This window comes from Zingiber officinale, chromosome 1A (genome assembly GCF_018446385.1).
Source record: "Zingiber officinale cultivar Zhangliang chromosome 1A, Zo_v1.1, whole genome shotgun sequence".
NCBI classification, from domain to species: Eukaryota; Viridiplantae; Streptophyta; class Magnoliopsida; order Zingiberales; family Zingiberaceae; genus Zingiber; species Zingiber officinale.
The window spans coordinates 71,855,106-71,999,284 of record NC_055987.1 but is presented as its reverse complement, the minus strand read 5'-3'; the positions used below and the strand labels follow the sequence as shown (position 1 = coordinate 71,999,284).

The 144,179-nt window shown below is 37.6% G+C and overlaps 1 pseudogene; it reads left to right on the top strand.

Annotated features, from left to right (window-relative positions):
• Window positions 1–60,602: 60,602 nt before the first annotated feature.
• Window positions 60,603–140,988, top strand: LOC121998391 (annotated as a pseudogene).
• Window positions 140,989–144,179: the final 3,191 nt, after the last annotated feature.

Sequence of the window (144,179 nt, the reverse complement as noted above, 5' to 3'; positions counted from 1 at the left end):
TATAGAGTCTACAATCAAAACACCCTAAAAGTTGAAGAAACAACTAATATAATATTTGATGAAGAAAATAATCTACCAAATATAAATGTGAATGTTGAACCAAGAAATATAGAAGATGATGAAATTCAACCAAATCTTAATAAACCAGAGGAACCAGCCCCTGACCCAATTATAAGACCAACTAGGGCTAGTACCTCTCATCCACCTGACCAAATTTTGGGTGATCCAAACCTAGGAGTCAGAACTAGATCTTCCTATAGAATCCATAGTCAGATTGCCCTAATTTCTAAAATCGAACCTAAAACAATAGAAGAAGCACTACCCGACCCGGACTGGATCATAGCTATGCAAGAGGAATTAGCCCAATTTGAAAGAAACCAAGTCTGGGACCTTGTACCTAAACCCATAGATAAATCAATAATAGACACCAAATGGGTTTTTAGAAATAAGTTGGATGATCAGGGTGATATCATAAGAAACAAAGCTAGACTAGTAGCCAAAGGGTTTAGTCAAGTTGAAGGATTAGACTATGATGAAACCTATGCACCGGTAGCTAGACTCGAATCCATTCGAATGCTATTAGCCTATGCAGCAAATAAAGGGTTTAAATTGTACCAAATGGATGTTAAGTCATCCTTTTTAAATGGTTTCATCAAAGAAGAGGTCTATGTAAGCCAACCCCCAGGATTTGAAGACTTAAACTATCCTACTCACGTATTTAAGTTAAAAAAGGCCTTGTATGGACTTAAACAAGCCCCTAGGGCATGGTATGAACGGTTGTCCAATCACTTAATTTCCAAAGGCTTCAACCAAGGAAAAATAGATCCAACTCTATTCGTAAAAACTGTAGAAAAAGACATCTTCATAGCCCAAATCTATGTTGATGATATAATTTTTGGATCTACTAACTCTAAATTTCTAAAAGAATTTGTTAAATTAATGGAAAGTGAATTTGAAATGAGTATGGTTGGTGAACTTAATTTTTTCTTAGGCTTACAAATAAAACAAACTAAAGATGGAATTTACATTTATCAAACTAAATATGCTAAGGAGTTAATTAAAAAATTCTGCATGGAAAATTCAAAGATAATAAACACTCCAATGGCAACCAACATCAATATTGACTCTGACCCAGTAGGAAAACCAGTAGACCCAAAATATTATAGAAGTGTAATAGGTAGCTTATTGTACCTAACTGCAAGCTGACCTGATATATTGTTTACTGTAAGTATGTGCGCAAGATACCAATCCTGTGCAAAAGAGTCACACTTAACCTATGTTAAAAGAATACTTAGGTACATTAAAGGTACTCTAAATATAGGACTCTGGTACCCTAGAACTTGCACTCTTGACCTTCATGGCTATTCTGACTTAGATTACGCTGGATGCAAGTTAGATAGAAAAAGCACAAGTGGCAGTTGTCAATTTCTAGGGCAATGCCTTGTAAGTTGGTCAAGTAGAAAGCAACATTGTGTTGCTTTATCTACCACTGAAGCTGAATATATAGCCTTAGGTGAATGCGCATCTCAATTGCTATGGATGATGCATACTTTTAAAGACTATCAGCTAGAATATCATAAAACAAAAATTTCAATTGATAATATAAGTTCAATAAATCTAACAAAAAACCCAATTCATCACTCAAGGACTAAACATATAGAGGTGAAGCATCATTTTGTAAGGGATCATGTAGCTAAGGGTGATATTATACTCAACTATGTTGAGTCAAAATCAAACCTAGCTGACATTTTCACAAAACCCTTACCTGAACTTGAGTTCAGCTCACTTAGAAGACAAATAGGCATGTGTTGGGTAGAATAGATACTATAACTTTATATTCTTTATTTTTTTTATAACTTCTAGGCAAAATTGATTTACCAAAATCCCCACTTTACTAGACTTTCGAAAGTTGGATTTAGTCTAGGATTGTACCCTTAGAAATCATGTTCCTCCAGGACTCAGCCAGAGCATCTCACAAACACCTAGGTTTACCTTGATTGTGTTTGTAAAACATAGAACGGTGTGAGATGCATAGGGTACAGCCTGGACTCAAGAATGCTTATTTCTGTGCATCAATATGAGTCTGGGCATTAAATACATAATTAACAGTAATCAAATCAAGTCTTCCAGCCTTAGTCAAATCTAACTGGATCAATTGACTTGACTTGACTAACCAGGTGAACACTGTTGCCCTCTAGGCAATCAGCAAGTAGCTAAATGGTTAGACAGTTGGTGGAGGCAATATTAAAGTTTAAGCATGTTTGTACTTAAGGGCTTTGATATATGATCAAAACCAAATCTCGACTCATGCTTGGACTTTAGAACACTGAAACTTTACTAAAACTAAATTAAGGTTATCTCCTCTCCTTTGCCTTAAGTATTCCTGAAATTTATCTCAAAAACATTCCTTAAACAGTTTTATCAAAATTTTCTCCAAACTTAACTTTCAAATATCTTCTTCTTTGAAAATTTTTTAAACCCTTTTGAAAATTCATTAAGTTGTTAAAGCTTTTAAAATTATTTTTCCTTGCAAATTTATTTGAAAATCTCTGAAGTTGAAACCTGTATTTTGAAAAAAAAAATTCTATGAAAATTTTGGAAACCAATGTTTTTCTATAGACTCTATAGACTCAAAAAAGAGCTCATGTTTTCCTATGTCTATTCAAACAAAATAAATTCTAAGGTGTTCTCCTTCACTTTCCTTGCCTAAGATAAAATGTTTTTTAATTCTATCTTGAAAATTAAGTTTTTCAAAACTAGCTCATTTTTGATATATGGCAAAGGGGGAGAGTAGAGAAATTCAAAGTAGAGAAATTCAAAAGAAAAAGGAAACCCTGTATTAAGGGGGAGCTTCACAAAAAGTTTAAGTGTTAGCTTAAGTTAGGCGTTCATTTGAATTTAGATACTTAAGCTTGCTTAATATACTTATGAGTTTGTTTTTTCACTTAACTTTGAATTTGGGTTGCCATAATCAAAAAGGGGGAGATTGTTGGTGCGGGAAGCATCCGACGATCGAACATGAGTTTTGATAATGGCAAAGGATTCAAAGTTAAGGGTTGTTGTAATCTAACATGGTTGAATGAGTATTTCAGGAAAGTCCTAGCTACGGTTAGGCAAAGGGAAAAACCCTAGGGGGTGGTAACCCTAGGTCATAGGGGGTGGTAACCCTATGCGGAAAGTCTTGGCGGGTCGATGGCTTCAGGCAAAAGTCCTAGGGGGTGGTAACCCTAGGTGGAAAGTACTGGTGTCGCGAACCAGGTGAAAGTCTGGACTAGCCGGGAAGCGGATGTCCAGCAGAAAGTCCGGAAGCATCGAGTGCTGAGCAAAAGTCCAGTCGATCTGGAGGATCGACTGGCAATAGGTAAATCTCCTAAGAGGAGTAGGTGAGGACGCGCTCCCCGTAGAGGGAACAGTAGGCGTCGGGTCGACCTAGGATTTCCGGTTGGAAATCTGAAGTCAGACTCGGACAGTCCGAAGACTGTCAATTCTTCTTTATGATGTTTTGTCTTATTCTAACACTGTCTTGCAGGGGATTTTGCTCGGACTAACCTTTGTTTGCAGGTGAGGAACCTGCTGGAAAAAGGCTGTCCGGGCGCCCGGGACCAAAGTTTATCCCCTGCGCGAAGTTGACGCGTGCAGTATCCTGGTTGGCTGGCCACGTCACACTCCAGGCGCCCGGAAGGGATCCAGGCGCCCGGAACATCATATAAATGCAGCTTCAAAATAGACAAGAATCTAAGTAATATCCTTGCGACAAGCTGCTAACGACTCGATCCAGAAAGTGCTGCAACGACACCCCGACAACCCGGAGCTTCGATTTAGTCTTTTGTTGTCGGTATAATCTGTTTACTGCTTTAAATTGTAGTTAATCTGTAATAGTTTTATCGTGCTTATAGTTGTTGCCCACGGAAAGCGATCAAGGATCGCGGGCCTTCGAGTAGGAGTCGCCTTAGGCTCCGAACGAAGTAAATCTTCCTGTCTCTCTGTGTTTGTTATTTCTTTATTCCGCTGCGCTTTTACTCGTTTGTTTTACGAATCGAAAGAAATAGCCACGAACGCTATTCACCCCCCCTCTAGCGTGGTCTCGATCCAACAAGTTGTACCAATGTGGCAAGTACTAGGATGGTCACCAAACTCAACCTCAAGACTACACCACATGCAAGACCATATAAACTCCAATGGCTTAGTAATAGTGGTGAATTGGTAGTGAACCAGCAAGTGTTGATTAATTTCTCCATTGGCAAATATGAAGATCAAGTTCTATGTGATATTGTGCCAATGGAGGCAAGCCACATTCTTCTTGGAAGACCTTGGCAGTTTGATAGGCGAGCTCACCATGATGGATTCTCCAACAAGTTCTCTTTTGTCCACAATTCTCGCAAAGTCACACTTGTACCGTTATCACCAAGGGAGGGTTGTGAGGATCAAATAAAAATAAGAGAGAAAAGAGAAAAAGAAGAGCGAGAGCTTAAGAAAAAGAAAGAGTGTGTGAAAAAGAAAATACTTGATTTTGAGGACAAAATTCAAAAGAAAAGAGAGAATGAGGAAAAGAAAGAGAGAAAAATAGAAAATTTGTTTACAAGAGGAAGTGAGGTGAAGAAAGCTTATTTGACAAGGCAGCCTATATTTCTTCTTTTGAGCAAGGAAACTTGCTTGGAATCTAACCCTAACTCCTTGCCTAGTGAAGTTGTTGTTATTTTGCAGGATTTTGAAGATGTGTTTCCCAAAGAAGTACCTCACGGATTGCCACCAATGAGGGGGATTGAACACCAAATAGACCTTATTCCTGGCGCTTCTCTGCCCAATAGGCCTGCTTATAGGAGCAATCCTCAAGAAACAAAGGAGATACAAAATCAAGTGGAGGAGTTATTGCAAAAAGGATGGGTTAGAGAAAGTTTAAGTCCTTGTGCTGTACCCGTAATTTTGGTGCCTAAAAAGGATGGATCATGAAGGATGTGCATTGACTGTAGAGCAATCAACAACATCACAATTTGGTATAGACATCCTATCCCTAGACTTGATGATTTGCTTGATGAATTGCATGGTGCTTGCTTCTTTTCTAAAATTGATTTGAAAAGTGGGTACCATCAAATTAGGATAAGGGAAGGGGATGAATGGAAAACAGCTTCCAAAACCAAATATGGATTGTATGAATGGTTGGTAATGCCTTTTGGGTTAACTAATGCACCAAGTACTTTTATGAGGCTTATGAACCATGTCTTACGAGAATTTCTTGGAAATTTTGTGGTAGTATACTTTGATGATATTTTGGTATATTCCAAGAGTTTTGTTGATCATCTTGCACATCTCCAATCTGTCTTGCATGTCCTTAGAAAGGAAAAACTATATGCTAACTTGGAAAAATGTTCTTTTTGCACTACTCATGTGGTTTTTCTTGGTTTTGTCATAAGTTCTAAAGGAGTGCAGGTTGATGAAGGGAAAGTTAAGGCCATTAGAGATTGGCCAACTCCTAAAACTGTGAGTGAGGTTAGGAGCTTCCATGGGTTGGCGAGTTTCTATAGGAGGTTTGTGAAGGACTTCAACACAGTGGTAGCACCTCTAAATGAAATTGTTAAGAAAAACATGGGTTTTAGATGGGGAGAGAATCAAGAAAAGGCATTTCAAACACTTAAGGATAAACTCACACATGCACCCATTCTTGCTTTACCTGATTTTTCCAAATCTTTTGAAATTGAATGTGATGCATCTCATGTGGGTATTGGGGCTGTTTTACTTCAAGATGGTCATCCCATTGCATATTTTAGTGAGAAACTAAGTGGCGCCACTCTCAACTATTCCACTTATGATATAGAATTGTATGCACTTGTTAGAGCATTACAAACATGGCAGCATTATCTTTTGTCTAAAGAATTTGTCATTCATAGTGATCATGAATCTTTGAAGTATTTGAAAGGGCAAGGGAAGCTCAACAAAAGGCATGCCAAATGGGTCGAATTTCTTGAACAATTTCCTTATGTGATTAAGCATAAGCAAGGAAAGGTAAACGTTGTAGCAGATGCACTTTCAAGAAGGTATAACTTGTTAACTACACTTGAAACTAAATTGCTTGGCTTTGAACATATTAAGGAATTGTATATACATGATAATGAGTTTTCTCAATTATATGCTGCGTGTGAAAAGAAATCACAAAATGGGTTTGCTAGGCATGACAACTACTTGTTTAAGAATAACAGACTTTGTGTGCCTAGAGGATCCATGCATAAATTGCTAGTTAGGGAAGCACATGAGGGGGGTTTAATGGGACACTTTGGGGTTCAAAAGACCTTAGAAATGCTTCTTGAACATTTTTATTGGCCACACATGAAACATGATGTGCAGAAATTTTGTGCACAGTGCATTGTGTGTAGAAAAGCAAAATCTAAGACATTACCTCATGGACTTTACACGCCTTTTCCTATTCCTAATTTTCCTTGGACTGACTTGTCTATAGATTTTGTTTTAGGGCTACCACGTACTCAAAAAGGTAAGGACTCCATTTTTGTGGTAGTTGATAGATTCTCCAAGATGGCACACTTCATACCTTGCCACAAAGTGGATGATGCAGCTCATGTGGCAGATTTGTTTTTCAAAGAGGTGGTAAGACTTCATGGCATGCCTAGGAGCATTGTTTCAGATCGTGACACCAAATTTTTAAGCCATTTTTGGAGGACCTTATGGAACAAGCTGGGAACAAAGCTTCTTTTCTCCACCACATGCCACCCACAAACTGACTGCCAGACTGAGGTGGTAAATAGGACACTTTCTACTCTTCTTAGAGCAATTATTAAGAAGAACATTAAGTCTTGGGAAGAATGTTTACCTCATGTTGAATTTGCTTATAATAGGGCAGTCCATTCTACTACTCAATTTTCTCCTTTTGAGATTGTTTATGGGTTCAATCCACTAACACCTCTTGATTTGCTTCCTTTACCTAACACTTCTTTAGTTCACAAGGATGGCAAAACAAAGGCAGAATATGTGAAGAAGCTTCATGAGCAAGTTAAAGCTCAAATTGAGAAGAAAATGGAGCAATATGCAAATTGAGCCAATAAAGGGAGAAAAAGAGTGGTCCTTGAACCCGGTGATTGGGTGTGGGTTCATAAGAGGAAGGAACGGTTTCCTACCTAAAGGAAATCAAAGCTTCAACCAAGAGGAGATGGACCATTCCAAGTGTTGGAAAGAATTAATGACAATGCTTACAAAATTGATTTGCCCAGTGAGTATGGTGTTAGTGCAACATTTAATGTGGCTGATTTGAGTCCTTTTGATGTAGGAGATGAAGACCTAAATTCGAGGACGAATTCACCTAAAGAAGGAGGGAATGTGTGAGCCAAGAAGAGGCATTGAAGGGAATTGGGGGACCCATGACAAGGTCCAAGACTAAGAGAATGAAGCAAGCTTTGGAAGGCTTAATAATGAGGCTCAAGGAAAAGGAGGATCAATGCACAATGGAGGCAACAACTAAGTGGATCACATTCCTTCAATTTGAAAGTGAAATTGGACCAACATGAGGACCATTTTCGTGTGCATGCATGGAGGGGTTTTTCTAAAGTGACTTTTGATGTCCTTTGTGGGTTTTTAATGCATTTTTGAAAGTTCCTAAGCTAGTATAACAAATACCATGCATGCATGGTTGCATTAAGCTAGTATTAGGGATTAGTGGTTGCATTAGTGGATAATAAAACCCATGCATGCAAGCATGATATTTATTGCATAATTAGTGCATAGGGGATCTTAAGGGATGTTAAATAGGAGAACTCTTGTATGACAAATGATGTAAGTTTGAATGAAAATTTGAGTTCCTCTTTTGTGAGAGCTTCCTTCTTGTTCTTAGGCAAAGAACTAATTTCGATCTTATCAAGGCAACTTGTGGCGATCAAAACTCCATGACTTATCACTCACCTTCTCATCTTGCTTGAGTGTGGCGTCAATACCCTTCCCCAAGCTGAATTTCAAGGCGATCCATTTACAAGGTTTCCTTTATCATGGAATGTATACTAAAAGCCTACATTTATATGCTAAATGTAGTTGTTCAATTAATTTATATTGTAGATAACATGGTATGTGGTGTCACACACAGAAGATTATATTATCGGTTCTTTATGAATTATAAACAGTAGCTCATGACTGAGATGGAAAGGAACAAACCATTAGAATAGTCGTAGTGTAATTAAGTATCTTGACTAATAAATTAAACTAATACACTCTAAGTGTATTGAGTAGGACCATTTAAGGTAAGTTCTTTTTATACTGACTTAATAAAAGAACAAGACCTTAGTTATTATGGAAGTGTGTGCTCTTAATCCTAATATAATAATAAGCACATATATTTAGTATTTATTTCTTTAACTTATCAAAGGGTGAGATTTAGCTCGATAAATCAAAAGGCTCGATAAGTTGGGAACTGATATTACTTATAGTGTGTGTTGTTAATTATAGAAGGAAACTGTGTCCTAATAATCTAGGTTGATAATGTCCCCAAGAGGAGCTCATAAGGATTGTCATGTTAAACCCTGCAGGTGGACTTAGTCCGACATGACGATAAGGTTGAGTGGTACTACTCTTGGACTAAGATATTAATTAAAGTGAGTTGTCAGTAACTCAATTTAATTAGTGGACATTCGACATCTTAAACACAGGGAGATTAACACACTCATGATAAGAAGGAGCTCAAAATGTAATTTGGGATTGGTACGGTAGTTCAATAATAATTCTTTAGTGGAATGAATTATTATTGATGAAATTAAGTTGGGTGTTCGGGGCGAACATGGGAAGCTTAATTTCATCGGGAAACCAAAACCAATTCCTCCTCTCGGTCCCTATCGTAGCCTCTTATTTATAAAGTATTATACCCACCTATACCGACCTTTATACCCATCCTAAGGTGGTTGACCAAGCCTTGCTTGGAGGGAGACCAAGCAAGGGGCCGGCCAAGTTAATCCTTGGATGAACCAAGTGGTGACCGACCCTAGCTTGAGTCCAAGCTTAGGTGGACGGCCACAATAAAATTAAAAGGATTTTATTTTTCAAATTTTTCTTATGTGGATTCCATGGTTTTAAAAGAGAGTTTACAATTTAAATCTTTCCTTTTATAGCTTTCTACAAAAGATTGAGAAAAGATTTGATATCTTTCCTTATTTATAGATTGAAAGGAAGATTTTAATTTTGATAAAACTTTTCTTTTTTGTAACCATGTTCATGATTTAAAAAGAGAGTTTAAAAATTAAATATTTCCTTTTATAAGTTTCTATAAAAGATTAAGAAAAGATTTGATATCTTTTCTTATTTGTAGATTGAAAGGAGATTTTAATTTTAAAGATAACTTTCTTTTTTTTGGAAATCATCTGCATGTTTAAAAGAAAGATTTTAATTTATAAAATTTTCTTTTATAACCAACCATGAAGAGAAAAATTATTAGAGAAATTTTAATTTTAAAATTTCTGGAAACAAATAAGGATGTTTAAATTTTGTGTTTAAAACTTGCCTAATTTGGATCTCTTTATGTGGTCGGCCATGATATTTAAGAAAAGGAAATTGATTTTAATCAATTAAATTTTCCTTTTCATGGCAAAGATAATAAGGAAGGTTTTATTTAATTTTTCCTTATTTATCAAGACCAAGGATTATAAAAGAGAGGGTAGGGGTGCCTTCATGGTTAAGAACTCTATTCTATTTTCCTCCCTCTTTTCCTTGGTGGTGGCCGGCCCTTGCTTCTTGCTCTTCTCCTTTTCTCTTCCTCCTTTGTGGCCGGCGGCATCAACGTAAGAGGAGTCCTTGGTGGCCGGTTCTAGCTAGGAGAAGAAGGAGAGAAAGGAGGCTTTGTTTCTAGCATCCCTTGGAGCTTGGTGGTGGTGGCCGAACCTCACATCTCTTGGAGTTTTTTGTGGTGGCCGAAACTAGCTTGGAGTAGAAGGAGCTTGGGTGGTTCTCATCTCGGTAAATCGTTGCCCACACAACGTCCGAGATAAGAAGAGAAATACGGTAGAAGATCAAGAGGTCGTTGTATACAAAGAAAGGTATAACTAGTAATTATTTTCCGTATCATGCTAGTTTTTCTTTGTATGAATTCTAAACACAAGAGGCATATGATTCTAGATTTTCGGATTAGATATTCGAGTTTGTGGTTTTTTGTTGATTTTCGAATTTGTGATTCGATTGTTCTTTTTGGTTAAACCTAATGTTATTTTAGGAAATTAAATATTGAATTTCGTTAAGAGGCTTTGTCGAGGCAGTGGTGGATGATCCCATATCTAAGAAGGTCATGTGCCTCGCCATGTTTGACTTGGGAGGCAATTTTTAAAATAAATATTTAATTGAATTTGTAACATAGGTAGATTTGGATCAATAGTGTTAAGTTCCGCTTGTGATCCAAGTCTAAACCATTAAGAACAGATAAGTTAAATTTGGAATCAATAATGTTAAGTTCTGTTTGCGATTCGTAATTTAATTTCTAAATAACACAATAGGTTGTTTAGGAAAGGTTTGACACTTGTACAAAATTTTTGTATAGTGGAACTGGTATGATCTTCCTAGGAACAACCAACAATTGATATCAGAGCTAGGGTTTGCCTCTATGTGTTTGGTTTTCAATTTAATTATGCACATGTCATATATAATTTAGATAGGATAATAGTAGGATATGCTAACTCTATGGTTGCAGGCTCCAACTATTATGACTTATGGTTATTGTATGTGATTAGATCCTTGGACATGTCAAGGGCATTTTATTGTGTGTGCATGATTGTATTTAACTAATACAGCAAGAGCTGTATTAGTCCTAGGATTTTACATTTATGTTCGATCTAGACTTGATGTATATTCCCTTATGGAATATAGGATGGATGTATATAAAATTTTATTTTTTCTGTCGCGGATCATATCCTTGCGAGGCGTGGTGCTATTGTAGGACCAGAGGTGCAGCGAAAAAGGAAGCTTGATGGACCCGACGGCATGAACCCTAGGGCTGATAGCACATGAAGGACAGTGATGGAAAAGACCATAATAGTTGAAAAATTAATTTCCATATTTATTGCTTTTATTTACTGTGATATGTGTGATGTATGCTTGCTAGGTTAAAATTCCTCACCTTAAATAACTAAGTGGGAGAGGGATTTTTAAATAAATTCCACGGTCTCCATTACTGGTTTGTAAGTGATGCAAACAAACTTGCGCATTGGCTCTAAGTGCCTTCCTCCATATCGGATGAGTTTGTTGTGGATCACTAGATCAAACTTCTATTTTGGATAACTATAGAAAATTAATTAGGAGCATGTGATCTTCTCCATCGGAAGGGGCACAAGCATAATTAATGGACTAAGTGTCAAGTAATGGTATACACTTAGGCACATCTAATAGTATCCCCCCCATCGGAGTCACTGCTATTATTTGTTTGACCGAAGGAAAACCAACTATTAATTTGTCATAAAGATAGGTTGACAAGATAATAAAATTAAAACTCCCTCTTACAAATGTTTGGATTTGTATACGTCCATACTGTCGTGGAATGCAAAATTCATGGTGTTTGAGGTAATTTTATTTGTCATAAAGATAGATTGACAAGGTTATTAATGGGTAAAACCCTCCTCTTACAAATGTTTGATTTTGTATACGTCCACACTATCGTGGCATGCGAAATTCACAGTTTTTGAGTTGTTGGTGAATTTAAATAATATTATTTTGAGGAATCAATATTATTTTAAATTTAAAGTTTTGACCAAATATTTGATTAAAGATAGACCAACTATTGATTTTATTAGGTTGACAAGATAATAAAATTAATGGATAAAATCTCCTCTTTGATTTTGTATACGTCCACGCTATCATGGCATACAAAATTCACGGGGATTTTAAGGTGTTGGTCTTGACCAAATATTTTTATGATTCTTAGGATTTCAAATGTTTGTCAAACCCTTAGTTGTTATAATATATAATAATAGACTAGTAGTCCCAATTAAGATTAGAAATAAGACTTGGACATTACGATGGATTGTCCTTTCAGAACTAAGAACAATATAGGTGTATTTTATTCATTAGTTGTTGAAACATGTTTAGTAGTGTTATCTACCGGTACCTGGTGTGAAGATACGGGAGCCACTAATCATGTCTGCAATTCATTATAGGGTTCTAGGAATCCTGACAACTATATGAAAGGGAAAACAACATCTTCTGATAGGAATAAAATATGGATTTTACGAAATTGTCTTTACGTACCAAGTTTAGAAAGAACTAGTTTTCAGTTTCCAAACTATTCAAAGAACTTGATATTCTGCCTCTTTTAATAACAAAGTTGTTTGTTTTCGTACATTGGTTGGCAATTTATAAATTCAATAACTCCCACGATGCAACAAATGGAAATTAATAACCTATCTTCCAACTCTAATAAGAGAAAGCAACCTTCGGAAATGAACCAATCATATCTTTGGCATCTAAGGCTAGGTTTGTTGGTTAAACCTAGGAAAATGTACCGGTTCCACTGTACAAAATTTTTTGTACAAGTGTCGAACCTTTCCTTAAATAACCTATTGTGTTATTTAGAAGTTAAATTAGGAATCGCAGACGGAACTTAACATCATTGATTCCAAATTTAACTTATCTGTTCTTAATGGTTTAGATTTGAATCGCAAGCGGAACTTAACACTATTGGTTCAAATCTACCTAGATTATTAATTCCATAAATATTAATTTCCAAAATTGGCTTCTAGGACTGCATAGCGAGGCACATGGCCTTCTTGGATATGGGAGCAACCACCACCGCCTAGGCAAAGCATTTTAAGGAAAGCTAATATTTATTTCCTTAAATAACTCTAGGTTAACCAAAAAGAACAATCGAATAAAAAAATCGAAAAAGAAGAAAACACTAAATCGAAAAATAAATTCGATTAAACTAGATCTAATTGCCTCTTGTATTTAGAATTTATACAAAGGAAAATAACTAGCATGATTCGGAAGAAAAATACTAGTTATACCTTCTCTTTGTAAACTAATGACCTCGAGATCTTCTGTCGTATTCCTCGCCTCGCCTTGGACGTCGTGTGGGCGACGATCCTCCAAGATGAACACCACCCAAAAGAGTCCTTCCTCTTCCTCTAGAATTCAGCCACCACCACCACGAAGGAGAAGAGAGCAAAGGGAAAGGGAGAAAGGAGAGGGTCGGGCACCAAGAGATCACCCAAGCAAAAGAATAAGAGTTGTGTCTCATGAAGCCCCCATACCCCTTCTTTTATATTACTTGCCCAAGGCAAATAAGGAAAAACCTTTTACAAAAAATAAAATCATCCAAGAGTTTTTCCTTTTCCCTTTTTATTTTTCCTTTTCTTTCCTCTTGATTGAATCAATCACCAATCAATGGTTGAAATCAATCCTATTTGGTTTAGGATTAAACTTGGCCGGCCCCTTGCTTAGGCACCAAGCAAGGTGGCCGGCTACCATATTTAGGAAAGGAATAATAAACTTTTTTAAAAAATTTTACAAGAGAAAAAACTCTTATAAACTTTTACAAGCTCTCTTTCCTAAAGTAGGAGTTAAAAAAGGAAAGTTTCTAAAAATTAAAACTATGTTTTAAATTTAAAAACTCTCTTATAAAATTTCATTTTTTAACATGATGATAGAAAATTTTAATTTTAAAACTTATCTCCCTTTTTTTCTTAAACCATGAGGATGGTTAAAAAAGGAAAGTTTTAAAACTTTTAAAACTCTCTATTAAAACATGTGGCCTAATTCAAATAAGGAAAGTTTTAAAAATTAAAATCTCTCTTTTAAAACTTATAGTTTTCTACAAAGAGAATATTTTAAAAATTTAAAACAACCCTCCCTTTTTGAATTATTGTGGCCGGCCCCTTCATGCTTGTCACCAAGCAAAGGGCCAACCCCTACAGGAGAGGATGTGGCCGGCCCTTGCTTGGTCACCAAGCATTGGATCGGCCCACTTCTTGGACACCAAGAAGAGCCTTACATTTGGATGAACTTGAGGCTATAATGAGGCTACGACAGGGACCTAGAGGAGAAATTGGTTTTGGCCTTCCGATGAGCTTGAGTATCCCGTGTTCGCCCCGAACACACAACTCAAGTTCATCGATAATAACTCATTCCATTAGAGAGTTATTACCGCACTATCGCATCAATCCCAAATTACATTATGGGCTCCTTCTTATCATGAGTGTGTTAGTCTCCCTGTGTTTAAGATTACGAATGTCCACTAATTAAGTAAGTTACTGACAACTCACTTAATTAATATCTAGCTCCAAGAGTAGTACCACTCAACTTTATTGTCATGTCGGACTAGGTCCACCTGCAGGGTTTAACATGGCAATCCTTATGAGCTCCTCTTGGAGACATTCTCAATCTAGATAATTAGGACACAGATTCCTTCTATAATCAACAACACACACTATAAGTAATATTATTTCCCAACTTATCGTACATATTGATTTATCGAGCTAAACCTCACCCTTTGATAAGCTAAAGAAATAAATATTAAATATATGTGCTTGTTATTATATTAGGATTAAGAGTACACACTTCCATAATAACTAAGGTTTAGTTCTTTTACTAAGTCAGTACAAAAAGAACTTACCTAAATGATCCTACTCAATACACTTAAAGTGTATCAGTGTAATTTATTAGTCAAGATATACTAATACTTAATTACACTATGACTATACTGATGATTTGTTCCTTTCCATCTTAGTCGCGAGCAACTGTTTATAATTTATAGAGAGCCGACAACATGATCTTCTGAGTATGACACCACACTCTATGTTATCTACTATATAAATTAATTGAACAATTACATTTATCAAATAAATGTAGAAATTGACTAATGTGATTCTTTTATTTCAACAAATAAATGTTTTCAAAAGCTAGGCTTTTAGTATACACTCTAACAATCTCCCACTTATACTAAAAGATTAAGCTGCCATATCTGTTGCCTTAAATCTGATTCTCATCCCCTCCACATGCCGATCAAAAGCTTTCGCCGGAAGGGCCTTTGTGAAAGGATCTGCTAGGTTATCTTCTGATGCAATCTTTGCGACGACAACTTCTCCTCGCTTGACGATGTCTCGTATCAGGTGGTACTTGCGTTCTATATGTTTACTTGCTTTATGAGCTCGTGGTTCCTTCGAGTTTGCAACTACACCGCTATTATCACAATAAATTGTGATGATCTTGGGCAAACCAGGAATTACATCTATGTCCATTAGAAAGTTCTTGAGCCATACGGCTTCTTTTGCTTCCTTAGAGGCTGCAACATACTCAGCTTCCATGGTTGAGTCCGAGACGCATTTCTGCTTATCACTCCTCCATGCAATGGCTCCACCTCCTAGAGTAAACACATAGCCTGATGTTGACTTACTATTGTCCCTATTTGATTGGAAGTCTGAATCCGTGTAACCCACAGGGAGCAAATCATCTGCTTGGTAAACTAGCATATAATCTCTAGTCCTTCTCAGGTACTTTAATATATGCTTTACCATAGTCCAATGCCCTTGTCCAGGGTTACTCTGATATCTGCTAACCTTGCCTGCGGCAAAACAGATATCAGGTCTCGTACACAACATTGCATACATAAGGCTTCCTACAGCCGAAGCATAAGGAACTGCCTTCATGTCCTCAATCTCCTTTGATATCTTTGGGGACATCTCTTTAGATAAGGCTACTCCATGCCTAAAAGGTAAAAAACCTTTCTTGGAGTTTTGTATGCTAAAACGAGCAAGGATTGTATCTATATATAAAGCTTGGGATAGGCACAACATTCTTTTCTTGCGATCCCTTATAACTTTGATCCCAAGAATGTGTGCACATTCTCCTAAGTCTTTCATATCAAATTGTTTGGACAACCATACCCTTACGTCCGATAATACCTTGACATTGTTGCCAATTAACAAAATATCATCTACGTATAGGACAAGAAATACCACCACGTTTCCGTTACACTTCTTGTATACACAAGACTATCCGGACACTGAATAAATTCAAATGACTGGATTACTTCATTAAACATGATGTTCCAAGATCTTGAAGCTTGCTTCAATCCGAAAATGGATCGATTAAGCTTGCACACTAGATGCTCTTTGCCTTTTTCAATGAACCCTTCTGGTTGCTTCATATGGATGTTTTCTTCAAGACTTCTATTAAGGAAAGCTGTCTTGACATCCATTTGTCAAATCTCATAATCCATATGAGCAGCAATGGATAAGAGTATCCGGATAGACTTAAGCATTGTTACCGGCGAAAAAGTCTCCTCATAGTCGATTCCCTCTTTCTGAGTATACCCTTTCGCAACAAGCCTTGCTTTGAAGGTTTCTACCTTCCCATCTGTCCCTCTTTTCCTTTTGTAGATCCACTTGCATCCAACGGCTTTTACACCATCAAGTGGTTCTACAAGCTCCCAGACCTTATTAGAGTACATAGACTTTATTTCAGAATTCATTGCCTTTTGCCAAGATACTGCATCTATATCCTGGAGTGCTTCATCATATGTCCGGGGATCAGGTTCATGTTTACCCGGGATCAAGTCCGAAGACTCTCCCAAAAACATGAATCTCTCAGGATGCCTTACAACCCTCCCACTACGACGAGGCACCATCTGTGGTTGTGTATCATGTGTGACACGTATTGCAGTCTCTTGTGGTACTTCATCTTGTACTGTTGGTACTGAAGTTGATGTGTCCTCTCTAATTTCTTCTAGAACTATTTCACTCATGGGCTTATGGTTTGTTACATAATCTTCTTCTAAAAATCGAGCATTGGTGCTAACAATGATCTTATGATTTTTAGGATTATAAAACAAACCACCTTTCGTTCCCTTAGGATATCCCACAAACAGACAAACTTCTGTACGTGATTCCAACTTGTCAGTATCTCCCTTTAGCACATGTGCTGGACTTCCCCATATCCGGATATGATTCAGACTAGGCTTGCGTCCATTCCATAATTCCATGGGAGTAGAAGGAACTGTTTTAGAAGGTACCATATTCAGAATGTACACTGCTGTTTCTAAAGCATATCCCCAAAATGAATTCGGTAATTCTGAATAACTCATCATTGATGTAACCATTTCCATAAGAGTCATATTCCTTCGTTCTGCCACACCATTCTGCTAGGGTGTACCAGGTGCAGACAATTAGGATTGAATCCCGACCTCTGATAAGTAATTCCTAAACTCTCCAAAGAAGTATTCGCCACCACGGTCAGACCGTAGTGTCTTGATACTTTTACCAAGACGTTTCTCCACATCAGCCCTATATTCTTTGAACTTGTCAAAGCATTCAGACTTGTGGCGCATCAGGTAAATGTATCCATATCTTGAATAATCGTCTATAAAGGAGACGAAGTATTCATAACCTCCTCTTGCCTGGATAGACATAGGACCACACAAATCAGAATGAACCAGTTCTAACGCATCTTTGGCTCTATACCCCTTGGCCTTAAAAGGTCTCTTGGTCATTTTACCTTCTAAGCAAGATTCACATGTTGGAAAGTTTTCCAACTCTAATGAACCCAATAGTCCATCGGCTACAAGCCTTTGAATCCTACTTAAATTAATATGTCCAAGCCTTAAATGCCAAAGATATGTTTGGTTCATTTCCGAAGGTTCTTTTCTCTTTTTAGAGTTAGAAGATGTGTTATTAATTTCCATATTTTGCTTTGTGGGAGAAATTGGATTTAAAGTGTATAAATTGCCAACCAATGTACCAGAACAAATAATCACCTTATTTCTCTTTATAACCACATTGTTACTAAAAGAAACTGGATATCCATCCAAATACAGTTTAGAAACTGAAATTAAATTCTTTCTAAAATTGGGTACATAAAGACAATTTCTTAAAACCAAAATTCTATTCCTATCAAAAGATAAGTAGACGTCTCCCACTGCAACAGCCGCACCTTAGTAGCATTGCCCATGTAGATAGTTATCCCTCCATCAAATAGTCACCGGGTTTCCTGGAACCCCTGCAAAGAATTGTAGACATGATCAGTGGCTCCCGTATTTACACACCAGGTGCTGGTAGATAACACCGCTAAACATATTTCAACAACTAGAGTGTGAGATATACCTTTATTGTTCTGGTTCCTACGAGGACAGTCCGCTTTCCAATGTCCAGATTGCTTGCAGATGAAGCACTTGCCCTTTGGCTTCTTCATTCCAGCTTTCTGTCCTGTACTCTGAGGTTTATTCACCTTCTTTGCTGAAAAGACTTGTTTATTTTTCTTCTTACCTTTCGACTTAGAAGCAGAACCATTTTCAGCATAGTGAATCTGAGAACTGTGACGAAATATTCCTTCTGCTGCCTGGAGTTCTGTCAGAAGTTTCGCCAACGTATACTCTCTTTTGTTCATGTTATAGTTCAGGCGAAACTACTCAAAACTTCTGGGTAGTGTTTGGAGAATTATATCGACCTGGGTTTCCCCATCGATTTCTCCTCCAAGGACTTGTATTTCATTCAGATAAACCATCATTTTGAGGATATGATCCCTTACGGGTGTCCCCTCAGTCATGGTGGTTGTCATTAGCTTCCTCATCGCCTCTTGCCTAGCAGTCCGATTCTGGTGCCCAAAGAGTTCTTTGAGATTGTTCAGTATATCATATGCTGTTGGTAAATCTTGATGCTGATGTTGCAATACATTTGACATAGATGCCAAAAAGTAACACTGCGTCATCTCATCAGCTTTTACCCATTTCTTATGATACTCAATCTCCTCTGGGGTAGAGTCACCGTTGTAACGCCCGCCCTCCCTGCTAACCCTAAGGGACGGGGCTACGATACTCTACGTACATATTACAGCGGAAGACTTAAAATAATTTTTCTTAGATTAATAAAACTTTTCTTTTGTTTACATACCCGAACTACACTAATATGGTTTCCATAACATGATAACAAGATAAATAGAAACATAACATCAAGTCACCCATTTAGTACTACAATTTATGAAACCAACGCGTAATTCTTAAAAGTTCTTAAAGCAGGTTCTTATTTGGTTCCCTAGCCACAGCCACACACATCTCCTTGCCTCTCCTGCTGCTCCTTTAGCACATCCAGCTTTTTCCTTTATCAGTGGTACAAGGAAATTAAGCTGTGAGCACTCATGGCTCAGTAAGTTCCTTTCCTACTCACTAAAACCGAAAATCATCACATGATCAAAGAATATCTCAACATAACATGATCTCAACTAGTCATGGCATAACATATCATACTCTTTAAGCATATCATGCAACATAAAAAAATCATATCTAATCATGGCACATCATCTCTTAAAGCATAGCATGATACATAACATAATCATATCTAATCATGGCATATCATAGCATCATCATAAGGTAGCATGGCATATCAAGCATAGCATGAAATATAACATAATCATATCAAATCATGGCATATCATAAATCATAGCATCATCACAACATGATCATAAGGTATATGCAATATGATTTTGAAAACATGTATCCGAAAAACATGTGTATGTCTCATGATCTTTAAAACCATTTCTTCTTACATATATATTTGAACATAATATCAACATATTCAGGGCCCCGGCTTGTACCATACATAGATAACATAGATGCGCGCGTCCTAAGTATATCCAAGGTAGCAAGTCTTGAATCATACTAGGAACTAGGTCAGGATCACACAGCCATAGACCTAGGGGCGTACTAAGGAGCCCATCCCTTACTAGCCTGGATCACACAGCAAGGCCTAGGGGCGTACTAAGGAGCCCATCCCTTTAATTTAACTAGCCCGGATCACACAGCCAAGGCCTAGGGACTGATTAGGAGTCCACCCTTGGTACAAGCCTTACAAAGTAAAGTAGCATGTATAAAAATGCATCATTTAGTCACATAGCATATCATAGAAGTATGCATCACTTAAGCATACATTATGTCATAAAAGTATGCATCACTTAGACATACATCATATCATAAAAAGTATGCATCACTTAGGCATACATCATGTCATAAAGATATGCATCACTTACGCATACATCATATCATAATATTATGCATCACTTAGGCATAGATCATAAAAACATGCATATCTTAAGCATAAAGCATATCATCAAGCATGCATAATTTAACCACATAGCATATCATGAAAGCATGCATATTCTAAGCACATCACATATCATCAAAGCATGCATATTTCTATCCACATAGCATATCATGGAAAGTATAAATCACAAGCATACATGTTTAAGCATAAGGGTGCATCATGTGATTATACTAACATAAGAAACATGGTAACATAGTTAACTTGGGTTCTAAGCTTCCTAATCCCTTGGGTTCATATCATGGCCGAACCCCCTTAGATCTCAATTTAGGTAAAAACAACTTCCAAGCATGTGGAACCTAAATTATCATCACATCAATTTCATAGGAAGCATTATAAGCATGATTAACTTGGTTTCTAAGTTTTCCAAGTCCCTAAATTCATGTGGCTGAACCCTATCAGATGTGAAACAAGGTCTCAAATGTCATGAAAGCATGGAAACCTTAAACCATATTTATAGCATTTTTTTCCAAGTAACATAGTAAGCACGTTTGAGCTAGTTACTAAGTTCTTCAAGCCCTTAACATATGTCATGGCCAAACTTTTAACAAGTATTCCCTTAGGGCTAAAAACAAGTATACAAGCATGTGAACTTGAACTAACATCATGTATAAATTCATAATAAGACATCATACAATAGGTATGGCCGAAACTTACCCTAACCTCATTTAGGTCACTAAATAACATATAGCATGAGAACTTTGGTTTTCTACTTATCATATTTCATGTAGAGTGACATAAGCATATTTAATTTTTGTTCTAGGGTTTCTAGGGCATCTATCCCTTCATGGCCGAAACATACAATGGTCCATTTAGGTCATGGAAAAATTATACAAGCATGTGACACAATCAACATATTATCATATTTCCATAAGAAGCATTTTTAACACCATTGGTTTCAATTCTAAGGCTTCTAGGTCTTTTAAACCCTACTTGGCCGAGACTCATCAGTGTATAAACTTACTTCAAATAGCCTAAAAGCATAAGAAGTCTTACAAGTTTCATAGCATATATAAAGACAAGCATAATAAACATACATGTGAATTGTGTCTTAGGCTTCCTAGGTTTCTTTCCCTTTTTCTTTTATTTTTCCTCATGGCCGAAACCTACCAATCCCTAAACTAGGTTTTAAGTGGCCTAAAGCATGGAAACCTAAGTAAGTTTCATGGTAAAAATTACTAAGAACATCATATACAAAGTTGGTTCATAAACAAGCTAGGACCCTTGTGATCTTACATGTCATATATCATGTAACTAAATTTTCTATACTCTAATTCAGCATAAGAGCATCAAACAACTTCCATATCATAATATTACAGAGGTCTTGAGCATGTTAAAATTTTGTTTAAGCTTTTCTAAGCTATCCATCTTATCATGGCCGAAAATCTAAAATAAGAGTTCATGAATTTCTAGCAATATTCAACATGCAATTCTTTAAGAGAACTCTATATTCTATCATACAAACATGGTTACTTAAATTTAAAGGTCTTCCTAACCCTAAGCCCTTTTCTTGTCCAAAACATATGAGTGGATTTCTTTTGGTTCCAAGTAACTTTCAAGCAAGAAAACCAATAAAAGACCCTTAGTAGTTCATGGGGGAAATCTTGTACTAGTTTGGTTAAACAATGATTTCTCCAACCTTTTGAAAATATTTTTGGCCGAAATTCTAGGGTTAGGTAGTCCTCTGATCAAGCATCATATAGGTATAAAAACATGAAGGAAAAACCTTCCTACATAGCATAGAAAAATATCATGAAGTGAGGACTTGTTTAAACCTTCCTAGATTTGAAAAACTCTTCTTTGGCCGAATTTCCTTAAATTCTTTTCTAGGTTTTCTAATCCTCATAAAATCCGAAAATCATATAAAAAACCTTGTACCACAGGTGAGGGGAAGCTTACATCCTTTTCGCTTGTGGATCTAAGGTGTGATGATGGAAGAAGTAGCCTCTTCTTCTTGTTCCCTTCCCTTGATTCCCTTGCTAAGTCCTCCTTGTATCTTAGGCTTTCTTAGGAGAAAACCTTGGCTTGGGGCCGAAGATGGAGGAGAGGGGACTGAGGTTTCGGTGAGGGAGAGGGAGAATGAGAAAAATGAGAGAAAATAGAATTTTCCCTTTACATATTCTCTTTTATGTTAAGGGGGAAGAGGTAGCAAACTTGGTTTTTGCTTTCCTTCTCCATTAGCCTTTTTTTTCTATTTTATTTTATTTATTTTATTTTCTAATTTATTCTCATCATTCATGATGAAACAAGGGGGAATGAATCCCCTTAATTCTTCATTTAAGGTCACGGCAAGAGAGGGAAAAGAGATAGGAAGGGAGGAAGGCAAATTGCCTTTCTCTTGCTCTTTTCTTGTTTTCTTTTGGCTAACTTTTACTCTCACCCTTATCATGAGTTTCCCTCCTTTGCTATCAATATCTTCTCTCTATCCCAATTGGTTTCTACTAATTAATTCTATAAATTATAATATAAGAGGTTCAAGGTTCAATCCTTGACCTCCTCTTCTTTTTGTTTCATTTTATTTCTTTTTGCTCTAACCCACTTCTTATTATTTTTCTAAGGCAAAAATCCTACATTCATATGCTTATCTTAAAAGCTTAGTGGGTGTTACAGTACCCCGTACCTCATAAAAAGTTTGTCCTCGAACTTTAATATAGTTACATCAGGTGACATTGAACTTCCGGCTGAGTGCATCAGCTACTTTGTTCGCCTTATCTGGGTGATAAAGAATCTCGCAGTCGTAATCTTTAACTAGCTCGAGCCATCGGCGTTGCCTCATATTCAGGTCTTTTTGCGTGAAGAAATATTTCAGACTCTGATGGTCGGTATAAATCTTACACTGAGCTCCATATAAATAATGTCTCCATATTTTGAGAGCGAAGACCACGGCTGCTAGTTCTAAGTCGTGAATGGGGTAATTCTTCTCATGCTCTTTAAGTTGTCTAGAAGCGTAGGCAATGACTTTACCATCTTGCATGAGTACAGCTCCAAGTCCTGTGATGGAAGCATCGCTGTACATATCGAAGCCTCTGTGGGTTTCCGGAAGATTAAGAATCGGAGCACTGGTTAGTCTCCTTTTTAATTCCGCGAAACTCTTCTCGCAAGCTTCTGTCCATTCATATTTTATATTTTTCTTGGTGAGGGCTGTCATAGGGGCTGCAATTTTGGAGAAATTCTCTACGAATTTCCTGTAATAGCCCGCTAGTCCGAGAAAACTCCTGACTTCGCTGGCATTCCTTGGTCTGTTCCAGTTATTTACAGCTTCGATTTTACTTGGATCCACCATAACTCCATCTTTGGAGATAACATGTCCTAGGAATATTACCTGGTCAAGCCAAAACTCACATTTGGAGAATTTGGCATATAGTTGTTTCTCTTGAAGGATTTGTAGCACAGTATTCAGGTGTTCAGCATGTTCTTCTGGGGTTCTCGAGTAGATAAGTATATCGTCAATAAAGACGATTACAAATTTATCAAGATATGCCGTAAATACTCGATTCATCAGGTCCATAAATACTGCAGGAGCGTTGGTTACTCCGAAAGGCATAACTATGAACTCATAGTGTCCATATCGGGTTCGAAATGTTGTTTTTGGTATATCATCTGGTTTCACCTTCACTTGATGATAACCGGACCGTAGATCTATCTTTGAGAAAACGGTCGCACCCTTCAGTTGATCGAACAGGTCATCGATTCGTGGGAGTGGGTACCGGTTCTTGATCGTCACATTATTCAGCGCTCGGTAGTCTATACACATTCACATAGACCCATCCTTCTTCTTCACGAACAGCACTGGAGCTCCCCATGGAGAGTGACTAGGGCGAATAAGTCCCTTGTCAAGTAATTCGGATAACTGTTCCTGAAGCTCCTTTAATTCAGCCGGAGCCATACGATAAGGTGCTTTTGAAATCGGCTGAGTACCAGGAATCAATTCGATTCCGAATTCTATCTCTCTGTCAGGGGCTAACCCTGGTAGTTCATCAGGAAATACTTTTGGATAATTGCATACTACTCTGACATCTTCTAACTTCGGGTCTTTGACTTGATTGGTATCAACCACGTGCGCTAGAAACCCCATACATCCTTTATCTAACATCCTTTGTGCTTTAATAGATGACAATAACTTCTCCGTTCCTTTTGATTCCCCATAAAATTCAAACTCTGGCTCGTTTTCGGGTCGGAAAATCACTTTTCTTCTACGGCACTCGATTGAAGCGCCGTACTTGCTAAGGAAATCCATGCCCAAAATTATGTCATAATCCTGCATATCAAGTACTATCAGATTGCAGTAGAGTTCTCTGTTTGTGATCCGAATAAGTACTGCTTGCAGCATATGGTCTGATGGCATAATCTCCCCGGATGGTAAGGTTGTTAAGAAAGTCTCCTCTAGAGTTCGGAGTGGTATGTCTAGCTTCTTCATAAAAGGTGTTGAGACGAACGAGTGTGTTGCCCCGGTATCAAATAATACTACGACATACTGATTGTAAATAAGTAGCTGACCTGTGACGACAGTAAAGGCATTTGCTACGTCTTCCTTGGTAAGAGAGTAGACTCTGGCATTCGTCATAGTGGGAGGGGCCTCCAATCTTCCTTGGCTGATTGAAGTCCCTTCAATGGCAGCTTACATTTGGTGAAGCTGAGCAGGGGTACTCATATTCTGGTTGTTCTGCAGAGGTAGTGTCTGAGACTGAGTAGGGCAATTTCTTACCAAATGACCTTCCCTTCTGCAGTTGTAACACTTTCTGGTGCTCAGAAGACATATTCCAGAATGCATCTTCCCACATGTGGCACACTGAGGGTACTTGGTCTGCTTATTGGCCGGACCACCTTTTGTTTTATTCCATTGTTTCCTCTTTCCACCTGAGTTTCCCTTCCTGTTAGTTCTGGTATTGTGCGATTTTTGTCCTCCGGTCAGTGCTTGGTTCTTGCCCTTGTTCATTGCTTCCTGATAGTGCTCGGTAATCAGGGCACTGCTGACTAGCTCCTCTGCAGTCCGCCGGCTACGTTCAGAGCTATCTCGGGTCGGAGCATCTTTAACATTAACCGGACCCTTTCTTTTTCAGTACGGATCAGTTCTGGGCACAATCGGGCTAGGCGGTTGAACCTCTTGACGGCTTCGTTAACTGACAGATCACCTTGCCGGAACTCAGTGAACTCGTCATAGTGCTTGTTGGTCACTTGCATATGGAAAAATTCCTCTAAGAACTCTGTCTCAAAATCTGTCCACTGCATTTGGTTTATTTGTCTTTTTGCCTTTACTCTGTCCCACCACATCCGGGCATCTCCGGTAAGACAAAACGACGCGCATTTGACCTTCTCGTGTTCAGGCCAATCCAATAGTTCCATTATATTTTCCACGGTCTTGAGCCAGGCTTGTGCATCCCATGGTTCACAGTTTCCTGAGAATGCTTCCGGCTTAAGCCTTTGCCACTGAATCAGATAGGCCTCTTGTCGGACCATCGGAGTAGGGGCTGCCGGGGGCACTGGCGCGGCTAGTGCATTTTGATTTGCCGGTGGGGTAACTGGGTTGCCTTGCTGACCCATTAAGGTAGTGATCAGCTGCTGTTGCTCGGCAATCTGATGCTGGAGATTTGTGACTACCTGCGTAAGGTCTGGTGGAGTCACTGTTCCCTCGGTTCGGGTATTGCGTGTCCTAACCATGTTTATCTAAATAAGGACAAATAGACTAGTGTAAATGGTTATCGTTTTTTTTTAGCCTGGTATTATTCCTAACCTACCAATATGAAATCCTAATCTAAATTATAACTAAAAGCATAGAATAAAGCATTAAACATAAGCAAGTAAAACATGAAGCTAAAGCATAAACAACATAAAGAAATGTAAGAAGTAGAGTGACAACAATATGACATAAGGAAATAAAGCATAAGCAATATAGAAAAGAAAATAAAGCATAAATCGTATAACATGAAACTAAGCATAAGCATATAACAAGAAATTAAACATAAGCATTCTTACTTGGAGCGGCAGGTTGGAGGCTTGATGTGTGTGTAGTGAGCTGGCAAAAACTTGGCTCTGATACCAACCTGTAACGCCCGGCCTCCCTGCTAACCCTAAGGGACGGGGCTACGATACTCTACGTACATATTACAGCGGAAGACTTAAAATAATTTTTCTTAGATTAATAAAACTTTTATTTTTTTTGCATACCCGAACTACACTAATATGGTTTCCATAACATGATAACAAGATAAATAGAAACATAACATCAAGTCACCCATTTAGTACTACAATTTATGAAACCAACGCGTAATTCTTAAAAGTTCTTAAAGCAGGTTCATATTTGTTTGCCTAGCCACAGCCACACACATCTCCTTGCCTCTCCTGCTGCTCCTTTAGCACATCCAGCTTTTTCCTTTATCTGTGGTACAAGGAAAGTAAGCTGTGAGCACTCATGGCTCAGTAAGTTCCTTTCCTACTCACTAAAACCGAAAATCATCACATGATCAAAGAATATCTTAACATAACATGATCTCAACTAGTCATGGCATAACATATCATACTCTTTAAACATATCATGCAACATAACAAAATCATATCTAATCATGGCACATCATCTCTTAAAGCATAGCATGATACATAACATAATCATATCTAATCATGGCATATCATAGCATCATCATAAGGTAGCATGGCATATCAAGCATAACATGAAATATAACATAATCATATCTAATCATGGCATATCATAAATCATAGCATCATCACAACATGATCATAAGGTATATGCAATATGATTTTGAAAACATGTAACCGAAAAACATGTGTATGTCTCATGATCTTTAAAACCATTTCTTCTTACATATATACTTGAACATAATATCAACATATTCAGGGCCCCGGCTTGTACCATACATAGATAACATAGATGCGCGCTTCCTAAGTATATCCAAGGTAGCAAGTCTTGAATCATACTAGGAACTAGGTCAGGATCACACAGCCATAGACCTAGGGGCGTACTAAGGAGCCCATCCCTTACTAGCCTGGATCACACAGCAAGGCCTAGTGGCGTACTAAGGAGCCCATCCCTTTATTTTTACTAGCCCGGATCACACAGCCAAGGCCTAGGGACTGATTAGGAGTCCATCCTTGGTACAAGCCTTACAAAGTAAAGTAGCATGTATAAAAATGCATCATTTAGTCACATAGCATATCATAGAAGTATGCATCACTTAGGCATACATTATGTCATAAAAGTATGCATCACTTAGGCATACATCATATCATAAAAAGTATGCATCACTTAGGCATACATCATGTCATAAAGATATGCATCACTTAGGCATACATCATATCATAATATTATGCATCACTTAGGCATAGATCATAAAAACATGAATATCTTAAGGATAAAGCATATCATCAAGCATGCATAATTTAACCACATAGAATATCATGAAAGCATGCATATTCTAAGCACATCACATATCATCAAAGCATGCATATTTCTATCCACATAGCATATCATGGAAAGTATAAATCACAAGCATACATGTTTAAGCATAAGGGTGTATCATGTGATTATACTAACATAAGAAACATGGTAACATAGTTAACATGGGTTCTAAGCTTCCTAATCCCTTGGGTTCTTATCATGGCCGAACCCCCTTAGACCTCAATTTAGGTAAAAACAACTTCCAAGCATGTGCAACCTAAATTATCATCACATCAATTTCATAGGAAGCATTATAAGCATGATTAACTTGGTTTCTAAGTATTCCAAGTCCCTAAACTCATGTGGCCGAACCCTATCAGATGTGAAACAAGGTCTCAAATGTCATGAAAGCATGGAAACCTTAAACCATATTTATAGCATTTTTTTTCCAAGTAACATAGTAAGCACGTTTGAGCTAGTTACTAAGTTTTTCAAGCCCTTAACATATGTCATGGCCAAACTTTTAACAAGTATTCCCTTAGGGCTAAAAACAAGTATACAAGCATGTGAACTTGAACTAACATCATGTATAAATTCATAATAAGACATCATACAATAGGTATGGCCGAAACTTACCCTAACCTCATTTAGGTCACTAAATAACATATAGCATGAGAACATTGGTTTTCTACTTATCATATTTCATGTAGAGTGACATAAGCATATTTAATTTTTGTTCTAGGGTTTCTAGGGCATCTATCCCTTCATGGCTGAAACATACAATGGTCCATTTAGGTCATGGAAAAATTATACAAGCATGTGACACAATCAACATATTATCATATTTCCATAAGAAGCATTTTTAACACCATTGGTTTCAATTCTAAGGCTTGTAGGTCTTTTAAACCCTACTTGGCCTAGACTCATCAGTGTATAAACTTACTTCAAATAGCCTAAAAGCATAAGAAGTCTTACAAGTTTCATAGCATATATAAAGACAAGCATAATAAACATACATGTGAATTGTGTCTTAGGCTTCCTAGGTTTCTTTCCCTTTTTCTTTTATTTTTCCTCATGGCCGAAACCTACCAATCCCTAAACTAGGTTTTAAGTGGCCTAAAGCATGCAAACCTAAGTAAGTTTCATGGTAAAAATTACTAAGAACATCATATACAAAGTTGGTTCATAAACAAGCTAGGACCCTTGTGATCTTACATGTCATATATCATGTAACTAAATTTTCTATACTCTAATTAAGCATAAGAGCATCAAACAACTTCCATATCATAATATTACAGAGGTCTTGAGTATGTTTAAATTTTGTTTAAGCTTTTCTAAGCTATCCATCTTATCATGGCCGAAAATCTAAAATAAGAGTTCATGAATTTCTAGCAATATTCAACATGCAATTCTTTAAGAGAACTCTATATTCTATCATACAAACATGGTTACTTAAATTTAAAGGTCTTCCTAACCCTAAGCCCTTTTCTTGGCCAAAACATATGAGTGGATTTCTTTTGGTTCCAAGTAACTTTCAAGCAAGAAAACCAATAAAAGACCCTTAGTAGTTCATGGGGGAAATCTTGTACTAGTTTGGTTAAACAATGATTTCTCCAACCTTTTGAAAATATTTTTAGCCGAAATTCTAGGGTTAGGTACTCCTCTGATCAAGCATCATATAGGTATAAAAACATGAAGGAAAAACCTTCCTACATAGCATAGAAAAATATCATGAAGTGAGGACTTGTTTAAACCTTCCTAGATTTGAAAAACTCTTCTTTGGCCGAATTTCCTTAAATTCTTTTCTAGGTTTTCTAATCCTCATAAAATCCAAAAATCATATAAAAAACCTTGTACCACAGGTGAGGGGAATCTTACATCCTTTTCGCTTGTGGATCTAAGGTGTGATGATGGAAGAAGTAGCCTCTTCTTCTTGTTCCCTTCCCTTGATTCCCTTGCTAAGTCCTCCTTGTATCTTAGGCTTTCTTAGGAGAAAACCTTGGCTTGGGGCCGAAGATGGAGGAGAGGGGACTGAGGTTTCGGTGAGGGAGAGGGAGAATGAGAAAAATGAGAGAAAATAGAATTTTCCCTTTACATATTCTCTTTTATGTTAAGGGGGAAGAGGTAGCAAACTTGGTTTTTGCTTTCCTTCTCCATTAGCCTTTTTTTTCTATTTTATTTTATTTATTTTATTTTCTAATTTATTCTCATCATTCATGATGAAACAAGGGGGAATGAATCCCCTTAATTCTTCATTTAAGGTCACGGCAAGAGAGGGAAAAGAGAGAGGAAGGGAGGAAGGCAAATTGCCTTTCTCTTGCTCTTTTCTTGTTTTCTTTTGGCTAACTTTTACTCTCACCCTTATCATGAGTTTCCCTCCTTTGCTATCAATATCTTCTCTCTATCTCAATTGGTTTCTACTAATTAATTCTATAAATTATAATATAAGATGTTCAAGGTTCAATCCTTGACCTCCTCTTCTTTTTGTTTCATTTTATTTCTTTTTGCTCTAACCCACTTCTTATTATTTTTCTAAGGCAAAAATCCTACATTCATATGCTTATCTTAAAAGCTTAGTGGGTGTTACAGTACCCCGTACCTCATAAAAAGTTCATCCTCGAACTTTAATATAGTTACATTAGGTGGCATTGAACTTCCGGCTGAGTGCATCAGCTACTTTGTTCGCCTTTCCTGGGTGATAAAGAATCTCGCAGTCGTAATCTTTAACTAGCTCGAGCCATCGATGTTGCCTCATATTCAGGTCTTTTTGCGTGAAGAAATATTTCAGACTCTGATGGTCGGTATAAATCTTACACTGAGCTCCATATAAATAATGTCTCCATATTTTGAGAGCGAAGACCACGACTGCTAGTTCTAAGTCGTGAATGGGGTAATTCTTCTCATGCTCTTTAAGTTGTCTAGAAGCGTAGGCAATGACTTTACCATCTTGCATGAGTACAGCTCCAAGTCCTGTGATGGAAGCATTGCTGTACATATCGAAGCCTCTGTGGGTTTCCGGAAGAGTAAGAATCGGAGCACTGGTTAGTCTCCTTTTTAATTCCGCGAAACACTTCTCGCAAGCTTCTGTCCATTCATATTTTATATTTTTCTTGGTGAGGGCTGTCATAGGGGCTGCAATTTTGGAGAAATTCTCTACGAATTTCCTGTAATAGCCCGCTAGTCCGAGAAAACTCCTGACTTCGCTGGCATTCCTTGGTCTGTTCCAGTTATTTACAGCTTCGATTTTACTTGGATCCACCATAACTCCATCTTTGGAGATAACATGTCCTAGGAATATTACCCGGTCAAACCAAAACTCACATTTGGAGAATTTGGCATATTGTTGTTTCTCTTGAAGGATTTGTAGCACAGTATTCAGGTGTTCAGCATGTTCTTCTGGGGTTTTCGAGTAGATAAGTATATCGTCAATAAAGACGATTACAAATTTATCAAGATATGCCGTAAATACTCGATTCATCAGGTCCATAAATACTGCAGGAGCGTTGGTTACTCCGAAAGGCATAACTATGAACTCATAGTGTCCATATCGGGTTCGAAATCCTGTTTTTGGTATATCATCTGGTTTCACCTTCACTTGATGATAACCGGACCGTAGATCTATCTTTGAGAAAATGGTCGCACCCTTCAGTTGATCGAACAGGTCATCGATTCGTGGGAGTGGGTATCGGTTCTTGATCGTCACATTATTCAGCGCTCGGTAGTCTATACACATTCACATAGACCCATCCTTCTTCTTCACGAATAGCACTGGAGCTCCCCATGAGAGTGACTAGGGCGAATAAGTCCCTTGTCAAGTAATTCGGATAACTGTTCCTGAAGCTCCTTTAATTCAGCCAGAGCCATACGATAAGGTGCTTTTGAAATCGGCTGAGTACCAGGAATCAATTCGATTCCGAATTCTATCTCTCTGTCAGGGGCCAACCCTGGTAGTTCATCAGGAAATATTTTTGGATAATTGCATACTACTCTGACATCTTCTAACTTCGGGTCTTTGACTTGATTGGTATCAACCACGTGCGCTAGAAACCCCATACATCCTTTATCTAACATCCTTTGGGCTTTAATAGATGACAATAACTTCTCCGTTCCTTTTGATTCCCCATAAAATTCAAACTCTGGCTCGTTCTCGGGTTGGAAAATCACTTTTCTTCTACGACACTCGATTGAAGCGCCGTACTTGCTAAGGAAATCCATGCCCAAAATTATGTCATAATCCTGCATATCAAGTACTATCAGATTGCAGTAGAGTTCTCTGTTTGCGATCCGAATAAGTACTGCTTGCAGCATATGGTTCGATGGCATAATCTCCCCGGATGGTAAGGTTGTTAAGAAAGTGTCCTCTAGAGTTCGGAGTGGTATGTCTAGCTTCTTCATAAAAGGTGTTGAGACGAACGAGTGTGTTGCCCCGGTATCAAATAATACTACGGCACACTGATTGTAAATAAGTAGCTGACCTGTGACGACAGTAGAGGCATTCGCCACGTCTTCCTTGGTAAGAGAGTAGACTCTGGCATTCGTCATAGTGGGAGGGGCCTCCAATCTTCCTTGGCTGATTGAAGTCCCTTCTATGGCAGCTTGCATTTGGTGAAGCTGAGCAGGGGTACTCATATTCTGGTTGTTCTGCAGAGGTAGTGTCTGAGACTGAGTAAGGCAATTTCTTACCAAATGACCTTCCCTTCCGCAGTTGTAACACTTTCTGGTGCTCAGAAGACATATTCCAGAATGCATCTTCCCACATGTGGCACACTGAGGGTACTTGGTCTGCTTATTGGCCGGACCACCTTTTGTTTTATTCCTCTGTTTCCTCTTTCCACCTGAGTTTCCCTTCCAGTCAGTTCTGGTATTGTGCGATGTTTGTCCTCCGGTCAGTGCTTGGTTCTTGCCCTTGTTCATTGCTTCCTGATAGTGCTCGGTAATCAGGGCACTGCTGACTAGCTCCTCTGCAGTCTGCGGTCTATTAACTCCGCCGGCTACGTTCAGAGCTATCTCGGGTCGGAGCATCTTTAATATTAATCGGACCCTTTCTTTTTCAGTACGGATCAGTTCTGGGCACAATCGGGCTAGGCGGTTGAACCTCTTGACGGCTTCGTTAACTGACAGATCACCTTGCCGGAACTCAGTGAACTCGTCATAATGCTTGTTGGTCACTTGCATATGGAAAAATTCCTCTAAGAAATCTGTCTCAAAATCTGTCCACTGCATTTGGTTTATTTGTCTTTTCGCCTTTACTCTGTCCCACCACTTTCGGGCATCTCCAGTAAGACAGAACGACGCACATTTGACCTTCTCGTGTTCAGGCCAATCCAATAGTTCCATTATATTTTCCACGGTCTTGAGCCAGGCTTGTGCATCCCATGGTTCACAGTTTCCCGAGAATGCTTCCGACTTAAGCCTTTGCCACTGAATCAGATAGGCCTCTTGTCGGACCATCGGAGTAGGGGCTGTCGGGGGCACTGGCGCGGCTGTAGGTATAACCGGTAATGCATTTTGATTTGCCGGTGGGGTAACTGGGTTGCCTTGCTGACCCATTAAGGTAGTGATCAGCTGCTGTTGCTCGGCAATCTGATGCTGGAGATTTACGACTACCTGCGTAAGGTCTGGTGGAGTCACTGTTCCCTCAGTTCGGGTATTGCGTGTCCTAACCATGTTTATCTAAATAAGGACAAATAGACTAGTGTAAATGGTTATCGTTTTTTTTAGCCTGGTATTATTCCTAACCTACCAATATGAAATCCTAATCTAAATTATAACTAAAAGCATAGAATAAAGCATTAAACATAAGCAAGTAAAACATGAAGCTAAAGCATAAACAACATAAAGAAATGTAAGAAGTAGAGTGACAACAATATGACATAAGGAAATAAAGCATAAGCAATATAGCAAAGAAAATAAAGCATAAATCGTATAACATGAAACTAAGCATAAGCATATAACAAGAAATTAAACATAAGCATTCTTACTTGGAGCGGCAGGTTGGAGGCTTGATGTGTGTGTAGTGAGCTGGCAAAAACTTGGCTCTGATACCAACCTGTAACGCCCGGCCTCCCTGCTAACCCTAAGGGACGGGGCTACGATACTCTACGTACATATTACAGCGGAAGACTTAAAATAATTTTTCTTAGATTAATAAAACTTTTCTTTTTTTTGCATACCCGAACTACATTAATATGGTTTCCATAACATGATAACAAGATAAATAGAAACATAACATCAAGTCACCCATTTAGTACTACAATTTATGAAACCAACGCGTAATTCTTAAAATTTCTTAAATCAGGTTCTTATTTAGTTGCCTAGCCACAGCCACACACATCTCCTTGCCTCTCCTGCTGCTCCTTTAGCACATCCAGCTTTTTCCTTTATCTGTGGTACAAGGAAAGTAAGCTGTGAGCACTCATGGCTCAGTAAGTTCCTTTCCTACTCACTAAAATCGAAAATCATCACATGATCAAAGAATATCTCAACATAACATGATCTCAACTAGTCATGGCATAACATATCATACTCTTTAAGCATATCATGCAACATAACAAAATCATATCTAATCATGGCACATCATCTCTTAAAGCATAGCATGATACATAACATAATCATATCTAATCATGGCATATCATAGCATCATCATAAGGTAGCATGGCATATCAAGCATAACATGAAATATAACATAATCATATCTAATCATGGCATATCATAAATCATAGCATCATCACAACATGATCATAAGGTATATGCAATATGATTTTGAAAACATGTATCCGAAAAACATGTGTATGTCTCATGATCTTTAAAACCATTTTTTCTTACATATATACTTGAACATAATATCAACATATTCAGGACCCCGGCTTGTACCATACATAGATAACATAAATGCGCGCTTCCTAAGTATATCCAAGGTAGCAAGTCTTGAATCATACTAGGAACTAGGTAAGGATCACACAGCCATAGACCTAGGGGCGTACTAAGGAGTCCATCCCTTACTAGCCTGGATCACACAGCAAGGCCTAGGGGCGTACTAAGGAGCCCATCCCTTTATTTTTACTAGCCCGGATCACACAGCCAAGGCCTAGGGACTGATTAGGAGTCCACCCTTGGTACAAGCCTTACAAAGTAAAGTAGCATTTATAAAAATGCATCATTTAGTCACATAGCATATCATAGAAGTATGCATAACTTAGGCATACATTATGTCATAAAAGTATGCATCACTTAGGCATACATCATATCATAAAAAGTATGCATCACTTAGGCATACATCATGTCATAAAGATATGCATCACTTAGGCATACATCATATCATAATATTATGCATCACTTAGGCATAGATCATAAAAACATGCATATCTTAAGCATAAAGCATATCATCAAGCATGCATAATTTAACCACATAGAATATCATGAAAGCATGCATATTCTAAGCACATCACATATCATCAAAGCATGCATATTTCTATCCACATAGCATATCATGGAAAGTATAAATCACAAGCATACATGTTTAAGCATAAGGGTGTATCATGTGATTATACTAACATAAGAAACATGGTAACATAGTTAACTTGGGTTCTAAGCTTCCTAATCCCTTGGGTTCTTATCATGGCCGAACCCCCTTAGATCTCAATTTAGGTAAAAACAACTTCCAAGCATGTGGAACCTAAATTATCATCACATCTATTTCATAGGAAGCATTATAAGCATGATTAACTTGGTTTCTAAGTTTTCCAAGTCCCTAAACTCATGTGGCTGAACCCTATCAGATGTGAAACAAGGTCTCAAATGTCATGAAAGCATGGAAACCTTAAACCATATTTATAGCATTTTTTTCCAAGTAACATAGTAAGCACGTTTGAGCTAGTTACTAAGTTCTTCAATCCCTTAACATATGTCATGGCCAAACATTTAACAAGTATTCCCTTAGGGATAAAAACAAGTATACAAGCATGTGAACTTGAACTAACATCATGTATAAATTCATAATAAGACATCATACAATAGGTATGGCCGAAACTTACCCTAACCTCATTTAGGTCACTAAATAACATATAGCATGAGAACTTTGGTTTTCTACTTATCATATTTCATGTAGAGTGACATAAGCATATTTAATTTTTGTTCTAGGGTTTCTAGGGCATCTATCCCTTCATGGACGAAACATACAATGGTCCATTTAGGTCATGGAAAAATTATACAAGCATGTGACACAATCAACATATTATCATATTTCCATAAGAAGCATTTTTAACACCATTGGTTTCAATTCTAAGGCTTCTAGGTCTTTTAAACCCTACTTGTCTGAGACTCATCAGTGTATAAACTTACTTCAAATAGCCTAAAAGCATAAGAAGTCTTACAAGTTTCATAGCATATATAAAGACAAGCATAATAAACATACATGTGAATTGTGTCTTAGGATTCCTAGGTTTCTTTCCCTTTTTCTTTTATTTTTCCTCATGGCCGAAACCTACCAATCCCTAAACTAGGTTTTAAGTGGCCTAAAGCATGGAAACCTAAGTAAGTTTTATGGTAAAAATTACTAAGAACATCATATACAAAGTTGGTTCATAAACAAGCTAGGACCCTTGTGATCTTACATGTCATATATCATGTAACTAAATTTTCTATACTCTAATTAAGAATAAGAGCATCAAACAACTTCCATATCATAATATTACAGAGGTCTTGAGCATGTTAAAATTTTGTTTAAGCTTTTCTAAGCTATCCATCTTATCATGGCCGAAAATCTAAAATAAGAGTTCATGAATTTCTAGCAATATTCAACATGCAATTCTTTAAGAGAACTCTATATTCTATCATACAAACATGGTTACTTAAATTTAAAGGTCTTCCTAACCCTAAGCCCTTTTCTTGGCCAAAACATATGAGTGGATTTCTTTTGGTTCCAAGTAACTTTCAAGCAAGAAAACCAATAAAAGACCCTTAGTAGTTCATGGGGGAAATCTTGTACTAGTTTGGTTAAACAATGATTTCTCCAACCATTTAAAATATTTTTGGCCGAAATTCTAGGGTTAGGTACTCCTCTGATCAAGAATCATATAGGTATAAAAACATGAAGGAAAAACCTTCCTACATAGCATAGAAAAATATCATGAAGTGAGGACTTGTTTAAACCTTCCTAGATTTAAAAAACTCTTCTTTGGCCGAATTTCCTTAAATTCTTTTCTAGGTTTTCTAATCCTCATAAAATTCGAAAATCATATAAAAAACCTTGTACCACAGGTGAGGGGAAGCTTACATCCTTTTCTCTTGTGGATCTAAGGTGTGATGATGGAAGAAGTAGCCTCTTCTTCTTGTTCCCTTCCCTTGATTCCCTTGCTAAGTCCTCCTTGTATCTTAGGCTTTCTTAGGAGAAAACCTTGGCTTGGGACCAAAGATGGAGGAGAGGGGACTGAGGTTTCGGTGAGGGTGAGGGAGAGGGAGAATGAGAAAAATGAGAGAAAATAGAATTTTCCCTTTACATATTCTCTTTTATTTTAAGGGGGAGGAGGTAGCAAACTTGGTTTTTGCTTTCCTTCTCCCTTAGCCTTTTTTTTCTATTTTCTTTTATTTATTTTATTTTCTAATTTATTCTCATCATTCATGATGAAACAAGGGGGAATGAATCCCCTTAATTCTTCATTTAAGGTCACGGCAAGAGAGGGAAAAGAGAGAGGAAGGGAGGAAGGCAAATTGCCTTTCTCTTGCTCTTTTCTTGTTTTCTTTTGGCTAACTTTTACTCTCACCCTTATCATGAGTTTCCCTCCTTTGCTATCAATATCTTCTCTCTATCCCAATTGATTTCTACTAATTAATTCTATAAATTATAATATAAGAGGTTCAAGGTTCAATCCTTGACCTCCTCTTCTTTTTGTTTCATTTTATTTCTTTTTGCTCTAACCCACTTCTTATTATTTTTCTAAGGCAAAAATCCTACATTCATATGCTTATCTTAAAAGCTTAGTGGGTGTTACAACCGTCAGGTGCATCAGGGCAAGCCTCAGTCAGTACAAACTTATAGATTTTAGCAGTAAGAACAATGTCCAGGTTTCTTTTCCAATCAATATAGTTGGGACCAGTAAGTTTGTTCTCTTTCAGTATAATGGCTAGTGGGTTGAAAGTCATCCTAAGAATCACAAAAATAAACTTTGGTCATGACTCTAAATTTAGAATAATATTGATTCCTCAAACAATACTATTTTAAATTAACCAACACCTCAAATCACCGTGAATATTGCATGCCACGTTAGTGTGGACGTATACAAATTCATCATTTGTAAGAGGAGGGTGTGACCCATTAATTTTATTATCTTGTCATCCTAACTTTATGACAAATAAAATTAATAGTTGGTCTCACTTTGGTCACACAAGACAATTGCAGTGACTCCGTTGGGGAGGATACTATTGAATGCGTCTATGTGTATACCATTACTTGATACTAAGTCCATTAAATAGGATTGTGCCCCTTCAGTTGGAGAAGATCACACGCTCCTAAATAATTTCCTATAACCATCCATAAAAGGAAGTTTGATCTAGTGATCCGCAACAGACCCATCCGTTGTGGAGGGAGGCACTCAGAGCCAACACGCAGGCTTGTTTCATCACTTACAAACCAGTAATGGAGACCATGGGATTTATTAAAATCCCTCTCCCACTTAGTTATTTAAAATTGAGGATTTTTAACCTATCCTAGCATACATCACATGCATATAAACATCACAGTAAATAAAAACAATAAATTTGGAAATTAATTTTCCAACTATTATAGTCTTTTCCATCACTGTCTTCAGTATGCTCCAACCCTAGCTGCTGCCATCTTTAGCCACCGCCATCGGGTCGAGTTGTCGCATCCTTCTTGCTTTCTTATTCCGCTACGCCTCTGGTGCTCCAAAAGTACCACGTCTCGCAAGAATCCAATCCGCAACAAAAATAAAATTTTACATATATCGATCCTATATTCCACGAGGGAATGTACATGTATTCTAGATCGAACAAAAATAAAATTCTAAAAATAATAATAATACAGCTCCTGCTGTATTTTTATACATACAATCATGCACACAAATAACGCCCTTGACATGTCCAAGGGTCTAATAACACACAATATCAATAAGCCATAATAGTTGGAGCCTGCAACCAAAGAGTTAGCACATCCTACTATTTTCCTGCCTAAATTATGTATGACATGTGCATAACCTATTTAAATTCTAAAAATACACAGAGGCAAACCCTAGCTCTGATACCAATTGTTGGTTAAACCTAGGAAAACGTATCGGTTCCACTGTACAAAATTTTTTGTACAAGTGTCGAACCTTTCTTTAAATAACCTATTATATTCTTTAGAAGTTAAATTAGGAATCGTAGACGGAACTTAACATCATTGATTCCAAATTTAACTTATCTGTTCTTAATGGTTTAGATTTGAATCGCAAGCGGAACATAACACTATTGGTTCAAATATACCTAGATTATTAATTCCATAAAAATTAATTTCCAAAATTAGCCTCTAGGACTGCATGGCGAGGCACATGACCTTCTTGGATATGGGAGCAACCACCACCGCCTAGGCAAAGCCTTTTAAGGAAAGCTAATATTTATTTCCTTAAATAACTCTAGGTTAACCGAAAAGAACAATCGAATCACAAATTCGAAAAAGAAGAAAACACTAAATCGAAAAATAAATTTGATTAAACTAGATCTAATTGCTTCTTGTATTTAGAATTCATACAAAGGAAAATAACTAGCATGATGCGGAAGAAAAATACTAGTTATACCTTCTCTTTGTAAACTAATGACTTAGAGATCTTCTGCCGTATTCCTCGCCTCGCCTTGGACGTCGTGTGGACGACAATCCTCCAAGATGAACACTACCCAAAAGAGTCCTTCCTCTTCCTCTAGAATTCGGCCACCACCACCACCAAGGAGAAGAGAGCAAAGGGAAAGGGAGAAAGGAGAGGGCTGGCCACCAAGAGATCACCCAAGCAAAAGAATAAGAGTTGTGTTTCATGAAGCCCCCTCACCCCTTCTTTTATATTACTTGCCCAGGGCAAATAAGGAAAAACCTTTTACAAAAAATAAAATCATCCAAGAGTTTTTCCTTTTTCCTTTTTATTTTTCCTTTTCTTTCCTCTTGATTGAATCAATCACCAATCAATGATTGAAATCAATCCTATTTAGTTTAGGATTAAACTTGGCCAACCCCTTGCTTGGGCACTAAGCAAGGTGGCCGACCACCATATTTAGGAAAGGAATAATAATTTTTAAAAAAAAATTTACAAGAGAAAAAACTCTTATAAAATTTTACAAGCTCTCTATCCTAAAGTAGGAGTTAAAAAAGGAAAGTTTCTAAAAATTAAAACTATGTTTTAAATTTAAAAACTCTCTTATAAAATTTCATTTTTTAACATGATGATAGAAAATTTTAATTTTAAAACTTATCTCCCTTTTTTACTTAAACCATGAGGATGGTTAAAAAAGGAAAGTTTTAAAACTTTTAAAACTCTCTATTAAAATATGTGGCCTAATTCAAATAAGGAAAGTTTTAAAAATTAAAATCTCTCTTTTAAAACTTATAGTTTTCTACAAAGAGATAATTTTAAAAATTCAAAACAACCTTCCCTTTTTGAATTATTGTGGCCGGCCCCTTCGTGCTTTGTCACCAAGCAAAGAGCCGGCCCCTATAGGAGAGGATGTGGCCGACCCTTGCTTGGTCACCAAGCATTGGATCGGCCCACTTCTTGGACACCAAGAAGAGCCTTACATTTGGATGGACTTGAGGCTATAATGAGGCTACGACAGGGACCTAGAGGAGAAATTGGTTTTGGCCTTCCGATGAGATTGAGTATCCCGTGTTCGCCCCGAACACACAACTCAAGTTCATCGATAATAACTCATTCCACTAGAGAGTTATTACCGCACTACCACACCAATCCCAAATTACATTATGGGCTCCTTCTTATCATGTGTGTGTTAGTCTCCCTGTGTTTAAGATTATGAATGTCCACTAATTAAGTAAGTTCTGACAACTCACTTAATTAATATCTAGCTTCAAGAGTAGTATCACTCAACTTTATTGTCATGTCGGACTAGGTCCACCTGCAGGGTTTAACATGGCAATCCTTATGAGCTCCTCTTGGGGACATTCTCAACCTAGATAACTAGGACACAGATTCCTTCTATAATCAACAACACACACTATAAGTAATATCATTTCCCAACTTATCGGGCATATTGATTTATCGAACTAAACCTCACCCTTTGATAAGTCAAATAAATAAATATTAAATATATGTGCTTGTTATTATATTAGGATTAAGAGTACACACTTCCATAATAACAAAGGTTTAGTTCTTTTACTAAGTCAGTACAAAAAGAACTTACCTAAATGATCCTACTCAATACACCTAAATTGTATTAGTGTAATTTATTAGTCAAGATAAACTAATACTTAATTACACTATGACTATACTGATGATTTGTTCCTTTCCATCTTAGTCGCGAGCAACTGTTTATAATTTATATAGAGCCGACAACATGATCTTCTGAGTGTGACACCACACTCCATGTTATCTACCATATAAATTAATTGAACAATTACATTTATCAAATAAATGTAGAAATTGACCAATGTGATTCTTTTATTTCAACAAATAAATATTTACAAAAGCTAGGCTTTTAGTATACACTCTAACAAGGTTATATTAACTTGAGTAGGATTCAAAGGATAATAGCCGATGAACTTTTGGGTTCATTGGTAGTGGAAATCTTTCCAACCTGCGAGTCTTACTTGGAAGGAAAAATAACCAGAAAGATTTTTAAGTCTAAGGGGTATAGAGCCAAAGACGTGTTGGAATTGGTTCATTCTGATTTATGAGGACCTATGGCTATCCAAGCAAGAGGTGGTTTCGAATATTTCGTCTCTTTTATAGACGACTATTCGAGATACAGGTATATTTACTTGATGTGCCGCAAGTCTAAATACTTTGATAAGTTCAAAGAGTACAGGGCTGATGTGGAGAAACGTCAAGGTAAAAGTATCAAGATACTGCGGTGAGATCATAGTGGCAAGTACCTCTTAGGAGAGTTTAGGAGACACTTATCAGAAGTCGGCATTAAATCCCAACTGACTGCACCTAGTACACCCCAACAGAATGGTGTGGCAGAAAGAAGGTATAGGACTCTTATAGAAATAATTAGATCAACGATGAGTTATTACCAAAATCATTTTGAGGATATACTCTGGAAACGGAAGTGAACATAGTACCTTCTAAATCAGATCCCTCTACTCCCAAAGAATTGTAGAATGGGCGTAAGCCTAGTCTAAAGCATATTCAGTTTGGGGTAGTCCAGCACATGTGCTGAAGGGAGACACTGATAAGTTGGAATTAAGAACAAGAGTTCACTTGTTTATAGGTTATCCTAGAGAAACGAAAGGAGGTTTATAGTCCTAAAAATTAGAAGGTCATTGTTAGCACCAATGCCCGATTTTTAGAAAAGGACTATGTAATGAACCACATGTCCATAAGTAAATTTGTTCTTAAGGAAATAATAAAGGATATGTCTAATCTAGTACCAACTGTACAAGATGAGATATCACAAGAAACTACAACACGTATCACAAATGATACACAATTGGACAAAGTGCCTCATCGTAGTGGGAGGGTTGTTAGACAACCTAAAAGATTCATGTTTTGGGAGAGTTTTTGGACTTGATCCCTGGTAAACATGAACCTGATTCCCGGACATATGATGAAGAACTCCAAGATAAAGATATACCATCTTGGCAAAGAGCAATGAATACTGAGCTTATAGAACCACCAAATGGTGTAAAAGCCATTGGGTAAAAATAAGTCTACAATAGAAAAAAGGGGCAGACAGGAAGGTGGAAACTTTCAAAGCAAGGCTTGTTGAAAAAGTGAAACCTTTTACCAGTAGCCATGCTTAAGTCTATCCAGATTCTTGTATCTATTGACTATGAGTTTTGGCAAGTGGATGTCAAGACAGCTTTCCTTAATAGAAGTCTTGAAGAAAGCATCCATATAAAGCAATCAAAGGGATTCATTGCAAACGACAAAGAGCATCTAGTATGTAAGCTCAATTGATCTATTTATGGACTGAAGCAAAGCTTGAAGGTCTTGGAACATCCAGTTTAATAAAGTAATCCAGACCTATGGATTTATTCAGTATCCGGATGAGTTTTGTGTATACAAGAAGTGTGATGGAAACGTGGTGGTATTTCTTGTACTATACGTAGATGGCATTTTTAGTAGTTGGAAACAATATCAAAGTGTTGTCGGAAGTAAGGGTATGGCTGTCCAAACACATTGATATGAAGGACTTGGGAGAGTGTGCACATATTCTCGAGATCAAAGGGATCACAAGAAAAGAATGTTGTGTTTATCCCGAGCTTCATACTATCTAAGCTCGTTTAAGCATGCAAGACTCCATGAAAGGGTTTTCTGCCTTTTGTGCATGGAGAATCTTTATCTAAAGAGATGTCTCCGAAGACATCAAAATAGATAGAGGACATGAAGGCAGTTCCTTATGCTTCGGCTATCGAAAGCCTAATGTATGTAATACTGTGTACAAGACTGGATATCTGTTTTGCCCAGGGCATAGTTAGCAGATATTGAAGTAACCCAGGACTGGGACACTAGACTGCCGTAAAGCATATATTAAAGTACCTTAGAGGGACTAGAGATTATATGCTAGTTTACAAGGTAGATAATTTGATCCCTTTGGGTTACACGGATTTTGACTTCCAATCAGATAGGGACAATAGTAAGTCGACCTCGAGGTTTTGTGTCTAATTTAGGAGGTGTGGTCATAACTATGGAGGAGTGTTAAGCATAGGTGCTTTTCTGGACTCCACCATAGAAACTGAGTATGTGGCAGCCTCTGAGGCAGCCATAGAAGTTGTATGGCTCAGAATTTTCATGATGGACTTAGACATGATTTCTGGTTTGTCCAAAAATTTATTACAATTTTTGTAATAATAGTGGTGCAGTAGCAAACTCGAAGAAACCATAAGTCCATAAGGCCAGTAAACATAATAGAGCGCAAGTACCACCCAATACGAGACATCGTATAACGAGGAGAAGTTATTGCCGCCAAGATTGCATCAGATGATAACCTGAGAGATCCTTTCACTAAGGTCCTTAAGGCAAGAGCTTTTGATGGTCATGTTGAAGGGATGGGAATAAGATGTATGGTAGGATATATGGCAGCATAGTCTTTTAGTATAAGTGGGAGATTGTTGGAATGTATACTAAAAGCCTAGCTTTTTGTATAAATATTTACTTAGAAATAAGAATCATAATGATCAATATCTACATTTATATGCTAAATATAGTTGTTCAATTAATTTATATTGTAGATAACTTGGTGTGTGGTGTCACACACAGAAGATTATGTCATCGGTTCTTTATAAATTATAAACAGTAGCTCATGAGTGAGATGGAAAGGAACAAACCATTAGAATAGTCGTAGTATAATTAAGTATTAGTTTATCTTGACTGATAAATTACACTAATACACTCTAAGTGTATTGGTAGGACCATTTAAGGTAAGTTCTTTTTATACTGACTTAATAAAAGAACAAGACCTTAGTTATTATGGAAGTGTGTGCTCTTAATCCTAATATAATAACAAGCACATATATTTAGTATTTATTTCTTTAACTTATCAAAGGGTGAGATTTAGCTCGATAAATCAAAAGGCCTGATAAGTTGGGAACTGATATTACTTATAGTGTATGTTGTTAATTATAGAAGGAAACTGTGTCCTAATAATCTAGGTGGATAATGTCCCCAAGAGGAGCTCATAAGGATTGTCATGTTAAACCCTGCAGGTGGACTTAGTCCGATATGACGATAAGGTTGAGTGGTACTACTCTTGGAATAAGATATTAATTAAAGTGAGTTGTCAGTAACTCAATTTAATTAGTGGACATTCGACATCTTAAACACAAGGAGATTAACACACTCATGATAAGAAGGAGCCCAAAATGTAATTTGGGATTGGTGTGGTAGTTCAGTAATAATTCTTTAGTGGAATGAATTATTATTGATGAAATTAAGTTGGGTGTTCGGGGCGAACATGGGAAGTTTAATTTCATCGGGAGACCAAAACCAATTCCTCCTCTCGGTCCCTATCGTAGCCTCTTATTTATAAAGTATTATACCCACCTATACCGACCTTTATACCCATCCTAAGGTGGCCGACCAAGCCTTGCTTGGAGGGAGACCAAGCAAGGGGTCGACCAAGTTAATACTTGGATGAACCTAGTGGTGGCTGACCCTTGCTTGAGTCCAAGCTTAGGTGGCCGGCCACAATAAAATTAAAAGGATTTTATTTTTCAAAATTTTCTTATGTGGATTCCATGGGTTTAAAAAAGAGTTTATTCCTTTTATAGCTTTCTACAAAAGATTGAGAAAAGATTTGATATCTTTCCTTATTTGTAGATTGAAAGAAAGATTTTAATTTTAATCTAACATTTTTCTTTTTTGTAACCATGTTCATGATTTAAAAAGAGAGTTTTAAAATTAAATATTTCCTTTTATAGGTTTCACAAAAGATTAAGAAAAAATTTGATATCTTTTCTTATTTGTAGATTGAAAGGAGATTTTAATTTTAAAGATAACTTTCATTTTTGGAAATCATCCACATGTTTAAAAGAAAGATTTTAATTTATAAAATTTCCTTTTATAACCAACCATGAAGAGAAAAATTATTAGAAAAAATTTAATTTTAAAATTTACGGAAACAAATAAGGAAGTTTTCATTTTGTTATTAAAACTTGCCTAATTTGGAGCTCTTTATGTGGCCGACCATGATATTTAAGAAAAGGAAATTGATTTTAATCAATTAAATTTTCCTTTTTATGGCAAAGATAATAAGGAAGGTTTTATTTAATTTTTCCTTATTTGCCCAGACTAAGGATTATAAAAGAGGGAATAGGGGTGCCTTCATGGCTAAGAACTCTATTCTATTTTCCTCCCTCTTTTCCTTGGTGGTGGCCGACCCTTGCTTCTTGCTCTTCTCCTTTTCTCTTCCTCCTTTGTGGTCGGCGGCATCAACACAAGGGGAGTCCTTGGTGGTTGGTTCTAGCTAGGAGAAGAAGGAGAGAAAGGAGTCTTTGTTTCTACCATCCCTTGGAGCTTGGTGGTGGTGGCCGAACCTCACATCTCTTGGAGTTTTTTATGGTGGCCGAAACTAGCTTGGAGAAGAAGGAGCTTGGGTGGTTCTCATCTCGGTAGATTGTTGCTCACACAACGTCCGAGATAAGAAGAGGAATACGGTAGAAGATTGTATACGAAGAAAGGTATAACTAGTAATTATTTTCCGCATTATGCTAGTTTTTCTTTGTATGAATTCCAAACACAAGAGGCATATGATTCTAGATTTTTGGATTAGATATTCGAGTTTGTGTTTTTTTGTTGATTTTTGAATTTATGATTCGATTGTTCTTTTTGGTTAAACCTAATATTATTTTAGGAAATTAAATATTGAATTTCATTAAGAGGCTTTGTCAAGGTAGTGGTGGATGATCCCATACCCAAGAAGGCCATGTGCCTCGCCATGTTTGACCTGGGTGTTGGGAATTTCGGGCCGCAAACTTTTTACGTTGCGGAAACCCCGAACCCCAAGCCACAGGATCTGTGCGAAGATAAAATTTTTGAAAAACATTACGAGTACGAGTTTCTTACACTAGTTCTTAAATAGATCTACAAGGAGAAGGAATTTACCCTCGATGCGATGTCCTTCGCAATCCCGCTCGTCCAACGGTTCGCCGGATCTCGAGATCGTCAAGTGTACGATCCTCTAGAAGTATCCACACGAACAAACAAAGTGGAGAAGACCAAACAAAGGTGTGCTAGCACCTTAGATGGTTCGGCCAAGGAGGAGGAGGAGAGGGAGAGCAAGAATGAGAGGAGGAAGAAGATGAGAGTTACTTTGCTTGAATGAAAATTAATCCATCCATTCAACCATAAGTGGCCGGCCACTATTGGAGTTGTAACCTCCATTGTCATTTAATGTGGCCATTAAAGAGGAGATTTGTAACCTCCATGAGGTGGCACACACATGTGCTAAACATGATGATGTGTAACACCATTATTGGCCACTTAATGCCAACTCACAAATGAGGTGGCAAATGGTCAAGTCAAACTTGACCTTTCATCTTCCTTCTCAAGTCAAGTCAAACTTGACCAAATCACTCTCATGGTTGATATAATCTAATCATTTGATTCAAACCAACTTAATATAATGAATCTAATTCATTTAATTAAATCGATTAGTCATAATCTAAATTAGACTCATTGAACACATGAATCAACTTGAGTCCAACTCAATTAGTTCAATTAGGATTACTCTTAATCCAATTTGATTCATCACATGAATCTAATCCTCTTGGTTCATCATATGAACCTAATCTCCATCTAATTGTCCTTTGTGTGTGACCCTATAGGTTCTTATTGTTGGGTTTTTCGGGCCGCGAAAACCGCTTTTCGCATCGCGGAAACCTCGAATCACCCATGCCACTGGATCTCGTGCGAAGGATAGATTTCAAAAATACGAGTACGAGTTTCAAACTATGATCTACAGTAGATCTATAAAGGAAAAACATTTTATACCTTTGAAGCGTGCCCTCGCAAATCCCGCTCGTCCAACGGTACGCCGGATCTCGAAGTTGTCAACGTAGACAACACTCTAGTGATATCCACACGAACAAGAAGTGTTATCTAACACTCAAGGATGGAGAAGAGAGCACCACAAGTGTGCTAGCACTCTCTAGGGCTCTCGGGTAGGATTGGAAGAAGAAGAAAGGAAAAGAAGAGAACACACTCCTCTAAAATCTCTATGTGACTTTCACTAACCTTTCTTCTTGGATTAGATTCACTCTCCTTTCTTCTCCCTTGCTTGAAACCCACGACCAAGAGAAGAGAAGGAGCAAGAAGAGAGCTTAGGAGGAGGAAGATCACTTGAATGAGAGTTACACTTGCAAAATGAAACTCTTTTCATCTAATTAAGTGGTTTGTAACCTCCATGGGATAACAAGAGTCACAACTCTTGGTAACTCCCATGAGGTGGTACTTCACTTAAGTAACCATGATGATGTGGAGCATCATCATTGGTCCACTTAATGCCAACTCACCAATGAGGTGGCATAATGTCAAGTCAAACTTGACTCTTCATCTTCCTCTCAAGTCAAGTCAAACTTGACTTAATCTCTCTCATGGTTGATCTAATCCAACCGTTTAATTCAAGCCAAATTAATATAATGAATCTAATTCATTTAATTAAATTGATTCAATGAGTCATAATCTAAATTAGACTCATTGAACACATGAATCAACTTGAGTCCAACTCAATTAGCCCAATTAGGATTACTCTTAATCCAATTTGATTCATCAAATGAATCTAATCCTCTTGGTTCATCATATGAACCTAATCTCCATCCACTTGTTCTTTGTGTGTGACCCAATAGGTTCTTGTAACGTTGGCAATGCCCCTAAACTCATTTAGAAACATAAGTAATGAGCGGTATCTAGCAATACATCATTACTACCCAAGTTACAAGAATGTTGAGATCCAACATCACCTTGTGACTACTAATTGTGACTCCTCACAATATATGACAAGTGTCCTTCTATCCTAGACATCTAGATTGATCAATGTGAGGTATAGACCATGTCATCCTCTAATCAATCTAAATCTTGAACTCCAAGTAGACTCACTCAATCAAATGAGCTCAATATCCTATATTGACTCATTTGGGCATGGCCATGCACTTCGTGGTCTCACTCTATCAAGAATACCGATGTCTCTCCCGTCATATAGGAGGGATAGATCCCATCTACATCACTCACATCCCTCCGCATAATTTGTTACATACCCAGTAATCGCCTTTATGGTCCACCCAGTTACGGGTGACGTTTGACGAAACCAAAGAACATAACTCCTTATGTAGGGAACCATGGTGACTTCAGGTCTAAGGAATAATAGTCATACTAATAGCCACATGAGAAAGTATATGACACTCATATAACGATGCATGATACTTTCTCATGGCGGGTCATTTAGTATAAATTCTCTAATGCATACCCATGTGTCAACTTGATATCTCTATATCCATGACTTGTGAGATCAAGTCATCGAGTTGACCTACATGCTAGTCTTATTGCATTAACATTGTCCCTGAATGTTAATATTCGACTAGAAATGATTAAGAGTAGTGTTCCCTATATCATCTCACTATCGGTTCAACTAACCGATTGATATAGGTGAGAACCGTCTACTCATGGACGTTATTATACTTAGTTTATTTGACACCAATACAAGTAAGTATAATAACCAAAAACCAAATGCCTTTATTTATATAGAATATGATACAACAAGTCCAAAATACAATCATCAAATGATTGGCTCTAGGGCTCTAGCTAACAATCTCCCACTAGCACTAGTGTCAATCAGTGTAGGCTCTAATCCCCAATGACCTAGTGTGACCATCATGCTTCCTCTGTGCCAAAGCCTTGGTCAAGGGATCTGCGATGTTAGCCTCTGTAGGTACTCTGCAAATCTTCGCATCTCCTCTCTCGATGATCTCTCGAATGAGATGGAAGCGCCGTAGTATGTGTTTGGTCCGCTGGTGTGAGCGAGGTTCCTTCGCCTGTGCTATAGCTCCATTGTTGTCACAATAGAGCTCAATGGGGTCAGCAATGCTAGGAACCACCCCAAGTTCAGCGATGAACTTACGGATCCAAACTGCCTCCTTTGCTGCCTCTGATGCAGCAATGCACTCGGCTTCTGTTGTAGAATCAGCTACTGTATCCTGCTTCGAACTCTTCCAGCTGACAGCACCACCATTAATGCAAAATACGAACCCCGACTGCGATCTATAGTCATCCTGGTCGGTCTGGGAGCTAGCATTACTTTAACCCTTTACAGCTAGCTCATCATCGCCTCCATATATCAAGAAATATTCTTTAGTCCTTCTTAAGTACTTAAGAATATTCTTGACCGCTATCTAGTGAATTTCACCTGGATCTGACTGGTATCTGCTCGTCATGCTCAAAGCATACGAGACATCAGGTCGAGTACATAGCATGGCGTACATGATCGATCCTATGGCTGAGGCATAAGGGATCTGATCCATGCAGTCTCTCTCCTCTCTAGAAGAGGGACCTTGAGTCTTCGAAAGACGCACGCCATGTGACATCGGCAGAAATCCCTTTTTGGAGTTCTGCATGGCAAACCATAGGAGTATCTTGTCAATGTATGTACTCTGACTTAGGCCAAGCAATCTCTTAGATCTATCTCTATAGATCTGTATCCGTAGAATGCGGGATGCCTCACCTAAGTCCTTCATTGAGAAGCAACTCCCTAGCCAGGTCTGAAGCATAGGGATGCCCTTCCCAATGAGTAGTATGTCATCCACATACAATATGAGGAAGACAACTATATCCCCTACAACCTTCTTGTAGACACAAGGCTCATCTTCGTTCTTGATGAAACTAAACTGTTTGATTGCATTATCAAATCGAAGATTCCAGCTCCGAGAAGCTTGCTTTAGTCCATAAATGGACCTATGCAGCTTGCATACTCTGCTAGTATGCTTTGGATCTACAAAACCCTCAGGTTGTGTCATGTACACATCCTCGAGTAGGTTTCCATTCAGAAACACGGTTTTGACATCCATCTGCCAGATCTCGTAATCGTGGTAAGCTGCAATAGCAAGCATGATCCGAATGGACTTAAACATCGCTACTAGAGAAAAGGTTTCATCATAGTCAATACCATGAATCTGCTTGAAACCTTTAGCTACCAAGCGACCCTTATAGATAAGTCCATCCATGTCAGTCTTTCTCTTAAAGACCCACTTGCACCGAATGGGTTTTACCCCTTCAGGTGGATCAACCAAAGTCCATACTTGGTTGGTGTACATGGATTCCATCTCGGATCTCATGGCCTCTAGCCATTTCTCAGAATCTGGTCTCATCACAGCTTCCTGATAGGTGGTAGGCTCATTATCTATGAGCACAACGTCATCATGGTCAGACAAGAGAAATGAGTATCTGTCAGGCTGACGACGTACCCTATCAGACCTGCGAGGAGGTATGTCTACTTGAACTGGTTGTTGTTCCTCAACTCTTTGTGGAACAACATCATCCAAAACACTTTGTGGTTCCAGTTCAACTTCCATCGAGGCATCAGTGCTATTGTTCGCATCTTGAACTTCTTCAAGATCGAACGCGCTCCCACTAGTCTTTCTAGAAACAAAGTCCCTTTCTAGAAAGACCCCAGTCTTTGCCACAACTACCTTGTGCTGACTGGGAATGTAGAAGTAATATCCCTTAGTTTCCTTGGGATATCCAATAAAGTAGCACTTGTCGGATTTGGGTCCTAACTTGTCTGAGACTTGACGTCGAACGTAAGCCTCACAACCCCAAATCCTGATGAAAGATACCTGGGCATCTCTCCTAGTCCATATCCTATATGGTGTCTTTATCACGGCCTTGGATGGAACTCGGTTGAGTATAAAAGCTACCGTGTCTAGAGCATAGCCCCAAAGGTATGTCGGAAGATCTGTGTGACTCATCATAGATCGTACCATATCTAATAGGGTACGATTCCTCCTTTCGGATACACCGTTCCACTGTGGTGTTCCAGGAGGAATGAGTTGGGATAGAATCCCACACTCAGCTAGATAGTCACGGAACTCATGGCTAAGATATTCTCCACCTCGATCGGATCGAAGTATCTTAATACTCTTGCCAAGCTGGTTCTGTACTTCATTCTTGAATTCTTTGAACTTTTCAAAGGATTCAGACTTATGTGTCATCAAGTACACATAACCATATCTACTGAAGTCATCAGTAAATATGATGAAGTACCTATAACCGCCTCTAGCAGTGACATTGAAAGGGCCACATACATCACTATGTATGAGTCCTAACAAATCAGTCGCTCTTTCGCTGTGTCCACTAAAGGAAGTCTTGGTCATCTTGCCTCGTAGGCATGACTCGCATATCTCATATGATTCTAAATCAAATGAGTCCAGCAAACCATCCTTATGGAGCTGGGATAAGCGCTTATCATTTATATGACCTAAGCGACAGTGCCAGAGGTAGGTTTGGTTCAGGTCATTTGACTTGAACCTCTTGGTATTTATGTTATAGATAGGGCTTTCAAGGTCTAGAATTTAGAGTCCGTTTATCAGAGGTGCACTACAATAGAACATATCGTTTAAATAGACGGAACAACATTTGTTCTTTATTGTAAACGAAAATCCTTTCTTGTCCAAACAAGAAACTGAAATTATGTTCTTAGTCAAGGCAGGCACATAACAACAATCATCTAATTCTAGTACAAGCCCAGAGGGTAGAGATAGATGGTAAGTTCCTACAGCAATAGCAGCAACCCGTGCTCCATTGCCTACTCGTAGGTCTATCTCACCCTTCGTCAATGCCTTGCTATTCCTCAGCGCTTGTACATTAGTACAAATGTGCGAAGCATATCCGATATCTAATACCCACGATGAAGAAATAGAGAGGTTGACTTCTATAACATGTATACCTGAAGTAGAAATCTTATTTCTCTTCTTTTTAAGATCTTCCAGGTATTCTTTGGAGTTCCTCTTCCAGTGCCTTGCTTGTCCTTGATATAGGTGACAAAGATGTTCAACCATATCGTAAGCGCCCATCAACTCATGTTGCTTCTGAAGCTCAGAGTTCATGGTCGCGAGCATAAGACATGACACATCTAATGCGTCATCTTGATGCTTCTTGTAAGCATCATGGTCTGCTCGCGTGGCAGTGGCAGGAGGAGCCTCCGGAATGGGCTGCTCCAGAACGTACAATTTACGTTCCTGAGTGAGAACTATTCTCAGATTCCTGTACCAGTCCAGGAAATTTTCTCCGTTGAGCTTGTCCTTCTTAAGGACAGAACGCAAAGAGAAGATGTTCGTGTTCGACGTCATGACAATTCTACAACAGAAATAAATGCAGAAATAAGTATCATATTCTTAATCATTTAATTAGGCCTTTAACTAAATGATGCTCCCACTGAATTCTATAATTCATGTGGGACAAGATCCACATCATACTAACCCTTGAGTTAGCTTTGGCTAATACGCCCAAGACTTAGTATGATCGATAGGTAACGATTACCAATTACATCTCTATGCAACTCTTGTTTATAGGTTCAATATCCGCATTTATATTAAAACTCGAGTTAGCTTTGGCTAATACGCCCGAGAGTTAATATATATGTGATTTTGACCTATCTTTCCAACCGTTGGAAGAATGCCTATAGTTATACTCGATCCAACCGAGTTAACTAGGAATACTCAATCTAATTGAGTTGTATTCACCCATGCGTTGATAGGCGGGACCAAGATTGTCCCTCCGTACCCTACCAAGATAGTATGTGTTGGTCTGCTTTGGCAGATTCAACAACAACATGCGATCGAGGTAGTGGTAGGTATCACGGCATGGTAGGCATTACGAGTTGACGTGATTTAGATCTAATCTAAACGATGATGCGTATCATATACTCGATAGATCTAATCTAATCAAAGGGTGCATCATGTGCACGACTTAGATCTAATATAATCGTAAGGCACTAATTAATTACTTAATTAACTAGCATGCATCACATACACACAAAATAATTAATTAAATAATTAATCAAATAATTTTGTGATTATGTCATGGCCCTACTATGATCTTCTCAAGCCAATGAGAAGATCGGATGGTCAACCTAAGGTCAACAGCTTCTCAAGCTCCGTCCTTTGACCACCTTGTGTTGCGCGCGCCCTCCTCGTAACTCCGTCTCGAGTGGACCTTCCACAGCTCCAATTTTATACATTACAATTTTGAAACTCGAGTTACATTCGAGTCTAAATCTAATTTGCAACCAGAATATAAGAGAAAGGCACGACGCGCAGGTCGCTAATAAAATAAAATAAAAAAAAATACAGCACACACATCATATAACGGCACGCAGGCCGTATTATGAATTACAACACATTTATTCCAATCCAATTGGGTCTTTTGGGCCATGACTATCACAAAATTAATATACAATTCTAAATTATATATTTTTCATAATTTTCTGTAATTTTCATAATTTTTACAATTTTATGAGTAAATTTTTCCCGGCGGTCCCGTTTAGCGTTTTCGGGCGCAATCGCGGAACGAATCCCTTTGCGGGGCCAGGGGCAGCGCCCCTACCCGCGATCTAACCATCACGAGGGTTCCTTTGCGATCTAACAGTGCCTAAGCCTGCTGTCCCAAAAATTTTGGGGCAAAACATTGCCGTTTCGGAAAATTCTTCTCGGTAGTCGAAGCCAACAAGTGTCTAAACACTTATGCTTCGCTTCTACGAGAAAAATACCCATTAAAACTATAAAAACATGAATTTACAGAAAGTTTACATATCTATATTTTTCATAAAAATATGAATCTAAACTCGTACTCGCTTCGCACGTGGCTCTGATACCACTATTGGGTTTTTCGAGCCGCGAAAAACGGTTTTCGCGTCGCGGAAACCCCGAATCACCCATGCCACTGGATCTCGTGCGAAGGATAGATTTCAAAAATATGAGTATGAGTTTCAAACTATGATCTACAGTAGATCTACAAAGGAAAAACATTTTATACCTTTGAAGCGTGCCCTCGCAAATCCCGCTCGTCCAACGGTACGCCGGATCTCGAAGTTGTCAACGTAGACAACTCTCTAGTGATATCCACACGAACAAGAAGTGTTCTCTAACACTCAAGGATGGAGAAGAGAGCACCACAAGTGTGCTAGCACTCTCTAGGGCTCTCGAGTAGGATTGGAAGAAGAAGAAAGGAAAAGAAGAGAACACACTCCTCTAAAATCTCTATGTGACTTTCACTAACCTTTCTTCTTGGATTAGATTCACTCTCCTTTCTTCTCCCTTGCTTGAAACCCACGACCAAGAGAAGAGAAGGAGCAAGAAGAGAGCTTAGGAGGAGGAAGATCACTTGAATAAGAGTTACACTAGCAAAATGAAACTCTTTTCATCAAATTAAGTGGTTTGTAACCTCCATGGGATACCAAGAGTCACAACTCTTGGTAACTCCCATGAGGTGGTACTTCACTTAAGTAACCATGATGATGTGGAGCATCATCATTGGTCCACTTAATGCCAACTCACCAATGAGGTGGCATAATGTCAAGTCAAACTTGACTCTTCATATTCCTCTCAAGTCAAGTCAAACTTGACTTAATCTCTCTCATGGTTGATCTAATCCAACCGTTTAATTCAAGCTAATTTAATATAATGAATCTAATTCATTTAATTAAATTGATTCAATGAGTCATAATCTAAATTAGACTCATTGAACACATGAATCAACTTGAGTCCAACTCAATTAGCCCAATTAGGATTACTCTTAATCCAATTTGATTCATCAAATGAATCTAATCCTCTTGGTTCATCATATGAACCTAATCTCCATCCACTTGTTCTTTGTGTGTGACCCAATAGGTTCTTGTAACGTTGGTAATGCCCCTAAACTCATTTAGAAACATAAGTAATGAGCGGTATCTAGCAATACATCATTACTACCCAAGTTACAAGAATGTTGAGATCCAACATCACCTTGTGACTACTAATTGTGACTCCTCACAATATATGACAAGTGTCCTTCTATCCTAGACATCTAGATTGATCAATGTGAGGCATATACCGTGTCATCCTCTAATCAATCTAAATCTTGAACTCCAAGTAGACTCACTCAATCAAATGAGCTCAATATCCTATATTGACTCATTTGGACATGGCCATGCACTTCGTGGTCTCACTCTATCAAGAATACCGATGTCTCTCCCGTCATATAGGAGGGATAGATCCCATCTACATCACTCACATCCCTCCGCATAATTTGTTACATACCCAGTAATCGCCTTTATGGTCCACCCAGTTACGGGTGACATTTGACGAAACCAAAGTACATTACTCCTTATGTAGGGAACCATGGTGACTTCAGGTCTAAGGACTAGTAGTCATACTAATAGCCACATGAGAAAGTATATGACACTCATATAATGATCCATGATACTTTCTCATGGCGGGGCATTCAGTATACATTCTCTAATGCGTACCCATGTGTCAACTTGATATCTCTATATCCATGACTTGTGAGATGAAGTCATCGAGTTGACCTACATGCTAGTCTTATTGCATTAACATTGTCCCTGAATGTTAATACTCGACTAGGAATGATTAAGAGTAGTGTTCCCTATATCATCTCACTATCGGTTCAACTAACCGATTGATATAGGTGAGAACCGTCTACTCAAGGACGTTATTATACTTAGTTTATTTGGCACCAATACAAGTAAGTATAATAACCAAAAACCAAATGCCTTTATTTATATAGAATATGATACAACAAGTCCAAAATACAATCATCAAATGATTGGCTCTAGGGCTCTAGCTAACACTTATATCGTTGGCAATACTCCTAAACCAATTTAGAAGCATAAGTAATGAGCGGTATCTAGCAACACATCATTACTACCCAAGTTATAAGAATGTTGAGATCCAACATCACCATGTGACTACTAATTGTGACTCCTCACAATATATGACATTTGTAATGACCCGCCTTCTACTGACTAGGCTGTAAGGTCGATCGCTACATTATACTGTGCTAAATTACTATTGCGGAAATCTAGATTGATTAAAATTTTACTAAACTGATTACTGTAAAATCTGAACTTAATATTCTAGGTGTACCTAGGAGTTGTACACATGCTAGGGAAGATAATCTATGCCTCTCGGATGTCCTGCTAGCTGTAATCAGGCATTTCAATCGATCCATTGGGCTGTCGAATCGATCCAGTGATCGATCCAGCTTGATACTAGCACGGAGAAAGACTCTGGATCGGTCGGCTGACCGATCCACAAACTACATGGCTTCTGTATGCAGCTGGATTGGTCTACCGACCGATCCAGGAGTACACTGATCGGTCGGTAGACCGATCCAGTGGCTCACTGATCGGTCGGCTGACCGATCAGTGAGCTTCTGTACTCTCACACTAACTCTCTGTTCGCATCTGGATCAGTCGGCTGACCGATCTAGTGGCACAACCCCATTTTTGATCGATCTATAGATCGATCTGGGTTTCTGATTTCGAATCAGAACCCCTGATTTCAGCACTTTTTTGTGCCTCAATCCTATTACAAGTTCTAAAACGACTAGGAATCACTCCACCACTAACAAATAACATTCTAACATCATAAAAGAAGTGTTCTAAGCATAATAAGGTGTATGGTTAACTAATTCATTGCAATTAACATACTGAAGTGCAAAATACTAAAACACTGAAAAGTTCTAATGTTTAAACAACTTGCTAGAGTTTCCTAAGATCTTCTTTCCAAGTTCCTGCCCACACACATCTTCGTAGCATTGCCCTCCAGCCTCCGCTAGTCCATCTTTCCTTTACCTTTATCTGCAGTATAAGGAAAAGAAAGTATCTATAAGCTTTTGCTTAGTAAAAAACCATCTACCTCACAAAACATGCAATCGATGCAAATCATGCTTTGAAAACATGCTATTTAAAACATGTACTGATGAGGCTGAAACATGGCATGCTATCATACATAGAAATCAAAGCTAGTCATGGCATACTATCATCTAAACATGTGTAATAAAAGCTGAACATGAACACCAGAGCATGGCATACAAAGCTAACCATAACTATCATGTGTAACAACAAGAAAAACTGAGCTGAACATGAATTAAACTTGTCTGGAACTGAATTCAAACTCAATTAACGTAACTGATCTTTGTGAGTTTTGAAAAACTATAATATAATAGATTAAAATACATAATCGTACTCCTAATGGGCCCGGCAACTGTACATGCTATGCGCGCATCATCAACTAAACCCGGGGTTGCAAATCTCGAATTTAGCAAGGTTTACTAGGTTATCTAAACCTAGGGACCGACTATGGGAGCCCAGCCTAATGGATATCTAATCCTGTACAGTGCCACTACTGAAAATAAAATACTGAATCATAGCTAATTAATTTACCTTGCTTCTACTAGGTTATCTGAACCTAGAGGCGACTGTGGGTGCCCACCCATTGGACCGTAGTCCCATATATGCTGTGGCAAGGCTAACTAAACAATTCAAATGCTTCTATTGCATCTACTGAGCCATTAAAAATGCCTACTGTAGCATTTTACTGAGCTAGATATTTTATCGAACACTTAGTGTGCTCCAACTCTCCCCTCTATTAGGGAGACCACCTTTAGGCACCCGACAACGTCTAGAATCTCCAACTGAAAAGAGAAAACGTGTCTGGCCCATCTAGAGGTGCTCAACTAAATCCCTAAATCTGCGAGGAGGGTCAAATACACCCTATGCGTCGAAACATCTACATATTACTAAACTAAAACATGGAATTCACACGGAAGCTACTTATACTGCAGGTGAGGGGTTTCTTACCTCGTATGCTAATTTCCTTACAATTCTATTCGCTAGATCTCCGGAGGAGACGATCCTTTCGACGATCTTCTCGCGTCTACACGTTCCTCTCGCGGAGGGGAGCGTCCTCGCGTCGAAGTCGTCGCCGGAAGATGACCTTGGGGCCCTAGGGAGGGAACCCTAGGATTGGCACCGAGAGTAGGAGAGGAGAAAAGGGGCGGCGTGGCTAGGGTGAGGAGAAGAAATTGCCGAACCAATTAAAAATAAACCAAACCCCACTTAAATTTCTATTTATATTAAGTGGGTAATTTCAGCCCAACTCTAATACAAATTTAATTGCCTCCCTTTCCTTTCAGCACGACCCTGCTGGGTTCAACTGGTTACTAACATTATCCGTAAATCGTAGGTCTCGGGTTCAATTCCCGCTTAGGCCGTTTTCATTTTCTATTTATTTTTGCTACTTCCGCTACTCTAAAAATTCTGTAAAAATATCCTAAAATTCCAGAAAAATCATAGAATATTTCTAAAATAGTTTTGAGAATTTTTGGGCGTTACAACATTGCCCTTCTATCCTAGACATCTAGATTGATCAATGTGAGGCATAGACCGTGTCATCCTCTAATCAATCTAAATCTTGAACTCCAAGTAAACTCACTCAATCAAATGAGCTCAATATCTCATATTGACTCATTTGGGCATGACCATGCACTTAGTGGTGTCACTCTATCAAGAATATCGATGTCACTCCCGTCATATAGGAGGGATAGATCCCATCTACATCACTCACATCCCTCCGCATAATTTGTTACATACCCAGTAATCGCCTTTATAGTCCACCTAGTTACGGGTGACGTTTGATGAAGCCAAAGTACGTAACTCCTTATGTAGGGAACCATGGTGACTTCAGGTCCAAGGACTAGTAGTCATACTAATAGCCACATGAGAAAGTATATGACACTCATATAACGATCCATGATACTTTCTCATTGCGGGTCATTCAGTATACATTCTCCAATCCATACCCATGTGTCAACTTGATATCTCCATATCCATGACTTGTGAGATCAAGTCATCGAGTTAAACTACATGCTAGTCTCGTCACATTAACATTGTCCTTGAATGTTAATACTTGACTAGGAATGATTAAGAGTAGTGTTCTCTATACCATCTCACTATCGATTCAACCAATCGATTGATATAGATAAGAACCTTTACTCAAGGACACTATTATACTTAGTTATTTGGCACCAATACAAGTAAGTATAATAACCAAAACAAATGTCTTTATTTATATACAAGAATATGATACAACGAGTCCATACAACAATCATCAAATATTTAATTGAATTTGTAACATAGGTAGATTTGGATCAATAGTGTTAAGTTCCGCTTGCGATCCAAGTCTAAACCATTAAGAACAAATAAGTTAAATTTGGAATCAATAATGTTAAGTTCTGTTTGCGATTCCTAATTTAATTTCTAAAGAACACAATAGGTTGTTTAGGAAAGGTTCGACACTTGTACAAAATTTTTGTACAGTGGAATCAGTATGATCTTCCTAGGACCAACCAACACTACCATCTTCAATACCAAGGTTCATACTTTCCTAAGCATTGGGTCGAGGTTCTTTTCATTAATCTTATCGATTTAGTTCTTTCTTTCTTTCTTGTTCCATTCGTTGTGGGTTCTTGAGATATCTTTCTCTTTGGATTCACGTCATTTGTTATCAGAGCTTTGGTTTTTCTAAATCGATTTCGTTATCCTTTTTCTTTTGTACTTGAATCTTTATTTATTTTGTTCAACATTATCTACTTATCATTATCATCTCAATCTTAGTGAGTTTTTAGTCGTCTTGTTGCTATAAAAAAAATAGGCTGAAATTCAAAAAAAAGAAAAGAATATTTTCAGCAAAAAAAAAACAAAAAAAGAGGCCGAAATTTAAAAAAAAAATAAAAAAATTCAGCAAAAAATAAGAGGTCGAAAATTTTTGAAAAAAAAGGAAAAAAAGCAGGTGGGTATAGAAAATTGTTATTTCTATACTTGCATTTTCCAGTTCTGCATTTCCTTTAAAGTCTTGCCTACTATACTTGCATTTTCCAATTCCATATTTTCTTTAAAGTCTTGCTTAGTATACTCCGTGTCACCTTTAAAGTCTTGCTTAGTATACTTGCGTTTTTCAATTCCGTATTTTCTTTAAAGTCTTGCCTAGGATACTCCGCATCTCCTTTAAAATCTTGCCTAGTATACTTCGCATCTCCTTTAAAATCTTGCCTAGTATACTTGCGTTTTCCAATTCCGTATTTACTTTAAAGTCTTGCATAGTATACTCCGCATCTCCTTTAAAGTCTTTCCTAGTATACTCCTCATCTCCTTTAAAGTCTTGCCTAGTATACTTGCATTTTTTAATTACGTATTTTCCTTTTAAGTTCTGCCAAGATTTTATTCTGGCAAATTTCCTTTCAGCCCTTAATATCATTTTTCAATTATGCAACTTATATTTTTGTATCAATTCCTATCACCCTTGGGAGTTTAAATTAGTCAATGAATGCTTATAGGGAAATTGCCACCATTCTAAGGTCTTTAAAGAGCTAACATTAGTGAGTTGAGTGATTGAGTGTCAACAGATTGCATTAATGGCGACAAGTGGAGAAGCAAGACCGAGAGAAACACTTAAACAATGAGCCATGAGACAACACTTGGAATGTATGGAAATCAGATTTAATCAAATCCTCGACAGATTAGAGAGACAAGATGCTGTAATTTTGGGATTGCAAAATAGTCAAGCGGGTAGAGTTCCTACACAAAATTCAAGGCAATATAACTGTGATGACAACAATGATGATGATGATGATGATGATGATGATGATGATGGCGTATCTGAGTACATTGATAATAGAGTTTCTAGTGGCAGATCTGGTCATGCTAAAATTGGTGGTAGAAGAGAAAGAATGAATGATTATGTTGATAGAAACTTGGAAAATATCAAGATGAAGATTCCTTCATTTCAAGGCAAAAGCGATTTAGACGTATATTTGGAGTTGGAAAAGAAAGTTAAATTAGTGTTTGATTGTCACAACTACTCTGAAGAGAAGAAGGTAAAACTAGCTGCTATTGAATTTATTGATTATGCTATTATTTGGTGGAATCAAATTATTCTAAGCATGAGAAGAAACAACGAGAGACCCATTGACACTTGGGAAGAGATGAAATCTATTATGAGAAAGAGGTTCATGCCAACACATTACTATCGAGATTTGTACCAACGACTACAAAGTCTAACCCAAGGATCCAAAATTTTGGAGGAATATTATAAGGAGATGGAGATTGTCATGATTTGAGCCAATGTGAAGGAGGACCGAGATGCAACCATAGCAAGATTTTTACAAGGTTTGAATTCAGAAATTGCAAATGTAATGGAGTTGCAACATTATGTGGAGCTGGAAGATATGGTGCATATGTCCATGAAAGTTGAAAGGCAACTCAAAAGGAAGGGTTCAATCAAGAATGGTCAAAATTCATCCACTTGGAAATATGAACAAAAGAGATGATAAATTTGCATCAAAGAGTAAGATCGAGTTTTTGAAGAATAAAGATGCTGGTTCTCCATTGGTCAAAGGTAAAGAACCTATCCAATCTTCAAGAAATAGAGATATTAAATGCTTTAAATGTTTGGGAAGAGGACATATTGCGTCACAATGTTCAAACAAAAGAATTATGCTTTTGAAAGAAAATAGTGATATTGAAACTGAGAGTGAGTCCGAAGATGATAATGTCGTGCCACCATTGATGGAAAGTGATGTAGAAGAGTATCCCATCGAAGGTGAAGCCCTTGTCACTAGGCGTGCTCTAAATGTGCAAGTGAAGGAAGAAGATGAAGAACAATGAGACAACATATTTCATACCCGTTGCCACATTAAAGACAAGGTATGTAGTATGATTATAAATGGGGAAAGTTGCACTAATGTTGCTAGTACTATCTTGGTTGAGAAATTGTGCTTACCTACCACTAAATTATCCTAGACCTTATAAACTACAATGGTTGAATGATTGCGGGGAAGTTATGGTCACTAAGCAAGAGTTGGTTTCATTATCCATTGGTAGGTATCATGATGATGTTCTTTGTGATGTAGCACCAATGCATGCAAGTCATTTGCTTTTAGGTAGACCATGACAATTTGATAGGAGGGTCATGCACGATGGCTTCACAAATAAATATTCTTTTAAGATGCGTGGTAAACTTGTAACTCTTGTACCATTAACTCCTAAGCAAGTATATGAAGATCAGTTGAGGATAAAAAATGAGAGTGAAAAAAGAAAAGATTGTGAGAGAAAAAAAATGAAAAAGAAAAGGAGTGTGAGAAAAGAAAAAGTGAGGATGAGAGTAGTGAAAAAAAGAATGAAAAAGAAACAAAAAAATAGAGCGAGAGTAAAAAAGGGAGCTTTTATGCAAAAGAAAGAGAGGTTAAGAGAGCTTTTTATTCTCAACAGGCGATGATTGTACTTTTGTACAAGGAGGCTTATTTCAACACTAACAATCTTAACCCTTGTTTGCCTAGTGTTGTTAAATCTCTTTTGCAGGAATTTGATGATGTCTTTCCTAAAGAAGTTCCTGATGGATTGCCACCACTTAGGGGAATAGGGCACCAAATTGACTTCATCCCAGGAGCAGCCATTCCTAATCGACCAGCCTATAGGAGCAATCCTATGGAGATGAAGGAGCTTCAAAAGCAAGTTGAAGAGTTGATGAGAAAAGGGTATGCCCGAGAAAGTTTGAGTCCTTATTCAGATCCTATTTTGCTTGTGCCTAAGAAGGATAAAACTTGGAGAATGTGCATTGATTGTAGGGCTATCAACAAAATTATGGTAAAGTATCGTCATCCTATTCCTAGATTAGATGATATGCTAGATAAACTATATGGTTCTTGCATTTTCTCTAAAATTGATTTGAAGTTTGGATATCATCAAATTCGCATGCGAGAGGGAGATGAATGGATTACTACTTTTAAGACTAGGTATGGTTTTCACGAATGGATAGTCATGTCATTTGGGCTAACTAATGCACCTACTACTTTCATGAGATTAATGAATCATATTTTGCGTGCTTATATTGGGAACTTTGTTGTAGTATATTTTGATGACATCTTGATTTATAGTAAGAATTTAAATGAGCATGTCAATCATTTACAAAAAGTTCTATTTGTTTTGCGAAATGAAAAATTGTATGTTAACCTTCAAAAATGTTCTTTTTTGCACTAGTCAAATAGAGTTTCTTGGTTATATTGTTAGTGCTAAGGGAATAACAGTTAATGAAGAAAAGATTAAGGCAATTTGTGATTGGCCAACACTAAAAATGATAACTGAGGTACGTAGCTTTCATGGGTTGACAAGTTTCTATAGGAGGTTTGTTAAAAATTTTAGTTCTATAGCTGCACCCTTAACTGAAGTTGTTAAAAAGAATGATGGGTTTCATTGGGATAGTGAACAAGTTTCAGCTTTTAACTTATTTAAGGAGAAGCTAAGTTCTGCACCATTACTTGCATTACCGAACTTTGCTAAAACTTTCGAAATTGAGAGTGATGCATCAGGAATAGGTATTAGAGCTGTACTAATACAAGAAGGTCGACCTCTTGCTTATTTTAATGAGAAACTCAGCGGAGTAGCTTTGAACTATCCAACTTTTAACAAGGAGATGTATGCATTGGTGAGGGCTTTAGAGACTTGGCAGCATTACTTGTGGCCCAAAGAGTTTGTCATTCACACTGACCATGAATCGTTGAAGCATTTAAAGAGTCAAAGTAAATTGAATAGACGTCATGCAAAATGGGTAGAGTTTATTGAATCATTCCCTTATGTGATCAAATATAAACAAGGTATGGAAAACATTGTTTCAGATGCTTTGTCTCGAAGGTATACCTTGATCTGTACTTTGAACACTAAATTGTTAGGATTTGAATACATTAAAGATCTATATTCTAATGATCTAGACTTTGGAAATATGTTTGATGTTTGTGAACATGCTGCATTTGGGAAGTTTTATAAGCATGAGGGATTTCTTTTTAAAGTGAATTGGTTGTGTGCCCCTAATTGTTCATTAAGGGAATTATTAATCCAAGAAGCTCATGGTGGGGGATTAATGGGACATTTTGGAGTAAGAAAAACTCTAGAAGTGTTGGTAGAGCATTTCTTTTGGCCACACATGAAATGAGATGTAGTCAAGTTTTGTGAGAAGTGTATTATATGTAGGCAAGCAAAATCTAGATCTTTATCTCATGGATTGTATACACCTTTACCAATTTCTAGTGAACCTTGGGTTGATATTTTCATGGACTTTGTTGTTGGACTACCAAGGTCTAAACGAGGCATAAATTCTATTTTTGTCGTTGTGGATAGATTTTATAAAATGACTCATTTTATTTCATGTAGGAAAATAGATGATGCTAACCATATTGCAGATATATTTTTTAGGGAGATTGTGCAACTTCATGGAGTTCCGAGGAGCATAGTTTCAGATCATGATGCAAAGTTTCTAAGATACTTTTGGAAGACACTATGGGAAAAATGTTAGATTGTATACTAAAAGCCTAGCTTTTGTAAACATTTATTTTTGAAATAAAAGAATCACATTGGTCAATATCTACATTTATTTGTTAAATGTAATTGTTCAATTAATGTATATAGTAGACAATATGGTGTGTGGTGTCACACACAGAAGATCATGTTGTTGGTTCTTTATAAATTATAAACAATTGCTCACGACTAAGATGGAAAGGAACAAACCATCGAAATAGTCATAGTGTAATTAAGTATTAGTTTATCTTGATAATACATTACACTGGTACACTCTAAGTGTATTGAGTAGGACCATTTTAGGTAAGTTCTTTTTATACTGACTTAATAAAAGAACTAGACCTTAGTTATTATGGAAGTGTATGCTCTTAATCCTAATATAATAACAAGCACATATATTTAATATTTATTTCTTTGACTTATCAAAGGGTGAGGTTTAGCTCGATAAATTAATAAGCCCGATAAGTTGGGAAATGATATTACTTATAGTGTGTGTTGTTGATTATAGAAGGAATCTGTGTCTTAGTTATCTAGATTGAGAATGCCCCCAAGAGGAGCTCATAAGGATTGCCATGTTAAACCTTGCATGTGGAATTGGTCCGACATGACAATGAAGTTGAGTGGTACTACTCTTGGAGCTGATATTAATTAAGTGAGTTGTCAGTAACTTACTTAATTAGTGGACATTCACTATCTTAAACACAGGGAGACTAACACACTCATAATAAGAAGGAGCCCATAATGTAATTTGGGATTGGTGCGGTAGTGCGATAATATCTCTCTAGTGGAATGAGTTATTATCGATGAACTTGAGTTGTGTGTTCGTGGCGAGCACGGGATACTCAAGCTCATCGGAAGGCCAAAACCAATTTCTCCTCTAGGTCATTATAGCCTCAAGTCCATCCAAATATAAGCCCATCTTGGTGTCCAAGAAGGGGGGCGGTCCAATGCTTGGTGACCAAGCAAGGGCCGGCCACATCCTCTTCTATAGGGGCCGACCCTATTGCTTGGTGATCAAGCTAGTAGGGGCCGGCCACAATAATTCAAACAAGGAGGGTTGTTTTGAATTTTTAAAATCTTCTCTTTGTAGAAAACTATAAGTTTTAAAAGAGAGATTTTAATTTTAAAAACTTTCCTTATTTGAATTAGGTCACATGTTTTAATAGAGAGTTTTAAAAGTTTTAAAAATTTCCTTTTTTAACCATCCTCATGGTTTAAGAAAAAAAGGAAGATAAATTTTAAAATTTAAATTTTCTATCACCATGTTAAAAAAAAAGGAAATTTTATAAGAGAAGTTTTAAATTTTAAAACATGGTTTTAATTTTTAGAACTTTTCTTTTTTAACTCCTACTTTAGGAAAGAGAGCTTGTAAAATTTTATAAGAATTTTTCTTCTTGTAAAATTTTATAAAAAATAATATTCCTTTCCTCTTATGGGGGTTGGCCACCCTTGCTTGGTGCCCAAGCAATGTGGCCGACCATATTGAAAAAATAAAATCATCAAATTAATTTTTGGTGATTGATTCAATCAAGAGGAAAGAAAAGGAAAAATAAAAGGGAAAAGGAAAATTAGAGGAAGATTTAGTTTTTGTAAAAATTCTTCACTTATTTGCCTTGGGTAAGTATTATAAAAGAAGGGGTGGGGAAGTTTCATGAGACACAACTCTTATTCTCTTTCTTGGAGGATCTCTTGGTGGCCGGCCCTCTCTCTTCTCCCTTTCCCTTTGCTCTCTTCTCCTTGGTGGTGGTGGTGGCCGGATTTTAGAGGAAGAGGAAGAAAGCTTTTGGGTGGTGTTCATCTTGGAGGATCGTCGCCCACACGACGTCCAAGGCGAGGTGAGGAATACGGTAGAAGATCTTGAGGCCATTAGTTTACAAAGAGAAGGTATAATTAGCAATTATTTTCCACATCATGCTAGTTATTTTTTTTGTAAGAATTCCAAACACAAGAGGCATTAGATCTAGTATTTCGAATTAGTTTTTCGAATTAGTGTTTTCTTTGTTTTTGAATTTGTGATTCGATTGTTCTTTTTGGTTAACCTAGAGTTATTTAAGGAAATTAAATATTTGCTTTCCTTAAAAGGCTTTGTCTAGGCGGCGGTGGTTGCTCCCATATCCAAGAAGGCCATGTGCCTCGTCATGTAGTGCTAGAAGCTAATTTTAGAAATTAATATTTAATGGAATTAATAACATAGGTGGATTTGAATCAATAGTGTTAAGTTCCGCTTACGATTCAAATCTAAATCATTAAGAGCAGATAAGTTAAATTTGGAATCAATGATGTTAAGTTCCGTCTGCGATTCCTAATTTAATTTCTAAAGAACACAATAGGTTATTTAAGTTCCTCCTCCTGCTTTCCGTCGGCGAAGAGGGATCCGTACTCGATGTCAGGGTCCTCTCCGCAGTCGAAGGGGTCGAGCCAAGGGTTCTTCTTCTTCTTCGTAGCGGTGGCGACGAATCGGAGCTGTCCTCGCTGAGGATGGTACGCCGAGGAAGAGGATAGGGCATGGGTGTGGATTGGGGAAGGGAATGTGTGGGAGATGGGGAAGGAAAAGCTACAGAATGAGAAGAAGGTCTCCTCTTCTCACCGGAGTTGGAGAGATGCGGTGTGGTTGGATGGAGAAGGAAGGGGCGTCGATCTAGGAAGGGGAAGAGGGAGATGAGGTTGAGAGAGATGGTCAGTTTAGGTTTAGGTTTAGGCTGAGAGAGATGGTCGGAGGAAGGGGCGCGATATAGGTTTAGGTTTGGAGGAAACTTTGTGTAGTGTTGCAAATTTTGGCTAGTGGAAAAATTAAAATATTTTATTTTGGTTCATTAACACCGGATTTTAAAACCCACTGTTAAAACTGATGTCTATTAATGAAAAAAATGGCGCTCATAGACATCGGCTAAAAAACCGATGTCTATGAGCGAAAATCTGCGCTCATAGACACCGGCTTTTGGAAAAACCGATGTAAAATACTCAAAGACATCGGTTTTTGCTTAAAACTGTTGTTGTTCCACCGATGTCTATGAGGGTTTTTCTTGTAGTGTACAGTGGAATCGGTACATTTTCCTAGGACTAACCAACAGAAAATTGGGAATAAAACTTTTGTTTTCTACAACTTGTCATCCACAAACAGATGGAAAAACTAAGGTAGTAAATCAAACTTTATCTACTGTATTAGAGCTATCATTCAAAAGAATTTAAATGGTTGGGAAGATTGTTTACCACATGTTGAATTTGCTTATAATAGACCTGTGCATTCTACTACTAATTTTTCACATTTTGAAGTGGTATATGGGTTCAACCCTTTAATTCCTTTAGATTTGTCACCTTTGCCTGTCTCTGAGCATGCCAGTTTAGATGGTACCAAAATAGCTGAGTTTGTAAGGCAATTGCATGAAAATGTTCGATTGTAAATTGAAAAGAGGACTGAACAATATGCTACGCACGCCAACAAGGGACGAAAGAAAGTGATCTTTACACCTGGAGATTGGGTTTGGGTTCATATGAGGAAGGAAAGATTCCCTACTAAACATCATACTAAGTTACATCTGTGAGGAGATGGTCCATTTCAAGTCATTGTTAGAATCAATGATAATGCATATACAAGCTTAACTTACTAGGTGAGTACAATGTCAGAGATTCGAGGACAAATCCTTTTGGGGAAAGGGGGAATGATGGAGTCTAAGAAAGAGACCAGCAAGCTAACGATATGGATCATGGTCAACCCACTCTAGATGTTAATGATGATCCATTATGCATCAATGGAGGCCCAATTACATGAGCTAAGGCTAGAAAGATGAAGGAAGCACTTAATGTACTAATTGAAGATGTGAAGTCCAAAGCTACCATTGAAGAAGGTTTGACCAAGAGCAAGTCATTCGGTATAGTCAACCTAATTCAAGTCTTAGATGACTTAATTAGCACTTAAGTCCCATATCTATGTAGGAGGGATATGTAGGCTCAATTTAGACTCAATTTCTAATTTTATTTGGGTTGTTATAAAGTCATAAGCCTAAAATGGCTAAGTAGTCTACATAGCCCTTTACTAAATGGGATTTCTTTTGGCCTTTTAGGATTTTTTGATCACCTTATAACTATAAATAAAGGAGGTGATGGCCACACATGAATCTTTGACATATTTTTCAATCTAAAGCACGGTGAGACTCTCACTTGTTGGCTCTTCATTGAATTAGAACTTATCAAGGCATTCCCTTATGGCGTTCAAAGACTTATCAACCTCCATCCCAAGGTTATGGCATCTACCATCTTCTATACCAAGGTTCATGCTTTCCTAAGCATTGGGTCGAGGTTCTTTTCATCAATCTTATCGATTTAGTTCTTTCTTTTTTTCTTCTTTCATTCGTTGTGGGTTCTTGAGATATCTTTCTCTTTTGATTCACATCATTATCTAAGGTATGAAAACCATATACATGTATGTCAATCTCACGGTACTAGCCTCACAAAATCAATCATTATCAAACCAAAAGCTCAAGTACCAACACATATGTCAAACCATTAAAATCAGAAACTTACCAAACGACCAAGTAGTCGTACGGGAGCTTCTGATATGTCTGCCCTGCCATTGAGCACATAGCCACAAAATCCAAGATCGAGTCATCAACCATCTCCTCCTCATTCTCTATCCTTAATTGCATACCATCCATCCAACTACCAACACATCTATCTGGGCATCAGCGATGCAAGTATCCAATGATAGTAGGAGGTAAGTGAAGGTGCCACTAATTATATCTCGGTCTATGCCTAAGTATGTCTTTGAACCTCTCTATATGTAGCCCAAGTGCCCCTAATCCCATCAATCTATATGTCCATCCTCATCCTAGCACAGCTATCCAGGCATCATCAATGCAAGTCTCCAACGATAACAGGAGGTAAGTGAAGGCGCCATTGATCATGTGTCGATGAATTTGGAGGTATGTCTCTGAATCTCTATATGTCAGCCCAAGCACCTCCTAAGCTCCCTCCTAAGCTGGTGCGGCTCCAATGGAATCTCCTGAGGAGTGTGGCAAGTAGCTTGACTCCAAAAGAAGGCTCCAAGGTAGTGCTCTATCCATGGCGGTACAATAATTTTTTTCCTCTTTTTTTTCAATTTTTTTTTTCTTTTTTTTTCAATTTTTTTCCCATTCAGGTCTAGTGAACTAGATCAGAATAGATATCCAAAGTGTGATATACATGAGTTTGCATTTTTCAAAATATAGTCTCACCCTCAAATCCCTCTCTCTTAAATCTCAAATGATTGCAAGCCTGACAAATATAATGTATGACAACAACCATAGTAGCATGACGTGCTCACATCAGCATGCTAGTCCCCCAATATTTGGCATGCAAACACCCTCAGCATCTTCCAATAGGTAGTCATCTCATGTGTCATGTGTGGCCATAGTCTAACACAGTCCTATAGCTATTTCACCTGGGCAGTCGAAAAAGATGTGCTCTTGTGTCTCCTCCACCATCCTACAAAAAGAGTAGACCCTGTCTAAAGCCTCAAGGTACTCTAGTCGATCCTGGTAGGTAACATACAGTGTGCAAGTAATCATAAGGTGAATCTATGGCAAGGATGTACATCTGATCAACACATCTTGATTGTATAATGTAGGTTTCAACCACTTTCTCTTGGCATGTTGTAGACTTGTTCTCTATACAAACATTTTGTAAGAATATTCTTGAAATAAAGAATAGATTATAAAATATCAATTTTTTAATTGTATTATGTTTTTGATACATATATAGTGACTTATCATTACGAATACTAATGTAGAAGAATTTGGATTCTTTTTATTATTTTTAAAAAGTTATTTATTTTTTTTTTGTAATTTTAGGGGTTTTTGGTCTTTAGGGATTTTCAATAATTTTATTTTTTATTTTTTAAATTTTGAGTCAGTGTAGAATTTTTAGTATTGTGAGTCTATAAGAAATTTTTTCCTTCTATTATGATCTCTTCCCTTTCTTAACAAGTTAGGAATTGAGGTCTTCTTTTTAATCTTTGCATCTTAAGGTTAAAGTCTATATAAGTGTCTATTTAGCTATTTGAGAATAATTCTTGATTATTAAATAATATTCTTTTAAAAAAAAATTTAGAGGATGACAGTTTCTCTTCTTGTCTTCTCCTTAACTCTCTTTCTCCTTTTCTTATCATCCTACAGGATAATTGCTATCATATCTGACATTAATTGGTATCAGAGCTAGCAAGTTTCGATTAAGGAAGTCATGTAGCATCGATGACATGCTAGAGAGGGGGATGAATATCACTCATGGCTAATTCGTTCGTTTCGCAAAACTCAGAATAATGTAGCAGAATAAAGAAAAGACAAAAGCAATGGTAACATAATTTCTTTTACTTGGTTCGGAGCCTGTGACAACTCCTACTCCAAGGCCCACGACCGTTGATCACTTTCGGTGGGCAATCACTAATAGTTCAGAAATCCTTTACAAGTAAACAATTACAAGTACTGAAAAAAACAAAGTATACTGATAATAAGAAATTAGGAATATGTTCGTCGGTTGTCGGAGCAGCATTGAAGAGAGCGACAGTTGTTCGTTCTTGATCTTGAAAATTGTGTTGTTGAAGCAACTAGTCAAGCCCTCCTTAAATAGCTAAGCAAGGCCTGATCCAAATCCACTGATCTCGGGATTAGATTTGACTCATCCCTAATCGTTCGACTGATCCCCTAGTTCGATCGACTGACCCTACCTGAATCGATCCGTCTTCCCATTCAAATTTAGCTTCGGATGAGTCCTCGTTCGATCAACCGGTCCCACTGTTTGGTCGACTGATCCCACTATTCTCGTTGGCTTATTTGGTCTTATCCGATCAATTCGGCCTGATTTCGATCACCATATATCCACTCTTCGGTCGATTGACCCTTCAATTGAACCCGTTCATCTGGCTGGATATCTATCTATTTGCTTTGGAGGTTCAGTCGACCGATCCTCGGTTCGGTCGACTGATCAAGGCCAAGTCCATCCCTACAAAACTGTTAGTTTCCTACAAAATAGAGTTAGATAAAATAGCAAATAATATATCAATAACTTGACATTTAGACTCTCCGGTTATGACTTCTGATTTTCTTCAAAAACCTTAGGTCGAACCAACGCCTATTGTTCACTCAATGGGAAATGCATCCACCTACTCCTCTTAGGAGAGATTACATATTGTTAGACTGGTCCTCCAGACCAACTAAACTTTCCGCTTAGGGTTACCACCCCCTAGGACCTAGGGTTACCACCCCCTAGGGTTTTCCATAACCAAGGGTTACCACCCCCTAGGGTTTTCCATAACCTAGGGTTATCACCCCTAGGGTTTTCCACCTGCCTAGCCGCTGCTAGGACTTTCCATAACCTAGGGTTACCACCCTCTAGGACCTAGGATTACCTCCCCCTAGGGTTTTCCACCTGCCTAGAATTCACTAGGACTTTTGCCTAAGATAACTTAAGACTTTCCTGCAAGCTCAATCAACTTTGTTAGATCACAAGACAACTTAACTTTGGACCCTTTGACATAATCAAAACTCAGGTTCGATCATCTAGTGCTTCATGCAATAACAATCTCCTCCTTTTTGATTATGACAACCTCGTTCAAAGTTAAGTAAAACATAACAATAATTAAAGGAATTTTATCATGAGCATAAATACATTAATTTGTAAAAAAAACTCCCTTATGCTCTCTCCTTTCACAAAAACTATGTTTAACTCTTAACTTTGACTTTTCTCTCCCCCTTTGACATAAATCAAAAATAAAATAAGTAGAGAGAAGGTTATTTAACATGTAAAGATAGTACAAAATAAATTTACTCTATTAAGCTCCCCCTAAATGGTAGCACTTAAAAAAACCTTAGCTAGTTTTTAAGCGTTGAAAGTGAGTTAGCTTTTTTATTTTTTAAAAAAAAAACTTAGCTAAACTTAGCTTTGAAAATAATTACTTTGAAAAACACTTAGCTAAATTAGAAATTTTTTGAAAATACTTAGCTTTTTCAACAAAAACTTAGCTAAACTTAAGTTTTGAAAATAATTACTTTGACAAACACTTAGCTTAATTAAAAATACTTTATTAAGTACTTTAGTTTTTTGAAATTTTGATAAAAACTAGGCTTTAAAAAGACTTTGATAAAAACTTAGCTTTAATACTTAGTTTTATAGAGATTTTGAAAAAGCTTAGTTAAAAGTATTCAGCTTAAAAAAGATTTTGATAAAAACTTAGTTTAAAAAATTTGATAAAAACTTAGCTTTAAAAAGATTTTGATAAAAACTTTAGCTTTAAAAATATTTTGATAAACATTTAGCTTTAAAAATATTTTGATAAAAACTTAGCTTTAAAATTTTTTTGATACTTAGCTTTAAGAATATTTTGATAAAAAATTAACTTTAAAAATATTTTGATAAAAACTTAGTTTTAAGAATATTTTGGTAAAAACTTAGTTTTAAAAATACTTTGATAAAAATACTTGGATAAGTAAATGATTTATTTGAAAAATACTTAAAAATACTTTATTTAAAACTTAGTTTTTGTCTTTTCGAAAATAATTTATTTTTATTTTCAAAAATATTTTTTAAAAAATTAAACTTTCCCTTTCAGAATATTTTGAACTTTTGAAAAGTTTAACTTTTAAAACCAATGTTTAACAAAATAAAAATTAATATCTTAACCTTTCTTTCAATCCCCCTTAATTAATGCCAAAAATGTTTGAGGGTCCTAGAGTCTCAGCATGTAAATTAAAAACATAAAGTTATTATTTATTTTTCTAATTTTTCATCTCACTCATTCTATATTATCAAGCATGTTCAATTTATGAGGGTGTGTGAGATGGAGTTAAGTTAAGTTGATTTTATCTTTAACTTTGAAAAATATTTATGATATTGAAGTATATTTCAAAAATAATTTAAGTTAAATTTAGATTTTAAAAGTACTGAATTTGAGATTTTAAAATATAAGTTTGAATTTTGAATGAGTTTGAATTTTAAGTTTTGGAATATAAGTTTAAATTTTGAATAAGGTTGAATTTTGAGTTTGTTTGAATTTTAAATTAGTTTGAATTTTGACTTTTAGAATATAAGTTTAAATTTCTTATTTTAAAATATAAGTTTGAATTTTAAAATATAATTTTGAAGATTAATTGAATATTTGAAAATAATTAAGATTTTGAAGATCATTTGAAAATAATTAAGATTTTAAAATTATTTTAAAATAATTAAGATTTTAAAAATTATTTTAAAATAATTAAGATTTTGAAATTAAGATTAATTAAGATGACTTAGATTAATTGAATTAATTTTTAGTTGAATTTTAATTAAGTTAACTTAACTGAGTTTAATTAATTTGAGTTTGGTTAACTACTTTTATTTTAAACCTAGATCCATCTTACCCTTTTCTATATTTTCAATCAGGGAACCTTATAGGTTTTTTGTGAGATGGTTAATTTTATCTTCAATTTAGATTATCATCTAAGGATTGATTTACATTTGAGTTAGACTAAGGTTTAATGGTTAGTCAATAAAATATTCATTTCAATAATTAGCTTCCAGGCAGTGGTGAGGCACTAGGCCTTCATGAATATGAGATCATCCACCACTTCTAGACAAAGCCTTTTAAAAAAATTAAATATTTAATTCCCTTTTTGAAAATCCTAAGTCTAACTAGTCAAGTGTTAATCAAGCCTAAAAGCATCCACATCAGTTTCTCTATTACTATATCTAAAATTTAGGGTAAATGACTCACTTTATTAAATTTAGATAATCACTTTTCATTACACACTACATCAAATACCCTAAAATTTCCATCATCCTTAGTTTTTTTATTTTTTTTCTCTTTCTTCTATTTTTTATTATTATATTTATGGAATGAGTGGAAGGAGAGAGATTAAAAAGAAATATTATTTTATTTTTAGGGTAAAGATTTCATTCCCTAAATTTAAAAAATCACTATTCATCAAATCTAAATTTAGGGAATGGATAGGGTACCTGATGCATAGGATTTTTAGTTATCCTATCTAAAATTTAAGGTAAAATCTTTGAATAGGGTAGCTGATGTAGATGCTCTAAGTTCTTATCTACCCTAATCTAAGCATGTATAATGAAAGTAAACATCAGACAATTCTATTTTATTATAAAGACAGTCTTTTTGTTGGCTCCCCCTGAATCATAGACTCGATAAGGTCTATTATGGTAATGAATTTGATCCTTGGAGATCCAATATTGACCAAGTCCAACTTGATTAATCAAGTTAGACTTGGGGACCCATGCTTGTATTGTTCCTCTATGTCTTCAATTAACAAGCGATAGCTAAGATCTAAACTTACGGTTAGCCTTATTTCCAAGTCCAGATCGATTGTATATAGCTCTTTGTTTTCCAAGAACCAGATCCAGATTCTTAGAACCCAAGGTGAATTGTTCCAATGAGTCATTGAGTTGTTTGACCTGAGTTTTTAAATTAGAATTGTCTTCCTGAACTTGCTCAATCAAAGAGCTCAAGTTAGTCGCTTCCTTAAGGGTTGTTACCTCCTTTTGGAGTGACTTGACCCAGATGTTGGATTTGGCCAGCTTTCTTAATAAATATGTAACTAAATTTTGTAAGTCATCTATCTGAGTACCAGAGATTAGGGAGCTTACAATGTTGTTTGGCCCTTCGGAAATAGATACAGATCCGTGACTTCTCTTTGATTCGGACTGAAATGCTAATTGTTAGTAAGCAATTGATCAATCAAATCTGAAATGTAGACACACACATTAATTATAAAAGTATGATTCTTATTTTTATTTCACCCTTCCCAAAAAGCCTTTGGAGATGAAAAACTATTATAGAAAAAGAATCTACAAAGTTAAGCACAAATATAATCAATATGGCAATAAAAAAATAAATAAAAATTTTACGTGAGTGTTGCCAACAGAAATGGAACACAAGTTGCAGGGTATCATAGCACAAAAGATGAGAGAACACTTAGAGCATGAGAACAAGAGTAAATTTTGTGTAGATGAGTGATTGAGTGATTTTTAAGCTTTGCCTCGAAGCCTTTTATATAGCCCCTCTCTGGTCACCTAGAGCCTTTCCAGTCCCCTACATAGGTGCTAATGTGGTTGCAACTTTTATCTATTAGAGAACATTAATGAAGATCTATGGTCGACTGGAAGCCCTTCGATCGTCTGGAGAGGGGTTAATCTTGATCTTGACCAGATTCACTTGGATTGCTAATAACGCCATCTCTCGGTCATTAATAAAATAAGCTACTTTAGTTGTCCATATACTCCGGTTGCCCTAACTTGATACAGTTCCCTGGACTCTTTAAATTCTCTTGTTGAGAGTCATTACTGGCCAGTTGTCCTAGACTCCCTTTGATTGCTTGGAAAGTTGAACCTTGTTATCTAACTACAAGTGCATGGTTATGTCATCAAGTAATAAAAATATTAAATCTACAAAGACCATTGATTAAGTACTAGTTGAGTTTGCAAAACAAGTTATCTAGATAATTAAGGTTGTGTGTGGTCATGAGAATAAGAGAGAGAGAGAGAGATCCAGAGAGAGCAAATGATTGAAGAGGGAGAAATTGGTTTGGGAAAATGATTCTAGGATTTTGATTTCATTATGGTGCCAGTTTATGTTCTATGTATTGTTCACCTACTCATTGCCATGTTTACACTCTTATAGGGATTCTAACCAAATTTCTGGTATAGACTCGTGAAGGTTACACCGAAGTGTTTACAACACCTTCAATGCTATTAAGTAAAGAGATAACACTAGAACATCTAGTTAAAGGGATATACCTTGTCATATGAGGGCCCCCCAATCATACATTCTAGATTACACAAGTCACGCCCTCGAGGCTATGGTGTAGTAGTAGGGCATCTAGGTTGTCACCCAAGCACCCGCGGTTTGAGCCCTAGCTATGGTGAATTTGTAGAAATTTTTCCTCCAAATGGGGCATGCAACTAAAGGATACTGGGCTCCTGAGCTGCCTACTGCGAGCGCTTTCTGATTTACCCTGGTGGCCTGTGGAAAACTTTCGTGGGGCCGGACCGGTCACCCCAGGCTCGACGTTACCCTGCCTGGTTAATCAGTTTTTTTAGATTACACAAGTCACTTTCTAACATTAAATTAGGAAAAATCCATTAAACTCTAATTAGCTAATCCCTTATAGAGAATTAACCCTCTTTTTAAGGTGATAACTCTAGAATGTCTAGTTAAAGAGATACCCTCACTCACTTAGAGTCCCCGGTAATAAAATCTAGAGCATCTTCTCTACTTGATGACCAATTCTTCACATCCATTTTCATATACAACACACATATTCAATTAAATAAGAACAAGACATAAATATATCATAGAATGAGGAATGACCAAATCCATAGTTTATACATCAATATTACATCACAATTACTCCCTACATTCAAAAATCTAGAGAATCTACTCCATAGCGAAAGAAATATAATTGCAAGACATAAAAATAGCAATCTACAACTCAAATTGGAAATGAAAGAGAAGAGAAAGCTTAGTGAAATGTTATTGATGTATTCTGATGAAATTCTAGCAAGGATGATGGACAGATCTTCAAAATTTGCCATAGAAATGGATCTTGTGGGTTTCCTTGAAGGGAAAACCCTTCTCCCCTTGAAAAGGGGATCTTCTTCTCCTTTTATAGGCCCCCACACAAGCCCTAAATGGTGCAACATAGCCATGCATTTTTAGCACGGCCGTCCTGGGTTAGCCACAGTGAAGTAAGGCATGGTTCTGCCTCATGGGCATGGTCGAACCTAGCCACGGCTGATCCTAGGCATGGACAAACCATGATGGGTTCTATTTTGAGCTCTAGGAAGAGGCATAGTCTTGCTTGGGAGACATGGCCAGGCCATGTGGCATGTTAGAACTCAAGGGAGACACAATCATGACTGGGCCCCACCCCAGTGGTGACTCATGCCCCGACCATGCCCCCTCACTAGTGGTCACTCATGCCCTAGTCGTGCCCCAGCCGTGCGTAAAGGCACCTCCATGTGGTGGAGAACACGAGGGGGCCATACCCCTTACTATAAAAGGGGATTTTCTCCTCTTTTCACTCATCTTTGGTTTGGGGCTCTACCCTAATTCCTTGGGGAAGGGTTCTCCCCCTGGGGGAATCCTAGAAGCTTTATCTTTGTCTATCCTCACCATTCATCCTTCTCAAGAGTAAGGGAACACCTCCAAAGATGCTGAGCTTTAAGGATAAGCGCTTTCTTCTTTCTATTTCTATATATTAATTTATAGTTTGCTACTTTCTTAGTTCTTTAGTTGTATTCTCTTGTAATGGAGTAGATTCTTGATGGAGTATAAGAAAGAAAGCAACAAGCTAATGATGTGGATCATGGTCAACCTACTCTAGATATTAATGATGATCCATTATGCATCAATGGAGGACCAATTACAAGGGCTAAGGCTAGAAAGATGAATGAATCACTTAATGTACTAATTGAAGATGTGAAGGCCAAAGCTACCATTGAAGAAGGTTTGACCAAAAGCAAGTCATTTGGTATAGTCAACCTAATTCAAGTCTTAGATGAGCTTAATTAGCACTTAAGTCTCATGTCTATGTAGTAGGGATATGTAGGCTCAATTTAGACTCAATTTTTACTTTTATTTGGGTTGTAATAAATGTTAGGACCTTCGGATGCGGCTAGAGAGGAGGGGGGTGTGAATAGCCGACCCCAAATTCACGTTTCTTCCTACAATTTGAGTTAGCGCAGCGGAAATAAAAAGTAGAAACAAAAATGGAGAAGATCAAACCTCAAACGCGACGATATAACAAGGTTCGGAGATGATACTCCTACTCCTCGGCGTGTCCATAAGGTGGACGAATCCTATCAATCCGTCGGTGGATGAGACCCCAGAGAACTGGCAAATAAAAACTCCTTCTGGGTGGAGAAACCTCGCCACAATCTCTCTTGCAACAGCAATATCAGTGTACAAGAAATACAGCAAGAAGTCAAGAACAATATGAATGTAAAAACACTAGTTTGCTTGCCTTCTCGTCGACTGTTGATGAAGCAGCAACTTCACGGATGCCAACCACAGCAGCAGCTGTTCAGTTGGAAACTCAGCCGAGGGAAGCTCACACGAAGCTTCAGCGATGAAGAGCTCAGCAAAGCTCATATAGCAAGAAGGAAGAAGTTGTCTGCTTCCCTGTAGCGGCCCTCTTATATATACCTGCGAAGAAGACAAAGAAGAAGCAGAAATCTAGCCGTTGTGACTCAACGGCTAGGTCTGGACCGATCAGGCTCCACCCTGATCGGTCCAGGGCGGATCTGATCGGTCAGGGGACCGATCAGGCCCTACGCTGATCGGTCCCCAGACCGATCCCAACTCTCACAGAGAGTTGGTTGCGATCCCTGATCGGTCTGTGGATCGATCAGGCCCTAGGCTCATCGGTCCCCAGACCGATCCCAACTCTCATAGAGAGTTGGTTGCCAAAGCCCTGATCGGTCTGTGGACCGATCAGGCCATTCCTTCTCCCAATCTGTTTGGTTACTGATCGGTCACCAGATCGATCAGATGACCCAGTGTATCACTGGATCGGTCAGCAGACCGATCCAATTTCCCAGCCTTAAACCTAAAGCCTTCCTGATCTAGAGAACGAGCTACCGAGCCCTCTCTGACCTAGTCCGGAGAACGAGCTACCGAGCCCTCTCCGACTTCCACGTCCGGTCCAGAGAACGAGCTACCGAGCCCTCTCTGACCTAGTCCAGAGAACGAGCTACCGAGCCCTCTCTGACCTAGTCCGGAGAACGAGCTACCGAGCCCTCTCCAACTTCGTCCGGTCCAGAGAACGAGCTACCGAGCCCTCTCTGACCTAGTCCGGAGAACGAGCTACCGAGCCCTCTCCGACTCCATCCAGTCCAGAGAACGAGCTACCGAGCCCTCTCTGACCTAATCCGGAGAACGAGCTACCGAGCCCTCTCCGACTCCATCCAGTCCAGAGAACGAGCTACCGAGCCCTCTCTGACCTCCCATGCCAAGCTTCCATACTTGGACTTTTCCCCCGTGCCAAGCTCCCTGCTTGGACTTTTCCCGTGCCAAGCTCCCTGCTTGGACTTTTCCGTGCCAAATCTCCATCCTTGGACTTTTCCCGTGCCAAGCTCCCTGCTTGGACTTTTCCGTGCCAAGTCTCCATACTTGGACTTTTCCGTGCCAAGTCACCATACTTGGACTTTTCCCGAATCAGGTCAACTCAAGTCAACCTTGACCAAAGGTTGCACCCACAATCCCCCAAGTTCCTATTCTTGTCAAACATCAAAATATAACTTCTCTATTCTTGTCAAACATCAAAATATACCTCGAGTCAGGTCAACTCGAGTCGGGTCACCCAGGTTAACCTTGACCTAAGGTTGCACCAACAATAAAGTCATAAGCTTAAAATGGCTAAGTAGTCTACATAAGCCTTTACTAAATGAGCTTTCTTTTGGCTTTTTAGGGTTTTTTGGTCACCTTATAGCTATAAATAAAGAGGGTGACGACCACACATGTATCTTTGACATATTTTTCAATCTAAAGCACGGTGAGGCTCTCACTTGTTGGTTTCATTGAATTAGAACATATCAAGGCATTTCCTTGTGGGCGCTCAAAGACTTATCAACCTCCATCCTAAGGTTGTGTCGTCTACCATCTTCTATACTTAGGTTCATGCTTTCCTAAGCATTGGGTCGAGATTCTTTTCATCAATCTTATTGATTTAGTTCTTTCTTTCTTTCTTCTTCCATTCATTGTGGATTCTTGAGATATCTTTCTCTTTGGATTCACATCATTTGGTATCAGAGCTATGGTTTTTCTAAATCAATTTCGTTATCCTTTTTCTTTTGTGCTTGAATCTTTGTTTATTTTGTTCAAGATTATTTACTTATCATTGTCATCTCAGTCTTAGTGAGTTTTAGTCGTCTTGTTGCTATAAAAAAAGAGGCCGAAATTCAAAAAAAATATTTTCGGTAAAAACAAAAAACAAAAAAAGAGGCCGAAATTCAAAAAAAAAAGAAAAAAGCATATTTTCAGCAAAAAAAAGGGTCAAAAATTTAAAAAAATAAGGTGGGTATAGAGAATTGTTATTTCTATACTTGTCTTGCCTAGTATATACTTGCATTTTCCAATTCCGTATTTTCATTAAAGTCTTGCCTAGTATACTCCGCATCTCCTTTAAAGTCTTGTCTAGTATACTCCACATCACCTTTAAAGTCTTGCCTAGTATACTTGCATTTTTCAATTCTGTATTTTCTTTAAAGTCTTACCTAATATACTCCGCATCTCCTTTAAAGTCTTACCTAGTATACTTGCATTTTCCAATTCTGTATTTTCTTTAAAGTCTTATCTAATATACTCCGCATCTCCTTTAAAGTCTTGCCTAGTATACTTACATTTTCCAATTCCATATTTTCCTTTTAAGCTATGCCAATATTTAATTCTAGCAAATTTCCTTTCAATCCTTAATATCAGTTTTCAATTATGCAACCTTTATTTTTATATCAATTCCTATCTTTTAACCTAATACCCTTGGGAGTTTAAATTAGTCAACGAATGCTTATAGGAAAATTGCCACAATTCTAAGTTCTTTAAAGAGCTAACATTAGTGAGTTGAGTGATTTAGTGTCAACAGATTGCATTAATACAAGTGGAGAGGAAGCAAGACTGAGAGAAATACTTGAACAAGAAGCCTTGAGACAATACTTGGAATGCATGGAAATCATATTCAATCAAATTCTCGACAGATTAGAGAGACAAGATGCTGTAATTTTAGGATTGCAAAATAGCCAAGCTGGTAGAGTTCCTACATGAAATTCAAGGTAATATAACCGTGATGACAACAATGATGATGATGTTGATGGCATATCTAAGGACATTAATGATAGAGTTTCTAGTGGCAGATCTAGTCATGCTAGAATTGGTGGTAGAAGAGGAAGAATGAATTATTATGCTGATAGAAACTTGGGAAATATCAAGATGAAGATTCCTTCATTTCAAGGTAAAAGCGATCTAGACATATATTTGGAGTGGGAAAAGAAAGTTGAATTAGTGTTTGATTGTCACAACTACTCTGAAGAGAAGAAGGTAAAACTAGTTGTTGTTGAATTTATTGATAATGCTATTATTTGGTGGGATCAAAATGTTGGCGCTACTCGGAATTTCATTCTGTTTCCCCTGTACAAAAATTTGTATAAGCACAGAACTTTTCCTAGCAATCCATGTGCTTTTCAGAAGTTAAACTTAGATTGCAAATAAAACTTAACATTATTAATCCAAGTTCAACCCATGTATTCATCAAAAGTTAAACCATATTACAGCAGTTGATTAAATATTTATTTCATGGATTGACTTCCAGGTAGTTTGCGAAGCACTCGGCCTTCTTGGGTATGGGATCATCCACCACTTCCTAGACAAAGCCTTTCAAAGAAATTGAATATTTAAACTCCTTAAAGTAACCTTAGGTTTAACTACAGAGACCATAATCGAAGCACAAGATCATTGGCCTCTTGTGTTGGTATTTCAGGATCCATACAAAGAAACTAAACTAATTAATACGCAGCAGAATAATTAACTAGTTGTACCTTTCCTTTATTTCAATAGACCACTTGATCTTCTGCTGTATTCCTCTCCTCCTCTTGGACGTCGTGTGGGCGATGATCTTCCAAGACAACACCACCCGAACCACTTCTTTGCCTCCAAGAATTTCGGTCACCAAGGGATGCTAAAACAGGGAGCCTCCTTCTCTTCTTCTTCTCCTCCAAGTAACCAGCCACAAGAGGATTGAGCCTCTTGATGCCACCGGCCCTTGGTAAAGGAAACTAGTGGAGAATAGAAAGAGTAGAGGGTCGGCCAAAACAAGGATTAAAAGAAGAGACTTAGGTTATGTTATACCATAAGGCACCATCTACCTCTCTTTTATAATCTTTGGTGAATGCAAAAAAAGAAAGATTTAAAATTAAAACCTTCCTTTTAATTCCAATTATGTGTGGCCAACACTTATTTGGGCAACTATTAAGGAAAAATTTTAAATTAAAATCTCTTTTAAACCATTGTGGATGGCTACAAAATGGAAATATTTTAAAATTAAAATATCTCTTTTAAATCTCTTGGTGGATGGCTATAAAAGGAAAGTTTTAAAATTAAAATCTCTCTTTTAAATCGCTTAGAGGATGGATATAAAAGGAAAGATTTTAAAAATTAAAACTCTCTTTTAATTCCTCGTGGTCGGCTCCTTGCTTGGGCACCAAGCAAGGCTTGGCCGACCACCTCTTGAGCTCTAAGCAAAGCTTGGCCGACCCTTGCTTGGGCACTAAGCAAGGATGTGGCCGACCCATTACTTGGGTAAGAAGTGGACTTGGTTGGATACAAGATTTTTTTATAAAGAGGCTACAACAGGGACCTAGAGGAGGAATTGGTTTTGGCCTCCTAATGGACTTGGGCTTCCCGTGCTCAGCCCAAGCACCTAACTCAAGTCGATCAATAATTACCCATACCACTAAAGGGTTATTATTTAACTACTGCACCAATCCCATATTACAATATGAACTCCTTATTATGCGTGCGTTAATCTCCCTGTGTTTAAGATATCACATGTCCATTAATTAAATGAGTTACTGACAACTCACCTAATTAACATCTAACTCCAAGAGTAGCACCACTCAACTTCATTGTCATGTCAGAACTAAGTCCACCTGCAGGGTTTACATGACAATTCTTATAAGCTCCTTAAGGGGACATCATCATCCTAATAAATATGACACATTTTCCTTCTATAATCAACAACACACCATATAAATAATATTATTTCTCAACTTATCAGGCCTATTGATTTAACGAATAAATCTCACCCATTGATAAATTAAAGAAAGAAATACTAAATATATGTGATTGTCATTATTTTGGGATTAAGAGTACACACATCTATAATAATAGAGGTTATGTTCTTTTATGCAGTTAATATAAAAGGAACAACCTTAAATGGTCCTGCTCAATACACACATAGTGTAAAAGTGTAATTTTATAGTCAAGATAAACTAATACCAAATTACACTACAACCATTCCAATGGTTTGTGCCAATCCATCTTGGTTGTGAGCTACTATTTATAATTTTTAAGGAACTGATAATATGATCTTCTGTGTGACACCACACACCATGTTATCTGCAATATAAATTAAATGGACAACTGCATTTAACTAAATGCAGACATTTGACCAATGTGATTCTCATTTCAAAATAAATGTTTATACAAAAAACTAGGCTTTTAGTATACATTCTAACAATCTCTCACTTATACTAAAAGACTATGCTGCCATACATATGATACCCATCCCTGCAACATTCCTATCAAAAGCTCTCGCCGGAAGGGCCTTAGTGAAAGGATATGCCAGGTTATCTTCTGATGCAATCTTAGCGACAACAACTTCTCCGCGCTTTATGATGTCTCGTATCAAGTGGTAACTTGCACTCAATGTGTTTACTTGCCTTAGAGGCTCATGGTTTCTTCGTGTTTGCTACTGCACCACTATTATCACAATAAAATGTGATAATTTTGGACAAACCAGGAATCACATCTAAGTCCATCAAGAAGTTTCTGAGCCATACAGTTTCTTTGGCTGCCTCAGAGGTTGCCACATACTCAGCTTCCATGGTGGAGTTTGAAACACATTTATGCTTAACACTCCTCCATGTTATGGCTCTACCTCCCAAAGTAAACACATACCTTGAGGTTGACTTACTATTGTCCCTATCTGATTGGAAATCCGAATCCATGTAACCCATAGGGAGCAAATCATCTACCTGGTAAACCAGCATATAATCTCTAGTCCTTCTCAGGTACTTCAATATATGCTTTATGGCAGTCCAATGTCCCTGTCCTGGATTAATATAGGCTAACCATGCCCACGGCAAAATAGATATCCGGTCTCGTATATAGCATCACATACATTAGGGTTCCTACGGCCAAAACATAAGGAACTACCTTCATGTCCTCTATTTCCTATGATGTTTTAGGAGACATCTCTTTAGATAAAGGTACTCTATGCCGTAAAGGTAGAAAACCTTTCTTGGAGTTTTGCATGCTAAAACGAGCTAGAATAGTATCGATGTATGAATCTTGGGATAAGCACAATATTCTTTTCTTGCGATCCCTTATTACTTTGATCCCAAGAATATGCCCACATTCTCCCAAATCCTTCATATCAAACTGCTTGGACAACCATACCCTTACGTCTGACAACACTTTGACATTGTTGCCAATGAGCAAAATGTCATCTACGTATAGTACAAGAAATACCACCAGGTTTCCGTCACTTTTCTTGTATACACAAGACTCATCCGAACACTGAATAAATATATAATACTTGATCATTTTATTAAACCGGATGTTCCAAGATCTCGAAGCTTGCTTCAGTCCATAGATAGACCGATTGAGCTTAAATACAAGATGCTCTTTGTCATTCACAATGAATCCCTCTCGTTGCTTCATATGGATATTTTCTTCTAGACTTCCATTAAGGAAAGTTGTCTTGACATCCATTTTCCAAATCTCATAATCCATATGAGCAGCAATAGATAAAAGAATCTAGATAGACTTAAGCATGACTACCGGCGAAAAGATTTCCTCATAATTTGATTCTCTCTTTTTGAGTATACCCTTTTGCAACAAGCCTTGCTTTAAAGGCTTCCACCTTCCTATCTGTCCCTCTTTTTTTTTTGTAGACCCATTTATATCCAATGACTTTTACACCATTTGGTAGTTCTACAAGCTCCCAGACCTAATTAGAGTACATAGATTCTATTTCAGAGTTCATTGCACTTTGCCAAGATACTACATCTTTATCTTAGAGTGCTTCATCATATGTCCAGGGATCAGGTTCATGTTCACCAGGGATCAAGTCTGAAGATTCTCCCAAAAACATGAATCTATCAGGTTACCTAACAACCCTCCCACTATGATGAGGCACTACTTGTAATTGTGCATCATTTGTGACATGTGTTACAGTTTCTTGTGGTATCCCATCTGGTACCGTTGGTACTAAAGTAGACGTATCTTCTCTTATTTCCTCAAGAACAATTTTACTGATGGGCTTGTGGTTCATTACATAGTCCTCTTCTAAAAATCAGGCATTGGTGCTAACAATGACCTTCTAATCTTTAGGACTATAAAATAAACCACCTTTCATTCCTTTAGGATAACCCACAAACAAGCAAACTTTTGTACATGATTCCAACTTATCAGTGTCTCCCTTCAGCACATGTACTCGACTACCCCAAATTCAAATATGTTTCAGACTAGGCTTACGCCCATTCTACAATTCTGTGGGAGTAGAGGTTACTGACTTAGAAGGTACCAAGTTCAGAATGTACACTACCATTTTCAGAGCATATCCCCAAAATAAATTTGGTAATTCTGAATAACTCATCATTGATTTAACCATTTCCATAAGAGTCCTATTCTTTTGTTCTACCACACCATTCTGTTGGGGTGTACCAGGTGCAAACAGTTGGGATTGAATTCCGACCTCTGATAAGTAATTCCTAAACTCTCCTAAGAGATACTCGCCACCAAGATCGGACCATAGTGTCTTGATACCTTTGCCATGACGTTTTTCCATATCAGCCTTGTATTCTTTGAAATTATCAAAGCACACAGACTTGCGGCGCATCAAGTAAATGTACCCGTATCTCGAATAGTCATCTATAAAAGAGACAAAATATTCGAAACCATCTCTTGCCTGGATAGTCAAAGGTCCATATAAATCAGAATGAAACAATTCCAACACATCTTTGGCTCTATACCCCTTGACCTTAATGTTAGAGTGTATACTAAAAGCCTAGCTTTTGTATAAACATTTATTTAGAAATAAAAGAATCACATTGGTCAATATTTATATTTATTTGTCAAATGTAATTGTTTAATTAATTTATATAGTAGATAACATGGTGTGTGGTGTCACACACAGAAGATCATGTTGTCGGTTCTTTATGAATTATAAACAGTTGCTCACGACTAAGATGGAAAGGAACAAACCATTGAAATAGTCGTAGTGTAATTAGGTATTAGTTTATCTTGACTAATAAATTACACTAATACACTCTAAGTGTATTGAGTAAGACCATTTAAGGTAAGTTCTTTTTATACTGACTTGATAAAAGAACTAGACCATAGTTATTATGGAAGTGTGTGCTCTTAATCCTAATATAATAACAAGCACAAATATTTAGTATTTATTTCTTTGACTTATCAAAGGGTGAGATTTAGCTCGATAAATCAATAGACCCGATAAGTTGGGAAATGATATTACTTATAGTGTGTGTTGTTGATTATAGAGGGAAACTGTGTCCTAGTTATCTAGGTTGAGAATGTCCCCAAGAGGAACTCATAAGGATTGTCATGTTAAACCCTGCAGGTGGACTTAGTTCGACATGACGATAAGGTTGAGTGGTACTACTCTCGGACTAAGATATTAATTAAGTGAGTTGTCAGAAACTCATTTAATTAGTGGACATTCGACATCTTAAACACAGGGAGACTAACACACTCATAATAAGAAAGAGCCCAAAATGTAATTTGGGATTGGTGCGGTAGTTCAATAATAGTTCTTTAGTGGAATGAATTATTATTGATGAAATTAAGTTGTATGTTCGGGGTGAACACGGGAAGCTTAATTTCATCGGGAGACCAAAATCAATTCCTCCCTATCGTAGCCTCTTGTATATAGAGATTTATACCCACCACATATCCACTTCTTACCCACCTTTATACCGATCCTATTGGGGCCGGCCAAGCAAGCTTGGAACCTAAGCTTGGGCCGGCCAAGTAAATAGGATGAGTTGAGTTGGTGTGGCCGACCCTAGCTTGAACCTAAGCTTGGTGTGGACGACCACATCATATTAAAAAGGGATTTTTATTAAAATTATTTCTTATGTGGATATCATGGTTTTAAAAGAGAGTTTAAAATTTAAATCTTTCCTTTTATAGCTTTCTACAAAGGATAAAGAAAAGATTTGAAATCTTTCCTTATTTGTAGATTAAAAGGTGGATTTTAATTTTAAGAAAACTTTTCTTTTTAAACCATGTTCATGATTTAAAAGAGAGTTTAAAAATTAAATATTTCTTTTATAAAGTTTCTACAAAAGATTAAGAAAAGATTTGATATCTTTCCTTATTTGTAGATTGAAAGAGATTTTAATTTTTAGATATAACTTTCTTTTTATCCACATGTTTAAAAGAAAGATTTTAATTCCTTTTTATAAACCACCATGAAGGAGAAAATTTATTGGAGAATTTTTTTATAAATTTTAGGAAACAAATTAGGATGTTTTAATTCTTGTGTTAATTAAAACTCTCCTTGTTTTGGGGATTAAAGTGGCCGACCATTACAATTGTGAAAAGGATTTTAATTTTAATTAATTAAATTTTCCTTTTCATGGCAAAGTAATAAGGAAGTTTTTATTTAAAATTTTCTTATTTGCCAAGACCAAGGATTATAAAAGAGGGGGTAGAGGTGCCTTCATGGGTGCTAACTCTTTTCTTTTCTTCCTCTCTTTTTCTTCTTGGTGTGGCCGGCCCTAGAGGTTTTCCCTCTCCTCTTCTCTTCTTCTTTAGTGGCCGATTTTATCCCCTCTTGGAACTCTTGATGGTGGCCGGTTCTAGCTAGGAGAAGAAGGAGAGAAAGGAGGTTTTGTTTTTTGTATCCCTTGGAGCTTGGTGGTGGTGGTCGGACCTCTACTTCTCTTGGAGAATTGTGGTGGCCGAATCTTATTTGGAGAAGAAGGTGGCTTAGGTGGATTCTCATCGCGGTAGATCATTGCCCACATAATGTCCGGGATAAGAAGAGGAATACATTAGAAGATCAAGAGGTTATTTGCTTACAAAGAAAGGTATAACTAGTAATTGTTTTCCGCATCATACTAGTTTTTTTTGTATAGTTATTTTTGGAAATACCAAACACAAGAGACATACGATTCTAGAGTTTTCGGATTTGTTTCGAAGTTGTGTTTCTTTTCTTTTATTTTTCGAATTTGTGATTCGATTGTTCTTTTTGGTTAAACCTAGAGTTATTTAAGCAAATTAAATATTAGCTTTCCTTAAAAGGCTTTGTCTAGGTGGTGGTGGTTACTCCCATATCCAAGAAGGCCATGTGCCTTGCCATGCAGTCTTGGAAGCCAATTTTAGAAATTAATATTTAATGGAATTAATAACATAGGTGGATCTGGATCAATAGTGTTAAGTTCCTCTTGCGATCTAAATCTAAACTATCAAGAACATATAAGTTAAATATGGAATCAATAATGTCAAGTTTTGTCTGCAATTTCTAATTTAACTTCTAAAGAACACAATAGGTTATTTAAGGAAAGGTTTGACACTTGTATAAAAAATTTTATACAGTGGAACCAGTATGCTTTCCTAGGACTAACCAACAATTGGTATCAGAGCTAGGGTTTGCCTCAGTGTGTTAGGTTTTCAAATTAGGTTATGCACATGTCATACATAATTTAGGCAGGATAATAGTAGGATGTGCTAACTTTGTGGTTGCAGGCTTCAACTATTATAACTTATAGATGATGTGTGTGATTGGACCCTTGGACATGTGAAGGGCATTATTTTGTGTGTGCATGATTGTATGTAACTAATACAGCAGGAGCTGTATTAGCCCTAGGATTTTATAATTTTATTCTTGATCTAGATTACATGTACATTCCCTCGTAGAATATAGGATCGATATATGTAAAATTCTATTTTTGTCGCGGATCGGATTCTTGCGAGGCATGGTACTTTTGGAGCACCAGAGGTGCAACGGAATAAGAAGCAAGATGGATGCGATGACTCGACCCGATGGTGGTGGCTAAAGATGGCAGTAGCTAGGGTTGGATTACATGGAAGACAGTGATGGAAAAAGGCCATAATAGTTGGAAAATAAATTTCCATATTTATTGCTTTTATTTACTGCGATGTGTGTGTATGCATGTGATGTATGCTAGGATAGTTTAAAATTCCTCACTTTAAATAACTAAGTGGGAGAGGAATTTATTTTAAAAAATTCCACGGTCTCCATTACTGGTTTGTAAGTGATGCAAACAAACTTGCGCGTTGGCTCTGAGTGCCTTCCTCCATATCGGATGATTTTGTTTGCGGATCACTAGATCAAACTTTTATTTTGGATGACTATAGGAAATTAATTAAGAGCGTGTGATCTTACCCATCAGAAGGGGCACAATCTTATTAATGGACATAGTGTCAAGTAATGGTATACACTTAGGCATGTCTAATAGTATCCTCCCCATCGGAGTCACTGCTATTATTTGTGTGACCGAAGAAAACCAACTATTAATTTGTCATAAAGATAGGTTGACAAGATAATAAAATTAAAATCCCTCTTACAAATGTTGAGATTTTATATACGTCCACACTATCGTGGCATACAAAAATTCATGGTGTATGAGGTAATTTTATTTGTCAGTTTGACAAGAAAATAAAATTAATGGGAAAAACCCCTCTAACAAATATTTGGTTTTGTATACGTCCATACTATCATGGCATACAAAATTCATGGTGTTTGAGGTAATTTTATTTGTCATAAAAACTTATTGACAAGATAATTAATGGGTAAAACTCTCCTCTAACAAATGTTTGAATTTGTATACGTCCACACTATTGTGGCATGCAAAATTCACGGTGTTTGAGGTGTTGGTGAATTTAAATGATATTGTTTTGAGGAATCAATATTATTTCAAATTTAAAGTTTTTGACCAAATATTTGATAGACTATAATTTTATTTGTCATAAAGTTAGGATGACGATAATAAAATTAATGGATAAAATCTCCTCTTTGATTTTGTATACATCCACTCTATCATGGCATACAAAATTCATGGGGATTTTAAGGTGTTGGTCTTGACCAAATTTTTTTTTGTGATTCTTAGGATTTAAAATGTCTGTCAATCCCCTAGTTGTTATACTATAGAATAGACTTAGTAGTCCTAATTGTATTGATTGGAAATAGGACTTGGACATTAAGGTAGATTGTCCTCTTAGAACTAAGAACAATATAGGTGTATTTCATTCATTAGTTAATACATGATTAGTGGTGTTATCTACCGGTACCTGGTGTGTAGATACGGGAGCCACTGATCATGTCTGTAATTCATTGCAGAGGTTCCAGGAAACCCGATAACTATATGAAGGGAAAGTCACCATCTACATGGGCACTGCTGCAAAAGTGGTAGCTGTTGTAGTGGGAGATGCTTATCCTCTGATAGGAATAAAATATGGATTTTAAGAAATTATCTTTACCTACCAAGTTTAGAAAGAAATTGATTTCGGTTTCTAAATTATCGAAGAATAGATATTCTATCTATTTTGATAACAAACTTGTTATCAAGAAAATAGGAAAGATATCTGTTCTGGTACGTTGTTTGACAATTTATAAATCCAATAAACTCCCATAATGCAATAAATGGAAATTAGTAACACATCTTCTAACTTTAATAAGAGAAAGGAACCTTTGGAAATGAACCAATCACATCCTTGGCAGTCTAAGGCTAGGTTATATTAACTTGAGTAGAATTCAAAGGATAAAAACCAATGAACTCTTAGGTTCATTGGTAGTGAAAATCTTTCCAATCCTACGGGTCTTACTTGGAAGGAAAAATAACCAAGAAGCTTTTAAAGTCTAAGGGGTATAGAGCCGAGGATGTGTTGAAATTGGTTCATTCTGATTTGTGTGGTCCTATGACTATCCAGACAAGAGGTAGGTTTGAATATTTTGTCTATTTTATAGACAACTATTTGAGATATAGATACATTTACTTGATGCACCTCAAGACTAAGTGCTTTGATTAGTTCAAAGAGTACAAGGCTGATGCCGAGAAACGTCAAAGTAAAAGTATCAAGTCATTATGGTAATATCGTAGTGGCAAGTACCTCTTGGGAGAATTTAGGAGTCACTTATCAGAAGAAGAGATTCAATCCCAACTAACAGCACCTGGTACACCCCAACAGAATGGTGTAGTAAAAAGAAGGTATGAGGCTCTTATGGAATAATTAGATCGATGATGAGTTATTCAGAAAATTACCAAATTCATTTTAAGGATATACACTGGAAACGGAAGTGAACATAGTACCTTCTAAGTCAGAACTCTCTACTCCCATAGAATTACAGAATGGGCATAAGCCTAGTCTGAAGCATATTTGGATTTGGGTGGTCTAGCACATGAAAGACACTGATAAGTTGGGCAGGAGTTCACTTGTTTATGAGTTATCCTATAGAAACGAAAGGAGATTTATAGTTCTCAAAATCGGAAGGTCATTGTTAGCACTAATACCCGATTTCAGAAAAGGACTATACAATGAACGACAAGCCTATAAGTAAATTGTTCTTAAAGAAATGACATGTCTAATCTAGTACCAACTGTACAAGATGTGATATCACAAGAAAACTACAACACTTAATACAAATGATACACAATTACAAAAAGTGCCTCATCGTAGTGGGAGAGTTGTTAGGTAACCTAAAAGATTCATGTTTTGGGAGAGTCTTTGGACTTGATCCCTGGTGGACATGAACCTGATTCCCGGACATATGACGAAGCACTCCAAGATAAAGATACGACATCTTTGCAAAGAGCAATGAATATAGAATTAGAATATATGTATTCTAACAAAGTTTGGGAGCTTGTAGAACCACCAAATGGTGTAAAAGCCATTAGGTCTACAATAGAAAAGGAAGGATAGACAGGAAGGTGTATACTTTCAAAGCAAGGCTTGTTGAAAAAGGGAAACCTTTTACATGTAGTCATACTTAAAGTCTATCCAGATTCCTTTATCTATTGTTGCTCATATGGATTATGAGATTTGGCAAGTGGATATCATGACAGTTTTCCTTAACGGAAGTCTTGAAGAAAACATCCATATAAAGCAAATATAAGGGTTCATTGCAAAGGACAAAGAAGCATCTTGTGTGCAAGCTCAATCAGTCTATGGACTGAAGTAAAGCTTCAAGGTCTTGGAACATCCGGTTTAATGAAGTAATCCAGACCTTTGGATTTATTCGGTGTTCGGATGAGTCTTGTGTGATGGAAGCGTGGTGGTATTTCTTGTACTATACATAGATAACATTTTTGGTAGTTGGAAATAATATCAAAGTGTTGTCAGAAGTAGGGGTATGGTTGTCCAAGCAATCCGATATAAAGGACTTAGGAGAGTGAGCACACATTCTTGGGATCAAAGTTATAAGGGATCGCAAGAAAAGAATGTTGTGCCTATCTCAAACTTCATATATAGATACGATCCTTGCTCGATTTAGCATGCAAGACTCCAAGAAAGGTTTTCTATCTTTTAGGCATGGAGTAGCTTCATCTAAAGAGATGTCTCCGAAGACATCAAATGAGATAGAGGTCATGAAGGTAGTTCCTTATGCTTCGGCAGTCGGAAGCCTAATGTATGCTATGTTATGCACGAGACCGGATATCTGTTTTGCCCAAGGCATAGTTAGCAGATATCGAAGTAACTCAGGAATGGGACACTAGGTTGCAGTAAAGCATATATTAAAAGTACCTTAGTGGGACTAGAGATTATATGCTAGTTTACAAGATAGATAATTTGATCCCTATAGGTTACATGAATTTTTGACTTCCAATAAGATAGGGACAATAGTATGTTGACCTCAGGATTTTGTGTTTACTTTAGGAAGTAAAGCCATACCTGTGGAGGAGTGTTAAGCATATGTGTTTTTCGGACTCCACCATAGAAACTGAGTATGTGGCAGCTCTGAGGCAGCCACAGAAGTTATATGGCTCAAAAACTTCATGATGGACTTAGACATGGTTTCTAGTTTGCCCAAAATTATTACAATTTATTGTAATAATAGTGGTGCAGTAGCAAACTCGAAGAAACCATAAGTCCATAAGACAAGTAAACACAATAGAGCGCAAGTACCACCCAATACGAGAAATCGTATAACGAGGAGAAGTTGTTGCCGCCTAGATTGTATCAAGTGATAACCTGGAAAATCCTTTCACTAAGGCCCTTAAGGCAAGAGCTTTTGATGGGCATGGTGAAGGTTTGGGAATCAGATGTAAGGCAGGATATATGGCAGCATAGTCTTTTAGTATAAGTGGGAGATTGTTAGAGTGTATACTAAAAGCCTAGCTTTTTTATAAACATTTATTTAGAAATAAAAGAATTACATTGGTCAATATTTACATTTATTTGTTAAATGTAATTGTTTAATTAATTTATATAGTAGATAACATGGTGTGTGGTGTCACACACAGAAGATCATCTTGTCGGTTCTTTATGAATTATAAACAGTTGCTCACGACTAAGATGGAAAGTAACAAACCATTGAAATAGTCGTAGTGTAATTAGGTATTAGTTTATCTTGACTAATAAATTACACTAGTACACTCTAAGTGTATTGAGTAGGACCATTTAAGGTAAGTTTTTTTTATACTGACTTGATAAAAGAACTAGACCTTAGTTATTATGAAAGTGTGTGCTCTTAATCCTAATATAATAACAAGCACATATATTTAATATTTATTTCTTTGACTTATCAAACGGTGAGATTTAGCTTGATAAATCAATAGACCCGATAAGTTGGGAAATGATATTACTTATACTGAGTGTTGTTGATTATAGAGGGAAATTGTGTCCTAGTTATCTAGGTTGAGAATGCCCCCAAGAGGAGTTCATAAGGATTGTCATGTTAAACCCTATAGGTGGACTTAGTCCGACATGACGATAAGGTTGAGTGGTACTACTCTCGGACTAAGATATTAATTAAGTGAGTTGTCAGTAACTCGTTTAATTAGTGGACATTCGACATCTTAAACACAGGGAGACTAACACACTCATAATAAGGAGCCCAAAATGTAATTTGGGATTGGTGCGGTAGTTCAATAATAGTTCTTTAGTGGATTGAATTATTATTGATGAAATTAAGTTGTGTGTTCGGGGCGAACATGGGAAGCTTAATTTCATCGGGAGACCAAAACCAATTTCTTCTCTCGGTCCCTATCGTAGCCTCTTGTATATAGAGATTTATACCCACCGCATACCCACACTACAACAAAATCCCTCATAGACATCAGTGGAACAACAACGGTTTTAAGAAAAAACCGATGTCTTTGAGTATTTTACACTGATTTTTCCAAAAACCGAAAACTATGAGCGCAGATTTTAGCTCATAGACATCGATTTTTTAGGCGATGTCTATGAGCGCCCTTTTTTGTTATTTTGAGCCCTAGAGCCAATCATTTGATGATTGTATTATGGACTTATTGTATCATATTCTTATATAAATAAAGGCATGTGTTTTTGTTATTATACTTAATTGTATTGGTGCCAAATAAACTAAGTATAATAGCGTCCTTGAGTAGAAGGTTCTCACCTAAATCAATCGGTTAGTTGAACCGATAGTGAGATGATATAGGGAACACTACTCTTAATCATTCCTAGTCGAGTATTAACATTCAGGGACAATGTTAATGCAATAAGACTAGCATGTAGGTCAACTCGATGACTTGATCTCACAAGTCATGGATATAGAGATATCAAGTTGACACATGGGTATGCATTGGAGAATGTATACTGAATGACCCGCCATGAGAAAGTATCATGGATCGTTATATGAGTGTCATATACTTTCTCATGTGGCTATTAGTATGACTACTAGTCCTTGGACCTGAAGTCACCATGGATCCCTACATAAGGAGTTATGTACTTTGGTTTCATCAAACGTCACCCGTAACTGGGTGGACTATAAAGGCGATTACTGGGTATGTAACGAATTATGCAGAGGGATGTGAGTGATGTAGATGGGATCTATCCCTCCTATATGACGGGAGAGACATCGATATTCTTGATAGAGTGAGACCACGAAGTGCATGGCCATGCCCAAATGAGTAAATATGAGTTATTGAGCTCATTTGATTTAGTGAGTCTACTTGGAGTTCAAGATTTAGTTTGATCAGAGGATACGGTCTATGCCTCACATTGATCAATCTAGATGTCTAGGATAGAAGGACACTTGTCATATATTGTGAGGAGTCACAATTAGTAGTCACAAGGTGATGTTGGATCTCGACATTCTTGTAACTTGGATAGTAATGATGTGTTGCTAGATACCGCTCATTACATAAGCTCCTAAATGGGTTTAGGGGCATTGCCAACGTTATAAGAACCTATAGGGTCACACACTAAGGACAATTAGATGGAGATTAGGTTCATATGATGAACCAAGAGGATTAGATTCATTTGATGAATCAAATTGGATTAAGAGTAATCCTAATTGGGCTAATTGAGTTGGACTCAAGTTGATTCATATGTTCAATGAGTCTAATTTAGATTATGACTCATTGAATCAATTTAATTAAATGAATTAGATTCATTATATTAAATTAGCTTGAATTAAATGGTTGGATTAGATCAACCATGAGAGAGATTAAGTCAAGTTTGACTTGACTTGAGAAGAAGAGGAAGAGTCAAGTTTGACTTGACTTTATGCCACATCATTTGTGACTTGGCATTAGGTGGCCAATGATGAGGTGCCACATCATCATGTTTAGCACATGTGTGTGCCACCTCATGGAGGTTACAAATCTCTTTAATGGCCACACTTAATGCAAAATGAGGGTTACACTTTTGTGAAAGTGGTCGGCCACTTTTGTGAAGGGAATGAATTCATTTTTCATTCAAGTGTCATTTACATCTTCTTCTTCCTTAAGTGCTCTCTCTTCTTGCTCTTCCTCTCCTCTGTTGGCCGAACAACATCTAGGTGCTAGCACACCTATTGTTTGGTCTTCTCCACCTAATTAGTTCGTGTGGATACTTCTAGAGAGTTGTGTAACACCCCAAATTTCATGATTTAGAGTTCTAAAAGTCCATAAAAATATTTGGAAATACTTTTAAAATATTCTAGAGATTTTTAGAAATTTTTAGAGTATTTTTATGTAATTTTTGGAGTTCGTTTGGTATTTTTACCAAGAGGAAGAAGTGTTAAAAAAAAAAAAGAGAAAAGGAATATGTTGAAGCCAGGATTTGAACCTGCAATCTGTGACTTCGAGCAAAACTAGCCCAAACAGCTGAGCTACACGATTTTTATTAATCTTATATGGAGCGAAATGTATATATGCAGTAGTTGGAACGTTTAAAATAAATAAGAAGGAAAAATGGTTGCAGCCGAGTTTCGAACCTGAGAGCCACGCCTTAAGCAAAACACGGTCAACCAACTGGGCTAGCGGTCGTTGTTAAATAGATAGGCAGCAACAAATATTTAACCTATAGTTGAGACGTTTAAAATAAATTGAAATTAAAAGTGCGCGGCTGAGGGATCGAAGTCGAGACGTTTGACCCGAGCAAAACCCGCCTGACCAGCTGTGCTGGCGACCGATGTTAAATAAGGAAAGAGTAAATAATATTTAAGGTATAGTAATTAATAAAAATCTTAGTTATAAAAAAACAGCTTAAGTTTTTCCCGAAACCAAAACTTTTCCTCACCCTTCCCTCGCGACGGCGCCGGCTCTCGGGCGGAAACAGAGCCGAATCTAGGGCTCATCTTCGGCGGTCGACGAGGACTTTTTCCGGCGAGATCTCCACACCTTCGTGATCCCCTCGTCGAGAAGAACAAGTAGATACCAAGAGATCTTTGAGGAAACAACTTCTCCGAATCCTAGCAGCCTTTTTCTCTCCGGTTGTAAGTCCAAGAACAGCGAGGTGAGTTGCTACTCACCTGCAGTAGGAGTTGTTCCGAGCTTTGATTCGTTTTCATGGCTTTCGGATTCTTGTTTTCATGATTTTCTTCCTTATTGCTCTAAAGGTTGAAGTAGCCATAGAACCCTAGTTTTCAGATCTAAAGCTTTCGTATTCAGCTTAAGTCTTGTTGAGGTTTTGGTTAGCATAGTAAGTTTCGAATTCTTGTTAGTTTCTTGCTGTTTTTCCGAAGCATGCTGTAAGGAGTGTATTCTTGAGGCTAGCTGCCGTGAGTTTTTAAGTAGATGAGGAGAGATTTGGAATAACATGGATAGCTAGTTATGGAAGGTTTTGGATTTCGGTTTTTGTTCCATTAGTTGTGTTGTAGTTTCAATTTCAGAAGTTCGTTTGTTAAATCAGAGCATGAGTTTCTTTGCTTTTGGATTATGCTGTACAGCATTGGAATAGTTAGATGTTTCTGAGTAGCATGGGTTTCTTGTTTCCTTTGCCTTGGATTATACTGTACAGTATTGAGTTAGCTTGAGGTTTAAGGGTAACATGCCTGTTTTGATTTCTTTCTTTTGATCTCAGTTTTAGCATCTCAGCTGTAGCATCACATTGTCACTGTAATATATATGTAATCGGCATTCCGAAATCTCAGTTTAGACCCCAGCATCTCAGTTTTTGCATCTCAGTTGTAGTATCTCAGTTTTTGATATGCCTCATGAATTTCATATTAGCCTTGAGATCTTGTTGTTGGTTGCTTAGTAAGAATAGTTTTTTTTAGCATTGGCAGATTTCTTTTCCATTGCAAATAGAAGTGCAGTTTTCCTTTTCTAGCTTTACCTTAGTACGAATTCTCAGTATTTCCTGATGAAGCATGATATTCTGTTAATTCCATGCAGCAACGATTCCTTTATTTTCTAGATTCTATTGCATGCCTAGTAGTTGAATTGGTTTTACTTTCACAGCATGCTTAAGTTGTTCTAGTTTCCTATTTGCTATTGGAATAACATGAGCAGTTCTATTTTTATAACATGCAGATTTTTATAAGTAAAGTATGCAGATTTTGATAGGCTTATTATGCAGATTTTTGTTAAGCTTTGCATGCAGATTTATGTTAAGCTTTGTATACAGATTTTCAGTACGTAGGGTGTGTTCTAGCGCACACCAAGTGCTTGATAAAATGCTTAGCTCAATATAATGCTACAGTAGGCATTTTAATAGCTCAGTTAATGCAGTAGAAGCATTTAAAATAATTTATTTAGTCTTGCTTCAGCTTATATGGGACTACGGTCCAATGGGTGGGCTCCCACAATCGCCTCTAGGTTCAGATAACCTAGTTAAAGCAAGGTAAGAAAATTAATTATGAAATCAGTATTTTATTTTCAGCAGTGGCACTGTACTGGATTAGATATCCATTGGGTTGGGCTCCCACAGTCGTCCCTAGTTTAGATAACCTAGTAAACCCTACTAGACTCGGAACTTGCAATCCTGGGTTTAGTTAGGGATGCGCGCACAGCAAGTACAGTTGCCGGGCCCATCAGCAGCATGATTATTATTTTAATCTATTATGTAAATAGTTTTCAAAACTTCACAAATTAGTTATGTGAATACAAGTTAGACTCAGTTTAGCATTAATTAGTTCAGCTTATGTATCAGTTCAGTTTCTTATTGATACACATGATAGTTCTATGATTAGCTGTACATGTTTAGTATTTCAGTTAGCATGATTCCTTTGCTATTTATGAGCATGAGTAGCTATACATGTTAGTTTTTTAGTTAGTTGATTTCTTTGCTATTTATGAGCATGAGTAGCTTTACATGTTGGCATTCAGTTTTAGCATGTTTTTATTTATATACATGCATATCGAGTTTTTATGAATAGGATAGCGCTCACTAAGTTTTTAGCTTATAGATACTATTTTCCTCCTACTGCAGATAAAGGAAAAGCTAAAGTATAAGGAAGAAGGCGACAAGGAGATGCTGTGACGGTGTGTGATGTGTGGACTATGGAGATCCTTTGGACTTAGCTAAAGAACTCACTTAGTTTAAGAATTTGTTTAGTTTAATTTCTTATTAAGTTGATAAGAAAATTTTATAGTAAGAAGTTATGTTTCCGCTTTTCATTACCTGCATGTTTTGATTTATTAAACTGCGTGGTTGTGGTTAGTTTTTATTTTTTTATTAAACTGCGTGGTTGATTGGAATATATTTCCAGCCGCCTGTGGCTGAGTATATTATGCTTGTATTATGGAAAATGGTCACCGGTACAGGGGAGACTCTGCCGAAATTTTTCGGTAGGGTTTTCCATGTGATTTTTAATAAACCGGTTAAGTAGAGTAGTAGATAAGTAACAGTCACTCTTAGAGAGTAGTAGTAGTAGTAGTAAGAAGGGTGGTCGTTACAAGTTGTCTACTTTGACAACTTGAGATCCGGCATCTCTTTGGACGAGCGGGATACGAAAAGGGCACGCATCGAAGGTATAAAGGGGTTCCTCTTTGTAAATCTAGTGTAGATCTAGATTAGAAAATCGTACACATATTTTTGTTTTATTTCTACTTCGCACGGATCCGGTGGCTTGGGGCTTCGGGGTTTTCGCGACGCGAAAAAGCGGTTTTCGCGGCCCAAAAGACCAAACAGTGGTATCAGAGCCACGAGCGAAGACTTGTACGAGTTTAGTTTGATTTTTTATGAAAAATATAGGTTCTGTGATATTCTATAATTTTATGATTTTCAGAGTTTTATGGGTATTTTTCTCATAGAAGCGAAGCACAAGTGTTTCGACACTTGTTGGCTTCGACTACCGAGAAGTTTTTTCCGAAACGGCAAGGTTTTGCCGCAAAACTTTTTGGGACAGCGGACTAAGGTGCTTTTGGATCGCTTAGGGACACTCGCGATAGTTAGATCACGGGTAGGGGCGCTGCCCCTGGCCCCGTAAGGGGATTTGTTCCGCGATTGCACCCGACAACCGCTAAACGGGATCGCCGGGAAATTTTACTCGTAAAAATTGTAAAAATTAGTATTAAAATTACAGAAAATTATGGAAACGACATAATTTTGAATTATGTATAATTCTAGTAAATCTAGTGTAGATCTATATTAGAAACTCTACTCGTATTTTTGTTTTATTTCTACTTCGCACGGATCCGGTGGCTTGGGGCTTCGGGGTTTTCGCGACTCGAAAAAGCGATTTTCGCGGCCCGAAAGACCCAACAGTGGTATCAGAGCCACGTGCGAAGACTTGTACGAGTTTATTTTGATTTTTTATGAAAAATATAGGTTATGTGATATTCTATAATTTTATGATTTTCAGAGTTTTTATGGGTATTTTTCTCGTAGAAGCAAAGCACAAGTGTTTCGACACTTGTAGGCTTCGACTACCGAGAAGTTTTTTCCGAAACGGTAAGGTTTCGCCCCAAAACTTTTTTGGATAGTGGACTAAGGCGCTTTTGGATCGCTTAGGGACACTCGCGATGGTTAGATCACGGGTAGGGGCGCTGCCCCTGGCCCCGCAAGGGGATTCGTTCCGCGATTGCGCCCGACAACCGCAAAACGGGACCGCCGAGAAATTTTACTCGTAAAAATAGTAAAAATTAGTATTAAAATTACAGAAAATTATGGAAATTACATAATTTAGAATTATTTATAATTTGTGATAGTCATGGCCCAAAAGACCCAATCTAATTGGATTTGTGTTGTAGTTCATATTACGACCTGCGCGCCGTTATTTGTGTTGTGCGTGTTGTACATTTGATTCACGACCTGCGCATCGTGCCTTTCTCTATTATTTATTCTTGTTATAAATTAGTTTAGACTCAAATGTAACTCGAGTTTCAAAATTGTAATGTACAAAATTGGAGCCATGGAAGGTCCACTCGAGACGGAGTTACGAGGAAGGCGCGAGCAACACAAGGTGGTCAAAGGGAGGAGCTTGAGAAGCTGTTGACCCTAGGTTGACCATCGATCTTCTCATTGGCTTGAGAAGATCGTAGTAGGGCCATGACTAATCACAAATTATTTTAATTAATTGCTTGTGTATATGTGATGCATGATTAAGTAATTAATTAGTGTCTAACGATTAGATTAGATCTAAGTCGTGTACATGATACACCTTTTCGATTAGATTAGATCTATTGAGTATATGATACGCATCATCATTTAGATTAGATCTAAATCACGTCAACTCTAATGCCTACTGTGCCGTGATACCTATCACTACCTCGATCACATGTGTTGTTGAATCTGCCAAAGCAGAGCAACACATATTATCTTGGTAGGGTACGGAGGGGCAATCTTGGTCCCGCTTATCAATGCATGGGTGAATACAAACTCAATTAGATTGAGTATTCCTAGTTAACTCGGTTGGATCGAGTACAACTATAGGCATTCTTCCAATGGTTGGAAAGATAGGACATAAATCACATTTATATTAATTCTTGAGCGTATTAGCCAAAGCTAACTCAAGTTTTAATATAACTGCGGATAATGATCCTATAAACAAGAGTTGCATAGAGATGTAATTGGTAAATCGTTACCTACCAATCATACTAAATCTTGGGCGTATTAGCTAAAGCTAACTCAAGGGTTAGTATGATGTGGATCTTGTCCCACATGAATTATAGAATTCAGTGGGAGCATCATTTAGTTAAAGGCCTAATTAAATGATTTAAAGAATATGATATTTATTTTTCTGCATTTTTCTGTTGTAGATAACCATGACGTCGAATACGAACACCTTCTCTCTGCGTTCTGCCCTTGAGAAGGACAAGCTCAATGGAGCAAATTTCCTGGACTGGTACAGGAACTTGAGAATAGTTCTTACCCAGGAACGTAAACTGTACGTTCTAGAGCAGCCCATTCCGGAGGCTCCTCCTACCAATGCCACGTGAGCAGACAAAGATGCTTACAAGAAGCATCAAGATGACGCATTAGATGTGTCCTGTCTAATGCTCGTGACCATGAACTCTGAGCTTCAAAAGCAACATGAGTTGATGGGCACTTACGATATGGTTGAACATCTTCGTCAACTATATCAAGGACAAGCGAGGCATGAGAGATTTGAGATCTCAAGGGCACTGTTTCAGTGCAAGATGTCAGATGGTGCTCCCGTAGGTCCATATGTACCAAAATGATTGGGTACATAGAAAACCTACAGAGGTTGGGATTTTCGCTTGGCCAAGAGCTAGCCACTGACCTGACCTTGCAATCCTTGCCGGATAGCTATAGTCAGTTCGTTCTAAACTACAATATGAACAAAATTGACAAGCCACTGCCCGAGTTGCTTAGCATGTTAAGAACTGCTGAGCTGAACCTTAAGAAGGCAAAGCCCCACTCTGTTCTAATGGTTCAGAAACATAAGGGCAAGGGCAAGCCCAAAGGTAAAGGAAAGTCCCAAGCCAAGGGCAAAGGCAAGGCACTGAAGCCTAAAGGAGGGGTCGCCAAGGATGCTACCTGCTTCCACTGCGGTCAGACCGGGCACTGGAAGAGGAACTGCATGGTGTACCTGGAACATCTTAAGAAGAAGCGAAGTGAGACTTCCACTTCAGGTATATATATGTTATAGAAGTCAATCTATCTATATCTTCATCATGGGTATTAAATACCGGATGTGCTTCTCACATTTATACTAATGTGCAGGCGCTGAGAAATAGCATGGCATTGGCAAAGGGCGAGGTGGACCTACGCGTAGGTAATAGAGCACGGGTTGCTGCTGTTGCTGTAGGGACTTATTTTTTATCTCTGCCCTCTAGGCTTGTATTAGAGTTGGATGATTGTTGTTATGTGCCTGCATTAACTAAGAACATAATTTCTGTTTCTTGTTTGGACAAGAAAGGTTTCTCTTTTATAATTAAGGACAAATGTTGTTCTATTTATTTAAAAGATATGTTCTATTATAGTGCTCCTCTGATGAACGGACTCTACATTCTAGACCTTGAAAGCCCTATCTATAATATAAATACCAAGAGGTTCAAGTCAAATGACCTGAACCAAACCTATCTCCGGCACTTGTTGGTTGCTACTCGGAAAACCTATAGGTTCCACTGTACAAAAATTTTGTACAAAGGTCTGAACCTTTTCCTAGCTACCATGTGTTCTTTTAAATTAAATTTTGGATCGCCTGCGGAACTTAACACGTTTGATCCAAAACTTAATCTATTTGTTCTTTTAGGTTTTGACTTGGATCTCCTGCGGAACTTTACACGTTCGACCCAAGTCTCCTTAAGTTATTAATTCCATTAAATATTAATTTCCATAATTGGTTCCCAGTACTGACGTGGCGAGGCACATGGCCTTCTTGGATATGGGAGCAACCACCACCGACTAGACAAAACCTTTTATAGAAAGCTAATATTTAATTTCCTAAAATAACTTTAGGTTAACCAAAGAGAACAATCAAATCACAAGGAAAAGAAAAAATAAAAGAACACAGCATCGAAAAAATATATTCGAAATTCTAGAACGTAAGCCTCTTGTATTTGGTATTATTTCCATAAATAACTAGCATGATGCGGAAATAAAAAATTACTAGTTATACCTTGTAGAAAAACCTCTTGATCTTCTACCGTATTCCTCTTCTAACCTCGAACGTTGTGTGGGCAACGATCTTCCGAGATGAGAAACCACCAACCACCTTTCTTCTCCTCCAAGCAAGGTTCGGCCACAAAGGAAAAACTTCACCAAGGAGGAAAACCAAAATACTAACCAAGCTCCAAGAGATGCTAGCTTTCTCTCCTTCTTCTTCTTCTTCTCCGAGTAGTATCCGGCCACCACAAGAGCTCCAATGGAAGAGAAGGGTTCGGCCACCACAAGAGAAAGAGAGGGAGAGGATGGCCGGCCACACCAAGGAACAAAAGAGGGAGAGAAAATAATAGAGGTTGTATCTCATGAAGGCACCCCTACCCCTTCTTTTATATTCCTTGGCCTAGGCAAATTAGGAAATTTAATTACAATAAAATTTTCTTAATTTTCCTTGACATGAATTAATTAAGAAAAATAAAATTTCCCAATCAACTTATGATGGCCGGCCACAATCAAAAGAGCAAATTAGGAGAGTTTTAATCAACAAATTAAAACTTCCTAATTTGTTTCCGGAAATTTTAAAAAATAAAATTTCTCTTTAAAAATCTCTTCATGGTTAATAAAAGGAAATTTCTATAATTTTAATTTTATTAACATGTGAATAATTTTAAAGAGAAAATAAAACATCTCTTCAATCTACAAATAAGGAAAGAGATCTAATCTCTTTCTTTAATCTTTTGTAGATCTTTTACAAGAGAGATATTTTAATTTTAGTTCTTTTTAAATTATATCTTTCACATAATAATAAAAATTAAAATTAAATTTCTTTTTTAATTTAATTTGGCCGGCCCTACTAGCTTGGGTTCAAGCTAGGGCCGGCCACCCAATTTTATACCTAGGCCGGCCCTATTCCCAAGCTAGCTTGGCCGGCCCCTATTGGGTGGGTATAGAAGGTGGGTATAGGTGGGTATAGAACTCTATAAATAAGAGGCTACGATAGGGACCGAGAGGAGGAATTGGTTTTGGTCTCCCGATAAAATTAAGCATCCCGTGTTCGCCCCGAACACACAACTTAATTTTATCAATGATAATTCATTCCACTAGAGAACTATCATTGAACTACCGCACCAATCCCAAATTACATTTTTGGGCTCCTTATTATGAGTGTGTTAGTCTCCCTGTGTTTAAGATATCGAATGTCCGCTAATTAAGTGAGTTACTGACAACTCATTTAATTAATATCTAAATCCAAGAGTAGTACCACTCAACCTTATTATCATGTCGGACTAAGTCCACCTGCAGGGTTTAACATGACAATCTTTATGAGCTCCTCTTGAGGACATTATCAACCTAGTATCTCTAGGACACAGTTTCCTTCTATAATCAACAACACACACTATAAGTGATACCATTTCCCAACTTATCGGGTTTATTGATTCATCGAACTAAATCTCACCCATTGATAAATTAAAGAAATAAATATCAAACATATGTGCTTGTTATTATATTAGGATTAAGAGCGCGCACTTCCATAATAACTGAGGTCTTTGTTCCTTTATAAAGTCAGTATAAAAGAAACGACCTCTAATGGTCCTACTCAATACACTCTGAGTGTACTAGTGTAATTATATAGTCAAGATAAACTAATACCTAATTACACTACGACCTTCTAATGGTTTGTTCCTTTCCATTTTGGTCGTGAGCTTCTGTTTATAATTTATAAGGTACTGATAACATTATCTTCTGCATATGACACCACATGCTATGTTATCTACAATATAAATTAATTGAACAACTACAAACAAATGTAGATAAATTGACCAAATGTGATTCTTTATTTAACATGAATGTTTACAAAGCTTAGGCTTTCAGTATACACTCCAACAACACTGTTGCTTAGGTCATATAAATGACAAACGCTTATCCCAGCTCCATAAGGATGGTTTGCTGGACTCATTTGATTTTGAATCTTATGAGACGTGTGAGTCATGCCTACTAGGCAAGATGACCAAGACTCCCTTTAGTGGGCACAGCGAAAGAGCGACTGATTTGTTAGGACTCATACATAGTGTTGTATGTGGCCCTTTCAATGTCGCTGATAGAGGCAGTTATAGGTACTTCATCACATTTACTGATGACTTCAGTAGATATGGTTATGTGTACTTGATGACACATAAGTCTGAATCCTTTGAAAAGTTCAAAGAATTCAAGAATGAAGTATAGAACCAGCTTGGCAAGAGTATTAAGATACTTCGATCAGATCGAGGTGGAGAATACCTTAGCCATGAGTTTCGTGACTACCTAGCTGAGTGTGGGATTCTATCCCAACTCACTCCTCCTGGAACACCATAGTGGAATGGTGTATCCGAAAGGAGGAATCGTACCCTATTAGATATGGTAAGATCTATGATGAGTCACACAGATCTTCCGACATACCTTTGGGGCTATGCTCTAGACACGGCAGCTTTTATACTCAACCGAGTTCCATCCAAGGTCGTTGATAAAGATACCATATAGGATATGGACTGGGAGAGATGTCCAGGTGTCTTTCATGAGGATTTGGGGTTATGAGGCTTACGTACGACGTCAAGTCTCAGACAAGTTAGGACCCAAATTCGACAAGTGCTACTTTATTGGATATCCCAAGGAAACTAAGGGATATTACTTCTACATTCCCAGTCAGCACAAGGTAGTTGTGGCAAACATTGGGGTCTTTCTAGAAAGGGACTTTGTTTCTAGAAAGACTAGTGGGAGCACGTTCGATCTTGAAGAAGTTCAAGATGCGAACAATAGCACAGATGCCTTGATGGAAGTTGAACTGGAACCACAAAGTGTTGTCGATGATGTTGTTCCACAAGGAGTTGAGGAACAACAACCAGTTCAAGTAGACAAACCTCTTCGCAGGTCTGATAGGGTACGTTGTCAGCTTGAGAGATACTTATTTCTCTTGTCTGACCATGATGACGTTGTGCTCATAGAGGATGAGCCTACCACCTATCAGGAAGCTGCGATGAGACTATATTTTGAGAAATGGCTAGAGGCCATGAGATCCAAGATGGAATCCATGTACACCAACCAAGTATGGACTTTGGTTGATCCACCTGAAGGGGTAAAACCCGTTGGGTGTAAGTGGGTCTTTAAGAGAAAGATTGACATGGATGGACTTATCTATAAGGGTCACTTGGTAGCTAAAGGTTTCAAGCAGATTCATGGTATTGACTATGATGAAACCTTTTCTCCAATAGCGATGTTTAAGTCCATTCGGATCATGCTTGCTATTGCAGCTTACCATGACTATGAGATATGGCAGATGGATGTCAAAACTGCATTTTTGAATGGAAACCTACTCGAGGATGTGTACATGACACAACCTAAGGGTTTTGTAGATCCACAGCATACTAGTAGAGTATGCAAGCTGCATAGCTCCATTTATAGACTAAAACAAGCTTCTCGGAGCTGGAATCTTCGATTCGATGATGCGATCAAACAGTTTGGTTTCATCAAGAATGAAGATGAACCATGTGTCTACAAGAAGGTTGTAAGGGATATAGTTGTCTTCCTTATATTGTATGTGGATGACATACTACTCATTGGGAAGGACATCCCTTTGCTTCAGTCTGTCAAGACCTGGCTAGGGAGTTGCTTCTCAATGAAGGACTTAGGTGAGGCATCCCGCATTCTAGGGATACCGATCTATATAGATAGATCTAAGAGATTGCTCGGCCTAAGTCAGAGTACATATATTGACAAGGTACTCCTTAGGTTTGCCATGTAGAACTCCAAGAAGGGATTTCTGCCTATGTCACATGGCGTAAGTCTTTCGAAGACTCAAGGTCCCTCTTTTAGAGAGGAGAGAGACCGCATGGATCAGATCCCTTATGCCTCAGCCATAGGATCTATCATGTACGCCATGCTATGTACTCGACCTGATGTCTCGTATGCTTTGAGTATGACGAGCTGATACTAGTCAGATCCAGGTGAAAGTCACTGGATAGCGGTCAAAAATATTCTTAAGTACTTAAGAAGGACTAAAGAATATTTCTTGATATATGGAGGCAATGATGAGATAGCTGTAAAGGGTTACAGTGATGCCAGCTTCCAGACCAATCAGGATGATTATCGATCGCAGTCAGGGTTCGTATTTTGCATAAATGGTGGTGCTGTGAGCTGGAAGAGTTCGAAGCAGGACACAGTAGCTGATTCTACGACAGAGGCCGAGTACATTGCTACATCAGAGGCAGCAAAGGAGGCAGTTTGGATCCGCAAGTTCATCACTAAACTTGGGGTGGCTCCTAGCATCGCTGACCCTATTGAGCTCTATTGTGACAACAATGGAGCTATAGCACAGGCAAAGGAACCTCGCTCACACCAGCGGACCAAACACATACTACGGCACTTCCATCTCATTCGAGAGATTATCGAGAGAGGAGATGTGAAGATATGCAGAGTACCTACAAAGGCTAACATGGCAGATCCCTTGACCAAGGCTTTGGCACAGAGGAAACATGATGGTCACACTTGGTCATTGGGGCTTAGAGCCTACACTGATTGGCACTAGTGCTAGTGGGAGATTATTAGTTAGAGCCCTAGAGCCAATCATTTGATGATTGTATTATGGACTTATTGTATCATAATCTTATATAAATAAAGGCATGTGTTTTGGTTATTATACTTACTTGTAATGGTGCCAAATAAACTAAGTATAATAGCGTCCTTGAGTTGAAGGTTCTCACCTATATCAATCGGTTAGTTGAACCGATAGTGAGATGATATAGAGAACACTACTCTTAATCATTCCTAGTCGAGTATTAACATTCAGGGACAATGTTAATGCAATAAGACTAGCATGTAGGTCAACTCGATGACTTGATCTCACAAGTCATGGATATAGAGATATCAAGTTGACACACGGGTATGCATTGGAGAATGTATACTGAATGACCCGCCATGAGAAAGTATCATGGATTGTTATATGAGTGTCATATACTTTCTCATGTGGCTATTAGTATGACTACTAGTCCTTGGACCTGAAGTCACCATGGATCCCTACATAAGAAGTTATGTACTTTGGTTTCGTCAAACGTCACCCGTAACTGGGTGGACTATAAAGGCGATTACTGGGTATGTAACGAATTATGCAGAGGGATGTGAGTGATATAGATGGGATCTATCCCTCCTATATGACGGGAGAGACATCGATATTCTTGATAGAGTGTGACCACGAAGTGCATGGCCATGCCCAAATGAGTCAATATGAGATATTGAGCTCATTTGATTTAGTGAGTCTACTTAGAGTTCAAGGTTTAGTTTGATCAGAGGATGACACGGTCTATGCCTCACATTGATCAATCTAGATGTCTAGGATAGAAGGACACTTGTCATATATTGTGAGGAGTCACAATTAGTAGTCACAAGGTGATGTTGGATCTCGACATTCTTGTAACTTGGGTAGTAATGATGTGTTGCTAGATACCGCTCATTACTTATGCTCCTAAATGGGTTTAGGGGCATTGCCAACGTTATAAGAACCTATAGGGTCACACACTAAGGACAATTAGATGGAGATTAGGTTCATATGATGAACCAAGAGGATTAGATTCATTTGATGAATCAAATTGGATTAAGAGTAATCCTAATTGGGCTAATTGAGTTGGACTCAAGTTGATTCATGTGTTCAATGAGTCTAATTTAGATTATGACTCATTGAATCAATTTAATTAAATGAATTAGATTCATTATATTAAATTGGCTTGAATTAAATGGTTAGATTAGATCAACCATGAGAGAGATTAAGTCATGTTTGACTTGACTTGAGAGGAAGAGGAAGAGTCAAGTTTGACTTGACTTTATGCCACATCATTTGTGACTTGGCATTAAGTGGCCAATGATGAGATGCCACATCATCATGTTTAGCACATGTGTGTGTCACCTCATGGAGGTTACAAATCTCTTTAATGGCCACACTTAATGCAAAATGGGGGTTACACTTTTGTGAAAGTGGCCAGCCACTTTTGTGAAGGGAATGAATTCATTTCTCATTCAAGTGTCATTTACATCTTCTTCTTCCTTAAGTGCTCTCTCTTCTTGCTCTTCCTCTCCTCTCTTGGACGAACATCATCTAGGTTCTAGCACACCTATTGTTTGGTCTTCTCCACCTAATTAGTTCGTGTGGATACTTCTAGAGAGTTGTCTACTTTGACAACTTGAGATACGACATCTCTTTGGACGAGCGGGTTACGAAAAGGGCACGTATCGAAGGTATAAAGGGTTTCCTCTTTGTAAATCTAGTGTAGATCTAGATTAGAAACTCGTACTCGTATTTTTATTTTATTTCTACTTCGCACGGATCTGGTGGCTTGGGGTTTCGGGGTTTCCGCGATGCAAAAAAGTGATTTTCGCGGCCCGAAAGACCCAACATTTTTTTTGTTAATAGACACCGATTTTAACAGCGGTTTTTAAAATTCTGTGTTAATGAACCAAAATAAAATATTTTATTTTTCCCACAAGCCAAAATTTGCAACACTGTGAAGTTCACTCCAAACCTAAATCTATATCCCGCCCCTTCCTCCGCGCGACCATCTCTCTCGTGTAAACCTAAACCTAAAACCTCTAACCATCCGACCATCTCTCTCAGGCTAAACCTAAACCTCCGACCATCTCTCTCAACCTCATCTCCCTCTTCCCCCTTCCAAGATCGACGCCCCTTCCTCTCCCGATCAGGATCAAGACACGACGACCTTGCTTCTCCATCCAACCACACCGCATCTCCTCCAACTCCTCCATTTGGTTGAGAAGAGGAGGCCTTCTACGCATTCTAGTAGTTTTTGCTTCATCCATCTCCAGTCCAGCATTCACTGCCACCGCTCGAGTCCTTCTTCACATTCCGGTAATTTTTCCTTTATACATCGTCGCTACTGAATTTCTTCCTCATCTTCGACAGTTTCATCTTCTTGATCTCTTGTTTGCAAGTATTAATTGATTGATGCATGCAATGTGTTTGATGAATTTCCTCAAACACTACCTTGAGTTGATTTTATCATTTTTGTTTGATAGATTGAAGAGTTGTTAGTTCTTGTTGCTAAGTTGGTTTTATGTAATCCTTGAACTATCAAGTTTCTTTTATGTCTATGCTAATTCTTTTCACAGATATGTCATGGTTTCCGGTTTATAAATTTATTGGTATAATGATGAAGTAGTTGGTTTCTGGTTTATGAAATTTATTTGTATCCTTTTCTTGGTAAGCGTAGTTGGTTTCTTGGAGGACCCGCATAGTTAATTTATTTGTACAATGATGGATTAAGAATTTTGGCTCATTGTTGTAATTGTCTTGATATTTTTTATTGATTTTAGATTCATTAGTACAACAAAATGGACAAGGCATGGATGGCAAAGGATAGATTATCACATGAGTTTGAACTTGGACTAGAATCTTTCTTGCAATTTGCGCTGCAACATGCTACTAATCCTACTAGTATACCTTGTCCTTGTACGAAATGTGGCAATCTATGGAACAATAACATTAACAGCATAAGGGCACATGTGTACTGTAATGGTATAGACTTAACATACAAAAAATGGATATGGCATGGGGAAGAATCTGTATTAAGAGATTTAAAGAAAGAGAATGATGCAGCTGGAGAAAGTGAAAACTATTTTGCTGATAAACCTATAGATATGGTACACACTGCATGTGAAAGTTCAGAGAATCCAGATCAATTTATAAAATTACTTGAGGATGCTGAGAAACCCCTGTATGTTGGGTGTACTAAATTTACAAAGTTATCTACAATTGTGCAATTATATAACTTGAAAGCGAAATATAGATGGAGTGATAATAGTTTTACTGAACTACTTGTCTTGTTTGGAGAAATGCTTCCCGTTGATAATGAATTGCCTTTATCTTTATATGATGCAAAGAAAAGCTTATGTGCAATGGGGATGGCTTATAAGAAAATACATGATTGCCCTAATGATTGTGTCTTATACTGGAAGGAGTATGAGGATTTTACCGATTGTCCTACTTGTGGGTTGTCAAGGTGGAAGTTGGCCAAGAATTCTAGGATAATTGAAGGAGTCCCTGTAAAAATTTTATGGTACTTTCCTCCTATTCCTAGATTTCAAAGAATGTTTCGGAGCAAGGAAATATCTAAGGAGTTAATTTGGCATGCTAATAAAAGAGTATGTGATGCTTATATGCGACATCCAACTGATGCACCTTGTTGGAGACTTGTGGATCATAATTGGCCAAATTTTGCTTCTGAGACAAGAAATCTAAGGTTGGCCATAGCAGCTGATGGGATCAATCCTCATAGTTTGATGAGTTCTACATATAGTTGTTGGCCAGTTATAATGATCACCTATAACCTTCCTCCATGGTTGTGTATGAAGAGAAAATATATGATGCTCACATTGTTGATTTCTGGTCCTAAACAGTCGGGAAATGACATTGATGTGTACTTGGCGCCTTTGATTGACGATTTAAAAGAATTATGGGAAGTTGGTGTTGAAGCATATGATGCACACCGAGAAGAAAGATTCTTGCTTAGAGCTGTCCTATTGTGGACAATTAATGATTTTCCAACATATGGAAACCTGGCAGGATGCACTGTAAAAGGATATCAAGCATGCCCTATCTGTGGTGAGAAAACTTGTGCAAAAAGGTTGAAGCGTAGTAAAAAAAATGTCATTTACAGGTCATAGACGGTTTCTTCGTAGAGATCATCCTTATCGAAGGCAGAAGAAGGCATTTGATGGGACACAAGACTTTACTATGGCCCCAAAACCACTAAGCGATGATGAAGTTTTAAAAAAAGTAGAAGGAATTACATGCCGATGGGGAAAAATTAGAGCAAATCTTCAATCAAAGGAAAATGATGGTAAGTCCTGCTGGAAAAAAAAATTGATATTCTTTGAACTTGAGTATTGGAAAGATTTGCATGTTCGACATGTTCTTGATGTGATGCACATAGAGAAAAACGTTTGCGAAAGTTTGATTGGTACATTACTTGATATGCCAGGAAAGACAAAAGATGGAATTGCAGCAAGAAACAACCTAGTGGATATGAAATTAGGGGAGAATTAGGACCACAAAAAGGGGAGAAAAGGACATTTTTGCCCCCAGCATGTTATACATTAAGCAAGGATGAGAAAAGAAGACTTTGTAATTCATTGTTCGGAATTAAGGTTCCCACGGGTTACTCCTCCAACATCAAAAACCTTGTCTCAATGAAGGACCTAAAACTGGTTGGTCTTAAATCACATGACTGCCACACCTTAATGCAACATTTGCTTCCAATTGCCATCCGTGGTGTTCTACCCAAGCATGTCAGAAATGCTATCACAAGGTTTTGTTTTTTATTCAATGTGTTATGTAACAAAGTAATAGATGCCTCAAAGTTGGATAATGTACAAATAGAAATTGTGACGACGTTGTGTCTGTTTGAAAAGTATTTTCCACCTTCATTTTTTGATATAATGGTTCACTTAACAGTTCATCTCGTGAGTGAGGTCAAGTTGTGTGGACCAGTTTGGTATAGATGGATGTTTCCATTTGAAAGATATATGAAAACATTGAAAGGTTATGTGCGGAATAGAAATCGACTAGAAGGATGCATGGCTGAATGTTATATTGCTGAAGAAGTTGTAGAGTTTTGCTCAGAATTTCTATCTAATATGAACACGATAGGGATTCCATCAAAGCATCGTGAAACAATACTCACTAAGTCCTTGTCAGGTGCCAAGGTGCACTTCTGTTGTCACGATGAGTGGGAACAATCACATCGTTATGTATTGGAAAATGAAGCTGAGGTTGATCCTTACATTGTGTAAGCCCTCTAGTTCAGTAATGATCTCCTGAAATTGTTTAAAAAAATATCTGATTAATCTCTTCAAAAATTTTTGAATAGGGAACATATGACACACTTGAAGCAAAAATTTCCTATTAAAGGTGCAAAGTGGTTACAAGATAAGCACCACAGAAGTTTTATTTCTTGGTTCCATGAACATGTAAGTACAATAAATATTAGCATGTTTATTATTGAACACAAGAACTTTAAGAATTTTAATAATTAAACCCCCTTATGATGAATTGTAGGTTACAAATACAACATCATCTTCCTCCAATCAATTATCAGAAAAAGTGAAGCTGTTGGCAAATGGACCTAGCAAGCAAGTGCTAAAATACTCTAGTTATATGATCGATGGGGTCACTTAATACAAGAAAGAACGTGATAATGTTACAGTTGTTCAAAACTCGAGTGTAAGCTTGCTCGCACAAACAATGCAAGTTGCAAGTTCAAAGGATAAGAATCCAATTATAACAGACATGATGTATTATGGTGTGATACAAGAAATATGGGAGCTCAATTACCATGATTTTTGAGTTCCAATGTTTAAGTGTGATTGGGTAGAGAATAACACTGGTATTAGAGTAGATGATAATGGTTTCACCTTGGTAAATCTTAAGAGAATGGGATTCAAATCCCACCCATTTATCTTGGGCACTCAAGCGAAGCAAGTATTTTATGTAGAAGACCATCAAGATCCCACATGGTCTATTGTACTTTCAACTACAAATAGAGAGTATTTTGAATACATCACTGATGATAAGTTGGGAGATCCTTCAATCCACTACCAATGCTTCACAAAAGGGACGCCATCAATGGATATTGACGAAACTGATGACAATGAACCATCCAGTATTCGTGGAGATTGTGATGGGATTTGGGTTGACAATGAGAATTTTTAGTTTGGTAACTTTATTTATGGTTTATATATGTGACTATTTACTTTATTTTGGTAACTTTGGTTCATTGTTTGGTAGTAATTTTTTTTTTAAAAATATACGAATGTTTACTTTGTTGTGATTTTGAATGATATGCTCTGCTCTATTTCAAATTCTCACTATTATGATTAGGTTTTAGACACAATGAACACTAGAAAAAAGGCCCATTTAGCACGTGATGATGATAAGTATTCACACACAAATGCAAAAGACAAAGAACAAGATCAAAAAGAGGGTGCTGAGGATAGCCAGGACATAGGATCAGACGGGACGGCCCAAACAACAAGATCAAAAAGAGGTCGTACACAAATGAATAAGCTTGTTGTTCAAAGGTTTCAGGGAGTCAAACAAAGTGTCAAATTTAATGAGTATGGACAGCCAGTTGGCCAAAAGGCTTCTGAATTGCAAAGTTTTATTGGTGTGCTTGCTCGGGAAAAAGTTAATATTAATTACCACTCTTGGAAGCAAGTGTCGAATGAAGTTAAGAACATGATATGGGAATCCGTCAATGAAAGTAACATGATACTTTCTTATGTGATGCATTTTTTTCTTTTCTTTTATTTATATACTTAAGATATTTGTTTGTGTAGTTGACATACCAACTGGACCCAAAATGGAGGAATGGGTGTTTGATCTCTGCAAACACCAAGTGGCGTCAGTATAAAACTCACCTCACCAGGACATTCATCCAGCCAAATAGAAATAATCCGAAGCTTCTCAATAAGGTACCTAAAGGGCATTGCATTTCACGTGAAGATTGGAGTAGTTTTGTGATTAATCGGATGTCTGAAGACTTTATGGTAAGTTGTTTAAGATGGTCTTTTTAAATTCTAGTTGATATATGTGGTTATAATTCATCTATCACTATGTAGAGGAAAAGTGAACTACAAAGTCAAAGAAGCAAGACAAACTTATACCCTCATCGTCTTTCTCGAAAAGGATATGCGGGTTTGTCTGAAGAAATAGTAAGTATTTAGTTAACATTAAATTCCTACTTATGGTTGTCATAGTTGGTGTTGAGTACGTTGACTTCATGTGGTTTTTTGCTTACAGTCCAGTGTTTTATGTGATGACGAAGAGATAAACAGAGCCATCCTCTGGAAGAGAGGGCGGCTCAACAAAGATGGGGAATTTGTTGGCGATGAGTTGAAGCAAACAGTGAATAAGATTGTAAGCAAAAGTATACATAAATTGCTTATTTTGTACATATATGATATATGTATATATTTAAAGTTATTGTATTTAGATGCATAATAGGATGATTATATTGTCCAAAAGAAGGATGGTAAGATGCCCTTTACCAAACCATTTGAAGATATTCTCACGAAGGCCTTGAATTCTAACGAACATGGTGGACGTGTGAGAGGCATAGGAGCAAATGTCACTCCATCATCCTTCTTTAAGGTTGCTAGAGGGAAGGTGCAAATTGATAGGGCTGCCTATGAAAGGCAACAGAAAGAGTTTAAGGAGGCAAAAGCTATGCTTTCTGACCAAGGTGACAGAATAGAAAAATTGGAAGTAATGGTGTTGAAACTTTCTGGTCGAGAATTTGAGTGTGAGGAGAAGGGTAGCTGCTTAGTTAAACCACAATGCCTCCTCGATATAAAACCTGAAGTTGAACGTCATAGGCGCCTCTCAAATGAAGGCCTAGAAGAACATGATGATGATGATGTGAAAGTTATTGAGAAGGATTCAGCTTTACAGGTTAAATATATATTTCACGTTGATATTATTATCCCATCGTTAGTATCTAATGAATCTTGTAAAGCACTATATGTTGAAGATTCATGAATTGTTTGTCTTATAGGGAAAAGCAGTGATGTTGTTATTGCAGCCTAACGACAAGACTGTTGCATATGGGACAATTGTCTCTGTTAATGGACCTGGCAACTTTATTGATGATGTTCCATTACCCGTGAATTGCATGAGGATTGCCATTGATAAAGCAATTGATCAATCAACACCACTGCCTGTTGCAATCCCGTCTGCATGTCAGAGTATTGGGGATGCTATAGGTGGCCATGTGGCTTGGTCTATGCACTTAATCAGCATGCGGGATGAGGTAAATGTGATAAAGTGTTGTCTAAATTTTGTGTACATTTAAAGTATGTCACATATCTAATATATATATGGTTGCATCTACATATGTAGAAGACCAGGAAGAAAAAAGTTGACAACAGACAAGAGAAGTCTAAGTTACAATCGTCCAATGTGCCAAGACCCTTACACATCTTATATAGTTATTTTCAGTGTCTTGATGAAACAGAGAATGTGATTTTGGAATTTGTTCCTGATGTATTTGGCATGGAGCGCACAGTCCATGTTAATTGCGATGACATATTTCCCTTTTGTGAATTGAAGCCAATCACAGACACTTGCATAGTTGTGTATATGTGGTAAGCATTCAATTTTGAATTGGACTTTATTTATGTGTTTCATTAATTTAGATTTCATCATTTTTTGGGATATTTTCCAATTGTAAGCATCAATATAGAAAGATGCAAGAAAAGATGTTGCTGCAGGATTTCAGATTGGTGGATCCAGTGCCTGTGGAATATATACCATCAAGAAATCAGAATAGAGATTTCATTCAAGAACAGTTGAATAAAAGGGCTTGTTACTTAAGTAGTAGGCTAATTGGTACCTCATCTGGTCAATTGGTTGTTGTGCCATGCAACGTTGGGTGAGTAAGAATAACATTATATATTACTCTCACTTGCATATTTTGAGAACTTGCAAGATGCATATATACACTAATTATATTTCTTTGTATAGTTTTCATTGGATTTTGACTATTATCAATGTTGAGAAGGAGATTATTTTTTTGTTGGATCCTCTTAGTCACCGCATTCGTGATCAAGATTGGAAATATGTTGTCAACATGTAAGTTTTTTGGCTTCTTTTCTTACCTTTGTTGAAACATGTATGTATTTTGATGTGGCAATACAATTCCCATGGTTATATGCATGAAGGGCCTTGAAAATGTATAATGCGGAGGCTGGAAGGAAAGGGAAAAAACAACCAACATGGGTAGTTGTCAAGGTATGTCCTTTTGATTAGCAACTGTTTCACTATCCTTGAAGGAGTTATTCCAATATTTCCTTTCTAACATAGGCTCCTCAACAACCGGATGCGGAGCAATATGGTTTTTATATCATGCGATATATGAAAGATATAATTGAAAATTTTAGAGTTGACCACAAGGATTCACTTCCAGCAATGGTAATAATACAATATATTCCATTTTGCATATAAGGCCTAAAGATAATTTGTTGCATTTTCCAACACTTTTTCAGTATCATAATTGATACAAACTCATTGATTTTGATTGATTATGAACGCCTCTTAGCTTTTGAGATCTTGCTGCTGCTATGCTTTTCCCCTGGTGCTTGATGTGTTTCTATGTTACAATGATTTTTTTGTGAACAACCAGATGCTTTTCCCCTGGTGATTTTGATAATTTCTATACTTTTCCCCTGGTGCTTGCTATGATTTTTTTGATACAAACCGGATGCTATGCTTTTGTTACAATGATTTTTTTTGATACAAACCGGATGCTATGCTTCTGTTACAATGATTTTTATAGCTTTTGCTCCTTATTGTATTATGTCTATTAGCCATGTGTATACAAAGGGCACAGTTGCATTCTTGCTTATGAGATTTGGAAGATGGCATCAGAGGTAGTACAATAAATAGTATATCTCTTCATCAGAGGTAGCTTTGTTCTTCTATGCTTCCTTCACTGGATTTGTTGTGTAGTCATATTTCTTTGTTCAACCATTATCATGCCTAGTAATTTGTTGTATGATGTTGTCGGTTCTTATCAATCTGTACACTTGAATTAGAAGGAGCAAATTATCTATGTTATATTCTAAGCAGCATATACTAAGTGTCATATATGAAAGTTTTAGATTCTATGTTATATTCGTTATCTTCCACAGCAGCCTTTAAAAACTCAGTATTCTATTTTATTTGATACATGTACACATTTTTTTTAGTTATTTAACATATGGTGGATTATTGGGTCCTGATCATGAATTAACTTTGTATAAAGTATTGTAGATTATCTTTGTTTCAAGTATCAATTAGAAAGGGACTTTCTTTGGTTTAGATATTTTGTATTCCAAATTTAGTTTATTAGTAGTTCTCAACCCAAAATCAGATCACTGAAAAGCTTTCAAAATGCTTGATTTCCAGCTTTCAAAATTGCATCTTTAGACTGGCCTCGTTAGAGCTAGAGCAGATATTTGGAAAAAAAATAAATAAATCAAAATTGCATCTTTACTAATATATTATTTATGTGTTTTTACAGTTTACAAATCTCAAGTACTCCAGAGTTGAAATTGATGAAGTGCAGTTCGAGTGGGTTGAATGCATACTAGATTACATTTGAAGTGAGGTTCTACCTTGATGTGTTGTTAAAAGAATGTTCTACCTTGATTTTGATATCTATTAGCTAGCTTTTGATGTAAAAAGAATGTTTGGGTATTTTATGGATACTGTTGTAAGAAGATTATTTATATAATTTGTGAATATTTGTGTATTTTATGGATATTGTTGAATGAAGAATATTTGTGTAATTTGTGAATATTTGTGTATTTTTTTTATTATTGTCGATTTTTCATTGTTTCAGAAATCAAATTTGTGCTGTTAAAAAATATCCATATTACATCGATTTTCCACCGCTACAAAACCGGTGTTATTAACTAATATTACATCGGTCATTTACCGCTGCCAAAACTGGTGTTATTAACATACAATATTACATCGGTTTTACACCGTTGATGAAACGGTGCCGTTAAGTGATACTACACCGGTTAATAACCGATTCGAAGACCGGTGTCATTAAGTGATACTACACCAGTTTTAACCCGATGTCTAAAATGACAGACCTTTTACATCGGCTTCATAGACATCGATCAAAAATGAAATAGACACCGGTGGAAAACCGATATCTATGAGGGTTTTTGTTGTTGTGCCACTTCTTACCCACCTTTATACCCATCCTATTGGGGGCGGCCAAGCAAGCTTGGAACCTAAGCTTGGGTCGGCCAAGCAAATAGGATGAGTTGAGTTGGTGTGGCTGGCCCTAGCTTGAACCCAAGTTTGGTGTGACCAGCCACATCATATTAAAAAGGGATTTTTATTAAAATTATTTCTTATGTGGATATCATGGTTTTAAAAGAGAGTTTAAAATTTAAATCTTTCCTTTTATAACTTTCTACAAAGGATTAAGAAAAGATTTGAAATCTTTCCTTATTTGTAGATTAAAAGGTGGATTTTAATTTTAAGAAAACTTTTCTTTTTTAACCATGTTCATGATTTAAAAGAGAGTTTAAAAATTAAATATTTCTTTTATAAAGTTTCTTCAAAAGATTAAGAAAAGATTTGATATCTTTCCTTATTTGTAGATTGAAAGAGATTTTAATTTTTAGAGATAACTTTCTTTTTATCCACATGTTTAAAAGAAAGATTTTAATTCCTTTTTATAAACCACCATGAAGGAGAAAAATTATTGGGGAAATTTTTTATAAATTTCCGGAAACAAATTAGAAAGTTTTAATTCTTGTGTTAATTAAAACTCTCCTTGTTTTGGGGATTAAAGTGGTTGGCCATTACAATTGTGAAAAGGATTTTAATTTTAATTAATTAAATTTTTCTTTTCATGGCAAAGTAATAAGGAAGTTTTTATTTAAATTTTCCTTATTTGCCAAGACCAAGGATTATAAAAGAGGGGGTAGAGGTGCCTTCATGGGTGCTAACTCTTTTCTTTTCTTCCTCTCTTTTTCTTCTTGGTGTGGCCCTAGAGGTTTTCCCTCTCCTCTTTTCTTCTTCTTTAGTGGCCAGTTTTATCCCCTCTTGGTGCTCTTAATGGTGGTTAGTTCTAGCTAGGAGAAGGAGAGAAAGGAGGTTTTGTTTCTTGCATCCCTTGGAGCTTGGTGGTGGTGGTCGGACCTCTACTTCTCTTGGAGAATTGTGGTGGCCGAATCTTGTTTGGAGAAGAAGGTGGCTTAGGTGGATTCTCATCACGATAGATCATTGCCCACACAACGTCCGGGATAAGAAGAGGAATACGGTAGAAGATCAAGAGGTTATTTGCTTACAAAGAAAGGTATAACTAGTAATTATTTTCCGCATCATACTAGTTTTCTTTGTATAGTTATTTTTGGAAATACCAAACACAAGAGGCATATGATTCTAGAGTTTTCGGATTTGTTTCGAAGTTGTGTTTCTTTTATTTTATTTTTTGAATTTATGATTCGATTGTTCTTTTTGGTTAAACCTAGAATTATTTAAGGAAATTAAATATTATCTTTCCTTAAAAGGCTTTGTCTAGGCGGTGGTGGTTACTCCCATATCCAAGAAGGTCATGTGTCTCGCCATGCAGTCCTGGAAGTCAATTTTGGAAATTAATATTTAATAGAATTAATAACATAGGTGGATCTGGATCAATAGTGTTAAGTTCCGCTTGCGATCCAAATCTAAACCATCAAGAACAGATAAGTTAAATTTGGAATCAATGATGCTAAGTTCCTTCTGCAATTCCTAATTTAACTTCTAAGGAACACAATAAGTTATTTAAGGAAAGGTTCGACCCTTGTACAAAAAAATTTTGTACAGTGAAACCGGTACGCTTTCCTAGGACTAACCAACACTTAAAATGTCTCTTGGTCATTTTTCCTTCCAAGCAAGATTCGTAGGTTGGAAAATTTTCCACCACTAATGAACCCAAAGGTCCATCGGCTATTATCCTTTGAATCCTACTCATGTTAATATGACCAAGCCTTTGATGCCAAAGATATGTTTGGTTTATTTCTAAAGGTTGCTTTCTCTTATTATAATTAGAAGATGTGTTATTAATTTCCATTTGTTGTATCATGAGAGTTATTGGATTATGACATTTAGCAAATGGATGTCAAGATAGTTTTCCTTAATGGAAGTCTTGAAGAAAATATCCATATGAAGCAACCAGAGGGATTCATTGTGAAGGGCAAAAAGCATCTTGTATGTAAGCTCAATCGGTCTATCTATGGACTGAAGCAAGCTTCGAGATCTTGGAACATTCGATTTAATGAAGTGATCCAGTCTTATTGATTTATTTAGTGTCCAGATGAGTCTTATGTATACAAGAAGAGTGACGAAAACCTAGTGGTATTTCTTGTACTATACGTAGATGACATTTTGCTCATTGGCAACAATGTCAAAGTGTTGTCAAACGTAAGGGTATGGTTGTCCAAGCAGTTTGATATGAAGGATTTGGGAGAATGTGGACATATTCTTGGGATCAAAGTAATAAGGGATCACAAGAAAAGAATGTTGTACTTATCCCAAGCTTCATACATCGATACTATCCTAGTATGTTTTAGCATGCAAAACCCCAAGAAAGGTTTTCTACATTTTCGACATGGAGTACCTTTATCTAAAGAGATGTGTCCTAAAACATCAAAGGAGATAAGAGGACATGAAGGCAGTTCCTTATGCTTCAGTTGTAGGAAGCCTAATGTATGCATTGCTATGTACGAGACCAGATATCTATTTTACCGTGGGCATGGTTAGAAGATATCAAAGTAATCCAGGACAGGGACATTGGACTACCATAAAGTATATATTAAAATACCTGAGAAGGACTAGAGATTATATGCTAGTTTACCAAGCAGATGATTTGCTCTCTGTGGGTTACACGGATTTAGACTTCCAATTAGATAGGGACAATAGTAAGTCAGCCTCAGGGTATGTGTTTACTTTGGGAGGTGGAGCCATAACATGGAGGAGTGTTAAGCAGAAATGCGTTTCAGACTCCACCATGAAAGATGATTATGTGGCAGCCTCTGAGGCAGCCAAGGAAGCTGTATGGCTTAGAAACTTCTTGATGGACTTAGATGTGATTCTTGGTTTGCCCAAAATTATCACAATTTATTGTGATAATAGTGGTGTAGTAGCAAACTCGAAGGAACCACGAGCCCATAAGGCAAGTAAACACATTGAGCGCAAGTACCACCTGATACAAGACTTCGTAAAGCGAGGAGAAGTTGTTGTCGCCAAGATTGCATCAGAAGATAACCCGGCATATCCTTTCACTAAGGCCCTTCCGGCGAGAGCTTTAGATGGCCATGTTGAGGGGATGAGAATAAGATGTATGGCAGCATAGTCTTTTAGTATAAGTGGGAGATTGTTAGGATGTATATTAAAAGCCTAGTTTTTTGTATGAACATTTATTGTATGAACATTTATTTTGTAATAAGAATCACATTGGTCAAATGTATGCATTTAGTTAAATGCAGTTACCCATTTAATTTATATTGTATATAACATGGTGTGTGTGTCACACAGAAGATCATGTTATCGGTTCCTTATAAATTATAAATAATAGGTCACAACCAAGATGGATTGGGGCAAACCATTGGAATGGTTGTAGTGTAATTTGGTATTAGTTTATCTTGACTATAAAATTACACTAGTACACTATGTGTATATTGAGCATGACCATTCGAGGTTGTTCCTTTTATACTGACTGCATAAAAGAACATAACCTCTGTTATTATGGATGTGCGTACTCTTAATCCTGATATAATAACAAGTACATGTACTTAGTATTTATTTCTTTAATTTATCAATGGGTGAGATTTATTCGTTAAATCAATAGGCCCGATAAGTTGGGAAATAATATTATTTATATGGTGTGTTGTTGATTATAGAAGGAAACTGTGTCTTAGTTATCTAGGTTAATGATGTCCTCTTGAGGAGCTCATAAGGATTGTCATGTAAACCCTGCAGGTGGACTTAATTCCGACATGACAATAAAGTTGAGTGGTACTACTCTTGGAGCTAGATATTAATTAAGTGAGTTGTCAATAACTCATTTAATTAATGGACATTCGATATGTTAAACACAGGGAGACTAATGCACTCATGATAAGAAGGAGCCCATAATGTAATATGGGATTGATGCGGTAGTTCAATAATGACTCTTTAGTGGTAGTCTAAATCTTTTAGAGGACAAGATTTAGCTAGTATTACTTTTAAATTTTTATTTTCTTTTTCTAATTTGCAGCAATCTTTTTGTTAACAATTTAACAAATTTAAAGAGTTTATCGGGAGGAAGAGATCGTACCTGACTTACCTTGTCGATCTCATTATCCGTGTCTCCCCCTGAACTGCTGCATTCTTCCGACGTAGCTCTCCCTTCATCGATGCCCTCGATGCTCATTTCAGAAGAGCTTGAATCGCAGTCATCGTCTTGATGACTCTCCATTAATACGAGCCCAGAGAACACCTCGACTTCCGATTCGGACGACATATCATCCCACGTCGCCTTTAGGACCTTGCGCTTTTGGATAGGCTTCTTACCTTTATCCTTGTCCTTGTTCTTTAGCTTGGGGCAGTTGTCCTTGACATGCCCTTCTTCATCGTAGTGGTAGCAGTAGATCATCCTTTTCTTTTTACCCTGCGGTTGGTTAGAGGTTCTAGATTTATAAAGTTTTTTAAACCGTCTTACCATCATTACCATTTCCTCGTCGTCGAGAGAAAACTCTGACTCAGGTTTGTCTCTCGATGCTTTGAGGGCGACGTTGTGTTTGGGCTCCTTCAAACCTGCACATCTTGATTCGTGCACTTCAAATGTCGAGGATAATTCTTCTAATGTAATTTTTTCTAAATCTTTTGAAATATAAATGGCATCTACTAGTGATGCCCATTTTGAATTTCTCGGAAAATAATTTAACGCGTACCTTAGCGAATCTCAGTTACTTACCTTTTTTCCGAGATTCGATAGTCCAGTGATGATTTCTTTAATTCTTGAATGCATATGTGCAACTGTCCTGTCTTCCCCAAGTCACAGGCTGGTGAGCTGATTACAAAGTAGATCTCATCTAGTGAGCTTGGCTTCGGACGTTCCTTCGTATAGCTCAAGGAACTTCTCCCAAAGTTCCTTTGTCGAGTCGTAGTTCCTGATCCGATTGACTTCTTGTGGCGAGAGAACGCTTAGCAGATGGTCCTCTGCTTTGTCGTTCGCCACGTAGTCGGCCTGCTCTTTTTTCATCCATTGATATTTTCCTTTGCCCTCTGGAGCTACAAAATCAAATTCCATTATAAGAATTAACTCAAAATCTATTGTAAAAAATACCTACATTTGCTTTTTCCAAGTAGCGAAATCCTACATTACTCAAAATCACTTGATTTTACTAGTAATATAAATATAAATCTATTTATATGGTGTGCTGTTAATTATAGAATGAAATTGTGTCCTACTTTGATCTGGAGCTCAAGCTAGGGACGACTAAGCCTTGCTTAGTGCCCAAGCAAGGGGATGGCCATATAAGAAGAGAAAAGGAAATTTTATTTAAAATAAAATTTTGGTGCTATCCACATGGTTTTAAAAAGAGAGTTTTTTTAAAATCTTTCCTTTTATAGCTTACTACAAAGGTTTAAAAGAGAGATTTGAAATCTTTCCTTATTTGTAGTTATCTATAATGTTTAAAAGAAAGATTTTAATTTTTGATAAAACTTTCTATTTTTTGTAACCATGATTTAAAAGAAGTTTTATTTTAAAATTTTTCTTTTATAGATATCCACAAAAGGATTTAAAAGAGAAGATTTTAATTTTATAAAACATGCCTTTTATAGCTATCCACAAAAGGGATTTTAAAAAATAGATTTTAATTTTTGTTTAAAATCTTTCCTTGTTTAGACATGATGTGGCCACCATGTAAAGGAATAAAAGGAAGTTTTAATTTTTTGTTTTAAAACTTTCCTTTTTTACATTCACCAAGGATTATAAAAGAGAGGTAAAGGGTGCCTTCATGGGAACATAATATCTTCTATTCCTCTCTTACAATCCCTTGGTGGTCGGCCCTCTTCTTTCTCTCTTCTCCTTTTGTTTTCCCTCTTAGAGGCCGATAGCATTAAGCTTGGTCTTCTATTAGTGGCCGGTTGCTTGAAGGAGAAGAAGAAGAGAAGGAAGCTCTCTTGTCTAGCATCCCTTGGAGGTTAGTTGGTGGTCGAAACTTGGAAGCAAAGGAAGAAGCTTGGGTGGATTTCATCTTGGAAGATCGTCGCCCACACGACATCCAAGAGAAGGAGAGGAATACAATAGAAGATCAAGAGTTCTATAAGCTACAAAAGGTATAACTAGTTATTAGTTTCCGCATCATAACTAGTTCATCTTTTTGTATAGATCTTGAAAAACCAAACACAAGAGGTTATTGGTTTTAGGGTATCATTTTTGTTATCGATTTTATTTTTTGATTTCATGTTTTGATATTGTGTTTCTATTGAGGTCTCTGTAATTAAATCTAGTTTACTGTAAGAAGTTAAATATCTGATTTCTTTGAAAGGCTTTGTCTAGGAAGTGGTGGATGATCTCATACCCAAGAAGGCCTAGTGTCTCGCCATGTTTAATCTTGAAGCCAATCTTTGAAATAGATATTTAATTAACTTCTGTAATATGGTTTAACTTAGGAAGATCACATCGGTTAAACTTGGAGTAAAAATGTTAAGTATCATTTCTAATCCAAGTTTAACTTCTAAAGAAAAATTTGGATTAATAATGTTAAGCATCATATGCAATCCAAATTTAACTTCAGTAGAGCACATGGGTAGCTAGGATAGTTCTATGCTTGTACAAATTTTTGTACAGGGGAACTAGAACGGTATTCCGAGTAGCAACCAACAATTGGTATCAGAGCTAGGTTATACCTCTGTATGTTTGGTTTTAGTTTAATTATGCACATGTCATATATATTTTAGGCAGGATAATAGTAGGATGTGCAAATAGATTAACTCTGTGGTTGTTGGCTCCAATTATTATGTCCTATTGTGATTGTGTGTGATTGGACCCTCGAACATGTCGAGGGAATTTTATGTGTGTGCATGATTGTATTTATTAAATACAACAGGAGATGTATTAGTTTTAGGATTTTATATTGTGTTCGATCTAGACTTTATGTACATTCCTTTGTGGAATATAGGATCGATATATGTAAAATTTAATTTTTGTCGCAGATCATATCCTTGCGAGGCATGGTACTATTTGAATACCAGAGGCGCAGCAGAAAAGGAAGCTTGATGGATACGACGACTTGAGCCCTAGGTCTGGTGGCTAGGTTTGACGATTGCTAGGGCTAGCGGCACATGAAGGACAGTGATGGAAGAGGCCATAATAGTTGGAAAACTATTTTTTCATATTTATTGCTTTTATTTGTTATGATGTGTGCGTGTGCATGTTAAAATCCTCATCTTAAATAACTAAGTGGGAGAGGAATTTTTAAATAAATTCCACCGTCTCCATTACTGGTTTGCAAGTGATGCAAACAAACTTGCGCGTTGGCTTTGAGTGCCTTCCTCCACATTGGATGAGTTTGTTTGTGGATCACTAGATCAAACTTCCTTTATGGATGATTATAGGAAATTATTTAGGAGCATGTGATCTTCTCCATCTGAAGGGGCACAATCCTATTTAATGGACTAAGTATCAAGTAATGGTATACACTTAGGCACATTTAATAGTATCCTCTCCATCGGAGTCACTGCTATTAATTGTATGACCGAAGGAATACCAACTATTAATTTTATTTGTCATAAGTTAGGTTGACAAGAATAAAATTAATGGGTAAAATCTCCTCTTACAAATGTTTAAATTTGTATACGTCCACACTATCATAACATACAAAATTAATGGTGTTCTGAGGTACTGGTGAATTTAAATAATATTGTTTGAGGAATCAGTATTATTCTAAATTCTAAAATTTTGACCAAAATTTATTTTGTGATTCTTAGGATTTCAAAATGACCTTCAACCCACTTGTTGTTATTCTGAAAGAGAACAAACTTACTGGCCCAAATTACGTAGATTGGAAAAGAAACCTGGACATTGTCCTAACTGTTGAAGGCTATAAGTTTGTACTATTAGAGGTCTACCCTAATGTGCCTAATAGCGATTCTAGTGAAGAGGAGATGAGATGGAAGATGAGATGGCGCGGTGTTACATTTTGGCTTCAATGACAAATGTGTTACAACATTAGCATTAGGCCATGCCCACTGCCTATGACATGATGCATAATCTCAAGGAACTCTTCGGACACCAGAATCGGGCTGCTAGGCAAGAGGCTATGAGAAACTTAATGACAACCACCATGTCAGTGTTAGAATGTTTACTAAAAGTCTAGCTTTTGTTAGTTAGAGCCCTAGAGACAATCATTTGATGATTGTTGTATGGACTCGTTGTATCATATTCTTGTATAGATAAATAAAGGCATTTATTTTTGGTTATTATACTTACTTGTATTGGTGCCAAATAACTAAGTATAATAGCGTCCTTGAGTAGAAGGTTCTTGCCTATATCAATCGATTGGTTGAATCGATAGTGAGATGATATAGGGAACACTACTCTTAATCATTCCTAGTCAAGTATTAGCATTCAGGGACAATGTTAATGCGACAAGACTAGCATGTAGGTCAACTCGATGACTTGATCTCACAAGTCATGGATATAGAGATATCAAGTTGACACATGGGTATGCATTGGAGAATGTATACTGAATGACCCGCCATGAGAAAGTATCATGGATCGTTATATGAGTGTAATATACTTTCTCATGTGGCTATTAGTATGACTATTAGTCCTTGGACCTAAAGTCACAATGGTTCCCTACATAAGGAGTTGCATACTTTGGCTTCGTCAAACGTCACCCGTAACTGGATGGACTATAAAGGCGATTACTGGGTATGTAACAAATTATGCGGAGGGATGTGAGTGATGTAGATGGGATCTATCCCTCCTATATGACGGGAGTGACATCGATATTCTTGATAGAGTGAGACCACGAAGTGCATGGTCATGCCCAAATGAGTCAATATGAGATATTGAGCTCATTTGATTGAGTGAGTCTACTTGGAGTTCAAGATTTAGATTGATTAGATGATGACACGGTCTATGCCTCATATTGATCAATCTTGATGTCAAGGATAGAAGGACACTTGTCATATATTATGAAGAGTCACAATTAGTAGTCACAAGGTGATGTTGGATCTCAACTGTAAGATATCGCAAAATAAATAATAAATGTTATTGGACGAAAAATCTTATTGGATTTTCTAGAAATTTTTAGAGATTTTTCAGGATTTAAACGGAGTCTGTTTGACCCGTTTTGAGGGGATGAATTCGAGGTATAATAAAAGCCTATTTGGAATACACCATTTAAGTGGGAGTTGATTAAGGAATCAACTTTAGGTTTAATTAATTTAACCTAATATGACGAATCCCCTGAGACTGTAAAACCTTGATCTCCAGTTGGGTCAACCGTGATCAGTGATTGACCCAGCACATGAAATGCATGATACAATCAACTAGACAAGTACTAACAAGAGAGTACTAACACACATCATAACTAACTATCATGGGCAACAATACATACACCAACAGAAATGTATGATAACTGTTGGATCGAGACATGCTAGAGGGGGGGTGAATAGCACTCGTGGCTAAATCGTTCGATTTGTAAAACACTCGATTAATTAAGACACAGCGGAATAAAAAGTAAACACACAAACACAGAGGAATTTACTTCGTTCGGAGCCTAAGGCGACTCCTACTCGAAGGCCCGCGATCCTTGATCGCTTCCGGTGGGCAACAACTATAAGCTCGATTATTACAGACTAAGTATTACAGGAGATGCGATAAAAGAAATCTATACCGACGACGAAAAGGAGGAATCTTGGAGCTCTGGGTCGTCGTAGACGTGTAGCAGCACTTCCGGGAGTCTTTCGGAGCAGCACGTTGAGTAAAGAAGGCTTGGAACTTGTTGTCCTGAGCTGCTGGTCGAACCCCCTTTATAAACAGTGTTCAAGGCGCCTTAAACCCTTTCAAGGTGCCTTAAGCCTGAATCTTATCCCGTTCTGCTCGCTGGGATAATTCTTTGACTGCCGCGACTTGAAGGCGCCTTAAACCCATTCAAGGCGCCTCCAAGCTGTCTAAGGCGCCTTAAACCCCTCCAAGGCGCCTTAAGCCTCCTCCTCGCGCCAGCTCAGGATTTTGAACCCGAGGCGCCTCCAAGCCTCATGGAGGCGCCTCGGACACTGTTCATCCGAGTTCTTCTTTGTGTTTTTGGTACCTGCAACACAAAGTTAACACAAAATAATAGTGTGAATATGAAGTTATGACAGTCTCCGGACTGTCCGGGTCTGACTTCGAATTTCCGATCGGAAACCCTAGGTCGACCCGACGCCTACTGTTCCCTCTACGGAGAACACGTCCTCACCTACTCCACTCAGGAGATTTACCTGCTGCCAGTGCAATCCTCCAGATCGACTGGACTTTTGCTCAGCACTCGATACTTCCGGACTTTCTGCTGGACATCCGCTTCCCGGCTAGTCCAGTCTTTTCACCTGGTTCGCGACACCAGGACTTTCCACCTAGGGTTACCACCCCCTAGGACTTTTGCCTGAAGTCATCAACATGCCAAGACTTTCCGCATAGGGTTACCACCCCCTATGACCTAGGGTTACGACCCCCTAGGGTTTTTCCCTTTGCCTAACCGCAGCTAGGAATTTTCTCCACCTAGGGTTACCACCCCCTAGGACCTAGGGTTACCACCCCCTAGGGTTTTTCACCTGCCTAACCGCAGTTAGGACTTTTCCTGAAATACTCATTCAGTATGTTAGATCACAACATACCTTAACTTTGAATCCTTTGCCATTATCAAAACTTGGGTTCGATCGTCGGATGCTTCCCGCACCAACAATAACAATATGCAAACATACCTCCTACAGCCTGGAGAAGTCATGCTGCTGCTTGGTCCCAAAACCTGAAAAGTCACATAAAGAAAATCGAATCACGAAATCCAAAAACATGAATAACAGGCATCGAAAACCTGCTCTAATACCAAAAATTGGTTTCAGATAAATCTCGAAAATCCAGAACACATAGCAAGTATCGTATACCTGCTCTGATACCACTAAATTGTCACGCCCCCAAAGGAGTCTCTGCTAGACAAAAATCCGGCAGCATCTCCCCTGTACCGGTGACAATCTGAAGCATCAATACAAACAAAATACATCAGCCACATGCGGCTGGAATATTTATATACACAACCACGCAGATATAATCACAGCCCACTCGGCTGGAATGAAACAATCACAACCACGCAGTTATATATAAAACAACCCACACGGCTGTACTAAAAACACAGCGGAAAAACGAAGGAAAGCCCACACAAACCAAATAAATACAATGCATGTCGGCATGGTTTAAACACAAATACAACACCAAAAGAATAAGATAGCCACATGGCTACACATAAATACAATGCCAAAAATAATAAAAAGATACACAAAAGAAAACAAGCACGGTCTTCGGATGTGACGTAGGACCCGACAGACAGGATACTCCGAGCGACACCAACCATCTACAAGCTACCTGAAAATATAAATGTATACATGCGGTGGTGAGTATAGGTAACTCAGCGGATAATAGACAAGATAGTGCATGGTCCATAAACAAACATGGAGATCACAAGTATACAGTCTCAGTAGGGAATAAAGAACATGATCATACTATCATAATCAATGCACCTAAACATATCTGACATAATAACCTGACATATAAACTGTACAAACCACAACTAACATAATGACAGATACATACCCAATCTGGAATCAACACATGGTACAATGATCAGTAAACTCACCGATCTGCAACAGATATACCCGTGACACCTGTGCAAAATAAATACGACTGCATATACATGTAAAATAAATGACATGTATGCAGCATGGCAACCAAATGCAACAACCATATCTCAATCAAGTGCAACAATGACAATCACATGTAACTAGTATCTACTAGGCATGTATGCAAATGCAAATGCAAATGCACCGCGCATCAAATGCAAGAATAATAACTGTGTATGCATGCTCCATGGTCACCCCCGACACCTCTCCAGACACCACGACCCCAGTATGGCCGAGAGGCTTGGGTCCGTGACAATCATACAAGCCTCATACTCCAAACTGCTATAAAGCAGCTCAGGCAGATGGAATGCTAAGTAGTTATCTAACTACATAGCATCAGGGTCCCTGACTGCTCACAACGCCGGATCTCACTAAACTTCGTGACCGGGTGGCACGACAGGACGAGCGGCAACTGCTCTAGCTACCACTACCCATGAGTGGCCGAGTGTGCGGCGCTAAACCAAACCGATGACTCTCTCAATTACAAGGGAGACAATGGTCATCAGATGCAATGAATGATGAACATGACATATATATATATATATATATATATATATATATATATATATATATATATATATATATATATATAATCATCCATGCACCACCCCAAACCTCATAGATACCTCCAACATGAGTATAATCGTCATGATACCTCCACGTATCCCACCAAACATATGTACACACTACACCTGTATAATCAACCAAAAATCTCTAATAATCCCACCAGACACATGTACACAAAATATAAGTACAATCAACATGTATCTTCCAATAAAAACACAACAGACATGTGTATATACCCCAAACATACAATCAACACAACTCCTCCAAAAGTACATGATAAATACGTATGTACACTCCACATGTAAATGCACGGTCAACAAGATGACTCCTATAACACATACCCACCTATGTACAGTCCACATCATATGCTCAATCAGCATAGGAATACCAACAACCCGACAATCCCTACAAGACATACTCTACACGTGTAATCACAATAAAGTAGATATCAAGAGTGGAGACTGTATATGAATTAAATAGATCATCACAAGGGTCAAGCATAAGTATCATGCAGGAAAAACAGCAACCGATCATGATATAAGATAAAGCAGCCTAATTCATCCGATAATAACCATGCACTAAGTACAAGAAAATCTACATGGAGGCCAAGGAAGAAATACCCGCCTTTAAAAGTCTCGTATCCAACAGAACCACCCGACGTCACGCTGCTCGTCCAGATCAAAGTCCTGCGATCACATGATATATACATATATTATTTAGCTAATCACATAATCAACAACTAGCTAAACCCATAACCTAATCCTACGTCGATTAGGTAACCCTGTTTAATTCCACCTAAACATCCAAACCAAAGTAGATGATAAGATCATCCTTAATCCAACTCTTTCTAAATCCAAACACAATCCACAATCATCACACTAATCAAATCTCCTCATGAATTCAACATGCATAATTCTTCCACATAATCAATCCCTAACCACCACATCAACCACTCATAAATCTAAGCAAGCATAAACCCTACCATACTCTAGAAACTAATTTTAGCAACATACTAATGAATCCAGCAGAAATACTTCATTAGAACATCCCTTACCTTGGGAGGTAGCAACAAATCAAAAGCTCACAGCCTCTACTAACCACTGCCCACAGCCTCCAAGAGCTCCTGCTGACAACTACCAAAGAAGCATCCATACATCAATCCTTCCAAAATCTGTCTAGAACCAATTGTACAGTAATGAATTACTGAAACCCTAACAAAACAGAAGCAGTACTTACCTAAATTGATCCCCACCAATTCACAACTGATCAGGCACAAACAAAGGAGACAAGATTTCAAGGCATTTCATCAAACACCTTCCTGTGGCTGGAATCTGGGAGAACGCTTGGTCTCCACAGTTGGAATAGAATTGAAATCCATATACAAAGAAAAGATCGAGATATGTAAGCATAGACCAAGATCAAGAATGAAAGCTCCAACCAAAACAGGGATCGGTTGGAAAGATCAAGTAGCGATCCCTCATATCCACGGCGACAATCCAATCAAGAAGAAGGATGCAGCAATGAACCAAAACTAGGGCTCGCACTTGGTCACGAAGGCTGGCCACAAGAGAAAGCTGCAACAAGGTGTCGATGACCGGAGAATCAGGGCTGCGACAATCGGCAAATCGGAGATAGGGCACGGCCAATAAATTCGAGAGAGAGAGATATGGTAAGCCAACCCTCATATAATCACAACATCGAGCTTCACCGGCGAGTGCTGTGGCATAGCGTCGGGCGATGGCGTGAGGAGGTGCGGTCGGCGATCTAGGGCAAAGTCACGAGAGGAGGGGGAGGCTCAGCCGAGACACGCTGGAGAAAGATATTGTTGCCGGCGGTGGGCTCACGGTGGCCGGCGATCGGGCGATGGAGAAATCGCGAGAGAAAGACTCGGGAGGAGAAAGCTCGCGCGATGTGAAGAGGAGAAGGATCGGGCAAAGAAAAAAGAAAACGGGGGAAAAAAAAAATAAAACTTATATACATAACTTTAATTAAATCCAACCTTAGGTTAAATTAATTAAACCTAAAGTTAATTCCTCAATCAACTCCCACTTAAATGGTGTATTCCAAACAGACTTTTATTATACCTCGAATTCATTCCCTCAAAACGGGTCATACAGACTCCGTTTAAATCCTGAAAAATCTCTAAAAATTTTTGAAAAATCCAATAAGATTTTTCGTCGAATAACATTTATTATTTGAGATGGGAATGAGATTCTTTGATTTTCATGGGAGAGTTTGTGTGTTTCCGAGTTATTTCTTATCTGGAAGGAGTTATTGCAGGAAACACCTTGATCTGGATTTGCGATACTTTTGGGTGACACCTGATGTATGGAGACTTGGAGCTTGATGTCTAGTTATCAACAAGTGAAGGCTGAACATCGGAGGTTAGCAGGATTATTTCAGTAGATTCTGATACTGGAATAGAGTTGAGAGCAGGTTATGATGGATTTTTGTCATGGTATTTCCCAGGACCCGGAGAGGATATGATGTGTTGGGTTATCATTGATTGGTTGACAGATTTGCTCCCATTTCATCGATCCGAATGGTAGATTCGTTGGATTGAGTAGCAGGATTATACCATGGAGAGATTATCGGATCGTATGGTATATCTCTAAGTGTTGTATTAGATGGAGATCAGTGATTTCATATCATGGTTTTGATTGAGGTTATAGTAGATTTTGGGTTAGAAGCTTTGCTTTAGTATAGATTTTCACTCTCAAATTGATGGATAGTTTGAGAGCCTTATACAGATGTTGGAGGATCTGTTTATAGTGGATTAAGAATTTTAGAGGTAGTTGATTTACTCACAGTTGGCTTTACAGCAGTGTGAGCGCAGCGGAAGCAAGGTGAGCTCATAACCCACAGAGTCATCCTTCAGGGATGGAGATATGTTCATATTACTTGGATGAGTGGCATATGAGTATGTTGCTTGGATGTTACCCTTGGATGAGGATCCCTAAATTGACCAGTAAATTTGGGGACCAAATTTTTATTAGTGGGGGAGAATGTAAGATATCGCAAAATAAATAATAAATGTTATTGGACGAAAAATCTTATTGGATTTTTCAGAAATTTTTAGAGATTTTTCAGGATTTAAACGGAGTCTGTATGACCCGTTTTGAGGGGATGAATTCGGGGTATAATAAAAGCCTGTTTGGAATACACCATTTAAGTGGGAGTTGATTGAGGAATCAACTTTAGGTTTAATTAATTTAACCTAAGGTTGGATTTAATTAAAGTTATGTATATAAGTTTTATTTATTTTTTCCCCCGTTTTCTTTTTTCTTTGCCCGATCCTTCTCCTCTTCACATCGCGTGAGCTTTCTCCTCCCGTGTCTTTCTCTCGCGATTTCTACATCGCCCGATCGCCGATCGCCGGCCGCCGTGAGCCCACCGCCGGCAACAATCTCTTTCTCCAGCGTGTCTCGGCTGAGCCTCCCCCTCCTCTCACAACTCTGCCCTAGATCGTCGACCGCACCTCTTCACGCCATCGCCCGACGCTATGCCACAGCAATCGCCGGTGAATCTCGGTGTTGCGATTATCCGAGGGTTGGCTTACCATATCTCTCTCTCTCGAATTTATTGGTCGTGCCCTATCTCCGATTTGACGATTGTCGCAGCCCTGATTCTCCGGTCATCGACACCTTGTTGCAGCTTTCTCTTGTGGCCAGCCATCGAGACCAGGTGTGAGCCCTAGTTTTGGTTCATTGTTGCATCCTTCTTCTTGATTGGATTGTCGCCGTGGATATGAGGGATCGCTACTTGATCTTTCCAACCGATCCCTATTTTGGTTGGAGCTTTCATTCTTGATCTTGGTTTGTGCTTACATATCTCGATCTTTTCTTTGTATATGGATTCAATTCTGTTCCAACTGTGGAGACCAAACGTTCTCCCAGATTCCAACCACAGGAAGGTGTTTGATGAAATGCCTTGAAATCTTGTCTCCTTTGTTTGTGTCGGATCAGTTGTGAATTGGTGGGGATCGATTTAGGTAAGTACTGCTTCTGTTTTGTTAAGGGTTTCAGTAATTCATTACTGTACAATTGGTTCTAGACAGATTTTGGAAGGATTGATGTATGGATGCTTCTTTGGTAGTTGTCAGCAGGAGCTCTTGGAGGCTGTGAGCAGTGGTTAGTAGAGGTTGTGAGCTTTTGATTTGTTGCTACCTCCCAAGGTAAGGGATGTTCTAATGAAGTATTTCTGTTGGATTCATTAGTGTGTTGCTAAAATTAGTTTCTAGAGTATGGTAGGGTTTATGCTTGCTTAGATTTATGAGTGGTTTATGTGGTAGTTAGGGATTGATTATGTGGAAGAATTATGCATGTTGAATTCATGAGGAGATTTGATTAGTGTGATGATTGTGGATTGTGTTTGGATTTAGAAAGAGTTGGATTAAGGATGATCTTATCATCTACTTTGGTTTGGATATTTAGGTGGAATTAAACAGGGTTACCTAATCGACGTAGGATTAGGTTATGGGTTTAGCTAGTTCTTGATTATGTGATTAGCTAAATAATATATGTATATATATCATGTGATCGCAGGACTTTGATCTGGACGAGCAGCGTGACGTGGGGTGGTTCTGTTGGATACGAGACTTTTAAAGGCGGGTATTTCTTCCTTGGCCTCCATGTAGATTTTCTTGTACTTAGTGCATGGTTATTATTGGATGAATTAGGCTGCTTTATCTTATATCATGATCGGTTGTTGTTTTTCCTGCATGATACTTATGCTTAACCCTTGTGATGATCTATTTAATTCATATACAGTCTCCACTCTTGATATCTACTCTATTGTGATTACATGTGTAGAGTATGTCTTGTAGGGATTGTCGGGTTGTTGGTATTCCCATGTTGATTGAGCATATGATGTGGACTGTACATAGGTGGGTATGTGTTATAGGAGTCATCTTGTTGATCGTGCATTTACATGTGGTGTGTACATACGTATTTGTCATGTACTTTTGGAGGAGTTGTGTTGATTGTATGTTTGGGGTATATACACATGTCTATTGTGTTTTTACTGGAGGATACATGTTGATTGTACTTATATTTTGTGTACATGTGTCTGGTGGGATTATTAGAGATTTTTGGTTGATTATACAGGTGTAGTGTGTACATATGTTTGGTGGGATACGTGGAGGTATCATGACGATTATACTCATGTTGGAGGTATCTATGAGGTTTGGGGTGTTGCATGGATAATGATTATATATATATATATATATATATATATATATATATATATATATATATATATATATATATATATATATATATATATATATATATATATATATATATATATATATCATGTTCATCATTCATTGCATATGATGACCATTGTCTCCCTTGTGGTTGAGAGAGTCATCGGTTTGGTTTAGCGCCGCACACTCGGCCACTCATGGGTAGTGGTAGCTGGAGCAGTTACCGCTCGTCCTGTCGTGCCACCCGGTCACGAGGTTTAGTGAGATCTAGCGTTGTGAGCAGTCAGGGACCCTGATGCTATGTAGTTAGATAACTACTTAGCATTCCGTCTGCCTCAGCTGCTTTATAGAAGTTTGGAGTATGAGGCTTGTACGGTTGTCACGGACCCAAGCCTCTCCATACTAGGGTCATGGTGTCTGGAGAGGTGTCGGGGTGACCATGGAGCATGCATACGTAGTTATTATTCTTGCATTTGATGCACAGTGCATCTGCATTTGCATACATGCCTAGTAGATACTAGTTGCATGTAATTGTCGTTGTTGCACTTGATTGAGATATGGTTGTTGCATTTGGTTTCCATGCTGCATACATGTCATTTATTTTACATGTATATGCAGTCGTATTTATTTTGCACAGGTGTCACGGGTATATCTGTTGCAAATCCACTGAGTTTATTGATCATTGTACCATGTGTTGATTCCAGATTGGGTATGTATCTTTCATTATGTTAGTTGTGGTTTGTACAGTTTATATGTCAGGTTATTATGTCAAATATGTTTAGGTGCATTGATTATGATAGTATGATCATGTTCTTTATTCCCTACTGAGACTGTATACTTGTGATCTCCATGTTTGTTTATGGACCATGCACTATCTTGTTTATTACCCGTTGAGTTACCTATACTCACCACCGTATTTATACATTTATGTTTTCAGGTAGCTTGTAGATGGTTGGTGTCGCTCGGAGTATCCTGTCTGCCGGGTCCTACGTCACATCCGAAGACCGTGCTTGTTTTCTTTTGTATATCTTTTTATTATTTTTGGCATTGTATTTATGTGTAGCCATGTGGCTATCTTATTCTTTTGGTGTTGTATTTGTGTTTAAGTCGTGCCGGCATGCATTGTATTTATTTGGTTTGTGTGGGCTTTCCTTCGTTTTTCCGCTGTGTTTTTAGTACAGCCGTGTGGGCTATTTTATATATAACTGCGTGGTTGTGATTGTTTCATTTCAGCCGAGTGGGCTGCGATTATAACTGCGTGGTTGTGTATATAAATATTCCAGCCACATGTGGCTGATGTATTTTGTTTGTATTGATGCTTCAGATTGTCACCGGTACAGGGGAGATGCTGTCGGATTTTTGTCTAGCAGAGACTCCTTTGGGGCGTGACATCAACATTCTTGTAATTTGGGTAGTAATGATGTGTTGCTAGATACCGCTCATTACTTATGCTTCTAAATGGGTTTAGGAGCATTGCCAACGTTACAAGAACCTATAGGGTCACACATAAAGGGCAATTAGATGGAGATTAGTTTCATTTGATGAACCAAGAGGATTAGGTTCATATGATGAACTAAATTGGATTAAGAGTAATCCAAATTAAACTAATTGAGTTGGACTCGATTTAATTCATGTGTTCAATGGATCTAATTTAGATTATATTTCATTGAATCAATTTAATCAATGAATAGAGATTCATTATATTAAATTGGCTTGAATCAATGGTTAGATTTGATCAACCAATGGGAGAATTTAAGTCAAGTTTGACTTGATTTGAGTGGAAGATGAAGGGTCAAGTTTGACTTGACCATTTGCCACCTCATTTGTGAGTTAGCATTAAGTGGGCTAATTATGATGTGCCACCTCATCAAGGCTAGCACATGTGTGTGCCACCTCATGAGGGGGCACTACAACAAAAACTACAAACGACAACACCCCTACGACAACGGTTTTAAGAGAAAGCGTTGCGTATTTGCTCAAAGACAACGGTTTTTGCCAAAACCGTTGTCTTTGAGCTCCCCATTCAATATAAAAGACAACGGTTTTAGCAAAAATGTTGTCATTGAGCGACTTTTTTTAAAACGACAACACTTTTTACAACGGTTTTATAAACCATTGTCTTTATCCGTGTTTTTAGCGGCTATAACAACAGTTTTGAAAAAACCATTGTAATTGAATTTGGTCATTTCCCCCCTTCGCTGTTTTCCTTTCCCTCGCTGTTTTCTTTTCGGCGCCGTGTTTTCACGTTCCCAAACCTAAGCCGCCATTTATCTTTCCCTCTCCTCATACGACGTTGTGCTCCTTCTCATTTCCTGGTGAGTGGCGGCGTTCTCCAATGGGCTGCAGAAGATCTAGACGCACGGGAGGGAGAAACCGGAGAACGGGATCTGCCACGACGACAGCGCGTCGGCGGTGAAGGCGAAGACCATCAACGAACTGCACTCCCTGCAGAAGAAGAGGTCGGCGCCGACCACCCCCATCAAGGACGGCGCACAGCAGGGCAACACTGCCTTCGCTACCATCTCAAAGGAGGAGCGCCAGAAGCTCTAGCTCCAATCCATCAGGTCAATATTTAATCTCCATCTTCTTGAGAACAAGAAGGTGGAATCCAATCTGTCTCTCGCGTTTCTTGTAATGAAATCGTGCTGTGCGCAGTGATTCATTGGTGTCGCTGACGAGGGAGACAGGGCCGAAGGTGGTGAGGGGCGATCCGGCCAGGAAGGCGGAGGAGACCAAGGTCGCCGTCGAGCACCACCACTACTTGACGCCGACCATCAGCGTCAGCGACAGTGCCCTCAAGTTTACCCATGTCCTCTACAACCTCTCCCCGCCCGGTATCTGCTCTCATCTCCTCTTCATCACTCAAATCATCACATTTCATTCTCATTGAAAGAATCACGAATTCCTTGTAGAACTCTACGAGCAAGCCATAAAACATGAACATGGATCATTCATAACATCGACTGGAGCCTTGGCTACCTTGTCCGGCACGAAGACTGGTCGTTCGCCGAGGGACAAGCGCGTCGTCAAGGATGAAACCACTGCCAATGAGCTTTGGTGGGGAAAGTAAGTCCACACAACTAATTCATGATCCTTCCATTGATGGTTCCTTCTCAAAATGTATGTGCACTATTCATGCAAAGGCTCACCGAACATAGAGATGGATGAGCACACCTTCCTAATGAACAGGGAGAGGGTTGTCAATTACCTCAACTCTTTGGATAAGGTACACATGCACATCAAGTGTTTGATGTAATTCCTCATAGATCCTAATATGCCATCTGAATGATACAAGGTAATTGTGAATGACCAATTCCTCAACTGGGATCCCGAGCATCGAATCAAAGTTCAAATTGTCTCTACAAGGGCCTATCATTCCCTATTCATGCACAACATGTAAGTGAAAAATACTACTAATAAGAATGCTAAAGATGCTCTTCAATTCTACAGTTCGATAGTTATCCAGATAAGTTATCTTTGTGTTGGTTATGTTGATCTCTAGTAGTGAATCATAGTTGTGTTAGTAGCAAGCTGGATCATACATATGCATATATTAGTGTTAGTGAGCTAACTAGCTCCTCTTTCTCAAATTAATGCCAAGGGAAAACATGTAAACTAGAAGAAGAAAAACTCTCTTTTGCATGAAATAATTGGAAGGATCGCAGGTGCATCCGTCCTACGCCTGAAGAACTGGAGGATTTCAGTACTCCGGACTTCACAATTTACAATGCTGGCCAGTTTCCATGTAATCGATACACACACTACATGACTACCTCCACCAACATTGATCTTAATCTTGATAGGAAAGAAATGGTCATCCTTGGCACACAGTATGTCGGGGAGATGAAGAAGGGTTTGTTCGGTGTGATGCGCTATCTAATGCCTAAAAGAAACATTCTCTCCCTGCACTCTAGCAACAATATGGGCAAAGATGGTGATGTTACCCTCTTCTTTGGACTATCAGGTAAGTGTTGGTCGGACGAGATTCTGGCGCATCACCTGCCCATTGATGGATTGCCGAAGTCACAGATTTAGGTGAATCTTTCATCTGACTGAATACGTCATGGGCAATTGCATTTTCTGCCGATTTGTGACAACTCTCCTAGAATTGTTCTGACTGCAGGAAAATATAAAAAAGTTTCGTAGATGCTTCATGGTTTCTCATGCAGCTGTGAGGGCCCTTCATTTTGGTTAGAAGTTGAGCCATTCAGATTTGACTCTTGCATTACTGCACATTTGTTTTTTTTTCTCATATGATATCTTGCAAGGAAAAGAAAAGGAAAATATGAGTGAGGTTAGATAGGAGGATATTGAAAGGCATGGTACACTCCTAGCCCTACAATTGGGCAACCTACTTATCCAAGCAAACAAAGAAACAAGTTTGGGATGAGAGGAAAAAAAGGTAGATAGGGAAGGTAAGATGCTCCCGACTCGTTCAGTGAGTTCAAGCTACGGTTTTCGGGTTGTTGAATTGGTTGGTTGGTCCAGTTCACAACAACTTTGGTATGCACAATCTTGGGAACAAAAGAATCAGTCTTTAAGCTTGTGACTTGCTAAACATGTTTTGCATTCTCTTTATTTATTTATTTTCCTTGAGTTATTGCGATGCTGCTTTAAAACAGTTCAAATTTGCCTTCCTGGAGAATGTCTTTAATGACTTGCTCTTTGGATCTCCAAGCTGATTAACTTGTTTGCATCCACTGATCAACCTTTGTTTTTTTTTACTTTCAAAATGATCTCAATTATAAAAATAGGATTTTTCTTTAATTTGTCTTTTCCTCAGATGGAGTTAAATGAGTACAATGGCATGAGAAAGGTTTCGCCTCTTCAGAGCATCTAAACTGACACAAAGTGTGCGCGGTGGAGTCCAAGTTGTATTGGGAGGCATGCTCGCCCTTTGAGCCAAGTGTTCTCTCACGACCTCCATGAGCTCTAACTCAAGCCACTTGGCTCCATCTGATAGCAGCACTCTTTAACCATGGTTAAGAGTTGAACAAATCCATCCATTTATGAGTTGTCACTATAAATTCATGGTCAAGCTGAAACCACCCCCCTTCCTCTCCTATATATGCACTCACAAACATCCTCCTTCAATTATTTCACTTATGCTTTTGTGATGGGTCTATTTATTGCAGATCAATTTGCAGCTCTTGGAAACTTGTTACTTGCAAAATGGAAAAGCATATTGTGCCTACCAGGTCTCAAAGGTAATGCAGTCTGGAAAATGGCATAGAAAATTGCATGAATGTTTTGTTTCAAGATGTTAATGGACGTAATGCGCTTTGCATGGATTCTATTGATCTTGGATGATAGTTCACTTAAATAATGTTAGCTGCATGCAGTGCTAATTATTTAATAAACTATGCTAAGCTAGGTATCACTGCTCCTAGTAGATTCTATGTACTGTTATTCTCTAATAAACACCTCTTTTTGTTTCCTTCATTTGGTTTGTTTTTGCCTTCTATGCACTACAGATTGGTTAATTACATTCTCCTTTTGGAATTCTGGAATTTGATAAGTTTTGTTAAATTTTCTCTTGCAGGTCGGGCAATTCGTGAGGCTTGAGTTTTTTTGATGCAAGAAGTGAGCTTTGTTAGGATGTAGCTTGCCTTGCTAATTTGTAAATTAAAAGCCATATGGAGAACAGCAAATGGAAAACATGTGATTTAATGTATATGGAGAGTAATGGAAAGCATGTGTATTTTGATGAGTAACAACTCATTTTGTATATTTTTGTATATGTGGCTACAAGATGAATTATATATGGATGTTTATTTTGGATTTAATGTAGTAAATATTTAGTTTTGTATTGGTGGTTTGCTTAGTAAAATAAGATTGGTTGTTTGGTATTAATGAATATTAAAGACAACAGTTAAAAATGTTGTAAAAACTAGATAAACCACAACAAATTTTTTTTGTAAAAAGTGATAAAAGACAATGGTTTTATCCGTTGTAAAATATATTAAAACTGTTGTAAAAAAAATAAAACGTGTCAAATATTATCTACCACAACAGTTTATATCTGTTGTAAAAAATGTCTACAACAACGATTTATTTCTATTGTTGAAATTATCTACCACAACGGTTTTAAAACGTTGTCGTATCCTTCGTAGTCAAATTTTGGGCATATAAACAACAACGGATAAAAATCGTTGTTAAATGTCTACAAAGACAACGGATTCAAAACCGTTGTCGTAGGGCAATACATTCTACAACACCCTTAGTTACAACGGTTTTTTGACCCTACGTCAACGGATAATATCCATTGTCGTTTGCAGTTTTTGTTGTAGTGGAGATCAAGAGTTGTGACTCTTGATATCCCATAGAGGTTTAAAAGCCTTTCTTGGAAGTGGCCGACCATTTTTTAGTGCTTGTGTGAGTTTCATTTTTGGTGTAACTCCCATCTTCTTCCTCCTCTCATCTTCTTCTCCCTCTCTTCCTCCTTGTCGTGACCATCAAAGGTGCTAGCACACCTTTTGTGTGATTTTCTCCATCTCTTGCTTGTGTGAATACACATAGAGGCGTATCTACTTTGATACTCTCGAGATCCGGCGAACCTTGGACGAGCGGGATTACGTGAAGGGCTTCGCATCAAGGGTAACCTCTTTATCTTGTAGATCTAAAGTAGATCTAGGTTAGAGAAACTCGTACACAAAATTTTGTTTTATAAACTTCGCACGGATCCGTGACATGGGAATTTCGGGGTTTCCGCAACGCAAAAAGCAGTTTTTGCAGCCCGAAAAACCCAACAGCTTTTTGTATAAACACTTAGTTTGAAATAAGAATCACATTGGTCAAATATCTGCATTTATGTTAAATGTAGTTGTCCATTTAATTTATATTGTAGATAACATGGTGTGAGGTGTCACACAGAAGATCATGTTATCAGTTCCTTATAAATTATAAATAGTAGCTCGTAACCAAGAAGGAATAGGACAAACCATTGGAGTGGTTGTAGTGTAATTTGGTATTAGTTTATCTTAACTATAGAATTACACTAGTACACTAGGTGTGTATTGAGCAGGACCATTTGAGATAGTTTTTTTATACTGACTTAATAAAAGAACAAGACCTCTGTTATTATGGAAGTGTATGCTCTTAATCCCGATATAATAACAAGCACATATACTTAGTATTTATTTCTTTAATTTATCAATGGGTGAGATTTAGCTCGATAAATCAATGGGCCCGATAAGTTGGGAAATAATATTATTTATATGTTATAT